This window comes from Mixophyes fleayi, chromosome 1 (genome assembly GCF_038048845.1).
Source record: "Mixophyes fleayi isolate aMixFle1 chromosome 1, aMixFle1.hap1, whole genome shotgun sequence".
NCBI classification, from domain to species: Eukaryota; Metazoa; Chordata; class Amphibia; order Anura; family Limnodynastidae; genus Mixophyes; species Mixophyes fleayi.
Genome location: NC_134402.1, coordinates 328,829,328 through 328,973,506, shown reverse-complemented (window position 1 = coordinate 328,973,506; position 144,179 = coordinate 328,829,328). Strand labels below are relative to the sequence as shown.

Sequence of the window (144,179 nt, the reverse complement as noted above, 5' to 3'; positions counted from 1 at the left end):
TTTAGTTTTAAGACATACATTCTCAATCCAATATCTGTTAATACAAATACTACACTTTATATTTTGTACCTTTCTGTGTAACAATAGCGCAGGATCAACCTTTCCAACTGCATGTTATATACTATGCCCAGGGATGCCGCGGCGCTGTCACTGGGGTGCCGCGAGCCAGCCATAGAAAAAACCAAAGAGCACATAAACTTACCAATCAGCGCGGCGCTGGGACCCAGCAGACTCCTCTCTCCCGGGGCAGACAGAGGGGCAGGAGTGTGACAGTGGGCAGACAGAGGGGCAGGAGTGTGACAGCGGGCAGACAGCGGGGCAGACAGAGGGGCAGGAGTGTGACAGCGGGCAGACAGAGGGGCAGGAGTGTGACAGTGGGCAGACAGAGGGGCAGGAGTGTGACAGTGGGGCAGAGGAGGGTGACAGCAGGGTAGAAGAGGGGGACAGCGTGACAGGGGCAGAGGAGGAGGACAGCGTGAGTGGGGCAGTGGAGGGGGACACAGCGTTAGAGGGGCAGTGGAGGGGGACACAGCGTGAGTGGGGCAGTGGAGGGGGACACAGCGTGAGAGGGGCAGTGGAGGGGGACACAGCGTGAGAGGGGCAGTGGAGGGGGACACAGCGTGAGAGGGGCAGTGGAGGGGGACACAGCGTGAGAGGGGCAGTGGAGGGGGACACATCATGAGAGGGGCAGTGGAGGGGGACACATCGTGACAGAGGGCAGAGGATGGGGACAGCATGACAGAGGGCAGAGGACGGGGACAGCGTGACAGAGGGCAGAGGGGAGACAGCTTGACAGAGGGCAGAGGAGGGGGACAGTGTGACAGAGGGCAGAGGAGGGGGACAGCGTGACAGTGCAGAGGAGGGGGGGACATTGTGAGAGAGGGCAGAGGAGGGGGGACATCGTGAGAGAGGGCAGAGGAGGGGGGACAGCGTGACAGAGCAGAGGAGGGGGGACAGCGTGACACATAAGGGCCTTTTCTAACTTGCAGCATAATATGCATTTTAAACTAATACCTAATTTATTTTTGTATACATTTTTATACAGGAGGGAGTTTAAAGCACTTATTTAATAAAAATAGTAAAAGGAGTAGTTATGTTAATGTTAATTTTGACCTGTATGCCAATATGTGCTCTGTGTTTGGGTATAATAGAGAAGTGAGAAGACACAGCCACTGAGGGTAAGAACTGTCTCCTGCAAGAAGAACAAAAATATTTTCCAACAAATGACCAATGTGTGGTTGCATCTTATTTTATTTCTGACAATTAACAGTATCTGTAATGTGCTGCTTTTGCAATAATCATACAATATCAACATTTTTCTGTAAGTTAAAATGGAAAATTGTATGCAATATCTGTGCCATAACATCATCATCATCATCAGGACTGAATGGGTAAAATGTTTATTTGACATCTATATTTTTGAGCAATTTTAGTTGAAGTGAGTTGCAATGTAACAGAATTTTTTATTTTTTTTTAAAAAGGGACCTAATTTTTGGAGCCGCATGCAAGAGCATAATTGATTGGACATATTCACTATATTTTCCTCTATCTGTGCTTCTCTGTGCTACTGATGAGATTTTTTGTTTTTGCTGGTATGTTTAATAATACCATCAGCGCTCTGAACACCATTGATGTAAGGGGAAACACAAGGAGCAACGTTATAGCATTGGGGCTCTATGTAAATTTATGCGTAAAGGTCCTAATCAAAAGCAAGATAAAAGCAAGATACAATTTTATCTTGCAGACTAAAATGTATAGTTACTGCATAATACATTTACCTAATAGCCACTTGTGTTTATAAATAATCCTTTCCTCAATGTGAAGGAGTCATGGATACTCCCAGGAAATTTGGAAACAAGGCTATGGATGAAGAGAGATGCAACACATATAGCCTGTATATTGATATAATAGTAATATTTCTGATTACTAAACATTGATTTATTTCATACCCGAACTACAGGATCTGCATGTGTTGCATTAATGTCCGATAAAACATGCAGGAAATAAGCAATTATTGTGAAATCGATGGAATTACCCCTTGCATTCATATGTAACGCAGACAATAGTTTAATCAGTGGTAGTATTGAAGTGCAGATGCTTATCAGAGACTCAAGGTCACTCTAAACAATGACCAGAGTATCCATAATGAGATAAGGTGGGATCCTGAACCGGCTTTTCACATTGATGTCTGGCTTCCCAAAGAGGCCTAAGCATGACTAGTAGATGCGCATCAATTCGCATGGGCCTTTGCTGCAGATACTGTTGCCACAATTAATGAATGTATTAAGTAATGGAGAGGTAAATCAGCAAACCAGAAATGGCTAGCACTGCTAGTCATCATCATCATCATCACCATGATCATTGGACCAGCCCTGGAGCAACCGCAGGAGCTACACCTCTTACAAGACATGTCTGTGGATGTGTCCATGTCTAATATTGTTGCATTTATGTGAACACTTCCCTACTGTACTAGGTCTATGTTTGTCTGTTCGTGCACCCCCCCCCCCTAGTTCCACCACTCCAGGCATAGGAACAGGCAAGAACATTTCAGTAGTACTTAAATGCACATACTAAACGAAAAACAATGGGCAGCATGGTGGCTTAGTGGTTAACACTTCTGCTTCACAGCACTGGGGTTATTAGTTCAATTCCCAACCAAGGCCTTATCTGTGGGGACTTTGTATGTTCTCCCCGTGTTTGCGTGGGTTTCTTCCAGGTGGTCCAGTTTCCTCCCACACTCCAAAAACATACTGGTTATTTGACTGCTATCAAATTGACCCTAGTCTGTGTGTGTGTGTGTGTGTGTGTGTGTGTGTGTGTGTATGTGTATATGCTAGGGAATTTAGCCTGTAAGCTCCTATGGGGCAGGGACTGATGTGAGTGAGTTCTCTGTACAGCGCTGCGGAATTAGTGGTGTTATATAAATAGTTGCTGCTGCTGATGATGAATGACGTATACCTAAATATAAATGAGTGCGTATGTCTTTGCCACAATTTAAGATGCATTTTTTTGCTTAAAATTCACTCTTGTCTTTACTTATCATTCACTTTTTTGCTATTTAACTCACATTTCTCATCCTCCTATTATGCTATATTGTCATAGACAGTGGTTGAAGTGGAAATTTAGTAGCGGCAGTATGGAAAATGTAAGTGAATGGAATTTGATAGTTTTACAATGCAGTCAGTAGGACAAGTGGCGGCATGGCATAGCACTGTACACCATCTGCCTTTAACCATCTTCCTTTAACCACTGGTTATAAAGAATCATGCCACTTAACATTTTTTTCACTTTTGCAATGCATTTGATTTAGAAGAGCATAAAGTCACAGATTTTGGAGAAATTAAAGTAAGCACATGCTCTGTAAATTGCAAAAGTGCTGGTGCAGTGTTTGTGTAAATATTGTGAGCTACATCACCTTTAAATACAGAAGTTCTGCTATCTGAAGTTGTTAATATTTTGCTTTGTTTAATAGGATAATTGGATTGATGACACTTGGAGACACTTTCATGTCACAATGGGACTGTAGCCCCACACTGAATGGGAAGGTGCTGGATATTATTATTACGTGACAGGGTAATCCCAACTTCTCTGGTACTAAATCCAATTATGTTTTTTGTTTTTTTTAGTGGGGTGTGGTATGCTGCAATTATTTATTTATTTAATATTTTTTTTACACAGTGTTCACAATCGTTTAAATGGGTTTTCCAAACAAAAACTGTAGATCACAATATACTAGGAAGTCCTAGTCAATTAAGGCCATAGACATACAATATATATTATATTTGGTAATATATTAAATAAATATTTTGACAAATAAAAAATAAATGCTCTTTCAAATTATAAAAAGGTAAAAAGAAACCTATTTGTATATGGCTTATTGCCTTCTCCCTATTAGTGCATTGTTAACGGCTCTGAGTATTATGCTGAATACACATACTTTAAGTATTGAGTTTGGGTTGACTGGAGGCGGGGATTAATTTGTCCACTTTTGGAATTCTAAATGTTGGTAGGTATGTGACGGATAAAAAAAGGCACTGGTGTATGACACACTAATAGAGTAACAAACTAGACTAAATTATTTTTATCCTTCTGTAACATTCATTAATGGATATTATCAAACTAGTGCACACATTTTATCCAAAAAGAGAATTTTTCATTTTTATTATTTTTTATTTTTCATTAAAAAGCGGCAGATAATACATTCCAGAGATAGGGTAAATAGTATTATTTTGAGTCCACATGTTATTATTTTATCTTTTCTATTGACTGAACCAGAAATAAGGTGAAATTAAAGTTATCATTGTGATACACCTTTATATACGTTTACACTTTCTCTTTCACTTTCACTTTCTGCTTCTAAACACTATGCGCCTCAGTCATTAAGGAGAGCAAAGCATAAAATAGAAGTAATTTTCCTCCTGGACAAAACCAGGAAGGGGGAGGTAAATTTAAAATGTGGGGACAGATTTATAGTTTGGTTCGAGGATATCCTAGATCAAGTTTAAATTTTAGTGTAAAAATAAAGCTATCAAGAAATTGTGTGCTAGATGAAAAAAACAGTTAGTATTTAATTAATGTGCAAAAGAATAGGCTAATTTGCACCCCTTGTTTTGTAATATGGTTTGTCACAGAGAACATTTTCTCCTTTTTTGCCTTACTTTCCTTAGTAATGACTCAGGCCATATATTCCCTCACTTTACAGTTCTTATGCCTCTATTTTACATTTTCTTTATAGTTATATTTATGATTATTTCTTTTTATCTTTGCTGTACTGACTATGCACCTAATAATGATGTACATATTTCATAAAAAATAAAGGAGAAAAAAACATATTTCATTCCAGCTTGGAATATCTACTGTCAGAAATCTCATTAAGAAATTGAAGGCAAGGAGAAGTGCCCACATATCACTACAAAGGTCCTACAGAAAGTTTTAGCTGACACAAGAATAGTTGACTAGAGTACAGTGCTACTTACAAAGAAATAATGCAACACGAAAAACCTATATATATACTGCAGATCATATATATATATGATCTCCAGTGGGTTTGCTACATTTATAATACATGTCCCTACTGTACTCAATTTACACTTGCCCTTTCCTATTTTGTCTCTCACATTTTGATGTGCATGTGTTGTATGGATATGTATATATTTATGCCCCACAAATGGATGTATATCCAGATCTAAATGAGGACCATAGTCGTTTATTGTGAGCTTATTATATATTATAAATATACTATAAATGAATGTAAATGAATGTGCATTATTGAATTATTACGTTAGGAACATAATACAAAACAAAATTACATGATTTTAGAAAGTTTTTTTTCACCGTGTTTCATCAAATTAAATTTTTGGTGAGATCCACAAAATTGCATATTGTCCTTATTTATGATTGACAGCAATATATGGGGTGAATAATGATCAGCTTATCATTATCTGCCTAGAATTTAGTGATCATAGGTTGTGATGAATGAAATGATTTGATATTGAAATCCCCAGAAAAGTTATTCTTCTGATCTGCTATAAATGTCCTCTTGACAAATAGCTACATATTGACTTACAAAGACCTTTGGAGAGTTAATAGAGCTAGATACTCTAATGACAGGTCAGACTCTTGATCCAGCATAGACATAGGGCCTGATTCACCAAGGAATGCAATGTGAACCCAATTTACATTTTATTAAAACAGAAAATTGCAAGTACAAGAGTGGAAGTAATTCGGGACAAGCCTCTGACAAACAAAAATATAATTGTGGAGACTAGGAACTCCCATTTCAGATCCATCCTGTCCAGCTTTCAACCAGACAATAAAAATAGGTAATAAAGAAAGAAAGAAATAAAGAAAGAAAGAAAAACCTAAACCTAGACCACAAGCATAATGTTCTTGCTGGCTCTTTCTTTTTTTCTCATTTACACATGTAGTTTTGCCACACATGTGGTCAAGTTTTTCAAGTCTAGTTGACTCAAAGAGTTAATTGTTCAAAGTATTTTCTGTTAACTTTATTCAGAAAACAAATCTACACAAAGTGAATTTTCACCATCTCTTTTGGTAACTGAATGAATAAAGCTAATAGTAGAAATTGTCATTTAAAGACTTGTATTTCTTTCCTTAGAACTACAGTTTTATACAAAAAAATATTTTAACATTTCAATTAGTGTAAGCAAAATGTGTGTTATAATATGACCATAGCTTTTTTTTCTACAAATAAATATTTATCATTATAATCACATTTTAATTTGTGTTTCTCCCAATTGCAAATTAATCCCTGCTAGTATTTTTGTTATTTGTTTTGCATGCCTTTCTCAAGAGGTTGCACTAAAATTTAGGGAATTGAAAACATCATCTATAGATCCCCACAAGTATAATTCCCTCAACTTAGCTAGCTATGTAAATGTAAGACCAAAAATGATTGCTTTTTTGAACCAAAGCTATTCCCCTATCATCCTCAACACAAGGTAGTGTTCTATCCATGTTTTAATATCTTTTTTTGTAATTGAATATGATACAGTTTCAGAAGCATTTTCTTTTTTATTATGTACAGCATCTAATTATTTTATTGTAGTTCTTGAAAATTTTATCAGCACATCTGAGTTTATTTCTACAGAAATTAGAGGGGTATTTTATTATTATTATTTAGTTATATTTTATATACCTTCCAACATTATCATTATGCTAAGTTTTTAAAAAATGTGTCCTTTTTTTGGACATCACTATACTTACTTTCCAATATTTAATTTGACAATCTGGGCAGGACTGTTGTAAAATTTCTACTTAAGCTTAACAGGTAAAAATTTTTCAGGTTTCTCTAAATTATGTTAAACGTAGGAACGAGCAATTCTTCCATGGTTTATGTGACAGATTGTATTCTGTTTGCTCAATATTTATTTTGTTGTTGAATTAAACTGTTTTACCTTTGATCTTAACCAGAAATGTTTGAGCAAGAATGTAGAATTTTTTATGCACAATGCACTTGCAATTCTGTAGGCGCTTTCAAAAATTCATTCCTTTTACAAACAGAAGCTCTAAGCCAAGATGAGTAAATCCTTCAAAAAATTTTAGGTAAAAATTAAATTAAAAGGTAAAGTCAAACAAACGTTTTTTGACACAGCATAGAAATGTGACATAAAAGATGATTATGGAATCAAGAAAAGCAGACCCAGTGATTAGAAATGTGATTAACAGGATCACAAGCCTAAGCAGGTTTAAGATACTAGTTTAGTTTACATTGTAATTCTATTTAATCCTATTTACTAGTCCATATTTTATTTCCATAATAAACTATTGAATGTCTGATTTTCATGCAAAAGTTCAATATGAATACACACATTCAAAATGAAACATTTGAAACTAAATTGATAATTATGGTGGGTAAGTTAGCTTAATAAACCAAGAGAAACCCAAATAACAATCTAAAAAAGTTTTATTTTGTAAACCATTGAAAATAATTTAATTTAATCATGAGCTTTGCATTTTTTAATTCACTAGACAATATAAGGTTGTCATAGCAGCAACAAGTTTAATATTTCCATGTACATTTAACGGTATGGAAAGGGATCACTTTTAATTATACCTATATACTTAACATAGTTTAAAATGTATTTACTGTAATCTGCTCAAACCAGACTAAATCAAGTAGCATAATTTAAAACATTTAGAACATAGTTTTATTTTACTATTCATATATTATAATATTTTGTTTAAATCTTTTCATTTTGAAAATATAAAAAAATCCATTGAAACCTTACAAATACAAAAAGAACCACTGAATGAAAAAGCCTAAATTCACAAAAATGCAATTTCATTCTTTTCAACATGTTTATTTTGCCGTGCTTCATGGTCTGCATTTTATTGTCTAAATAAAGTATAGTATTGTGTTCATACACTGTTATAGGTATCAAATGTTGCATTCAAAATAAAATGTTTAGGATCAACAATATTTTATGAAACATCCCATGTACTTTTTTGAGCTGAAAATTACTGGGTCTGTTTTCGCTTAACCGTCTTGAAATATATATATTTTTTTAAACTATGCAATTAAGTGAATGGTGTTTTGTGAGCTGTCAAAGTCAGCAAATTAGATAAAGTCATTTCAATTAATATCTAGCAAACTTAGTTGTCTTTGTCTGAAAATTATGCGTAGAGCACGCTACGGCGTGTAGAAGCGTATTCAGCCGCGACACGTGGCAATAACAGGTTTTACACTTTTACACGCTTTCACACGAACATACACATTTGTAATTAGTACACATTAATTGTAGTTGCAACACATAGTTATTTATGTCGAAATGTAACAGTATTTATGGTTAATATTATAAGTTACATACATGTTAGTGAAATCAAAGGTTCAGGTGACAGGAAATATGGCATGTTTAGTATCATTTTGATCCCCTATTTATCCGCAGTTGTCCGGTTGATTCGCCGAAGGGATCGCACATTGCATACTCTAGTTAGAGATGATAGGGAATAAATGTTTAAAATGATACTGTCTGCGTAATGTTAATAGACTAGTTTAAACTGTATTCTTGGCGGGAAAATCGGAGTGCATCCCCTGGAGAGCTGACCCCCACCTTTCGATATTTTCATTTGAACTGGCCTATGAACTGCATTACATTGGACCATCCTGAAGCCTGGACCTATAGAAGCAAGCCACATCATCTGCATTGTTTTACTGTATTCACTGACTGTATATAAGCAGGGGCTCTGGACCTAGTAGTCAGTCTACTTGACCACAGCCTTCAGACCTGAATGACTGTACACTGGATCCAGAGCGCCTGCGATAAGTAACGGCTGTACTTATTTTATTCTGATTTATAATTCTGCTACTTTTGGCTATTAAGTCACATTGTGCTTTGGAAACACAAATCGACAATCGACAATCGTTATTGGATAGCAAATAGACGTGCATAACAGATCCTTTATCAACCATGACATCAAGAAGCTCAGAAAAAAAGGATTCTACTTCAGTGGAGTATATTGTAAATCCAGCTACAGAATGTAAATTTAGACATGAATAAACCATGTTATGGTGCAAGTCTGCAAATGCATTTTTAGCATGCTTTTGTATATACTACAAACAGATACATGCAGCTCTATTTTAGTACTAGCATTTAGAATTGAGATACAAAGTAACACCCCTCCCAACTATTTCCACATATTTTAAATTTGCCCACACAGCAACACAGCATGATTTTGAAAGGTACAACATAGGAAATCTTGTTCCTTGGAAGACTTCCTTCATTTCAAATTTATCCTCTCATCCTATAGTTCCACCATCTCCCTTGCTAAACAATCATTCTTCAAGTCTCTCCTCTCTTCACGGCCCTCCAATCTTGCAACCTTTTGTCTTTCAACACACTCCTTTGCCCGCCCTCATCCCCTCCCATTCTCCCTTACTGCAGTTGGCTTTGCATCCTTTCTCACTTCCAAAATTGAGACTCTACCATTTCAGCCACCTCTGCCTCCAGCCACCATGTGTTGTGCTCCTTCTGCACCACTGCGGGTGACAAAGTCCATTCTCTTATATTATCCTCTCCACCCTCAACCTCCCACCTGGATCCCATCCTCTCTCCCCTCCTCCGCTCCCTCTCCCCCATTACCTGCTTCCACCTTGATCACCTATTCAATCAGCTCCTCTCCACTGGAATCTTCCCCTCACTTTGTAAACATGTTCCTGTTTCACCCATTCTAAAAAAAACAATCTTGTCCCAACCTCACTTTCTAACTACTGCCCCATTTTTCTTCTCCCTTTTACCTCCAAAATACCCGAGTGGCTTATCTACAACCATCTCAGCAGTTACCCCTTTGACAACTGCCTCCTTGATCTTCTCGAATCTGGCTTCTGTCCCCTCCACTCTACAGAAACTACCTTGACCAAAGTCCCCAATAATCTTCTCTCAGCCAAATCCAGGGGCCATTACTCCCTGCTTATCCGCCTAGACCTCACTGCACGTTTTACTCTGTGAATCACCTTCCCCTACTCCACACTGTTCCCACCATTGGCCTTTCTGACACTGCCCTTTTGAGGGTCACTTCCTACCTTGCCAACAGCTCCTTCTCTGTTTCTACCTCTGTTTCCTCCTCCACCTATACATCCTTACCATAGGTATCCCACTGGGTTCTGTCCTTGGCCCTCTTATTTTTTTCTCTGTACACCACCTCCCTGTGTGAACTTATCAGTTCCTTCAGCCTCCAGTATCACCTCTATGCAGATGACACTTTACTCTACCTCTCGTCTCCTGGTCTCTTCCCTTCCCTCCTCTCATGGGTGTCCAGTTGCCTCTCCACCATCTCCTCAGGGATGTGCTTATGCTTTCTTAAACTTGACATGGCCAAAACTGAACTCATTGTCTTCCCTGGATCAAAAGTCTTCTCCCCTCCCGACCTCTCTATCACTTTTGACAATACTATTATCTCCTCTGTTTCTAAAATCAGCTGCTTGAGTGGCGTTCTTGGCTCTTCCCTCTCCTTAGCCCCTCAAATTTAATCTTTTGGCCTTCCTGATGCTTCCAGCTCTGCAACATTACCTGTGTCAGAACCTTCCTCTCCCAGGATGCCACCAAAATACTTATCCAATCACTGATCATTCCTTGTCTCGACTAATGCAACCTTCTCCTTACTGGCCTCCCCCACTCCCATCTCACACGTCTTTGATCTATATTTAATGCTGCAGCTAGACGTATCTTCCTATCTTGACGTTCCACATCTGCCTCCCTTTCTCTGTCTAACCTTACACTGGCTCATCTTCCCCTACAGAATCCTCTTCAAACATCTCACCCTCAGGTAAATGACCCTCTGCAACTCTACTGCTCCCTAACTTTCCAACCTCATCTCCAGACATACTTCCTCCCGTCCTCTCCAGCCGGCCAATGACTATCACCTTTCCTCCTCTCTGGTAACCATTCCCGTATTCAAGATTTATCCGATGCTGCTCCACCACAACCACCACCACTGAAACAATCTCCGTTATTCTGTCAGACTATCCTCCAGCCTGTATAGCTTCAAACGGGCAAAACCCAACTGTTTAGAAAAGACTACCAGACCTCTACTTAACCATTTCACAATGTAGTATATCTCCCCCACTTTCATCCTCCATCTCTCTTTTTGTGTCATGATTTGCGGATGCTGCTTTGCTTGTCCCAGATCCTGCCTGCATGGGATTAAGTTCTCATAATTGGATCTGGTGCATAAACAGCTGTGTTTGGCTTTTATAAGACTGCCTTTTCCAGCAAACTGGGACAGTTCATAAGTTGTCACTGATGCTGGTCTCTCTGAGACACTCCTGTGATCTGGTCCTGATTATCTGACTCCTGTTTGTTCCATCGTTTTGCACCTTTAATTGTGACCTAGACCTTGGCTTCATTTGACTTTCTTCTGTCTTCTCCCTGGTATTGTTGAGCTTCTGACCCTGGCTTGCCTGACCTTCTTTCTGTCTGATCCTGTGCCTGCAGTCACCCCATTGTGCCTGGTTTTCAGCTTTTCAGCTTAACCTGGCAATCTGGGTATCGTTTGCCTGCAGTCATGCTATAGTACCTGGTCTCCAGCTTCCCAGTTAAACCTGGTTATCCTGAAAAACCTGTACCTGCAGTTAACCTGTCATGCCTGGTATGAAATGTCTCCAGCTTCCCAGCTAAAACTGGTTATCCTGACAAACCTGAACCTGCAGTTAACCTATTGTGCCTGATATTCAGCATCTCCAGCTTCCCAGCTAAACCTGGTTATCCTGACAAACCTGTTCATGCAGTTAACCTATTGTGTCTGGTATTCAGCATCTCCAGCTTCCTGGCTTACCCTAACAATCCTGATATCCATTACTTGCCACTTTCCTACTGTTTAAAATAAAGACAATGTTTCATTTCCACTACTCTCCATGGGCTTCATATTGGGAATCCTGACACTTTCCCTTTAGATTGTAAGCTCTAATTAGCACTTCCCTCCTGTTCTCATTACCTAAAATTTTTGCTCACTAGCTAGACTGCGCACCTCCTACTTGGGCTCTCTGCCCATTGACTCCACTCCTCCATTGTCTTTGGACCTTTTTCAGTAGCTCTAAACCTGTTAGTTGCAACCAAACTAATGGACACAGGTTTCAGCCTGCGTTGAATATACCCCTTGCACCCCAGTAGCTGAGTTGTAGTATTATTTGTTTACTGTTCTGTACTGTAATACCATGTACTGTATTGTTGTTTCCCCTCTGTACGGTGTTGTGGACTTTATGCGGTGCCCTTTAAATAAAGTTTATTAATAATAATATTAATAATGACAATGATAATAATAATAATAATAATAATAATAATAATAATAATAATAACAATAATAATATCAATATTGATAAGGGTCATTCTGCCAGAAAAAAAGGTTGTTGCTTCAGAAGTAGGAAATTATAATTCTATATTTGTAAAATGAGCTAGTGGATTCAATAAGTTGTATGGTTTCATTCTGCTGAATCAACAATGTGGATCTTGCTCTGATCATATATGTTGTTTTGGGAGTATTTTCTTTTATTTCTATTTTAAATCCTATATTCCCATCATTCTGGTAGTATTAAAATATGTTCTACTGCAAAAAAAAATTAAAGGTTTCTCTACTTGTGCCATTGAAGTTACGGTAAGTTGTTATTTTATGGTACATTAAAAAAACTATTTTAAATCCTCATCTGGAAATACTCCCAATGCGGTCAAAGCAATTACTGTTTTCAACACTATTGTTATACCAATGTTGAACCCCATGTTCTACAGTTTAAGAAGCAAGGAAGTAAAGTGTTAATGCTAAATATTTTAATGTTAACCTGATAAATATATCAGTACTGAATGTAATATTAACATGTAATATTCCAGAGCTTTTTCTCAAAATAATGTCATCTTTACTTTTCTGTTATAGGATTACACTATAGAATACAAACTAATAAGATGTACAATGGATCCATTATCTCTGAATTTATTCTCCTTGGACTTTCCAATTTTCCAGAATTGGACATTGTTTTATTTTCTATCTTCCTTCTTATGTATATAATATGTATGACTGGAAACCTTGTTATAATCATCATAACAAGTATAGACCCAGCACTAAATACTCCAATGTACTTTTTCCTTAGTAATTTATCTTTTTTAGATGTATTGTGCACAACATCTACTATACCAAACATGTTGGTCAATTTATTTTCTGAGCGTAAGGTAATATCATTCCATGGATGTGTTGTTCAGATGTTTATATTCACTGCTGCTATGGACACAGAGTTTCTCTTACTGACTATTATGTCTGTAGACCGTTATTTGGCCATCTGCAATCCATTGCATTACAAAACTATTATGAGCAAAAAGTCATGTTATTTTATGTCTGCCATTGTTTGGACTTTTGGTTTTTGTAGTTCTACTTATCACACAACAAGCACTTTTCGATTGTCATTTTGCGCATCCAATAAGATAAATCATTTCTTCTGTGAGATTCCACAACTGCTGGCACTATCATGTTCTGATACAAGTATAAATGAGTTAGTTCTTATAGTCACAGATGTTGTTTTGGGAGTATTTTGCTTTATTTTTATTTTTGGGTCGTATTTGTTTATCATTTTGGCAGTATTAAAAATACGTTCTACTGAAGGGAAAATGAAAGCTTTCTCTACTTGTGCCTCTCACATTACTGTTGTGCTTTTATTTTATGGTACATTAATCTTTGCCTACTTTAAACCCTCAACTGGAAATGCTTCAAATATGGACAAAGCAATTGCTGTTCTCTATACTATTGTTATACCAATGTTGAACCCTATATTATACAGTTTAAGAAACAAAGAAGTAAAAGATTCTGTTCAAAAAGTTATATTTAGAAAAGTGCATGTAAGTTACTAATAAAATGGATTTTGCAATATCAGAAACACAATGGATGATTTTTTGATAGGACGGGCTCTGTGAAGAAATATACGTAAAAAAAACAATTAATATGAGTTTCATGGTCTTCTGATCATAGCATAAAAAAAGCCATTTGATAAAAATAAAATCTATATGGAGTAGATTTAAAGAAAACATTGTTTTTGTGGGTTTTTTCCATTCTGTGGTGAAATAAATAAAATATTATTTGATGTATAAATATAGACACAAATGATAATTTACAAAACAAAGGTATATTTTAAATGTCATGTGAGTACCGTTATGATGTCACAATAGTATGTTTTTGGTCCGTGTACCTATTTTTGACGAAACATGTATGGATGTGTATAGCAAGTACATTTTGCACGTGACAAGACGTGGACCTAAATTAATTATGAGTATACAGTAACTGATGCTGTATCAGCCAGATTATTTGCAAAATATGCAAATATAAGGCTGTCCAGAGTAGTGGCTGTGCATATACTGTATATGTGCTCATGATTTTACAGGGTAACGTGTCACCCCAAAAATAATACTTTACAGGAAATATTCACTTGCTCAGTGGAAGCATTAGTATGCTGCAAGTAGTACACAATACATGCAGATATGTGCACATATATTTGTATTTAAAAAGAATAGAAAATTAAAATACATGACACTTTAAATTAAGGTAGCCACAATGTCCCGTTTTTGTTAGGAATTATGTGACAAATAATTGAGTCTGAAATAAGATGTACAATAGGAAAAAAAAAGAAGTGTTAAAATGAATAATTTGTACAACACAAGGACCTCATTTACAGCTGAGTGTAGGTCAATTTGTGTGGCCTAAATATACGTATTTTCGTATTGAGCATGCAAAGTAGTCTGTATCTAGATTTGTTCATATTTTAGATTTGGGGCCCCTCACGCCTGCACAGGAACGGTCAAGGATTAGTTATGTACAGTAAGGGCGTGTTCACGTAGGTATAGCACAAACCATGGATATGTAACATAATGTGATGTGGAAGCATTCTGATGCCATCAGCAACACTATCTAGCCATTTCTGATTGGCTGCATGCATACTATAAATAAACTATAAATAAACTGGAGGATTGGGCGGCCAAATGGAATATGAGGTTTAACATAGATAAATGTAAGGTTATGCATTTAGGGATCAAAAACAAGAATGCAATCTATAAATTAAATGGAATTAATTTAGTTGAATCTCTAATGGAAAAGAATTTGGGAGTGCTCGTAGACAGTAGACTTAGCAATAGTGCTCAATGTCAAGCAGCAGCTAAAAGGGCAAATAAAGTACTGGTATGCATAAAAAGAGGTATAGATGCAAGGGAAGACAGTATAATTTTGCCACTGTATAAATCGTTGGTAAGACCTCATCTTGAATATGCAGTACAGTTCTGGACACCATCCTATAAAAAAGATAATTTGGAACTACAAAGAGTTCAGAGAAGGGCGACAAAATTGATAAAGGATATGGAGTCATTAAGTTATGAGGAAAGGTTAGCCAGTTTAGGCATGTTTACTTTAGAAAAGAGGCATCTAAAAGGAGATATGATTACTATGTACAAATACATTAAGGGTTAATACAGAGAACTTTCATGGGAACTTTTTACCCCAAGGACTATACACAGAACACATGGTCACCCCCTAATGTTAGAGGAGAGGAAATTTCACAACCAGCAGAGGAAAAAGTTCTTTACAGTAAGGGCAGTCAAGATATGGAATTCACTGCCAGGGAAGGTTGTGGTGGCAGATTCAATAGATATGTTTAAGAAAGGGTTAGACAATTTTTTTGCGGAAAAGTGTATCCAGGGATACGTCCGTTAATTAAAATGAATGATAGTAGTGGATATAGGGTAAAAATAGGACTGCAATATTGGGTCTGGGTGGATTTTCACAATTGAAACAGATTGACGGTTGCTTACTCTGGATCAATTTCAAATATAAGTGAGGGATCGCAGGAGATACAAAATAGGTTGAACTTGATGGACTGGTGTCTTTATTCAATCTCATACTATAAATACTACCCACTCTGGCTGATAACACTTTTATTGGCCCTGCTGTTAAGTTATATCAAGTTCCGTCCATGCATTTGCATTTCTTTTCATTTCTATGACTACTTCAGGAAAGAAGATTAACATTTAATGTTTTACAGTAGTAATTAAAACATGTTGGGGTGTTTGTATTTAATTATATTTTAAGTGGAAAATGCAACTTTCACATTTACTGGTCTCTCTTATATAAATTATATTTTATTACATTAATATAATGTGTAAAAATAGGGTAATGTAACTTTTGCATTTACTACTAACAGTGACAAGCCACATCCCTAGGCAATTAGTCTGTTAGGCATAAATACACACATTTTGAATGAATGAATGAATGAAGTGCAATTAATGCAAAAATACAGTTTTGGAATTGAACATATGTAGAAATATGTGTGATCAAGTAAGTAAGCTTCTATTGCCGCTGAAAAGTTTACACGTACGTTTGTAGCGAAAAATGTGTCAAACTCTAAATGAGGCCACAAATGTGATAGTAAAACTTGATGCTTTCAAAGGGTTGGGTATGAATTTCCGATAGTAGAAATACCGATGAAAATAATGCCGACACGAAAATGCCGATAAGCTAAATGCTGACATGTATAGAATCCTGACACAGATAAAATACTGGCAATGTGATTGCCGACAGCGAAAATGCAGACAGTCACAATGCCAGCATTAAAATGGCAATGCCAGCCACTGGATTCGCCGGCAGTAAACAATAACATTTTTTAAATAAATGTAAAACAAAAAGCGTGTAACCCCACCAGTAATATCAACCATAGTGCTGCCAGTCTATTGCTGGTGAGAGGGAAGTTGAGAGGACAAACAGCGTGGGGGTCTCCATGATTTTCCTTCAACCAGCCTTAGGCTTAGCCATCTAGGGATGGTGGCACCATAGCATGTGAACCTGCAGCAGTGGTCCCCCTGCCATGATGCCAACCAGCCCCAGGCTGGTCAGCACAGGGCTGGATTCCTTATGGAGTTGGGGCTCTCAAATAAAATTGCAGGTCCCATCCCTAGGGATACTGAGCCCCATGCTAACTGCACCAGGGCTCTTCCCACACCCCTGGGCGGTGGGTGTGAGGTAATGAAAGTGTTAAATTATAAAGCTAGTGCTGCCAGGCTAATAATGGTCTGAGGAAAATCGGGCAGGGTGCAAACAGTGTGGGTTCCCCCTTGTTTCCTCCAACCACCCCTAGGCTTAGTCAGTCAGGGTTGGTGGCCTAAGAATGATTGAACAGTTGGTTATCTGCAATTTTGTGAAATTGGCTTCTATTTGTTTCCTAAAAGGACTATATTGATTGCCATCTGTAGGTTCGTTGAGCACCTACTGTGGAAAATTTCAATTGTATCAATTTGTCTGGATTTTTTCTAAGGAGGCATAATTGAGAACTTTGTACCATATAAGAATCTTAATTATTGTATTGAATTAAAGTTCATTGATTTAAGTCCTACTAAATCCAAAGGATTGGGGATTTTTCATGTTCATTTATACATTTCATGAACTTATTGATCTTGATGGACATATTCATTTACAGGCCTGCCACTTCTAGCATGGAGGATTCATTTTATATTTGTGTTTATATTATTGCTTTATAAATATGTATTAATGTTTTTTAATAAATACTAAATATAACTGTTACTTATACCTGCGCTCTCCTGTATTTCAGTTTGTTTGTCCTAAATTATGCAACAGGTACAGTACCTGTTAATATTGAGCAGTAGTTAAAGCACCTGAATACGCTCACTAGCACCTGATTTGTTTTTTTGTGTTTGTTTAATAGTTCAAAAAACTCTGGCACCCAGAGCCCACTGTTGCCTATTGTTAAAAAAAAACCAGACACAATGGTAAACAGATTTATAATTTAAATTAAGAGCACCACTACACAACCCTCATTTTCCATCTTTATTGCAAACCTACATCAAGGGTATTTAATCTAACATCCCTGTAATCTTTGCAAAATAACAAACAAGGGTAGAGAATTAGAAACTAGCACCTAAGAGCTCCACAGCAAAATGAGCTCATAAGCAGCAATGTTCCTATTCTTAACAGGCATCCAATTCAAATGCATATCATACTCTAACGCAGCGGTTCCCAAAGTGTGCGCCGCGGGTCCCAGGGGTGCCACGGCGCTGTCACAGGGGTGCCGCGACCAGCCAGAGAAAAAAAAACCCAAAAAAACAAAAAACTTACCAATCTGCGCGGCGCCGGGACCCAGCATCCTCCTCTCTCCCGCAGCTTGTCACTGATTGTCGGGCGGGCTGCAGGAAAGAGGAGGATGCTGGGTCCCAGGGCCTGCGCAGATTGGTACGTTTTTTTTTTTTTTTTTCCACTGGCTGGCCGCGGCAGAGGGGGGGCAGAGTGACTGCAGATAATCTTAAAGATAAGCTTGTCAATATTAATATTTTTTTTTATGTTACTGTGTGATGGGAATGCCAATGCTACTTTCCGTTTTTACCTTAAATACTGCTGTTTTAGGCATTTCAATATATTTAATTTAATTAATTTAATCAATTTTATTGAGCAGGAGGAGACAGTTTGTGTTTTATTTACACACCTCACAATGAAAACTGTGGTGGAGGGGGGGGGGGGCTATCTATTGTAGCCCTACTGTATTGGTTAATTTTTACCTTTATTTACTGTTATTTTTGGACTACCTGCTAGTGGTTACCTTTTCATGTTATAATGAAAATTTGTGTTCTGTTTATACTGTAAATCTTACTGAGTAGTGCAGAGTTTATGTGACAGTAGTCTCGGTTTGTGGCAGATGTTTGATCAGATTCCCAAGAGAAGCAAGGACCCAAAGATAGTCCAGCAGATGCTTTGTTAGCGTGTAACCATGATGAATTGACAGCAATAGGATGTGCAGTTTTTTTCTTTCTTTTTTTTTTTTTCCTCTGGCTGACCGCAACGGAGGGGGGGCAGAGTGGCGGCAGAGTGAGAGAGGGGCAGAGAGAAAGGGGCAGAGAGTGGCAGGGTGGTGGCAGAGTGAGAGAGAGGGTGGCAGAGAGAGAGAGGCAGAGGGGCAGAGAGAGAGGGGCAGAGAGAGAGGGGCAGAGAGAGTGGCAGAGTGAGAGTGGCAGATTGAGAGTGGCAGAGAGAGAGGGACAGAGTGGCAGAGAGAGGGGGGCAGAGTGAGTGGCAAAGTGAGAGGGGGGCAGAGTGAGAGGGGGCAGCGGGGACAGCGTGAGAGGAGGCAGCATGAGAGAGGGCAGAGTGAGAGGAGGCAGCGTGAGAGAGGGCAGAGTTAGAGGAGGCAGCGTGAGAGAGGGCAGCGTGAAAAGAGGCAGCGTGAGAGAGGGCAGAGTGAGAGGAGGCAGAGAGGCAGCGTGAGAGAGGGCAGAGGGGCAGCATGAGAGAGGGCAAAGGGCAGTGCTGAGAGAGAGCAGAGTGAGAGGAGGCAGCGTGAGAGGGGGCAGAGTTAGAGGAGGTAGCGTGAGAGAGGGCAGAGGGGCAGTGTGAGAGGAGGCAGTGCGAGAGAGGGCAGCGTGAGAGGAGGCAGCGTGAGAGAGGGCAGAGTGAGAGGAGGCAGCATGAGAGAGGGCAGAGGGGCAGTGTGGGAGGGGGAAGCGTGACTGGATGAAGAGGGGGCAGAGTGTGTGGAGATGAAGGAGGTCACAGTGTGAGTTAGTTGTCAATTATTCTTTGAAAGAAATATAATTGAAAAAAATATATAAAAATTTTATTATTTCCTTAGATCTATGCGTATTATTTTTGCATACAACTAAATAAGTATTTCTGTCCTGACCTAAAAACTTATTACTTTTTTTGACCCAACTACTTCTAAAACAGGACTGCTTGATAATTATTTTGGAGGGGTGCCTTGAAAAAATTATGGAGACTCTAAGGGTGCCATGAACTGCAAAAGTTTGGGAACCACTGCTCTAACGTATGTATGTCCGAGAAGTTTTTAGCGGAAACATGACTTATCAAGACAGGCAGAGTGGCACGGTATGTCATTGTTGATGCTACGTAAATGCTGTCAGTACCGTAGTCATCAATCAACATATATAACGGTGCAGGACTTGTTGACTTTGGGAGTATGCAGAGCCAATTTACATGTGATTTAAAGCAAACGCCTTGTTGTGCTCAGTATATGTTCCTTAATAACTCAGGCTCTATGTTTGGAATTCTGTGTCTGGTGAGCCCTTTCTCAACAGTATAAGAAGGTGGGATGGGGGATTGGAATGTAGCTTCATCGCAGGACCAAAAGCCTCCAAAGTTAGCAGAATGGTTTCTGAAATCATCTATACTGACCTGGCCCCGGAGCTTCCAGGTTATGCACTTAAATACCACAAACTGAATATAATCTGTTAAATTTATTCTTGTAATAGAAAGATTTTGTTGTATTGTTCATTCACATTTATAATTAACACTGTGTATTCAAAGAACATAGTTCCACCGGGATTGCTGGAATGGGTCAGAAACTTGTTGGAGATACAGAAGCAGGCATTGGTTAGTTCTGCAAACCTCAGTCTTCTGACTCTTTTCCTTTACTCTTCTATCAGTCTTGAAAGTGGCTTACATTTCAGGAACTGGGTATTTGACCAAAGAGTCTTTAATTTGTCCATCCAGTCGTAAAGGAAATTGACAACATAGAGCTAAGTTATTCCATTGCCCAGCAACATGCTGGGCAATGGATTTTTTCACTGTCCTATGATCTTGTCTAAGTGAATGAAGTTTGGTCTCTGCAGATAAAGCTCTATTCAAATCATCATATGAAAGATCTAATGCATCAAAAAAATCAAAGGTCAGAAATTTTTACTCTGAGTGGTATATTTACTAAACTGCGGGTTTAAAAAAGTGGAGAAGTTGCCTCTAACAACCAATCAGATTCCAGCTGTTATTTATTTAGTACATTCTACAAAATGACAGCTAGAATCTGATTGTTGCTATAGGCAATATTTCCACTTTTTCAAACCCGCAGTTTAGTAAATTTACCCCTGAGAGTGTAATCCATATGCCCAGACTAGAAGGTCTTCTTAAAGGGAAATCACTATCCCCATTCTTTGTTCTTTTGTACCAGAACACGTGGACCTTAGCTTAAAATAAAGTTTGCAACTTTCATGAAAGTTTGTAAATGGCTTATGGTCCCCATTAAATCAGCCTGGTTAAGTACGAATTCCCGAAGTAATGACAACCAAATAAATGACACGAATGTGCCTACAAGTACAGTATCGTGACAGCTACATAGTAGACGTGAGATAAAACAGATGCGAGGTATGCCTCCACATAATGTGCCAGCATGCACAAAATCCCTATAAAACCAAAATAACGATACAATAAATGACTACAATAAAGGTAAACGACAGTACTGAATGTCTGCACAAGAAATGCCTACTGAGAAATATGACCTAAAAATATTAAAATCACTACATAAAAAATCTGACAATCAATTTTACCGACACTACATAAATGCCTACCAAAATATAAACGACTTAGAAATATTAACTACAAATCCGAAAGTACTACTAAATAAATTCCTACATACAATATTACCATATTAATGTCTACACAAAAAATCACTACTGAGATATAAACCCTACACATTATATTTGAACACACACCCAAATTGATAATCTATTACTAAAATTAAAAAGCCAATTTACTCACCCTAAAAATTGGAGTTTGAAAATGGCCATAGTGAAATAGATATGATTAATAGTTACGTAAGTCCATATGTACCAGATTGCTACATTCTATATTTGCTTAATCAAACATTACACTCTGTGTATCTGTTGCAATGTATTTAGTTTAGCATTGACATTCAAAGGTGTTGGGGCCATAATAGTTTTAACGTAACTTTGAACTTAGATGAACATATATACTTTTCCCGACCATGTAATTATTAATCACTGTAACATCTCTCATTTTTAATCAAAACTACAATAATATATGTTATATCATTACAATAGCCCTTAAAAGATAAGTACTTACATTTGATTAGGAAATAGAATGCCCTATGCCAACATTCCATGATATGCCAGCTATATTCATGGATAGCAGTGATGGACCCTATTTTTATCTTTGTATTAGTTGTCTGTATGGAATAGAGATTATAATAACTATGTTATTCTTCTTTATTGTACATTGGATTCTATAAGGAAGAATCCTAATCTTCATCCAATCTAATATTTGTAATGTGTAAGGTCATTCTTATTCAGCACCCGCCTCTTCTTAGCACACAATATGTCCTTTTTTTCCTATGTAGGAATAGGTCACAGTTAATATAAAACTATCATAAAAAAGTTGTTTGTAACATTTGGTAGCGCAGTGCTCAGGCATTGCTCTAAGTGCAGACTTACGGGCAATTCGCAGGAGGGAAGCTTGACATCCAGACGTGTTTGAAGACCACCTGAGGCTCACAATTTCCTACAGGAAAAACACAATTTTAAGTAAAAAACATCACTTGACTTTTCATTTTGGTAGTGAGGCTGTCAACATTGCACAGGTTCTGACATAGCTCTAAATTCAAACAACTATTAGGACTGAAGAGAGAAAAATTCTATCGCACTAGTTGTCATCTGAAAAAATAACCCCAATAAATGTATAATCTTATTTGTATATTAACCTGGGGGTGCCACCTAAACTTGATTACTAGTATTATAGGAGAAGAAAAAGAAAGTTATATTGTAGGTGCACTAATGTTTTCAGATGATTATATTTAATTTTAAGATATAACTTTTATTCAGTGTTAATTAAAATTTAGCGAAATATAGGTTAAAAAGAATAAAAATTCTCGCTATCTGTTTGATTATTCTCTATTGGTATTAGGACTTATGCTAATAAGGGTAGTGATCATAGCAATATTTATTATAGCAAATGTGCTTATTTATTTATAACCACTCCTTGCTAACATCTTCCTGATATAAGATTAGGCTGTGGTGTTGCTAATCAATGACCGCCGTTGCCAACCTTCCAATTTAATATTTGATTGTGGGATGCCCAACCATACGCCAATCTCCCACGAGATGAAAAATTGGGGTATGATACATTTACCCCCTGGTGTCTTCATTTTGTCTTCTGGAGTTTTTCCAAATTTTCCTGAGTCACAAACAGAAAAATGCGTTCGCTGCCAAATGTGATGTCTGTCCCGAGAAATTGCTCTCCATCGATTTCTTTAACTTGTCGGGGACATTGATCTCGTTATAGACATTGGCAGTACCGGCATGTCAGCGAGTCTCACCCTCTTCACCGATTGCCTGAGAGCAAATCGATTTGACATGTACACTGTGCTTGTTGATGGCATTTCAGCCGTCCCATTTTGAATGTTCTGTGCCAGGGTCTCCATCGTATTCCGAGGCCCATTCCTTGATGTTGTGTCTTGCCCTGGCAATATTAGTTTTTTCTGTCCTTGCTGCGTGATTATGTTCAGTGTGAATGACTTTGCGGCTAAGTGGCAAATTTGACGGTGATGGCACATGTTCGACAACTGCCATTCTTGAACTCGTTACATCGCCAATAGCATCTTTGTCTACACTGTTTGTTCTTGGAGAAAAGAAATCCATCAATGTTAAATGGATTTACACCTTTCTGGGACTGCACGAGGGAAACAGCAATTCAGCTCCAGTAGTCCCCCTCAGCTACCGACACCAACATGCCTGCTCCACTTCTGTATTTGTCTGAGAGGCGTGGTGGTGTCAGTATCTAAGGGGGACTACTGAAGCTGAATTGTTGTTTGGAGGCTTCTGGGGTACCTCTTGGTAAGTTAGCTCTCAATTGAAAAACACATATATGTATGGCCCAAATATATGGGACTCTCACTGTGTAGGCGGGTGGCTTTAGCATACATTTGCAAATGTGTACAACTAAGACTTTTGCATTTCTATTTACAGTAGAAATGGCAGGTCTTTTGCTGGCTATAGCAATGTGCTGGGGATTTCTCTGTGTGTTTGTTGCTTTTAGGATAACCCTACTCTTTCAAGCACCTGCTATGAGCCAATAAGTTGATTGAGCAACATCCACTTCTGTAAATTGTAGATTTTGCAAGTAAATTTTAAATATTAAACCTGACTGTGTATATGAAGATTGACAATGGTGTGTGTGTGTGGGGGGGGGGGGGGGGGGTTGTTTAGGGGAATAGAGAAAAATATCACTTTCTTACCTAGGAAACAAATACATTATTTTCAGTATTGCTAAACCAGGGTACGCGATTTGATGTGCCCCTCCTCAACATCATCATCCTTGGTCGAATCCTGGTCACCCATGTCCCGCTCCTCTTCTGCCTCAGTAATGGTGGACGTTGATACAGCTGAAACGGGTTCAGGACTCAGGTTCACTGCTTCCTCTTCACTGGAGTCTTGAAGTCGTCGCTCTTCCTTGGACTTGTCCCGTGAAGAAGCACTCCTCCTACTCTACCTAGACATACTGTGGCATAACAAAAGTGCAGAATAAAAAAAAATTGCCTTGAAAAAAGCAGTTTTTTGTTAACCAGAATTTGGGTGCGAATGAAACAATATACAAACGGATACTCTGCAGCACTGGAAAATGATTTCAGGACCCTGGATCAGGGTCAGCAAAGCCAAATCCATCACAACAACCAGCAAGCTCATCAGAATCAGAGAAATGGCAGCGTGCATATTCACGCCAAAGATTTTTATAGTAGGGGTTCTGAGGCATGAAATGTATCAATTTTATGTTAATAATATGTATCTGATAGACGTCATCTGTGTATTAGGAATACAATTACCTGTTCATTTATTTGAAAAAATGTGATTTTATTGAAAAGACAATATTAATGATTTGTTTCATTAATAATTGTGTTTTTAAATAAAAATTAAGTTAACTTTGTAAATGAGACTTGTAGTATTGATTTATGACAAAAATGGGCGCAAGGTTCATTTTGACTTATGGGCATACTGTTCAAAGATTTACGTATGTAGGTATTTAAAATGTTGGTATATTCTGTATGTCATTTTTAATGTCTGTCGTTTTTTGGTGATGTTTCAAGTTGTTGTTTTTTTCAAGTTGAGTGTTTTTTAATATTTTTATGATTGTTTTATTAAAATTTATTACACGAGATTCCCCTCTGGTGTTTCTTCCATTTCCCATGGTCCGATGCATTGATTGGAGATCTGGGCAACATTAATATGAAGAAGGAGGATAACAGGATTGAAGTTTGAGAAGGCTATTATAACTACTCATATTTGTAAGCATATACCCTTAAAGGTTGGAGAGCATGAAGAGCACTGGTGTGTTGTGACGTGCATCCTTTTCTCACGATGAAGATTGGAGGACCTTTATTTAAGTGGTGGTGGACTTACTTGTCATTGCTATATCCAGTGATATACTATAGCATTTTGGCTTTCTTTTTGTGTGTGTGAGTTTTGTCTTTAAGGCATAGTGATCCACTATTAGTTGTCACTTGGAAGATTGATCTAGAAGGGATCGCTCTATTTGCCATCGGCCTGGTGTGCAGGAAGGGGAGCACAAGAGAATGTATTATTTATTTTGACACTATTATTTAAAGTAATTTACAATATATCAATGTTTGTTAATTATTGCTTTTAAAGATGACTACATTCCAATCTATGTGTTGAATTTAGCAAGTAGACTTTAGGTTAAGTTAAATGTTGCATTTTTTTACTATTAATATGCTTTTATTTGTATTGCTTAAATAAAAAAAAATACATACAGCATTGCATAATCACTAACTTCCTGGCTCTCCTTAATTGTAAATAAACTCTATGTTAATTGAGATAATTAGACCTGGAGGTACCTCCTTGTACTAGGGATTCAAATATAAAAGTGGCTTGGTGCTTCAGTTTCACTCATTTGTAGCACTGAATTTTATAAATATGATCTTCAATGTGAAATGTATTTATTCTCTGAACAAAAGGTAAGTGTAAATTTGGATCATATTCATTAGATATAAAGATTAATAATATAATAAATTACCAGTTTCCTACTTATTTCCTAACTGCAATAATCTTAGTAAGATGAAATAAAAGATGCTTTAAAAAATTGGTATTTATATTTAATTCATCTCTGAATAATGTAATTGGAATATAAGTGGGAAAATATTAGCAGACCATTACCTATAGCAAGAAATGGGTCATGATAGACGGTATGTTAACCTATGTATAATGTTTATATCTATGGTTAAACATTAAAATACATTACCTACATACTGGTATTTAAATTAACTTCCTAATTTATAGTTTAAAGGTTGGAGTGTTGCAGCTAATCCATTCCCAAGCTGTAGTATGACTTATAGGTAGCTTTCTGCATAGCTATAGTTAAATTAACTTTGAAAAGTAACATTTCACCTTTAATGTACTGTATGTTGCATTGCTTATTCCTGTTCTTCAATTTTGGCCTCACAGACGTTTCTATAACTCTCTTCTTCACTGTTAATACTGTTAACATGATAGCATAAATATTGTAATTGTTTTTATGTTCCTCCTAGTGTGAAGTTCAAGGAATATATAACTTATAGTACAATATAGAGCTGAATAAACTATACTATTTTAATCATCTATTCAAACATATCTGCAGAATGGCTATGTTGATTCACTCTTTAATGTATTAAGCAGTAGTCACAGCTGAGTATTATATTCCAGATTTCATGCTACAATTGCACAATAACAATGCTGGAGTTGAAAAACATGACCATTGTTACAGAGTTCATACTGTTGGGTTTCCCTCTGCTTCCACATTTAATTGTCCCTATATTTTGCATTGTGCTGTTTTCTTATATGCTTACCATGATAGGTAACTTCCTTATCATTAATTTGATCTTACTGAATAGAGTTCTTCTACAAAGTCCCATGTATTTTTTCCTATGTAACTTAGCTATTATTGATATATGTTTCATTAATACCACTGTACCTAACTTACTAAAGGACATATTAAGGAAAGAAAAGTCTATACCTTTAGCCTGTTGCTTAACTCAATCATATATTTTCTTTCTTGTTGGAACTGCTGAATTCCTACTGTTGGCTGTAATGTCTGCTGATCGATACTTAGCAATATGCTATCCTCTGCATTATACAACTATTATGAAACGACATGTATATATTCAACTTATTGCTTGGGTTTGGCTTGGCTCTATTTTCACTATGTGCATCCCATCGTATTTAGTATTGAGACTGTCATTTTGTTTTTCTGAGATTGACCATTTTATATGTGATGTAGGCCCCCTCCTAAAGAACTCCTGCACAAACACAGAACATATTGAGAAGTGGGTACTTGCATCATCCTCAGGTGTGATTATTTCTTTCCTAATAACATTTTTATCTTATTTCAATATTCTAATAGCGATTGTAAAAATTAAATCTGCTGGAGGTAAAGAAAGGGTTTTTACAACATGCTCTTCTCATGCTATAGTTGTGACCCTTATATATGGCAGCTGTATATTTATGTATTCTCAACCAATGCAGAGTCAAGGATCTTCTTTCAACAAAGAACTATCAATTGTTAACACTATTGTGGTCCCTTTAATAAACCCATTCATTTATACATTGCGAAACCAAAATGTCAAGGAAATAGTCTACAAAGTTATCTGGAAGCGCTAATGAGAATAGCCTTAATGTAAAATATTTTATTGTAAAATAAATGTAATAAAAAGAATACGTACAAATATATATTGTGTTTTGAAAGCTTGACATTTGTTTATATTTATTTTGCTTTCCATTTTAAAAAAAAAACCTTCTGTAGAATGACTGAATTTATGTTTTATCAAAATTGTAAAAATGTTTATTTCATACACAACATATATATATATAACATATACAGGTCAATGTATGGGAAACACCAAACATTTCATAGGTTTTTTTTTACTTTCAGTGTGACATTTATGTCACACTGAACCATTATAAATGAAATGTTACCCCATTGCCCGTGACAAAGTCTTTAAATACCACAACACACAAACTTGTTTTGTTTTTTACCTAAGGATGACCTGAAAGCTTTCAGCTGAAATAAAATCTGGTATTTCTTATTATGTTGTTATGTGCATTGTTACTGTTATATATTACTATATTTATATAAAATTGCATCAAATTCTTGAACAACATCCTTTCACCCCACCCAAGCTCAAGCTTACCAACTGGCATCTAGTATAATGACAGTGGTAGCATTGCACCTATTTCGCAGCATCATAGTCATTTTTCTTTGCTGTTCTTTACAATCGTTTATCTTAGCATTAACAAAGGAAACTTAATAAAGTAACTGTTAACCATTGGTTCCTAAGTTACTGCAAAGACTGCAACCAGAAAATAGGTTTTCACAGCCAGAGAAAGGGAGAATCATAATCATGACATAACAGTGAAAGGCTGGGAGTACAGTGACATAACAGCAAATCATCACATTCAAACTCAAATTAATAAAAATAATTATATCCATTTCCTTTTGCCAATGTCAATCAATTAAAAAAGTAATATGATTCATTTAAATCCCTGGGGCGGCCGATACTCAGTGCAGGGGAGCTGCAATGAAGATGAAAACATTAAATGAGTGACATCATGTCATTTATTGAGTGTTTATTTGCTACAAAAATTTGGAGCTTTAGACAACCGCCTCAGTTGACCTAATGGTAAAACCAGCTTTAAGCCTATAATGATTATATCATGACATTTTCAGATTTGCTGTATGTGGTTGAAGTAGATGCATCTGATTTTGCTGTGGGAGCTGTTTTTTCACAGACAACTGGGCCTAAAATTGTTACATTTTTTCCCTTACCATTTCCGCAAGATGTGATTAGCAATTATGAACTATAGCATAGAAAACAAATAATCATTGGCCAGAACATATTCCTTTCTTTGAGTAGAAGAATCACACCTTCTCTGGAAATAATGTTTCATCCATTAACGGTTCTTACAGATCATCCAAACATGGAGTTTATCAGATCAGTGAAAACAAGCAAGACATATGCTTTTCCTGTCATTATTTCATTTTCTTATTTTGTTATCAACCAGGATTCAGGAATGGAAATGTCACTGCTAACTTTTGATCCTTATGAAGACATTGAGCCTAATACTACCATTATTACAGAAAATAACTTTTTAGAAGACACGCGCTCTTTTGACCTCAAGTCTCACAATAACAGAGACTGCTTGACTGGGAGAAAGACTGTAATTGGGGATTAAAACAGGCTACCATCTGATCCATAAGACTCAGAAATTATTGTCCCATTTCTTTTAGTGGCCTAAAATCCATCAGACTGTTCTAACATCCAAATCTACCATTCCTCTTTGAATCTGTACCCTTCTGTATTACCTGGTGTAATCAATTGTCTTTCATATATACCTCCATATAGAAATCTCAATGGTACATAAACATGCTTAAAGCAGAGCTTATCATCTTCCTTGCTCAAAGAGTCACCACCTCCCTTTCAGTCTCCCTCATTGTCAATAGTACCGCAATCTTCCCAATCTCCCCAGCCTGCAGCCTTGTTGTCACACTGTCCTCTGCTTTATTGCTCACATCCAGTATTTATTTTAGTCCTGTTGGCTCCACTTTCAAAATATTGTCAGAATACGCCCATTTTTTACACAAAAAACAGCCCAAACTCTTCTGCATTCTCTCATCATCTCCCACCTCAATTTATACATCCTCCATATCTGGAAATCCCCTTACCCAGCCGCGGCGTTCATCCTCACCGTACAAATCCCAAGCTTTGTGAGTTCTTATGGCACCGCGTGATACCACATCTATTTCTGGTTTAAAAATATGCAATTACATAAGTTTGTTGAGTGAGTGCTGCAGTAAGCGGCAATATGTAACGTAAATAAATAACTTTAATATTAAGTTGCACCACAGCTTAATTGCATTTTCCAGAAAACTGTGTACTATAAATTCACTTTTCTCTACTGTGCACAGGGCCGGATTAACCCGAGGTCTAACTGGGCTATAGCCCAGGGTTCTCGGGCATCCAGGGGGCCCTTCAAAGTCCTCAGCAGCATTATTGATCGGCACTGTCACTGTAGTCCTCCGTCCCCGGCGCTCAGTAATCTGCTTACTGAGGAGATCTGGCAAGTGAACTCTCACGAGATCTCCTCAGTAAGGAGCTCACAGCGCGCCGGGGATGGAGGACTACAGCGACAGGTAAGCGCTTGGGGGGGCCCTCATGGGGTACGGGGGGGTGGCAGGTGGCTCACATTGGGGGCCTCACGGGGAAATGGAGGCGCCCTTAGCCCAGGGGCCTCCATTCCCTTAATCCGGCCCTGACTGTGCACCCTGCCAGATAAAAGCGTGTCTGAATAACATGATTGTTCACCTGGACGGTAGAACGCTTACTGAGGCTCTTCACACGCATGGGATCAATATGCAATACTTAGGAACAATCGTAGAAATTATTGATAAAATGGAGGCGCGCCAATCTCTGGATCATCTTTATGTAAGCATTGGATTATTGGTACAAATATATTGCCATGTTTTGGAATGTTTGGTAAAAAAAAAACCAAGACTGTTGTCAGTATTTTATTTGGTGTAATAAGCGCCACTAATTGTAGGAGTTTCTTATATGTCTAATACCCCAGAGTATAATACTATCCATGTCTCCGATTATTTCCAGTGAAACCACATGAACTGTCCAATATTAAAATTATTCTGGACAGAGGTAGTCAGACTCACAAATATTATTTAAAAATGTGAATTACCCATAGACAAGGCTTCTGAACTAGTTTAAGATTCCCATTAGCAAATATAAGATCATTATTGAGTCACCTAAGTAATGCCGCAAAGGCTACAAATCCAGTACGATGGAAACGCCCTAACCCCCATGACTTCAGGATTGGTTATATATGGCCAAGGATGACCTAATTACGCCTGCAAAAGGCAAATCATCTGCATTTATAGTCACAAGGCCTCAATGGATATAAATCAAATATACAGAATGCTATAAAGGTTATATGTTTAAGACAGGTGCTGGATGTTAAGTTCCTCACCATTGGTTGTTTGGCGACTACCCAAAATGCCTCTCCTATATTGTTGTAATCTGCTTCCTGATGGTCCTCCCAATACTTTACCATTCTTTCCCTTGCCTTTCCCTTTTCCCTCTTTATCCTTAGTTGACCACTTATTTTATAATTTAAATTTTATCATGATGTTCTGGAAAGATTGGAACGTTTCTGTAAGAATGCTGATGCTTTTTATTCTTATTCCTTTGCATACTTTCAATAAAAAAGTTTAGACAAAAAATACAATCCATCATGAAAAGTTTTCAATATACCCCCTGGCACTCCTATCAATTGTTGGCAGATAATAATACTATAGTATTTTAATATATTCTCCCAAATTACTAACAATTTATTCGCACAAACATCTACCTTGTGAGGACCTCACATCCTAGTGGGTTCTTTGAAATCACCTAGGCAGATTATTGCAACCAAAATGCAGTTTATTCCAAAGATGGCAATACAGACATGTGGATATGCAATCGCCAGACGGATGCAGTTCTTTGCAGGTGGAGCATACACATGTGATGGAAGTGCAGTTTCTAGTCACTAATCCATGAACACAGCATACACATGTGATGGAAGCGCAGTTCCTAGTCCACTAGTCATCGAAACAGTCAAAAACAAAGGTATATCCCCTTCAACAGTCCAACAGTGCTGGGGATATTGCTGGGCAGATTAGAGGCAGTAGCCAGCTTCTGATAGGTGGGAAAATAATAAAATTTATTCCAGAGTGTACTCCCCGTAGTAGTTGGGGACCATGGGTTTCCTGTGGAGATGGTGTCTAGGGGGTAAATGTATCAAGCTGTGAGTTTCCGTCGGGTTTTAAAAGTGGAGATGTTGCCTATAGCAAAAAATTAGATTAGTGCTTTCATTATGTAGAATGTACTAAATAAATGATAGCTATAAACTGATTTATTTGCTATAGGCAACATCTCCACTTTTCAAACCCGCCATAAGCTCCCAGCTTGATAAATTTAAACCAGGAGTCTAATTCAGATTACTAGTATGCAATGACCTTGTTTGTTAACCATAAAAAGGTTGATAGTATCTGCATACGCTAGTTGTTTAACACAGGCCTTCTCTTTTATTCCTGAGTAAACACTCCACCTGGCTACATTTAAGAATATCTTGTCTAATTTATACAACACTTAACATAAATATGCACAGGATATAATCTTAATACAATGGTGCTTTTCTCATAGAAAGTCAATGCACCTGATTCATCAAGGCAATCCGTTTTCAGTATTATATGCACGTAGTTAAGCCATCTGGACCCTGAATTCTCAAGATCTGTGCCACCTTGTATTCAGATGCAAGGCTGCTATTTTCAGCTCTACTACACAGGGTACTGCAGGATGTCAGCACCTGCAATGGCACTACATAGCTCAACTGGCCCTGGGTGTCAGGGGTATGCTAATGCTTGTAGTTCTAGAAGCACCAGCATACCCAGTCTGTGAATGGCAGCCTGTACTGGCTAGAACCTGTAGTTCCACAAACTAAAATAGTGTTTAAACTGACCTCTTACAATTTATTACCCCACAAACATCGCCCAAGGGTGTGGGAAGAGCTTGGGGAAGAGCATTAGTGTTTTCAGCACGGGGCTAGGTGTCCTTAGAGGGTAACTCGCACATTTTTTTGAAGACCCCCAACTCCCTAGGGAATCCAGCCACGTGCTGAGCCGCCTGGGGCTGGTTTGTCATTATGGCAGAGGGACCACCCAGCTGCCGGTTCCCCTGCTATAGTGCCACCAGCCCCAGCTGGTTTGCTTAGTGCTGGTTTTTATAAAATCGGGGGGACCACATGCTTTTTAGCCCCGATTTTTCAACTACCAGCACTGAGGCTGTCAGCAACAGTGAATATCATTAGGAGGGGGGGACCCCACACATTTTTTTTTCATCTATTTTTTAACACTGTATAGAGGCGGCAATAGAGCTGCCGGACCCGCCAACTGAACTAAGATTAGTTGCATAGCTGGAGCAAGAGATACGGCATAAAAGCAAGTTAGTTTGACATCCTAAGAGCTGGAGACAGTCATGGCTGTGTGCACTCGAGTTTGGCACACCCCTACAATAAATTGCCTATGACAAAACGCCCCTTCCCCGACCAGGCCACTCCCCGAACACAGACACTACAGTAAGTCTCCTTTGAGCGTGCTGCTGAACAGAACAGGCCTGCATTCACAGGCCATATCTGCCAGTTCTGGGCATGCAAAGAATGATTTTGTGGACGATACGCTCAAAATCAGCAGATACATGCCTTGATGAATCAGGCCCAATGTGTCTAGACACTATCTCCTAGCAGATTGTAAACTACACATTTTACCATTTAAACTACAGCATGTGACTTAACTAGCCAAGTATTAAATACCTATTATCAAACCCATAACTGTGTTAATAATAATCTTATAAATATATAGAATTGGCATGCTATATATTCACAATGTATAGCAACATTCATGATACAATTTTAAAACACATGTACAGTGTTAAGTTACAAGGAACCACTGGCTAGCATGGGCACTAGTAGCACCCAAAAGTTCTGTGCATAAAGACACCATTTAAATCAAAGTCCAATGGTAGTGGAGGTGAGGGACCTGGGTTATAAAAATCCGTTAACCTGATACTTGGTTTCCTCAAATTCCTCCTCCACTTTTCTAGCCCTGTGTCCGGGAATGTCACACGCTGGACTCCCTCTGTGTCCAACTGGGAGTCGGCGTGTGCTCCCTCTGCTCTCCCGCTCTGTCCCCGCCAAGCCTGCCTTACCTGATTCCTCGCTGCTGAAGTCCGTCCAGTGCTGTCTCTCTCTCCTCGGTGCTCAGCGGTTCTGCGCATGCGCAGAATTGTGAACCTTTTTCTTTCCTCCTGCTGCCCCCTATTGGCTGCCTAATTGAAACTGCAGTATACCTTGCCTTCTAACCTAAACTCTGTGCTGGTTCTTTCAGTCAGTTCCTGACTACTGTTGTGGAAACAGCTTCTGTGCTTTTTATCCCAGTATTCCTGGTGCTTCTCCGGGCTTCAACGCTGCAGGTCCTCTCGGCTAACCACTTCCAAGTGGCAACTCTACTGAACATTTCCTCTAACCACTTCCAGGTGGCAACGCTGCAGAACATCCCTACAAACCCCTTCCTAGTGGCAACCCTGCAGACCATCATTAGTATCACTCCCTAGTGGTATTTATCAGTGCAACTCCAGTTCTCAGATCTCCGGTGCCTTTATGCCTTCAATACCTCCCGTGGGTTACTACCTACCTAATACTACACTCTTGTGGTTCATTGGGAACTTCCCTAAGGGGCCGCGACCTACAAGTGGAAGCCGCAAAGTCCATATTACCTTGCGGGAATCACTGACGAACGCCTTTCACTTGCTAGACTCCGCGCCTGTAGCTGAAGTCACGCCAATCCCGGCTGAACTACCAGGATCCACCTGTCTCTCATTGGTAACGTGACAGGGCAGCACAAACTGACTGGTGCTTTAACCCCACCTGGATCAAAAGGACAAAGGGCCATGTTACCCTAGTCTAGTGCCTTCTGGGTTTGGAGGAATTATGATTCTCAGTTCACAGTTTTTGCGTCCTCCAACAGATTCCCAATTACATGTCCCTGGTAGCAAATAACTTTTGGACCAAAACACACTTGTACATAGCTACCCCTCTCACTAGCACTGGGGCTCCCACCTGAGAACAAACAAATAGTGGGTTGCTGGTTGAGAGCATTTTCCCTCCTGGTGGTGCATTACATATCTCACCTCTGGTGAATCAGGAGTTTGTATTTTCTCCATCTGTCCCAAACCTAAATTTGGCAGTTACATAAGGATGGGCACATGCAGAAGCTTGGGTCTGGCTCCTGATACAATGTGGGCCTTTTCACCCACCTCTCCAGAATGCACCCCCAAAATCTGCTCAATGGCAGTAACACAATGAGGCTTCTGCTTTAGTGCCAAAGACAAATTGTGCTTGGGTTGCAGGGAAGTAGTAAGCTTTATGTCTCAGCTATTCCCCCTCAACAATCAATAGTCCCTCAGATAATCCACCATGTGACTACTTAAAAGCCAGCAGGACTGACATCCATGCCAGGATCTTCTCCTCAAAACTCACTTCCTCCAACACAACACTATGAATGGCTTAGTAGTCGGGTACGGTTTGAGCTCACCTGAAGGATTTCCGTGGAGGTTCTGTAACTCAGGTGGTGGTGAGGTGATTGTGGCGACTTCATCATCGATGTTTCACTGGTACTCTGCAATGACTTCCACATCCTCCATATCAGCATAAAGAAAACTGAAGGGTGGCCTATGCTGGTTTTGATGAAATCTGGAGGACCCCACATATTTTTCCCCCCCGATTTTGCCACAACCAGTAGTAGACATAACCAGCAGCAGCCTAGCAGCACTAGGATTAATAACGTACCTATGTGCGTGCAGCGCCTTTATACTACAGCAGCCCTGCGCCCGAATTCAACTGACCACAGATCTTGTGATCCATGGCTTGATGAATTCAGGCACGTGCAAAACCAAAATACGGGTGTCATATTCTGAGTGTGGGTTGCACTCAAAATACTTGCCCTAAAGAATCAGGTCCATAGTGTTTATGGTTTATTGTTTTTTTTTTTATTGCTTATATTATATTTCTATTCAAAAATCTTGATAGTTCTTTACAAGAATATATCATACAGATTCCTTTCTATTTTCATTTATATAATGGTTAAAAAAATGGTGATACCTTAATTTCTCTTTTGGAGCTCAAATCACTGTTTCATCATCACTATAACATTACTGGTTCAGACTGATCTCCAACGCATCGAAAACATCTAATTCACTTATAATTTTGTGATTTACATTACTGCACTTTTATTATATGCTATTTTCCTCGTACTATACATTTCAATATCACAATCTAAATATTTTGGGGGGAATATAATAAAATTAGTTATTTGCATAATTTAATCAATAACTGAATATACTCCGTTGTTTGGCCCAAGGAATACTCCATAACACCCATCTAACGATGGATGCCATCCAGTTATGTCTGGGCCATATCCTGTCAGGCATTCCACATGACCTGATACAATTCCATCTGCTTTCATTGTTGTTCCTTCTTCTGCTGCTGTTGGTAGTGCCAGCCCTGAAGTAAAATCATCAATGACAATGGCCCAAGAGACTGCTATATGTCTGGAAAAGGGAAAACAGATTTAGTTTAACCAGTTTTTACCCGGTACCTGAATAGGTTGAAATTTTTTCCGAGATTTCTTGAGGGAATTTTTCGGTGTAATGATTCCTGAGTAACAGACTGGGCAGTTTTCTACCCAACAGACCAATAGATTGAGTCATTATGGAAAAAAAGCCTACTTATACAAGAAAACATAAATTTATTCAAGTAAACTAATTACAACAACAATATAGATTAGTATTGTGTATTAACAGCATGTTATCCACCAAATATTCTCATTCATCCTAGAAGTGGTACACCTACACGAAGTGGGAAGAAGGAGAATGTGTACACCAGGGCACTCCAAGGTCCAAATTCTTAAAAGAAACTTTATTAATATGCATTAAAATATTTAGAATGTGTTGAATTTTATTTTTATTTTTTTAAGTGTAAATCTAAACAAATGTTATTAGCGAAATATTAAAAAGTGTGTGGTATAGATATGTGCCTAATAAACAACTGTTAAGAATAGCAGCCACATGCTGCTATAATGCGTCTTTGGCTCCTATGATACCATTGTTAGAGGTGGAATCCCACCATTGATCCTTTAAGTGAGGATATCATCAATAGCCTATTCTTGAGTCTCAGTAACTAATATTGTAACTTATGAAATGTCAGCTAGCTGAGGAAATCAGATTGAATACATCTTAGCCAGGCATAATCAAAAAGAGTTCAGATTTATTCCACAAAGTACAATTACATTTATATTTTAGCTGTTATATTATTGCACTGCCTATAATGCGTAAATCGTCACAAACATCAGCCCCCAGACATCAGCCCCAGACATCAGCCCCCGCTAACCGCAAGCTATATGGGTAGATAGAGACACCTCCATCTACCCTGCTAAATTCTAAGAAATGGCTTAACCGCAGGTCCTAGGTGTAAAAACATACTTCCTCTGTTATCAACATCATGACATTTTTGTAAATGTCAGGCATTAAAATTGCAAAAAGCTGTTATATATTTTACAGAATATATTCTAAGCATAAAATGTATCTTTTAAAATTGAGCATACAAAATGGAGTATATTTGGCTATATAGAATCACCAATCAATATGTCAATCCACTTTTCACACCATTGATGTATAATCCAATATTTACAGGATTTAGTCATTTCACTCATCATCAGCAGGGCACTCGCACTGCTCATATATTGTAAACAAAGTGTTTCATCCCAACAATGATAAGCACTAATATGCAGTTGTAACTGTATATAGTCAGTCAAAATGATACTTTAGATATGTATTCCTATATATAAAGGATATAGTTATTTCATTGATCACTTGCAGGGCAAACACATTGCCTATATACTACAGGCAAAGTGTTTCATACCAGCCCTGATACACACTCCTATGCAATTGTGACTTTATATAGTAGATCAGAAAAATCCCAAAATATTTCTCCTGCTACCCACACAGTTTAAACTCCATTCAGAGCAATCTAAGCCTGGTGGTAACTAGATATTTACTGCCAAGTGTAATAAGTATCTCCCAGCTAATGGGAGTTTAGACTATCCATACAGGTAAATGATCTGCCTAATCAGTTGGTAGCAGAAAAATAATTAGCATTTGAGTAGAGAGCCAGCAGCACATGTGGACTCGACAACGCGAGATTCGCTAATGTAACTTTATCAAGGCAACCCGAACTGGCCTTTCTGTCCATTATTTATAGTGACAGGACCTCCCATATATGAAGTCATTCCCAGCAATGTATACTTGTAACCAAGCATTCTACCTGGTAACAGACATTGCTGCTGGCCAATGATGATGAGATCCTGGCCATCTCTAAATCCAATTGGGTAATAGTGAGAAATATGCAGGATGAGCATGAAAATGTAACGTAATCGTCTTTCTTCATTTTCTCAGGTAAATTAGCTCCACCAGCTTCATTTGCAGAAACAGTATGTCACGGGCACTAGGAGTCTTTGCCCAGCATATCACCAGATGATGGACTTACCAGAGTAATATAGTTGGTAATATGGTTCTCTGGTAGCAGGGTGACAACGGAACAGGAGAAACAGCAGATTGAGAGAAAATGCTCGAGGAAAGTCTATGACTAGCAGCAACTGGTAATGAGTAGATGAATGTACACGAGGAACCAGATGGACAAGGGAACGTGAGGAAAGTCAGTGGTCTGCGTATAGCAAGTTGTACCACTGCTATATGTATGTGAGGATGGGCACGAGGAGATGAATGTAAAGCAGAGTATACACGGGCACACAGAACTTGATCCCACAATGATATCCACAATACAACGATAACTGACAAGCACTGCTTAAGTATACAAAGTCACAATAACAATCCAGGCAATAGGAAACAAAGTCAATGGTAACAATAGCTTCAGTGGATAGGAGGCTCCGGAGGAGCACACAACTCAGTCCAGATGGATATGCAATACACAAGCACAGTCAATGGAAAGTATGCATACCGCGGTTCAGGAGAGCAGGCTGTCAGAGAGACGAGCAGGGATACCTGAACGGCTGAAGGCCGGCAGGAGGAGAGACCACTGGAGGGTGGAAGCGGTAATCAGGTTGGTGCAGCGCACGGCAGGTAATCCAGAATGAACGAAGCAATACTCAGGAAGCAGTAGTAAGTGGAACTGGAAACATGAAGAACACGGGAGAGTTGAGGCTGTCTGGTATCCAGTAGTAGAGGTGAAGGCAGCAGAGCGCTGACACGATACACCCAGGAGAGTTGAGACGATCAGGAACTCTGTAGTAGTAACGGAGGCAGCGGATAGGAATCAGCTGAGTGCAGGCACGATGAACACAGGAGAGTTGAAGTGAGCAGGAACTCTGTAGTAATAACGGAGGCAGCGGATAGGAATCAGCTGAGTGCAGACACCATGAACACAGGAGAGTTGAAGTGAACAGGAACTCTGTAGAAGTAACGGAGGCAGCGGATAGGAATCAGCTGAGTGCAGACACGATGAACACAGGAGAGTTGAAGTGGTCTGGAAACCACAATAGCAGTAAACAGGAATCAGCAGGAGCTGAATACACGAGGAACACAGGAACACCTTCAGAGGCTCATGGGGAATGAGACTCCAAGATCAGGCAACCAGGTAATGATCACAGGTGGTTTAAATAGGGAGGGTTGCCTGATCATCCAATCAATTAAAAGCAACAGGTACTGAAGGTTTGAAAGGGCTGCACATGCGCAGACCCTCAGGATGGCGGACGGCCACGGTTCCTGAATACACGGGAAGTGGCACTCACAGTCCGGTGAGTGAAACAGTACCTAAAATAATAAATATAAATGTGATTTCATTAGCTGTGTTTTTTGCAATTGACTGTGATACATTTAGAACTTTATTGAATGTTATATATTTTACCTGTAGCGAAGAAACATTTTTCAGTCAGGATACACATTAGATGACAAGATGTGAAGAAGTTATCAAAATAAACACGGTGACATGATGATAATTCTACATTTTGAAGCAAAGTGACAGCAACATTAGCTCCAAGCCCAACAGTTTTGTCATGTGGTGTAGAAGCATAAGGTTTGGTACAAGTAACCATTTGCAAAACACAGTCACCAGACTTTGAATCCGAATCTGATATGCTTCCCGCGAATGAACATTTTACGTGAGTGATAACTGAAATATTCTATATATAATAAAAATATCAGTAAAATCAAATAGCAGTATCTGACAAAAATGTCCAACATAGCTAAATCTTTTGGCTAGTTGGGTAGAAAACTACTCATTGATTTTAGATCCAGATAACACAGGTGTGGTGCACGTGAGGTGAAAAGTGATTACATATTATTCCTGTGTCATATACATCATGACACATGTAAAATTTATATTTTTTCTGTTTAAAAAATGTTTAACTTCTTATTTCAAAAAATTGAATTTTTTTGTAGGGTTAGTTAGCTGCAAATAAAGGCTCCAAAAAAGGGATGGGGTGGGTTGAAAAAACATAAACATTATGTTGTGGCTAACATTGTATATATATAAAAATGAATGCTGCAAAATAAAAATGTTATATATATATATATATATATATATATATATATATACACACATGTATATATATATATATATATATATATATATATATATCTTGTGGCAAGAGCCCGCTACTGCAGAAGCACACGCGAACAACAACTTCCTTTTTATGTTGCTTTATTGTCAGGATGGAAAATGTTTGACACCGTATACTTGTACAGCAATCATGGAGACCCTAAACACTAGCGATACATAGTCCAGCTCTCTCTCAGGACCAGCCAGCTCACCCAGCATTGGTCTCCCTGAATAAATGAAACAAACAAGCTTTTATACATGATGCTCCTCCACCAGCCTTAGCTTGATGGACAGGTGACACACCCACCTTCTCTTTAAAGGAAAACACCCATCACTGCCTCTGTTTGCACAACCAGACACGCCCTGTCTGATTGCTGAGAGGAAGGATTTCAGTCAGATCATGTAAGTTTAACCAAATTTAAACTATTGCTTTTCATACATAAATCTTCACTCTAAGTGCATTACTGCACAAATGTTTTACTCTACTTCCCTGCTTTCTCTGTATATTGCCAGCTAAATGCCTCCTTTTGTTACAATATATACATACATATATATATATATAACTTTTTTATATTGCAGCATTCATTTTTTGGGGAAACAATATTAAGTTGCTGGATAGAGAACTAACCATTCGGGCCAGGACAGGCTAAGATGCTCACAATATTACTAATATTGTGTTGGTAATGGTATGATTGCAAATAACTAATAAGTCAGGATAGAATATGCTCACTAAATCATATAATATAATACAACAAAGTGCTACCTGCTGGAAAGGGCAAACCACAATCATCCAATTAGAAATGTCTATGTAATGGTTCTGATCCTCATTATCATCAGTGTGTGTATTTGTATTGAACCTCCAGCACCCACTACACGTGTCTACATGCAGCTGTGCTTCAGCAATTATGCAAACACACACTTACTGTATTTATTGCCTACATTTGTCTACCCTTCTCATCCCCATTCTGTCTCTAGAGTCGTAAGGAAGCAAAAGTCTAAGATGCACCCAATGGAAGTATGTGAATGGAAGTATGCGTATGCTTTTTTTGCGGGCATGCAGTATACCAATTTGCTTATTTTACAATAAACAAACATATGTACGCCCAGTGTGTAAGATTTTTTTTACAAAATTAAACCTTTCCATCCCCATCCATTAACCCAGATGAGAGATTGCATTGTTGCAGACTCTAAATATGCTAAACAGCATATGTGGTGTAGCAAACAGGTAACACAAACTAATTAACAGGTTTAGAGATTCCAATAACATAAAAATTGAGACACACACTTTGAAATAATGATAATGAGCCTGATTTATCAAGGAAAGGAAAGCAAAAAAAATCAGTAACTTTGCACCTTGAAAAAACCATGTTGCATTGGAGGGGGAGGCAAATTTAAAATGTGATGGCAGATTTATAGTTGGGGTAAGGCATGTTTTAGATCAACTTTAAATTTTAGTGTACAAATAAAACTATCAAGTATATCTGTGCTACATGAAAAAACAGACAGTATTTATCTTAAGTGATAAATAATAAACTAATTTGCACCCCTAGCATTGTAACATGGTTTTGTCCAGGAAAAAACTCACTCAATTGTTTGCCTTACTTTCCTTAATGAATCAGGGCCAACATATTTATACTTAGATTAGTGAATAATTCAATCAATAAGATGCCCCTTTGTCTGGGAGCCCTGTACCATGCACTGGTCTTGATAGAATCGACAGTCTGTTCTTGCCATTGCACATCCAGGTTCTGGCACTTAGACAGCCCTGAGTCTAAAGGTTTACTGACAGAGGCTCCATTTTAAACAACATCATCACAAGATGACTATACAAGTTTTGAGATATGTAGACAAAATATTGGAAGAATGGTGGGTATAACATATGTGTGCAACCACAAGAATAGCCACCCAGCAAAAGCATTTCTTCTCAGACAGGTATTATAATACTATATCTCTGAGAATATATACATTGGGTAAAGAAATTTGTTCTTAGGCATCTGCTGATATAGTATCTCTAAGGAACATTCTGTTAAACTCCCTACTAAATGTGGGCAACATTACTTCCCTTCCATTAGCCACCTTTCTTTCCAACCAGTAAGAAGAATTGGATGACGGATTTACAGGAAGGAGGCTGGGGCTGGAGATACTTAGACTGGAGACTGGAGACTTAGGGACCGCAAAGACCAACTTTAGCCTCCTTCCTCAGGCATTAGTCTGCTAATTGCTCGGGAAATACGTTCTAGCCTGACCAGGGCACTGTATGTGGAATTTGTAGTTTTTTCTCTTGTGTGGGTTTTCTCCATGCACTCTGGCTTCCTTCCACAGTCCTAAAGCATATTGATAAGTTATTGTTAATGTGTGTCTGGTTGTGTGGTAGTGAATTTAGAGTCCACACGTGTGAATTAAAAATAGCCTCTGTGGAGCACAGTGTAATATGTTATGTTATATAAATAAAGGATAATAATAATATAATAATAATAATAATAATAATAATATGCTTCTATAGCCTGTTGTCTGGGTGAATGAATGAGGGAAACATATTTTAATTTAGAACATCTATTAATAAACAGTCATTTTTCAATGAATTACAAACCATAAGCCACCACTTGTTCATTGTTCCATTTTAAAGTTTATTGTTTTTTGTTGAATCAGTATGTATTGTTTGTATCTCACATCAAAAGGGACTTAATTATGATGATTCTTAAACCCAAAAGAATACACTGTATTTTCTAGAGAGCCTTCTAACTATAAAAATATATGGTCTGTGGATTTATTTTCACTCATTTTAGCAAAGGGTATTTCATATGTAAACCATAATGTTAATTTCTAGGATAAATAGAAGGTAAGTATATGGATGTTTAGATACTTGCAACAGGTAGATAAAATGACCATTAGATCTTAGATCAAGACCACTTTTATATCAGATTTCCCCTGTGTTTCCTATTTATTCTACAATTGTAAGAATTTGTGATGAATTAATTAATGAGAAATAATATATTTAGTATATATTATTTAATCCAACAATGATAAATGCAATGTTTGAAAAGTAGGGAAACAAGAGCAACATAACCATTACAAATTATGTATGTTGCCTATATCAGTGTTAAAATACAATTTCTGAGCAGAATGTTCATAAGATTATCCATTTCTATTTACTTTCCTCATAATTTTCATTTACTTAACAATGCAAGCAACATTTCATATTTTATACTTTCATGCTGTGATTTTAATATTATTTTTATCAATATTTCTTCAAATCCTCCACTGATGTTATTAGCAGTCGTCACAGCTGGGTAAATTAATCCTCAATTCCTGCTACATATGTAGAACAACAATGGTGCAGTTGAAGAATATGACACTTGTTGCAGAGTTCATACTACTGGGATTTTCTCCCTCTCCTCAATTTGTTCTACCTGTCTTCTGCCTGGCACTCTTGTCCTATATACTCACCATGATAGGAAATCTCTTTATACTTACCTTGGTATTACTGAATAGTAAAATACAAAGCCCAATGTATTTTTTCCTGGCTAACTTAGCTGTAATTGATATCTGTTTTATCAACACCACAGTACCAAACTTACTAAAGAACATCACTAAGAAAAGGAAATCCATATCTGTAGCCTGCTGCTTAACTCAATTTTGTATTTTCTTTCTTGCTGGAACTGCTGAATTTCTACTCTTGGCTGTAATGTCTATTGACCGATATTTAGCAGTATGCTACCCTCTGCATTATACAGCTATTATGAAAAGATGTGTATGTATTCAGCTTATAGCTGGAGTTTGGCTTGGTTCCCTTTTCTCTATAAGTATTCCTTTATATTTTGTGATGAGACTAAAATTTTGCTTTTCTGAGATTGACCATTTTTTCTGTGATGTTGGTCCACTCCTGAAGAACTCCTGCACAAACACAGCATATATTGAGAAATGGGTACTCGCATCTTCTTCTCTTATGATTATTTCTTTCTTGGTCATAATTTTATCTTATTTAAGTATCATAATTGCAGTATTAAAAATTCATTCTGCAGGAGGGAAACAAAGGATTTTTGCTACATGCTCTTCTCATGCTATTGTGGTGACCCTTGTATATGGCAGCTGCATATTTATGTATTCTAGACCAACACAGAATCAGGAATCTTTTTTTAACAAAAAAGTATCAATTCTAAACACAATGGTGGTCCCTTTAATAAACCCCTTCATTTATACTCTGAGAAACCAAAATGTCAAAGAAACAGTCTACTATGTGTTCCGAAAATTCATCAAGAACTGATGAGGAAAGCATTGGTGTATAATATTTTAGTGTAAAATAAATACCAAGCAGGTTTTGTTGTAAAATATTTGTGACATTTCACTTCTATAATCATGTAATTATTATTTTGATTACTGTATGTCAAATTGTATGCTTTTTATATTCTTATTAAAAGTGTCAAATATGGTACATTAATGTCATTACAATAAATAGATGGTTGAAGAAAATTAGACAGCATCTCAGTTTTACATTTCTTTGCAATTTTCAGGCAATTGAAATATTTTACCTTGTTATTGAATTGTGGCTGCAAAGTTTTTTTTCGTATATGTAGAGACTGTAAAATGTCATGTTATTCTTTCTGATTTGCTTTCTGTTGTTTATGTTACACAACAGAAAGTATTTATTTCCTGTACAATTTGTATGAGTAGCAAACTATCTAAATGTGAATAATTAATTTGTAGTTTGTTCATTTTAAATTTTTTATTAAAGAAGAAGGTTAATAGTATCCAGCGCTACTGTCTGAATTCACATATAAACTAAAATGTGCAAAAAAATATACATGTTTTCATAAATATAATAAAATACTTATATTTAGCTGAAGTGTAGATCTGTTTATTACTGCTTTTTGGTCTCCACTCTGCATAAATTGTTCAAAGTGATATGTGACATGTGTAGGAAAAAAGTTAAAATACAACAAAGTGTGATATTGTTTTAACCATAATAACATTTATATACATTTAAAGTGATGAATAAAACAATTCTTTTTGTGAATTAATCCAAAAAACGTGTTCCACAATGGTGTCTCTCCTATGAAATTCTATTTACTAGACAATCTCCTTTAAAATTGCCTTCAATAAATGAATAAGAAGAGAAACATGTGTTGAGTTGATTCTTCCTTCACCAAACAAATCCCCTTTTGTGATTACACTTACTAAAAAGAAAGATGCGAAAGGGGTTGTATCAAAGTACTTGGTATCTCTCTTTTTCCTCTATGATGGTATTAGATGATCTTCTCAGATAAAATCTCTCAGTGTGGGCATGCAGAAAGTATTAAAAGAAAACAGATCTAGTGTAATATCGTTTTTATCGAAAAATTTTATTTATTACGCTTAACATCTGTATACATAAAAAACATACATTAAACAAATAAAATGAGAAAGCTGGAACATGATATATGTGGGTTCCCACTAGTTGGAAACAGAAATAAGCATGATGTTAATAAAATCTGAAAGTCTGAGGTAAGGACACAGAATCAGGATATGTAAAATAGACAAATAGTCCATTTTACCTTTTTGGAATATGGCACTTGAGTTGATCATTTGTCCAGTCCAGACTGAACAAATGATTAAGAGTGCAGCAGTTATTAGAGATAGGTAGAGAGCTTGACCTTAAATCAATATTTTTTCAAATTATGAGCACTGCTGTTATAGTCATTCTTATCTGTGTCATTGTTTGGGAAGTGATTTTTTTAGACCATAGAAGTTGTGGGTAGGTGTATGGCTATATACGTTATGATTTTATTTTTACCCATCTTTTGTGGTTCTGGTGGTAAATGACAGACATTAATATGATCTAGATCTAGAACTGTAACATGATGATAGAGTGAATGTTAGGAAGGGCAAGACCTGAGTTGCTTTTTCTATTTGGAGAGTAGAGTATGGTAACCAATGCTTTTGATAAACCATATAACATGTGGGACAATAGCTTTGGTGGATTTTAAGAAATGCATTAGTACTAGAGAAGGGCGGGCTCGGTTTCCTTGAAACCGAACCCACCCGAACTTTGGGGTTCCGAGTACTGAGCCGAGTCGACTCAGTACTCTCGCGCCTATTCGGACTCCAAAACAAGGCAAAACGTCATTGTGACATTGTCAGATCTCAGATGTCGGATCTCGCGAGTTTGGGAATCAATAAATACCCACCTCCACGGCGATATAGCGCCATTTGAGAGAGGGACAGAGAAGGGTTAGGTCACAGTATAGAGCAGGTAAAGTGATACAGTAGAAATAGGATGGTGGGTATTTTTCTGAATTTGCACTACAAAATGTTTGGGGTCTCATATACCCCCTTATAAAAAAGCTGTATTTTCTGAGTGCTGAAACCCTAATACCACTGTATTTTTCTGAATTTGCACTACAAAGAGTTTGGCGTCTCAAATACACCCTTATATAAGAGCTGATTTTTATGAGTGCTGAAATCCTAATATAGCACTGTATTTGGAAACACATGTACAAACTTGCTTTGCAATACCTAAGCTGCCCACGCTCCAGTGTGTACTCAGAAAGAGTTTTCAGCACAGCCGGGAAACTTGTCAGTGATCGACGTAGGAGGTTACTACCTAGAAATGTGGAAAAGATGATGTTAACCAAAATGAACTACATCTTCCACAAGGAAGGCCTTTACCGGCAAATACATCCAAGTACTGACACTTCTCTAATGGCCGATTCCAGCGGAGATGAGTTAATAGTCTGTGATGATGATGTACACACTGATGAGGGTGAGGATGATGCTGAAGATGATGACGACAACATCTTGACAGTGTAGAAGTCATTTCACAGCACTGTTGGTCTAACATGCCTTTAGGACATTGATAGTTGGTTTAGTGGGGGCCCAAACAAACCAATCAATTCAGCCACAAAAGTGGCAGCCCTTGTCGCTGAAGTGCTTGGTTTGTTAACGTGTGCATGTCCTTTGTAAGGTCCAACATATGGGTGGGCGGGAGGTTCCATGGACAATTCCATCTTGCCCCATTAATTTTTCCTGGCACTGATGTGTGTTTCTGCTATTACTCTAACAAGCCCATTGTTAGCTTGTTTAGGGAGGGCCTAGCAGTGATTAAACTGTATTTTTCTGAATTTGTACTAATAAGTGTAGGGCCTAATAAATGGTGGTAGTCATTTTAACGACTTACCACACACCGACACTATTTACTCCGACGCAGTTATTCCGAAAATGACATCTACGACACTATTATTGGTGGTCTTAAGGGGGCGCTGTAAGTAGGAGTCTGCTGGAGAATACAATTTACGATTCCTTGCACAGCAGGATCCTACTTACAGCATCCCCTTAAGAACACCAGTAATAGTGTTGCATACACAAATTACTTCATTGTGTGTGCCGGACAGTGATTGTGTACAAATTGTTAGAAGACAGCTTTTTGAACAGTCGTCTACCGCAACATGTTGCGGATGTCACTTTCGGAATAACTCCATCGGGGTAAGTAGCATCGGTGTGTTACACACTGTTATTTAGTACCCCACCCCTAATATATATATACCCTTATAAAAGAGCTGCTTTGGTCATTTTTATTAATCTACAAGTCTTTGCAGGATTTGTATCTTAATTTGCACTAATAAGTGTAGGGTCTAATATATACACCCTTATAGAAGAGCTGCTTTGGTCATTTTTATTGATCTACCAGTCTTTGCAGGCTTTTTTTTTATTTACACTAATAATTGTAGGGTCTAATATACACCCAAAGACAAGTGCTCTATTGCTAAGAGTCAATGATGAAGAGGAAGACAAGCAGGCTTGCCTGGAGAATTTGCAGGCAAGTTCAACAGGGTTACATTGAATAAACAGACACATAGGGGGAGAAGGAGAAGAGGGAGACAGAAAAATAATCATCTTCCTCTTTCTCAGGACTGTCAATGGTGTAATAGTCTCTTAGTAGACTGTGAATTAGCCTGCGACAGTCCTGGATGTTCATCTACTACCTTTTCAAGATGAGGCGATTCCTGGCAAGCCAAATAGCATCCTTAAAGCAGTTAATTAGGCTCCAGGCCTCCTGGATTGCCCCAATGATGTGAGTCTCAGGAAATAATCCATAAAATTCCAAATGGTATGAAAGGCAAGTTTTGCGAACACTGTCCTTATGTTCATGTTCCAAGGCATCCAACAGTGCTTGTGCAGTGGGGCAGTCCCAAAAAATATGCTGTGCTGTTTCCCTTCTGGTGATGCAGAAGGGGCAGTGGACATATCGGCACAGGTTCCGGGAGTACATGAATGTCCTGAGAGACAGACATCCGTGGATAGCCATCCATGCAATGTCTTTGTGTATAGTAGTAAGCCTCTTAGAGGCCACATTCTCCCACATGTGTTTTGTTGTGTTTGTAATCAGCACTTTACATGAAAGGTACCTAACTAGATTATATTTTTGTGGGAATTGGGGCTGATTTGAAGCTCACTGATGAACTGGCTATTTGCTGTGAATTTTAATGGCTCTTTTTAGTGCATTGTCTGGCACCCTAGATTGGTGTGTGTCTGATAAAAGCACGCATCTCGGGGGGGTCAGGGCTCGTTGCCATATATTAGCTGTAGCATTACCTCATATATCCAAGAAACAGGTGGAGCGATTGTTGCCATGTGTTACCTGCAGAATTACCTCACTTTTCCAAGAAACAGGTAGAGAGTTCGTTGCCATGTATTAGCTGTAGAATTACCTCACTTATCCAAGAAACAGGTGAAGCGATCAAATGAAACACAACTGGTTTAATGATCAAAGGACAATTCCATCTTTCACCACTTTTCTTTTCTGCCACTGCCGTGTGTTTGAGTCATTGCTCTGTCGCTTACCATCCAGCCAGATTGCTGCATTATTTGGCTGAAAGTGTATGAAAAGCATATTGCGACAGTGAGATGGTAAAAACTTTATGGAAATCTCTAGAATTTAGTGTTAGTGAGGTTAATAATAATGTAGGTACAAAATAATACCTAAATTATGTGTTTTTAGCCCAAAAATTTGAGTTTTTTAAAAAATGGCTAAACAAAACCAAAACCAAAACATGCAAGGGCGGTATTGGCAAAACCAAAACCCGAATGTAATCCAGATCCAAAACCAAAACCAAAACACGGGGGTCAGTGAGCATCTCTAAGTTGTACACAAATAGGGAGTGCACTCATTAGGTAACATATTCAGGCAAGATCATTATTTTTATGAATGTCATGTCACTTAAACATTGATATATTCTTTTAAACCCAATGTAGCAAATTTAGGAACATTAATGCTTGGTTACTTTCTTGAGTAAGGTTTCTACTCATAGTAGTACTTATTTTGGAGTTATTGTTATAGCTGGAAATTCAAAGGTATAGATGGGGTTTGTGACTTACTATGGTTAATTTTATAATAAGATAATTCTCCAAATCTTTTGATTATTTTATGTATGGCTGGAAGTGCAATTAGAGGGCTGATGATGCATGTAATCACCTTAATACAAGCCTTTTCTATGTTATGTTTTACCAATTTGCAGGCCTTTTATATTAGGGTCTTCACTTAAGCACTCGGATAATTGTTCCATTACCATATAGAAAATGATTGGGAGAATATGCACCAGTGTCATGTCTATTTGTAATAGGAAAAGGATTTGACAGGAACAGTGAGAGTGCTTACCTCCCCTACCACATAAACCCTTACGTATATTCCTTCTGCCTCATCTGTTTAACACACTCACTCTCGTCCCATTTGCATATACTGTCTCTCATAACCACCTCCCTTTTCATTTTTTTGTCTGATGTCTGTCTTCTTCATATAAGGACACCAGGGTTGGAATTGTAGCTTTCTAGGTACCCGGCCCTCTAGGTTCACGGATCACACAGGTATGCAGGCAAGAAAAAGATAATAACCTCTTTATATATCACATGTATATTAGCTTTAACATTTTAAAGTCCCCAGCAGGTTGCCTCACAGCTCAGAGTCCCAATATGCACAAACTCCCAGCAACAATGGCCACAGTTGAACAATCAAGGAGGGCCAGTGGACCAAGGGTTCTGATCCTGTTAGTGGAGCTGTGTGACTTTCTGTTCCTGGACGCTCGGCCAACTCTCCACCAGCTTGGTGGGACTCTTGGTACCAGTCTCCCTATGGATGTACTCTCACCAATTCCCCAGAATCTATAAGTATTTCCAGATCTATTGAAAACAAAACACTCCCAAAGGTTGAGTACCCGATCTGATTGAGCAGGTTCTTGTTTCAAACGGTCCATTCTGACACTGATAAAGTATGACTATTCAACATCAGTCCAAGTCTTTCGTCAAAAAAATCCCTCAGCAACAACAACCCATGTCCCTTTAGCATTTCCTTTTTCTCCCTTCCCCAAAATTCTCCGGTTATTTCCCCTCCTTGGGCCATGTTCTATTTTCATTGGTGGTGGATGGCATCTGGTTGGTTATAGTGCTGGAGGTAGAATCTGACCTTAGCAGTAGCCCACCTGCTGATTTCCTGTCATCAAGTCTGGATTGGGACGTGCTGGGCCAATGGCTAGTCAATAATCAAATCCCACCTCCTGATCTTAGATATAGTCTAGACCCTCATGAGCTTAACTCCTTCTACTCCTTTGTGACATATCAGTGCACACAGCTGTTCCATACTTCTTGTGGGCCACCTCCCCCTCATTCTTTGGTCACAAAACAATGCTGGATTCGACCACCTAGCAGAATTCATAAATGTGTGGGTTGATGTTGTCCAATTGGACCACTGACAGAGAGACTGGGTTGGCCCGATAGTCCCACTGTGGTGCCCAGTCTGGACACAATTATCTTAATGTCTTGTCTTAAGTTGAATTCTCTGCTACCTCATGCTATTTTTGCTAACTCATGACCATCCATGGAGGCATTATTATCCTTAATTATATTCATGTCACTATAATTATCTGTATCTGTCATGATATATATTGTACTCATGTTTGTCATATCTTTAAGATGATTGTCCAGTGCTAAGGAATTTGTGATGCCTTCTAAATAAACAATGATGATGATGAGAACTTTTACTGAAGTGTTGGATAATAGAGCTAAGACTGATGTAATGTGGAGAGATGGGATATCAAACTCAAGATTGGCAGCTTAGAGATATTTTCAGTTGACTTTGCCTAAGGTGTCCTCTGCAAAAAAGGGTAAACAAAACAACAGTATTTAAGGGAATAAAGGGTATGCTGAGGAGACAAGGGGGATAAAGTGTACACAATAACACAGTGGTATCTATAGGTTACAGTACTCAATATAACATTGTTTAATATTATAGTGTTATGTTTTTGCTGCTCTGTATTATGTTTTTGCTGCTCTGTTGTTTCTGTTGAAATCAATTCCAGATTTTGCTGTATTACATAGTTGCTGTGCTTCTATTGTTGAGCAACCATACTCATCCTTCTTCCTGAGATGCTAACTGGGGTTCCATATTGCAGCTGATTTGTCAGCTCTTGCAAGACTCATCACAGCTCACTACCTGGGAGCTGTGCAGTCAATACTTTCTGCTCACATGATTTCTACCCAAATGCTGGTCTGTCAACACCTTTTGCTCACATGACTTCTACTTGGCAGCAGATTGGCCAGGACCTACTTTAATACACTCATTGCCATTATTGCCTTGCTGGATTTCGTTTTACCTAGGCTATTTCCTGCTTCTTTTTCCTATATAGATTGTTATATATTTTGCTTGTGGATTCACTGCATTTACACTTGAATGTGTTTATTTAACCTTGCAACAGATCTCTACCTGTATTTGAACTCTCTGCCTGTTTATTGACCTCTTGTATCTCTCCTGCCCTCTAAACTGGCTTACCAATTGACCATCCTCTTTTGTGTCCTGTTTTATCTTGACTTGTCTACGTGCTGCTCCATAGCTGCAAATCTCCCTGACTCTAACTTACTCACAGCTGTTAACAACTATACACTACTGGGATCAAGTCCAGGGAAAAAACGGATTCACAATTAGCAGCTGCTAATGGTGAAAAACATGCCACGCCATTGGTTCTGTAGAGAGGTTATCAGTCATTTTCATTATTGGTTCATCACATATAGATTCCGCTAATACTTTCTTGAGAAAGGTTTCTACCGATAGAAGTACTTATTTTGGAGTTGTTTTTGTAGTTAGAAATTCAAAGGTATAGATGAGATTTGTGACTTATTATGGTTAACTTTAGTAATAAGATAATTCTCCAAATCTATTGATTACTTCATGTATGGCTGGAAGTGCAATTAGAGGGTTGCCATGTAAGTGGAATGGAAGTGCAATTATGGTGCATGTAATCAACATAATACAAGCCTTTTCTATGTTATGCTTTACCAATTTGCAGGCCTTTTATATTAGGGTTTTTACTGAAGTTCTGGGATGATGGTTCCATTATCATATAGAAAATGATTAGGAGAATATGCACCGTTGTCCTTTGTGATAGGAAAAAGGTTTGACAGGAACAGTGAGAGTGCTTACCTGCCTTACTACATAAACCCTCACATTATTTCCCTCTGTCTCATCTGTTTACCACACTCACTCTCTTCCCATTTGCATATACTGTCTCTCAATACCACCTCCCTCTCCCTCTTCATGTTACATGTCTGTCTTCTTTGTATTACTATAAGGACACCAGGGTTGGAACAGTAGTTTTCTAGGTACCCGGCCCTCTAGGTTCACGGATCACACGGGTAAGGGGGCAAGAAATAGATAATTACCTCTTTATATATCACATGTATATACATAATGTAAATACAACAGTGCTCCCAAAGGAGAAAGGTATTCCCCACCAAATATGACAGTGTATATACCAGTGTCAGCAAAAACCCCAACAAAGTCCCCAGCAGGTTGGCTCACAGCTCAGAGTCCTAATATGCACAAACTCCCAGCAACAAAGCCCACAGTTGAACAATCAAGGTGGGCCAGTGAACCAAGTGTTCTGATCCTGTCAGTGGGTCTGTGTGACTTGCTGATCCCGGCCTCTCGTCCATCTCTCCTCCAGCTTGGTGGGACCCTAGGTACCTGTCTCACTACGGATGTAGGCTCACGAATTCCCCAGAATCTACGAGTATCTCCTGATCTACTGATGACAAAATAGAAACAGAATCCCCAACGCTTTACAGCACTATCCTTCACTAGAGACGTTTGTTGGCTATGGACGAATTCAATAAGCTGCGTCTACTCACTTATGGGCGAATTCTTTGAGCTGCATCCACTCACTTCTTCTCAACTTGGTACAACTTAACAATTCATGCATTGCCAAGCACACACAGCGAGTACCCTAATACATTCACTTCCACATGAGAGAACGGAAATTTCAGCGTGTCAATACCCCGCCTTTCCAGTGAAGTTCCTGCTGAGTACTTTACAACTGGGAGAACTAAATATTGATCTCAGCAATACCAGCCTTTCTAGCGAACTTCCTCCAACCATTGACAATACGCAATACATGTGGTCCGATCGCATACCTTACCGGTGCTAATTATCTGTACGCTCTACGATGACTATTGTGATTATGAAAAAAAACACTGTTTTCTCTCTACACCCTGTATACTTACCTCAACATCATTCTTAACTCTCTTTATAACCTTTGTCCACAATAGTTTACTTTGTCCACCATTCACAATTTACATACACTTTTGTTTTCTGTCCAGAAAAATAATTTCCCAATTGTTGGTAATAGCTTCTCAGAGGTTTTAACAATTCCTTTCACTATAAAATACAACATTAATATCTATCAATATAACATGTGGCAATATAGTACAGGGAATATATGCGTATGCTATGCAAATAAACCATGTATTAATTGTAAAACGACATATAAAAGAAACAATTTTTCCTTCTTGTCCTTAGACTCTCACCAGCACCCCTTAGATTTCACAACCCAGATGTTCAGTTTAACAATTCTGAATGATAAAAGGTACAGAACTATTTGCATTTACACCAGTTTATGACGCGTCTCCACCCTTTGTTGGTAAACCAAACTCCGTATGTTTTGCAAATCCCTGAGTAACGTTATGCCTTGATCACGAGCCCCCAAACTATAACGTCTGTAACTATAGCCGCTAATAAAGATTGTCCAATGCTATCAATGTGGTTCCAATACACAAAGAGATTTAATAGCAAAATATAACAAAGTATAACCGATACATACGTGTGCGCACTTGATCCAGTAACAGCTCATAAATCCTGAAGTCTGTGTATTCAGAGAGTTACTGTACTCAGTGGCCTGTTTATATACAGTTTAAGCGCAATGAAAACAACAATGATGCCACAATGTACATAAAAATAACACTAAGATCATTCTTCAATTGATCAGGGTTCAGTATAGTCCAGTACAATGCAGGTCATAGGTCAGTTCAAATGATGCTTCCCCACAGGTGGGGGCAACTCACACCAACAGCTATGTAGATGTCTTGCCTCAGGAAACCACCAAATTCCAAATTCTTGTTTACACTAACCTATTAACATATTCAGTACAGAGCATTTTGAGTATTAATCTTATACTAATCATAACTTGCGATCACAATGTGCAATCGCTTAGCCGATGACACCAGATTCCTGTTGATGTGGATTAATATTAATATATATATATATATATATATATATATATATATAATTTTATTTCTTATGACCTGACCCCTGCATATATTTTATGTAGGTTTACCTTTGTGTAATAAAATCTCTAAGCCTTTTATATTAATAATAAAAGAATGCGAGCTGTAGGCTTTATTTAAGGTGAACTATTTACAAATGAAGGTGCGAATATAAGTGTATTTACTTTGTTTTCCTATGTAATCGCGTAATTAGTACTTTGCGTACTAATCGTAATCTGACAGGTAACATTACAATTGGTATTTATTAATTTTAAATTACTTCATCCAGTTATCTGACTTCAACATGTCATAAGCAGATGAAAAGTTCAATTACATTCATTGTGAATGTGAAACATGCATTGTTATTAGGTGTAATTCAAAAAACATCCCTCTATTGACCTGCAGTACTAATTTTGTTTATTGTGTTGGTAATGATATGATTGCAAATAACAAATAAGTCAGTCTAACATATAGCCACTAAATCATATAATATAATACAACAAAGGAATGAAGTGCTATCACCTGGAAAGGGCAAACCACAATCATCCAATTAGAAAAGTCTATATAGTGGTGTTGATTGTCATCATCATCAGGGGGTGTATTTGCACTCGACCTCCAGCACCGGTTACATGTGTCTTCATGCAGCTGTGCTTCAGCAATTATGCAAACAGAGACCTACTGTACCCAGCCTACAAAGAGACTTAGTCAAGACTCATCAACTCTAGCTTCCTTCCTCATTCATCAGTCTATTTATTAGACATGCGTTCTTACCTGACTAGGGCACTGATTGTGGGGAATTTGTAATTTCTCCTCATGTTTGTGTGGGTTCCCTCAATGCACTCTGGTTTCCTGCCACAGTTCTAAATTATAAATATAAGTTATTGGTAATGTGTGTCTGGTTGTGTGCTCTGTTGTCAGGCGCCGTCCGCACGGCCGCCTGACTGCCTGACCGCGCGTCTGGTTGCTATGCAACCAGACGCATCACTTCCGGATTCCCCCTGCCTTCTGACCCCTTGCTGTATGACGCGCCCCGTTGCTAGGCAACGGGACGCTATGTAGGATTCCCGGCGGCAGGTATGACAGCGCTGCAGCGCTGATGCTGATTGGATCACCACACTATTTAAACCTCTTCCTGCCCTCTAATTTGTGCCAGAGTATCAGGTCTTCCTGTCTCCAGCGTTTGTGTGTACCAGTTGCTGTATTTGTTCCTGACATTCCTCGTGCTGCTTGTGACCCTTTTGACCCGGACCGTTTGACCACCCCTATCTGGATTCTGCCTTTGTACTGCACTCCCTGAAAGTTACCGACCCGGCTTGCCTCACCATTCTTCTGGATTTCCCTTTGTACCTCCTCTACCTGAACGTTGCTGAACCGGCCTGTCTGACACCCCCTTGTATCTCGCTGTGGACTCTAGGAAGGACCGCGACCTGCGTGTCCCTGCAGCGGAGTCCATACTTCCTTGCGGGGGTTCCTGGTGAATACCAGGGGCACGTTAGACTCCGCGCCTTCCTCTGAGTTGCGCCAACAACAGCAGGTACCCACTACCAGTCATACACCCACTATCAGTCGTGACAGTATACTCTGGCCATGACAACGGAGGGGTCTGGTGAACCGTCTGCTCGTGACCTACTCCTGCATTTGGCTCAACGAGTGGAGCAACAAGAAGCAGCCCAAGCGCATCTTCTACAATGTGTCCAAGGGATTGCTTCCCGCTTCGATACATTTCAGAATGCTGCACCCGCTACACCAGCCATAACATCTGCGGCATCCACAGCATCCAGTGTGGTTACGGTCTCTACAGCGGCCTCCGGTGTACGCATCCCGACACCCGAAAAGTTTGACGGTGATCCCAAGAAGTGCAGGGGCTTTCTGAACCAATGTGCCATTCAATTTGAGTGCAACCCAGGGGCCTTTTCTTCAGAACGCACCAAAGTAGCCTTTCTCATCTCCCTCCTCAGTGGTCAAGCCCTTGCCTGGGCCTCACCTTTATGGGAACAAGGTGGTCCACTTCTTAATAACTCCAACTCTTTCATTGAAGCTTTCAGGAAAGTCTTCGATGATCCCGGAAGAGTTGCTTCTGCAGCTACCAGCTTGTTAAACCTCCGCCAAGGTGACCTGTCCGTGGGGCAATACGCAGTTCAATTTCGAACCCTGGCTTCCGAGTTAAAATGGAATAACGAAGCACTGGTGGCAACCTTTTGGCAAGGTCTGGTGGACCGGATTAAGGATGAGCTAATTTCCAGAGAACTCCCGGCTGAGTTAGATTCTCTCATCTCCATGTGCATCAAGGTGGATTTGCGCTACCAAGAGCGCACGCAAGAACGCTCTCCTGGCAAACGGTTCATACCACGGCTAGCACCCCAGTTCCAAAATCCCATCCTGCCAGTGGACGAGCCAATGCAAGTAGGACGCTCTAAATTATCCCTTGAAGAGAGGGAGAGACGCTTCAAACAACGCCTGTGTCTGTATTGTGGAGATCCGGGACACCTGCTAAGAGTTTGTCCCAAGAAATCGGGAAACTCTTCCTCCTAAACGGTGGCGGGGAGGCCGTTTTAGGAGAATCCACAGTTGCTCCCTATTCTAAAGAAAATTCCCCAGAATTTCAGATGGCTGTCATCCTGAGCACCCCCAAGGGTACCTTTTCCACCACGGCCTTTGTGGACTCCGGCTCCTCCGGGAACTTCATTTCGGCAGATCTAGCTTCGCAGCTCCAAATACCTCTAAACCCATTGCCCCAACCGTTATCTCTGACGGAAGTCGACGGAAGTCGTGTCACTCACGGCTCCATCTCCTCCGTGACGTCTCCTGTTCGGTTGATGGTAGGAGTACTTCATAGCGAAATGATCCAACTTTTGGTGTTGCCGAGGTCCATTAATCCCCTCATCTTGGGGCTACCGTGGCTGAGAAAACATTCTCCTCAGATGGATTGGGACCACGCTCAAGTTATGTCGTGGGGTTCAGGATGTCGCTTTGAATGTCTGTCTAGAGTCTTGCCTCCAAAATGTCAAGTAATGGCTCATTCCGAGCTAACCCACCTTCCGGAGGCCTATATAGAATTCCAAGATGTATTCAGTAAAGTGGAAGCGGAGATCTTGCCTCCTCATCGTCCATGGGATTGTGCTATTGTTTTATCTCCTGACCAACCCATCCCCAAAGGGAGGACCTACCCTTTATCTCGTCCAGAGACGTCAGCCATGTCTCAATATATTTCAGAAAACCTGAAACGGGGATTTATCCGCAAATCCACTTCCCCAGCGGGTGCAGGGGTTTTTTTTGTTAAGAAGAAGGATGGGTCTCTTCGGCCTTGTATTGATTATCGTCCTCTCAACCGCATCACTGTCAAAAATCGATATCCACTACCCCTCATCTCCGACCTCTTTGACAAACTCAGTGGATCTCAAATCTTTTCCAAACTAGATCTCCGTGGGGCCTATAATTTGATTCGCATCAAAGAAGGAGACGAATGGAAAACGGCCTTTAACACCAGAGATGGACATTTCGAGTACCTGGTGATGCCCTTCGGCCTCTGCAACGCCCCAGCCATCTTCCAAACCTTTGTTAACGACATCTTCCATGACCTGTTGTACACTTCTGTGGTAGTGTATTTAGACGATATATTAATATTTTCTAAAGATCTGAAGACTCATCGGGAACAAGTAAAGGAGGTCTTACGTAGACTCCGGAAACATCACCTCTACTGCAAGCTGGAGAAATGTGTGTTTGAGATTAGCCAGGTACCTTTTCTTGGTTTCATTGTGTCGGGTCAAGGTCTTTGTATGGATCCCACCAAGGTGTCAGCTATTCTGGACTGGCCTCAGCCACAAGGCCTTAAAGCTATTCAAAGGTTCATCGGCTTTGCAAACTATTATCGCCAATTTATTCAGGGATTCTCCACCATTATAGCCCCCATTACAGCTTTAACCAGGAAGACTGCCAACCCCAGGGTTTGGTCCTCGGAAGCCATGTCTGCCTTCATAACGTTAAAGAAAGCATTTTCTTCAGCCCCAGTTCTGTCCCAGCCAGATCAAGAACGACCCTTCTTCTTAGAGGTAGATGCATCCTCTGTAGGCATTGGGGCGGTGCTTTTTCAAGAGTCTCCGGCTGGCTCACACAACCCGTGTGGGTTTTTCTCCAGACGATTTCTTCCAAGTGAATGTAATTATGGAATAGGGGACAAGGAGTTACTGGCCATCAAGGCGGCTCTGGAGGAATGGCGACATCTGTTGGAGGGGGCTATATTTCCTGTTACTGTGTTTACCGACCATCGGAACCTAGTGTTCATTCAAGAGGCTCGTTGCCTTAATCCTCGGCAAGGCCGCTGGGCATCCTTCTTCGCTCGATTTAACATGAAGCTCACATTCTGCCCGGGAGCCAAGAACGGACGTGCCGATGCATTATCTCGCTCATTTGACGATTCCGATCGTTTAAGACCGTTGGTTCCTCAGCATATTATTGATCCTTCTAATATCGTAGCCCTTACTAGGACCAAAACGTCCTCTCCTCCTCCAGGCCGGTCATTCGTGGAACCCCATCTCCGGCTCAAGACCCTGCAGTGGGCTCATTCATCCCGCATTGCCGGCCATGCTGGAATAAAGAAGACAACATCGCTGCTTTGCCGACGCTTCTGGTGGCCTAATGTACGTGCCGATGTTGGTAAATTTATTGCTTCCTGTACCACTTGTGCTCAACACAAAACTTGTAGAAGAGTTCCGGCAGGCCTTCTTCGTCCACTCCCTATCCCCGATGCTCCTTGGGAAAGTGTGGCCATGGATTTTATCACGGACCTACCCCTCAGTGCAGGGTTTACCACTATCTGGGTGGTTATCGATCGATTTTCGAAGATGGCACATTTTATTCCTCTAACTGGACTGCCCACGGCCAGTCGTCTGGCAGATATCTTCATCAAAGAGATATTCAGACTACATGGTTGCCCGAAGGAGATCATTTCGGACCGTGGAGTCCAATTCACATCCCATTTCTGGAGAACCTTTTGTAAGAGATTGAACATAGAATTGAAATTCTCTTCGGGATACCATCCGCAAACCAACGGACAGACGGAGCGAATCAATCAAGATCTCGAGACATTCCTCCGCTGTTTTACCTCCGACAACCAGAATAAATGGTCTCAATTCCTTCCTTGGGCGGAGTTCTCCCATAATCAACACATTCATGAGTCTACCGGATTCTCCCCTTTCTTTATTGTATATGGAAGTCATCCTGTGTTTCCGGATCCTTTTCCAGTGTCCTCTTCACCGGTTCCAGTCGTAGATACTCTTTATCGGGAGTTTTCTCTCATTTGGGCTAAGACTAAGATGGCTTTACTCAAGGCTACTCAGCATCACAAAATCTTTGCAGATCGTCATCGGAGGGCCACTCCTCTCTTAAAGGTGGGAGACCAAGTATGGCTATCCACCCGGGACCTAAGACTAAAGGTTCCTTCTATGAAGATGGCTCCTCGATTTATTGGCCCGTACACCATCATGCAAGTCATTAATCCTGTATGCTTTAAATTGAAACTTCCTCCTTCTCTGAGATGTCATAATACTTTTCATGTCTCATTACTACGACCAGTGGTACTCAATAAATTCTATCGACCTCCCTGTCGTCCCCCACCAATACAAACCTCTTCTGGAACTGAATTCGAAGTCAATCGGATCTTGGCCTCTCGCATTCTTCGTGGCAAACAGCAATTTCTTGTCCATTGGAAAGGATTTGGCCCAGAGGAGAGATCATGGGTGGACAAGCAGGACCTTCACGCTCCTAGAATTCTCAAAAAGTTCCTTCAAACAGGAGGAAGAAGAGGAGGGTATACTGTCAGGCGCCGTCCGCACGGCCGCCTGACTGCCTGACCGCGCGTCTGGTTGCTATGCAACCAGACGCATCACTTCCGGATTCCCCGTGCCATCTGACTCCTTGCTGTATGACGCGCCCCGTTGCTAGGCAACGGGACGCTATGTAGGATTCCCGGCGGCAGGTATGACAGCGCTGCAGCGCTGATGCTGATTGGATCACCACACTATTTAACCCTCTTCCTGCCCTCTAATCAGTGCCAGAGTATCAGGTCTTTCTGTCTCCAGCGTTTGTGTGTACCAGTTGCTGTATTTGTTCCTGACATTCCTCGTGCTGCTTGTGACCCTTTTGATCCGGACCGTTTGACCACCCCTATCTGGATTCTGCCTTTGTACTGCACTCCCTGAAAGTTACCGACCCCGCTTGCCTCACCATTCTTCTGGATTTCCCTTTGTACCTCCTCTACCTGAACGTTGCTGAACCGGCCTGTCTGACACCCCCTTGTATCTCGCTGTGGACTCTAGGAAGGACCGCGACCTGCGTGTCCCTGCAGCGGAGTCCATACTTCCTTGCGGGGGTTCCTGGTGAATACCAGGGGCACGTTAGACTCCGCGCCTTCCTCTGAGTTGCGCCAACAACAGCAGGTACCCACTACCAGTCATACACCCACTATCAGTCGTGACATCTGTGAAGCACTGTAATATGTTATGTTATATAAATAAAGGATAATAATAATAATAATAATAATAAGAAGAAGAAGAAGAGTAATATTAATAATATAAGCTTCTATAGTCCATTGTCTTGGTGAATGAGTGAGGGAAATTTTTTTTATTTTAGAACATCTATTAATAAACAGTCATCTTTTCAATGAATTACAAACCATATGCCACCACGTGGTCATTGTTTCAGTTTAAAGTGTATTGTTTCTTTCTGAATCAGTATGCATTATTTGTATCTCAAATCAGAAGGGACTAAATTATGATAATTCTTAGACCCAAAAGAATACACTGTACTTTCTAGAGAGCCTTTCAGCTATAAAAATATATGGCCCTTGGATTTATTTTCATTTACTCATTTTCTCTTTGGTTATTTCTTATTTAAAACATAATGTTAAGGTAATTTCTAGACTAAGTAGAAGTAAGTATATGGATGTTTAGATACTTGCAATAGGTAGATAAAATGACCATTAGATCTTAAAACGTGACCAACTTTACATCAGATTCCTCTTGTGCTTCCTATTTATTCTACAATTGTAAGAATTTGAGGTTAAATAAAAGTGAATGACAAAACAATACATTTAGCATATATGATTTAATTCAGCCATGATGAATGCAATGTTTAAATAAGTAGGGAAATCAAAGCAACATAATAATTACAAATTATGTATTTTGCCTATATTAGTGTTAAAGTAGAATTTCTGAGAATGGTCATATGATTGCCAATTTCTATTTACTTTCCTCATAATTTTTATTTACTTAACAATGCAAGCAACATTTAATATTTTATACTTTTATACTGTGATTTCAATGGGGTTTTTTTTCAATATGATTTTTTTCTATCCTCCACTGATGTTATAAACAGTAGTCACAGCTGGGTATAATAATCCTCAATTCCTGCTACATATGTAGAATAACAATGGTGCAGTTGAAGAATATGACACTTGTTGCAGAGTTCATACTACTGGGATTTTTGCCCATTCCACAATTTGTTCTACCTGTCTTCTGCCTGGCACTCTTGTCCTATATACTCACCATGATAGGAAATCTCTTTATACTTACCTTGGTATTACTGAATAGTAGAATACAAAGCCCAATGTATTTTTTCCTGGCTAACTTAGCTGTAATTGATATCTGTTTTATCAACACTACAGTACCAAACTTGTTAAAGAACATCATTATGGAAAGGAAATCCATATCTGTAGCCTGCTGCTTAACTCAATTATGTATTTTCTTTCTTGCTGGAACTGCTGAATTTCTACTCTTGGCTGTAATGTCTATTGACCGATATTTAGCAGTATGCTACCCTCTGCATTATACAGCTATTATGAAAAGACGCGTATGTAATCAGCTTATAGCTGGAGTTTGGCTTGGTTCCCTTTTCTCTATAAGTATTCCTTCATATTATGTGATGAACCTCAAATTTTGCTTTTCTGAGATTGACCATTTTTTCTGTGATGCTGGTCCACTCCTGAAGAACTCCTGCACAAACACAGCATATATTGAGAAATGGGTACTCACATCTTCTTCTCTTATGATTATTTCTTTCTTGGTTACATTTCTATCTTATTTAAATATCATAATTGCAGTATTAAAAATTCATTCTGCAGGAGGGAAACAAAGGGTTTTTTCTACATGCTCTTCTCATGCTATTGTGGTGACCATTGCATATGGCAGCTGCATATTTATGTATTCTAGACCAACACAGAATCAGGAATCTTCTTATAACAAAAATATATCAATTCTAAACACAATGGTGGTCCCTTTAATAAACCCGTTCATTTATACTCTGAGGAACCAAAATGTCAAAGAAACAGTCTACTATGTGTTCCGAAAATTCACCAAGCACTGATGAGGAAAGCATTAGTGTATAATATTTTAGTATAAAAAAAATACCAAGCAGGTTTTGTTGTAAAATATTTGTTACATTTCACTTCTATAATCATGTAATTATTATTTTTATTACTGTATGTCAAATTTTATGCTTTTTATATTCTTTTTAAAAATGTCAAATATGGTACTTTAAAGTCATTACAATAAATTGATGGTTGAAGAAAATTAGACAGCATCTCAGTTTTACATTTCTTTGCAATTTTCAGGCAAATATTTTACCTTGTTATTGAATTGTGGTTGCAAAGTATTTTCTTGCATATGTACAGACTGTAAAATGTCATGTTATTCTTTCCTATTTGTTTTCTGTTATTTTTGTTATACACCAGAAAGTAATTATTTCCTGTACAATTTGTATGAGTAGCAAACTATCTAAATGTGAATAACAATATTTTTATTTTAATTTGTTGTTTGTTCATTTTACTTTTTTATGAAACAAGAATGTTAAGAGTATACAGCGCTACTGTCTGAATTCACATATAAACTTAAATTTAGAAAAAAATACATGTTTTGATAAATATCAAAAAATACTTATATTTAGCTGAAGTGTAGATCTGTTTATTACTGCTTTTTGGTCTCCACTCCGCATAAATTATTTAAAGTGATATGTGATATGTGAAGAAAAAAAGTTAAAATACAACAGAGTGTGATATTGTTTTAACCATAATAACGTTTATATATAATTAAAGTGATGAATAAGAACAATTCTTTCTGTGAATTAAACCAAAAAACTTGTTCCACAACTGTATCTCTCCTATGAAATTCCATTTACTAGACAATCTCCTTTAAAATCGCCTTCAATAAATGAATAAGAAGACAAACATGTGTTGAGTTGATTCTTCCTTCACCAAACAAATCCCCTTTTGTGATTACACTTACTAAAAAGAAAGATGAGAAAGGCGTTGTATCAAAGTACTTGGTATCTCTCTTTTTCCTCTATGATGGTATTAGATGATCTTCTCAGATAAAATCTCTCAGTGTGGGCATGCAGAAACTAAAAAAAAGAAAACGGATCTAGTTTGATACCTTTATCTAAAAAATGTATTTGTTACACATAACATCTGCATACATAAAAATATGCATAAAACATATAAAATGAGAAAGCTGGAACATGATGGTATATGTGGGTTCCTACCAGATGGAAACAGGAATGAGCATGATGTTAAAAAAGTCCCCGGGACGTCTGCACAGTCTCTGCTCCTCCAGGGTCTTAGATGGTATTAGCAAGGTCCCCCTCTGTTCCAGAATTTACAATCCAACGCATTTCAACCTCATAACATATTTATGAAACACACAGAAAACGTGTCATATATCTTCCTCTAGCTGGAATATAGATGTTTATGATAATAATCTAGTTCTTTTATATCATATTTATGTACATATTTATATATATGTTCCATATTTACCCTAAGTGATCGTGTCCATCTTTTTAAAGAAAGTGTTAAATGTATAATCCGCTGTTAGATCTCCATAATCAGATGGATTCCTTGGAGAATAATATTTATTTGAATGGCTAATATTTAAAAAATTATGTGTATAAAGACAATGGAACGCCGCATGCATTCCGCCAGCCACTTCAGGTTTGCGTGGCAGGACTCTATATGAGCATCCTTCAGGTCAAAAATTGAAGGTGGTGAATACGACTTGCATTCCACCTTCACATCTGGTTTGCCCATCAAAACTCATAATAAGTCCTTTTCATTCAGGGATTACTAATACTATTTAATTTGGCCATTATTTCAATCAGCAGATACTATGTAATATAGTGATAAATCAATGAATTTAAGTTATTAAAAATAATGTGAATAAACTTAGCACTTGAGAACTATACATATATCTATAGTGACACAACCAGCAGTTCACAATGAATGACACAGAAATGATTCTGCCAATCGATAGAAACTTAATGGATATATTAAGAAATCCAATGTACATTTTACATATCATATAAAATAAGGTTGTTAATATCTGTGATATACAGATTGATACGTACATATAATACAAAACATTGTAAAGATGTTATATTGATACTTATAACAAATAGTATGGGGCTAGAACGATTAATTACTATTATGACGTTGCTAATAGCCAAAATGAACAGCACATATAAACACTTATGGAACTATGACACATAAATAATTAATAGAGGTAGTTGATGGTAATTGTTGTTAAATCTGAAAGAGAGAAAGGGGAAGAAAAAAAGGATGGGAAAGAAAGACAAAAGATCAATCAAGAAACCACTTCAATTCGAAATCTACATTCAAACTATTGGGAAAAAGGGTGTTTAAAGTATATACCCGTGTAATTTCTGATGTTGCCAATCTTTTTTTCCTAGGTATCTGTATTTCCAATTCAGGAATATTGCTTGAACTCCCCCAAAATTAACAATACTTCTTGATGAACAATTATGAACAGATTTGCAATGAAAAGAGACAGAATGTGTTTCTTTCCCAATTCTAATGTTGTACAAATGTTCTGATGTCTGCTGTTTTAATGTTCACTATGTTTTTCTCACATATAATAGGCCACATTGCATTCTAAGATATATATGATATTTTTCTTATTATAAACTCATTAATTTTGTAGGTATTTGATTTGTATACAAATTGTTGAATATTAAAAGTACTGCTCTTAATAGTTTTACACCCCACACAAACCCCACATCTGTAGAAACCTTTCAATTACCTCCTCACCCTCCTCATCCTCCTCACCCTCACCTTTAAAGCTCTTAATCAACCCTCCCTACATCTCCAATCTCATCTCAACCTACGCTCCTAGCTGCCCCCTCTGCTCTGCCTGTGACCGCCGCCTCACTACTTCACAGATCACCACTCCTGTCTCCAGGACTTTGCCCAGGCTGCTTCCCAGCTGTGGAACAATCTTCCACGTTCCATCAGGTTAGCATCTACTATCAAAGGCTTCAAGCGTGCCCTTAAGACTCATTTCATTTTTCAAGTCTATCAGTCCTCCTCCTAACTGCCTTGTCCCGGCTCTCTCCCCCAGTTAGTACCACCCTATTTGTGTCTCCCCCTTTCCTTTAGGATGTTCGCACTCAGGAGCAGGGCCCTCTTTCCTTGTGTGCTCCTTCTATGTTTCCATTAACCTCTGTACCTCTTGGCCTGCTTCCCTAGCCCTGTTTTCTTAAGCTTTGGCCTACTTCTCGCTGATTTCTACCATCACTTTTACTCATTGTCCCAGAAATAATTTGATTTGCATTACCACTTTACGTGTGTGTGTGTATATATATTTTTGTTGTTCTTATTTTTTCTGTATCCTGTTGTGTCATGGGTCACTGTTTTCTGTATATGTCATGTACAGTTCTGTGGACCTTTTGTGGCGCCTTATAATTTAAAGATAATAATAACAATAATAATTTTGATGGGATTATTTATTGGATTTTCTTTTAGAGGACCTCTTATTAATTTATCATTCAGGGAATGTGCCTGTTTATAGCTAAAAGATGGTCTTTCTGTAAGTATTTTATGTAGTACAGGGTCCTTATGTAGAAGACTCCAGTGTTTTTTGCACAGTTTTTTACATTTTTTTATGATGTTGACTGTAATAGGTAGTAAATGTAAATTTCATACTTTTCTGATTCTCTTTTTCTGAATTCTTTTTATTTGTATCCTTTTTGGGTGTAAGTAAATCAGATCTTTCTATTTTCATTACTTTACATTAGTTTGTGCTTTCTGTAACTCTTCCTCTGTGTAACCTTTTTGTTTAAAGTCTAATTCCATTTAATCTATTTGTCGTTTCATCCGTACAATTCCTTTTAATCCTTAAGAATTGGCTATATGGTACACTTTTGAGCCAATTTTCATGGTGTTCGCTATTTCATAGTATGTAGGAATTCGTAAAGCTTTTTGATTGAATTTTCCCCGTTCTACATAAATATTCAAATCTAAAAAGTTGACTGAATCTTTACCTATAGAAAATGTAAATGCGATACTATCTTCATTACTATTGATGTAACTATAAAAGGAGTCAAAAGAGTGGAGATCCCCTTCCTAATAAAGAAAAACAGCATCAATTTAACGGTACCAGGAAACCAGGTTTGCCCCAAAGGGGTTGTTTTTCCCCAAAATACAATGTTCCCAGCTTGCCATAAATAAGTTGGCGTAGCTTGGGGCAATCCTGGTGCCTATCGTTGTACCTGTTTTTTTAAGATAATATTTCCCATCAAAATGAAAATAATTGCTTTCTAAAATGAAGCAGAACTCCACAGCTTTAATTCCTGCATTGTGTTGTATAATAGTGGACAATGCAGTTACATCTGATGTAGCTAATGTAAAGTTATTTTCCCATACACTATCTGATAATTTAATGAAGATGTCACCAGTATCCTTAAGGTAAGATGGAGTTGTCATCACTATAGTTTGTTAGTGCGAGTCAATGAATGAAGATAAATTGGTTGTGACTGTGACGAGCCGTGGCGGCTTCAGGCACCGCCGCGACTTGCTTCTTGCTGTGCCACGATGTCCCGGCCGTCGCCAAGGCAACGATCGGGATGCTCTGTGCTGCAGCGTCGCGTCCCGGCATCCAGTATAGCCGGACGCACGCACAATACTAATACTTAGTGCCCAGCTTGGCTGTCCTTCCCTCTGATACAAGGGATTATTCTATTGGGCCACATCACATATTTAAGGCAGGAAGGGGCAAGCCCTCCCTGCCGGTTATAGTTCCTGCTTTGCTGCTATTAGCCTGCTATATTTCTTGTTCCTGTGGATTTAATAATTTGTTGCCGACCTTTGCCTGATACCTGACTTTGTTTGATTGCCTGTGCCCCTAGACCTTTTTGCCTGGTCTCCTATGCTGCTGATTTACCTGTGACCTCTGACCTCGGTTTTCTGTACTGGATATTCTCTCTGCTGCCGGCCCTCGACCCTTGCCTGGATTTCACCCTGCTAATCACTCCTGTGGTCCTCGGACTGTAAATGGAGAGACCCAGCTCTTCGTAGCCAGTTCCAATTGAGTCTGTCCAAAAGAATTAAGGATGCTCTTGTCCAGTATCCTATTGCTGGATCGCTAGAGGAACTCATGCAATTGGCCATTCGAATCGACAGAAGATACAGAGAAAGGGAAGCTGAGAAGGAAAGTCCTTCGGCCTTTTCACCTGTGCCTTCTCCAACCTCTCCCATTGATCAAGTGGAACCCATGCAACTGGGAGTATATCGATTGTCTTCAGAAGAACGCACTCGGAGACGCAATCTGGGTTTCTGCTTATACTGCGGAGAGAAGGGCCATTTGCTCCGTTCCTGCCCCGTCAGACCGGGAAAAGATCAGGCCAAGTGAACGTGGAGAGAGTACACTTAGGCCTACAGGTAATCTCTCCAAAGGATTCCCTACTAATACCTGCCCAACTCTGGTACGGTCAAGAATTTCTTGATGTTTTTTCCAAGAAGGAAGCAGATATTCTCCCTCCTCACCGGGAGTACGACTGTGCGATCTATATTATCCCAGGTTCCAAATTACCCAAGGGAAGGTTATACGCACTGTCTAGTCCGGAAACATTAGCCATGGAATCATACGTAGAGGAGAATCTGCGAAAAAGGCTTTACTAGGCCTTTCAAGTCACCTGCAGTGGCAGGCTTCTTCTTTGTGGCCAAGAAGGACGGCAGCCTGAGGCCCTGTATTGACTACCGAGGGTTGAATAAGATAACGATCAAAAACACATACCCTTTGCCACTTATTTCGGTCTTCTTTGACCAGCTTAAGGGAGCCAGGATCTACTTTAAGATTGACCTTCGAGGAGCATACAACTTAATTCGTAGCCGTGAAGGCGACGAGTGGAAAACGGTCTTCAATACCCAAACAGGCCATTACAAATATCTCGTCATGCCTTTCGGCCTCAGTAACGCTCCAGCCGTCTTTCAAGACCTAATTAATGATGTACTTCGTGAGTTCCTGGGCTCCTTTGTAGTCGTCTACTTAGATGACATCCTGATCTATTCTCAGTCCCTTGAACAACATCGTGAACATGTCCAACTGGTTCTTCGAAAACTCCGCCATCATCACCTCTACGCTAAATTAGAAAAATGCGAGTTTGACGTTTCTACAGTCACATTTTTGGGGTATGTCATCTCCCCGGAAGGATTCGCCATGGATCCCAAATCTTAAAGCAATACAGAGGTTCCTAGGGTTCGCTAATTATTATAGAAAATTTATCAAATCCTTTTCTACTCTCGTAGCTCCTATCACAGCCTTAACCCGCAAGGTAGCTGATACAAAAACTGGTCTCCAATCGCTATCTCTGCCTTCGAAGTCTTAGAGCAGGCCTTTGTGTCTGCACCTGTGCTTAGACATCCTAATCCAGACCTTCCATTTATCATTGAAGTGGATGCCTCTGATGTAGGTGTGGGGGCAGTGCTATCCCAGAAAGACTTGGCAGACCATCGCCTTCATCCATGTGCCTACTTATCTCAAAGATTTTCTTCTGCCTAGGGGCATTACGATATTGGCAATCGGGAGTTGCTGGCCATCAAGTGGGTATTGGAGGAATGGTGCCACTGGCTTGAAGGTGCAAAACATGTAATCACAATATATACCGACCACAAGAACCTGTCTTACATAGAGTCAGCCAAAAGGTTAAATTCCAGGCAGGCGCGGTGGTCTCTCTTTTTCTCCCGTTTTCGCTTCGTTATCACCTATCGACCTGGCTCAAAGAACATCAGAGCTGATGCTTTGTCTCGCAGTTTTGTCTCTTCTCAAGCTACGGTCTCTGAACCCTGTTCCATTGTTCCCGCTTCTTCCATTATGATTGCCTTCACGCAGAAACTTGGTAAAACCCTTCAACAATTTCAACCACAGGCACCTCCTGAAACTCCAGCGGACAAACTCTTTGTGCCAGTACATCTCAGGAAATCGGTCCTCTCAGAGTGTCATGACAACAAGACTTCTGGACATCACAGTGTTACAAAGACCATCAAAATCATTTCTCGTGTTCTCTGGTGGCCATCATTATCTGCGGATGTTAGAGAATATGTTTTATCTTGCGATCTCTGTTCCAAAAATAAGATTCCCCGGAAATCTCCTATTGGCTTATTGTTGCCCTTGCCTGTTCCAGTCAGACCATGGACCCATCTGTCCATGGACTTTATTGTCGACTTACCTCCATCTTCCAGGTGCAACACCATCTGGGTAACAGTGGATCGGTTCGGTAAAATGGCTCATTTTATTCCTTTGACTAAATTACCTTCTGCACACACGCTGGCCTCATTATTCATAAAACATGTGTTTCGTCTCCACGGTCTTCCTGAAAATATAGTGTCCGATCGCGGGTCTCAGTTCATTGCAGCTTTCTGGAGATTGTTTTGCTCATTGCTGGGTATTAGTCTAAGCTTATCATCTGCCTACCATCCACAGTCTAACGGTTAAACTGAAAGGGTGAATCGGTCCCTAGAACAATATCTGCGATTGTATATATCAAAAAACCATGACAACTGGGTGGATCTTCTTCCATGGGCTGAGTTTGCCTACAATAATGCATGCCATTCCTCATCCCAGCACTCTCCTTTTTACTGCAAGCTGGGGTATCATCCCAGAGCCAATTCGTTGACTTCTTTGTCTGCGGATAAACAATCAGAATATAGGTCTAGGGCCACCGGACTTAGGAGGATCTGGAAATTGGTACATCAATCCTTACTCCGGGCCTCCTTTAGGTCCAAAGTTTTTGCTGACCTGCACCATTCTGCCTGTTCCTTCAAGGTTGGAGATCTCGTGTGGTTATCTACTCGGAATATCAGACTTCGCCAACCGTGCAGAAAACTTGGTCCCAATTTTATCAGACCTTTTCCCGTCCTAAAACAAGTCAACCCAGTGTCGTTCAAACTAAAACTTCCAGAATCCTTAAGAATACCCAACACATTCCACTGTTTCCTGTTGAAACCCGTTCTTTCCTCCAAAAAGTTCGCACACCGACGGCCTTCTAAACCTCAACCTATATCTATTGACGGACATCAAGAATTTGAGGTCGAGAGGATGCTGGACTCGAAGAAAGTTCAGGTCCAAATTCATTTTCTTGTCCATTGGAATGGGTACGTCCCCGAAGAATGGTCGTGGGTACCGCAAAGAAATCTACACTCGGATAGGTTACTCACTGAGTTCTTTAAAAAATTCCCAGGAAAACCAGGTTGTCGGGGCTCCTTGATCCCTCCTCAAGGGGGGGGTACTGTCACGAGCCGCGGCGGCTTCAAGCACCGCTGCGATTCGCTTCTTGCTGTGCCCCGATGTCCCGGCCATCGCCATGACAACCGGGACGTCACTTCCGCTGAGTCCCGGTCGTTGCCAAGGCAATGGTCGGGACGCTCTGTGCTGCAGCGCCGCGTCCCGGCGTCCAGTATAGCCGGGCGCGCGCGCAATACTAATACTTAGTGCCCTGCCAGTTATAGTTCCTGCTTTGCTGCTACTAGCCTGCTATATTTCTTGCTCCTGTGGATTTGATTATTTGTTGCAGACCTTTGCCTGATACCTGACTTTGTTTGATTGCCTGTGCCCCTAGACCTTTTTGCCTGGACTCCTACACTGCTGATTTACCTGTGACCTCTGACCTTGGTTTTGTGTACTGGATATTCTGTCTGCTGCCGGCCCTCGACCCTTGCCTGGATTTCACCCTGCTAATCACTCTTGTACGCTATCGCTGGGTTCTCCCCAGTCAGTGCGCAACTCACGACCCTCAGCTGTCTGCAGCCAAGTCTGTCCCCACCACTAGGTGCTCCAGCGAAAACCAGACTTCTGAGTAGACTCCGGGTTTTGCATTGCTGGCTGGTGGGGTTCCTAACAGTGACACTATTATGCCCAAGACATTACGTCTTCCAGGGAGATTGGTGGTACTCGTATGAACTTTTGTTAAAATATATATGTGGAGTGGTTGGTTGATCTACTTCAAGATAAGCAATCTCATCACTGGTTAAAATGACTTTTTTTATTTATTGATAAAATCCCTATATTTATCCCTAATTGAAATGGTAGAATCGTGTCTTAGTTGATAATATGTATTATGATCTTTCAATTGTCTTTCAATTTCATTATTATAGACTGCTCTATCTAAGATTACTACCCCATGTCATTTACCAGCGGGTCTAATGGTGATAGTATCATCCTTTTGTAACTATCGCAATGCTAATCTTTCTTTTCTTGTTAAATTACATTTCTTGTTATTTTTTCTTAATTGTAATGTTGTCATCATCTCATCTGGAATGAGTCTGTTAAAACATTCTACATAATGATCTTTCAATTGGGACGGATAAAATGATGATTTTTTCTGAAATCTAGCCTTCTCTATCTCTAAATTCACCATTGTTCCTAAATCTGTGTTATTCCTTTCTTTTGTATTTTCTTTTAAATAGATAAACTTTTTAAGGCAAGACTACCAATATATTTTTTAAGATTAATATATACTTTGAAGGAGTCTGGAATGTGGGTTAGGGAAAACTTTAATCTCTTCAATAGGAGTGAAGTTTCACTCTACAGCTGAGATTATAAATAATATTTTTGGTACCTTTATGTTCCTTATTTATGGAATCCACTCCAATTTTTGTTTTATTATGTGAGTTAGACTTTCTTTTAGATCTCTTAAGGGATTTGTTCCCACATCTTTTCCCTCTTTTCTTGTAAGATTTAATAGCATTTTTATATAATATCGTCTGTAATTTGTCCATTGTTTTTTCCATCTTCTCATGGAGAGTGGACCTCTTCCCAAAAAAGGTTCCTCATTTTTTTCTCTCAATGGGTCAAATCTATTCCTAATAGAAGGCTAAAAAAAATATTTTCCTTATAGGAGTCACACTTATCAAATTTATTTCTAACAGGAGGATAGAAATTGTCCCTTTCCTTATAAGAAACAACTTGTCCTTAGTTTGATAAGATTATATGGGTCTAGGATCATTTTCTTGACTCCTTTCTCTATATCTGACAATGTTCTTTCTTAATTTCCTGCCTCTCCTAGGAGGTTGTTGAGTCAACTATGATCTTCTAAGATCACCTCTGACAATTTTCTATTCTTTACTTCTCTTACTCTATAATGTTCATCCGTTTTTTCTTTCTTTCTCCCCATATTTTTCTCATTCCTTCTAATTATATCTGCATTTTCTTTTTGGAATTCTCTATCTCTATTTTTCTGTTTGTTTTTTTTATGAATTAATTCTTTGGTGTTTTTTTCTACTTTTTTTTCATCCTAATTATACTTTCTTTTGCAGATTCCAAATCATCAAACGGTTTAATAAGGGTTAGGATATTCTGAATTTCTTCATCCATTTGTTCCAATTCTGTTCTTCTTTCCCTGGTGATCAACTCCATCAGGGAAAGAAAACAGTCTTACAGGATAGAGTTCCATCTTTTTTTGAAATTTTCTGATGAAGAACTGAAAGATGGTGTTTTAATAATCACCAATCCCTCTGGAATAAGGTGGTCAGCTTGCTATCTCTCTAAAATGGAAACTTCCCACTAAAATCTATTTTCTTTTAATAGAATTTTTCCAATTTTTCCAAAAAAGTATCAAGATCATATACATCTGTCTTGATTAAAAACCAACTTTCTCACGTTATTTCTTTGTTCCTATGTGATAACATGATGCAGCAGTCCTCAATTTTTAATTGTGTGAAATAAAGACATATAGAAAATATATTAAGAGTAGTGGATCGCGCTCGTAACAATTGCTGTTTTTTGCTCATAGATGTTCTCATATAAATGTATATCTAAGAAGAAGGTAAAAAGTATCGAGCGCTACTGCCTGAATTCACATATAAACTTAAATGTGCAAAAAACTGTGCATGTTGTGATAAATATAAAAAAGTTATACTTAGCTGAAGTGTAGATCCTTTTATCACTGCTTTGTGGTCTCTACTCCGCATAAATTAGTTAAAGTGATATGTGACATGTGAAGAAAAAAAGTTAAAATACAACATAATGTGATTTTGTTTTAACCATAATAACATTTATTTATAATGAAAAGAACAAAGAATAATAATTCTTTCTTGTTCCACAATGGTGTCTGTCCTATGAAATTCCACTTACTAGACAATCTATTTTAAAATCGCCTTCAATAAATTAATAAGATGACAAAGATATGTTGAATTGATTCTTCCTTCACCATACAAATCCCCTTTTGTGATTATACTTACTAAAAAGAAAGGTGAGAAAGTACTTGGTATCTCTATTTTTCCTCTATGATAGTATTAGATGATCTTCTCAGATAAAATCTCTCAGTGTGGGCATGCAGAAAGTAATAAAAAGACAATGGATCTAGTGTAATATAATTTTTATCTAAAAAATTTATTTATTACACATAACATATGTATGCATAAAAACATACATAAAACAAATAAAATGAGAAAGCTGGAACATGATGATATATGTGGGTTCCTACCAGATGGAAACAGAAATAAGCATGATGTTATTAAAATCTGATAGTCTTAGGTAAGTCTGAGGTAAGGACACAGTATCAGGATATGTAAAATAGAGAAAGAGTCCATTTTACCTTTTTGGAATATGGCACTTGAGTTGATCATTTGTCCAGTCCAGACTGAACAAATGATATAAGAATGCAGCTGTTATTAGAGATAGGTAGAGAGTTTGACCTTAAATCAATATTTTTTTTCAAATTATGAACACTGCTGTTATAGTCATTCTTATCTGTGTCATTGTTTGGGAAGTGATTTTTTTAGACCACAGAAGTTGTGGGTAGGTGTACGTTATGATTTTATTTTTACCCATCTTTTGTGGTTCTGGTGGTAAATGACAGACATTAATATGATCTAGATCTAGAACTGTAACATGATGGTAGAGAGAATGTTAGGAAGGGCAAGACCTGAGTTGCTTTTTCAATTTGGAGAGTAGAATATGTTAAGCAATGCTTTTGTTGAACCATATAACATGTGTCGAAGTCGTATAATTGGATGAACGAAAGTATATCGGTAAATATTGTCTTGCCATGCGATTGCAATCAGTATGCCATGTAACACGTGGCATAGTGCGATTGTGCTGTAAAATGCGCACGCACACACTCGCACTCTAACATGTAGTTACTTATATATTTCATATTCATATTGGGTCCGTTCTACACTGATCTATGAACAGATAGTATTTAGTTTATTATTAGTTTATATATTATGATTATATGTACACTTTAGTGTTATTTGAGGTTCAGGTTGCAGGAACTGTGTCATGTTTAGTATCATTTTAATCCCCTATTCATCAGCAGTTGTCCGGTTCATTCGCCGAAGAGATCGCACATTGCATACTCTAGTTATTGATGTTAGGGAATAAATGATCAAAATAATGCTAAATGTAATATGCTAATAGACTAGTTAAAACTGGAGTCTTGGCAGGAAAGTCAGAGCACAACCCCTAGAGAGATGACCCCCACCTTTGGATATTTTGGTTTTAACTGGCCAATGACTTGCAGGACACTGGACCTTCCTGATAGCTGGACCAATAGAAGCAAGCCACACTATCTGCATTGTTCTCACTGTAACGCTGAGTGTATATAATACAGCTCTAGCTGGTATTAGCCCAGTCTTCTCTGACCACAGTATTCTGGAGTGAAGTACTGTAAGCTGGTACCAGTCTTTGCGCAGCTTGCGCAAGTGAGCGCAGCAGTATGTATGTATCTTTGATATCGGCTGTACTGTATTATAATTATGTATTGAACTGCTAAATTTTGCATCTGCTAAAATAAATTACTTTGTGCTTTAGAAACACAACACAATCGCTTAGACAATGCTTATTTGAAAACGATAAAATTACTTTAATACATGTGGGACAATAGCTTTGGTGGATTTTAAGAAATGCATTAGTACACAAATAAGGAATGCACTCATTAGTTAACATATTCAGGCAAGATAATTATTTTTATGTATGTCATGTCACTTAAACATGATATATTCTTTTTAACCCATTGTAGAAACTTAGGAACATTAATGCTTGGTTACTTCTTGAGTAAGGTTTCAACTCATAGTAGTACTTATTTTGGAGTTGTTGTTATAGCTGGAAATTCAAAGGTGTAGATGGGGATTATAACTTATTATGGTTAACTTTATAATAAGATAATTCTTCAAATCTATTATTTATTTTATGTATGGCTGGAAGTGCAATTAGAGGGTTGATGGTGCATGTAATCACCATAATACAAGCCTTTTCTATGTTATGTTTTACCAATTTGAAGGTCTTTTATATTAGGGTCTTCATTAATGCACTGGGATAATTGTTCCATTACCATATAGAAAATGATTGGGAAAATATGCACCAGTGTCATGTCTATTTGTAATAGGAAAAGGATTTGACAGGAAAAGTGCAAGTGCTTACCTCCCCTACCACATAAACCCTTACGTATATTCCCTCTGCCTCATTTGTTTAACACACTCACTCTTATCCCATTTGCTGTCTCTCATAACCACCTCCCTCTTTATCTTTTTGTCTCATGTCTGTCTTCTTCATATTACTATGAGGACACCAAGATTGGAATCGTAGTTTTCTAGGTATCCGGCCCTCTAGGTTCACGGATCACACAGGTATGCACGCAAGAAAGAGATAATAACCTCTTTATATATCACATGTATATACACAGTGAAAATACAGTGCTCCCAAAAAGGAGAAAGGTATTGCCTCACCAAATATAACAAAGTGCCTGTAAATATACCAGTGTCAGCAAAAACCCCAACAAAGTCCCCAGCAGGTTGCCTCACAGCTCAGAGTCCTAATATGCACAAACTCCCAGCAACAATGGCCACAGTTAAACAATCAAGGAGCAGTGGACCAAGGGTTCTGATCCTGTCAGTGGGTCTGTGTGACTTGCTGATCCCGGCCTCTCGGCCATCTCTCCACCAGCTTGGTGGGACGCTAGGTACTAGTCTCCCTACGGATGTAGGCTCACGAATTCCCCAGAATCTACGAGTATCTCCTGATCTACTGATGACAAAATAGAAACAGAATCCTCAACGCTTCCCAGCACTATCCTCCGCTACAGATTTTCATTGGCTATGGATGAATTCAATAAGCTGCGTCTACTCACTTATGGCCGAATTTTATGAGCTGCATCCACTCACTTCTTCTCAAATGGGTACAACTTAACAATTCATGCGTTGTCAAGCATACACAGCGAGGACCCTAATACATTCACTTCCAAATGAGAGAACGGAAATTTCAGCGTGTCAATACCCCGCCTTTCCAGTGAAGTTCCTGCTGAGTACTTTACAACCGGGAGAACTAAATATTGATCTCAGCAATACCAGCCTTTCTAGCGAACTTCCTCCAACCATTAACAATATGCAATACATGTGGTCCGATCGCATACCTTACCAGTGCTAATTAACTGTACGCTCTACGATGACTATTGTGATTATGAAGAAAACCACCGTTTTCTCTGTACACTCTGTATTCTTACATCAACATAATTTCTTAACTCTCTTTATAACCTTTGTCCACAACAATTTTACTTTCACAATCAAAAAATTCACAATTTACATACACTTTTGTTTTCTGTACAGAAAAATATTTCACAATTGTTGGTAGTAGCTTCTCAGAGGTTTTAACAATTCCTTTCACTATAAAATACAACAGTAATATCTATCAATATAACATGTGGCAATATAGAACAGGGAATATATGCATATGATATGCAAACAAACCATGTATTATTCGTAAAACGACATATAAAAGAAACAATTTTTCTTTCTTGTCCCTAGACTCTCACCATCACCCCTTAGATTTCACAACCCAGATGTTCAGTTTAGCAAAAAAAAGGTACAGAACTATTTGCATATTCACCAGTTTATGACGCGTCTCCACCCTTTGTTGGTAAACCAAAATCCGTATGTTTTGCGAATCATTGAGTAATGTTATGTCTTGCTCACGAGCCCCCAAACTATAACGTCTCTAACTATCACCACTAATAAAGATTGTCCAATGCTATCAATGTGGTTCCAATACACAAAGAGATTTAATAGCTTTATATAACAAAGTATAACCGATACATACGTGTATGCACTCGATCCAGTAACAGCTCACAAATCCTGAAGTTTGTGTAGTCAGAGAGTTACTGTATTCAGTGGCCTGTTTATATACAGTTTAAGCAGAATGAAAACAGCGATGATGCCACAATCTACAGAAAAATAACACTAAGATCATTCTTCATTGGATCAGGGTTCAGTATAGTCCAGTACAATGCAGGTCATAGGTCAGTTTAAATGATGGTTCTCCAAAGGTGGGGGCAACTCACACCAACAGCTGTGTAGATGTCTTGCCTCAGGAAACCGCCAAATTCCAAATGACAGTTTACACTAACCTATTAACATATTCAGAACAGAGCATTTTGAGTATTAGCTTATACTAATCATAAATTCCTGTTGATGTGAATTAATATGCATATAATATATATGCATATAATATATATATGTATATATATATATATACATATGTATATAATATTATTTCTAATGACCGGAACCCTACATATTTTTAATGTAGGTTTACCTTTGTGTAATAAAATCTCTAAGCCTTTTATATTAATAATAAAAGAATGTGAGTTGGAAACTTTATTTAAAGTGAACTATTTACAAATGTAGGTGCGAATATAAGTGTATTTACTTTCTTTTCCTTTGTAACCCCGTAATTAGTACTTTGCATACTAATCGCAGTATGACAGGAAAACATTACAATCAGTATTTATTAATGTTAAATTATTTCATCCAGTTATCTGACTTCAACATGTCATAAGCAGATGAAAAGTTCAATTACATTCATTGTGAATGTGAAACATGCATTGTTATTAGGTGTAGTTAAAAAAAACATCCCTCTATAGACCTGCAGTACTAATTTTGTTTATTGTGTTTGTAATGATATGATTGCAAATAAGTCGGTCTAACATATACCCACTAAATCATATAATATAATACAGCAAAGGAATGAAATGCTATCAGCTGGAAATGGCAAACCGCAATCATCCAATTAGAAAAGACTATATAGTGGTGCTGATTGTCATCATCATCAGTGGGTGTATTTGCACTCAACCTCCAGCACCCGCTACATGTGTCTACATGCAGCTGTGCTTCAGCAATTATGCAAACACACACCTACAGTACCCAGCCTACAAAGAGACTTAATCAAGTCTCACCAACTCTAGCCTCCTTCCTCAGTCATCAGTCTACTTATTACTGGGGACATGCGTTCTAACCTGACCAGGGCACTGATTGTGGGGAATTTGTAATTTCTCCTTATGTTTGTGTGGGTTTCCTCAATGCACTCTGGTTTCCTGCCGAAGTCCTAAAGCATAAAGATAAGATATTGGTAATGTGTGTCTAGTTGTGTGCTCTGTGGAGCACTGCAATATGTTATGTTATATAAATAAAGCATAATAATAATAATAATAATAATAATAATAATAGTAATAATAATAATATAAGCTTCTATAGTCCATTGTCTGGGTGAATGATTGAGGGAAATATATTTTATTTTAGAACATATATTAGTAAACAGTCATCTTTCAGTGAATTACAAACCATTTTCCACCACTTGGTCATTTTTTCAGTTTAAAGTGTATTGTTTCTTTCTGAATCAGTATGCATTGTTTGTATCTGAAATCAAAAGGGAATAAATTATGATGATTCTTAGACCCAAAAGAATACACTGTGCTTTCTAGAGAGCCTTTCAGCTATAAAAATATATGGTGTCACGAGCCGCGGAAGTACTCGCAGCCGCCGCGGCTCGCTTCCCATGCGCCACCTTGACGACCGGGACGTCATTTCCTCCTCCTGTCCGGCCGTCACCAGGGCAACGGCCGGACGCTACTTCATTAGCGCTGCGTCCCGGCGGTGCTGGTAACCGGGCGCATGCGCATTAGGTGTCAGTCGTTAGGACTGATTATCAGGCATTAGCCTGCAACTGTGTGTGTTCAGGGACAAGCCCTGATTGGTACTGCTCTGTACCTGTAATTACTCTGCAGGTGTGTGTACAAGTCCTGATTGGTCTATGTCTGTATTTAAGGCAATGAGGTCTACTGCCTCATTGTCGGTTATAGCTTCTGTGCTCCAGTCTGCTGACCTGCTTGTTCCAGTTCCTGTATCCTGTATCTACGTTTTGACTTCCCAAGTATGACCCTTGGCTTCGTATTGGACTTCGCTTGTGTTTCCTGTGACCCTGATCCTTGGCTTGTTTACCCGTTCTGCTACTTTGCCTGTGACCTCTGACCTTAGCTTGTTCATTGTTACTGTTACCTGCTGCCGGCCTTTGACCTCTGCGTGGACCTGACTCTTCTTGCCTGGGTTCTCCCCAGCCGGTACACACTTCACGACCCTCTGTCAGTCTGCAGCCCAGTCTGTCCCCACCATCAGGGGCTCCAGTGAACACCTGACTGGCAGAGTAGACTCCCGGTTGTGTTGTGCCGGCTGGAGGGGTTCCTAACATTATAACCGGCCCACTCACGGAGACAAGATTAGAATGGATGCAAGTGGATCCACACCGTCTCTGGCACAAACCCTAGCAGGCCATGTTGAGTCTTTGTATCAGATGATGCAGGGATTAGCTGAGCGTATGTCTGTTCAAGAAGAAGCCACAAAAGCTTCACAACCTCCTTCAGATCCCATCTGGGAGCCCAAAATGAATTTACCGGATCGGTTCTCCGGAAATAGAACCCTGTTGCGGAACTTCAGGGAGAGCTGCAAGCTCTATTTTCGGATGAGACCCCGCTCCTCCGGTTCAGAGCAGCAACGAGTTGGGATTATTATTTCCCTTTTACAGGGTGACCCCCAGTCCTGGGCGTTTTCTTTGCTACAGACCAGTCCTGCCATGCAGTCCGTAGACTCCTTCTTTGAGGCATTGGGTTTGCTGTATGATGACCCGGATCGAGTGGCCTCCGCGTAAGCTCATCTATGGTCCTTGAAACAAGGCCGACGGTCGGCAGAAGAATACTGTGCTGAATTCCGTAGATGGTCACCTGACAGTGGATGGAACGACCCTGCCTTACGTAGTCAATTCTGTGTCGGCCTATCCAAACAGATTAAAGATTCGCTGGTGCAATACCCGTCTCCTAGCTCTCTGGAGGATCTGATGCACCTCTCCATTAAAATTGACAGGAGATATAAGGAGCGAAAAACTGAAAAGGAAACGTCATCACCTCCATCCGCCTTCGTTCCTATCTCCCAGGATGGTGAGGAACCAATGCAATTGGGAGCATATCGTCTTTCCTCTGAGGAAAGAGACAGGAGACGGTCACAAGGCTTATGTTTATATTGTTGCACAAGGGGCCACTTCTCCCGTTCTTGCCCAAACAAGTCGGGAAACGAGCATGCCTAGGGAACGAGGGGAAAGTTCACTTAGGCCTGCAAATTGTCTCCCCGAATAATGCGGTATTGGTTCCTGCACAGCTCACGTTCAGTGCTTGTTCTGTGGGTCTGGCGGCCTTCATTGATAGTGGAGCTGCAGGTAACTTCTTGGACTTCGAGTTTGCCCGCTCTGCTGGAATTCCGCGGGTTAAACTCAAATCCGCCATCACAGTATGTGGCTTAGATGGTGCTCCATTGCCAGGCGGTAAGGTTACCTGGGAGACCCCGCTACTACAATTGCGGATTGGGGCTCTCCACTCCGAGTCTATAGTCTTTCGTCTCATGGAATGCCCGTCAGTGCCTTTGATTCTAAGTCACCCTTGGCTATCCCGTCATAACCCTGTTATAGATTGGGCAAAAGGAGAGATTGTCCAGTGGAGCTCTCATTGTTCACAGTCCTGTTTGACATTACCTCTACGTGTGGTTCGGTCCATTCCGGAGCAGCTTCCCTCCCAGTATCATGACTTCTGGGATGTCTTCTCTAAAAAAGCTGCTGATACTCTACCACCGCACCGGGAGTTTGACTGTGCCATCGAGTTTATTCCAGGTACTAAACTACCCAAGGGACGTTTGTACTATCTCTCCGGTCCAGAGACCAAATCCATGCAGGAGTACATTGATGAAAATCTGGAGAAAGGCTTCATCAGGCCATCCAAGTCTCCAGTAGGGGCTGGGTGCTTCTTTGTGTCCAAGAAAGACGGTGGACTCAGACCCTGTATCGATTATCGGGGACTGAATATGATTACGGTTAAAAACACCTATCCTCTTCCTCTCATCTCTGTACTCTTTGATCAGTTAAGAGGAGCAACTGTCTTCACAAAAATTGACCTTCGTGGTGCTTATAACCTCATACGCATTAAAGCAGGTGATGAGTGGAAGACGGCGTTCAACACGCTCTCGGGCCACTACGAATACTTGGTCATGCCGTTTGGCCTTAGTAACGCTCCTGCTGTGTTCCAGGATTTGATTAATGAGGTGTTACGTGAGTTCCTGGGACACTTTGTTGTTGTCTACTTAGATGACATTCTCATATATTCCAATTCATTGCCGGAACATCGGAGTCATGTCAGACAAGTCCTACAGAAACTACGGGAGCATCATCTTTACGCTAAACTCGAAAAATGTGAGTTTGAGGTTAAGAAGGTATCCTTTCTTGTTTATATAATCTCTTCAGAGGGTTTCTCCATGGACCCAACCAAGGTCCAGGCAATCCTGGATTGGGTACAACCCAATAACCTCAAGGCGGTCCAGAGATTCCTAGGATTCGCCAATTATTACAGGAGATTTATTGGCGGTTTTGCTGACATCGTGGCTCCTATCGTCTCCTTGACTCGCAAAGGAGGTGATCCGGCTGTTTGGTCACAGCAAGCAATAAATGCATTCAAAACCCTAAAGAAAGCTTTTGTGTCCACTCAGGTCCTCAGACACCTGGACCCGAAGGTACCGTTTATTCTCGAGGTAGAGGCTTCTGACGTCGGTGCTGGAGCTCTCTTGTCACAAAAAGATCCTCAGACTCACCGTTTGCATCCATGTGCCTTTTATTCCCGCCAATTCTCCTCAGCGGAGACCAACTATGGCGTGGGAAATCGAGAATTGCTAGCAATTAAATGGGCCTTTGAGGAATGGCGACACTGGTTGGAAGGCGCTGCACACCAGATCTGCGTTATCACGGATCATAAGAATCTGCAGTATATTCAGTCAGCTAAACGTCTAAACCCCCGTCAGGCTCGGTGGTCACTGTTCTTCACCCGATTTAACTTTATTATTACTTATCGTCCTGGTTCTAAAAATATTCAAGCGGACGCCCTGTCCAGAAGTTTTCTGGCACATCATGCTCCAGTCACTAACCCAGAGCCTATTGTTCCTGTGTCAATGGTTCATGCCGGATTAACTCAAGATCTGAGCTGTACCTTACAAAGGTTCCAGAGGTTGGCCCCTGATAACACTCCGGTAGGACGTTTGTTTGTCCCAGTTCATCTAAGGAAGACAGTTCTTGCTGAAGCACACAACAGTCGGACTGCTGGACATCCTGGCATCTACAAAACATTAGAGATACTTTCCCGTACCGTATGGTGGCCGTCTCTATCCGCTGACGTTAAAAGTCACGTCCTGTCTTGTGAAGTTTGTGCCAGGAACAAAGTTCCCAGGACTCGCCCGGTAGGGCAGTTAGTTCCGTTAGCCGCCCCTGCTAAACCTTGGACACATCTTTCCATGGACTTTATAGTTGATCTACCACCCTCTGCGCGACACAATACCATTTGGGTCATGGTAGATCGGTTCAGCAAGATGGCCCATTTCATTCCACTAGTCAGGCTTCCTACTGCTCGAGATTTGGCCGTCCTATTCATCCAACACATTTTCCGCCTCCATGGACTTCCTACGGACATCGTCTCTGATCGGGGTTCTCAGTTCATAGCGCAGTTCTGGAGATCATTCTGTACCCTCCTGGGAATCAAGATTAGTTTGTTATCAGCGTACCACCCTCAGTCAAATGGGCAGACTGAAAGGGTTAACCAGTCCTTGGAGAAGTTCTTGCGATGCTACACGTCGGAGTTCCATGACAACTGGTCCTCCTTATTGCCCTGGGCGGAATTTGCCTGTAACAACTCCTGTCACTCGTCCACCAAAACCTCTCCGTTTTTTTGCAATTATGGTTTTCACCCCAGATTGAACTCTTTGTATTCTCTCCAGTCCGTTGGTATCCAGGAAATCCGTTACACTGCCAGGGATCTCAGAGTTATCTGGAAGAAAGTGCACTCATCTTTAAGACAAGCCTCACTTGTTGCAAAAAAAAATTCGGACCGGCACCGTATCACCTGCTCTCTTAAGATTGGCCAGAAAGTCTGGCTGTCTACGAAAAATATCAGGCTGAAGCAACCTTGCAAGAAGTTGGGCCCTAAGTTCATCGGGCCATTTTTCATCATTAAGCAGGTCAATTTGGTTGCATTCAGGCTAAAAATTCCACGCTCCTTGAGAATCCCCAACACGTTTCATTGTTCTCTATTAAAACCAGTACTTTATCCAAATCAAGTCCAGTCTTCGAGTTTGTCTGGAAGAAATGCAAGCAAGCCACGAAGATACGTGGTTCAGAAAATCCTGGATTCTAAAAAGGTGCAAGGGCAAGTACACTTCTTACTGCAGTGGAGGAATCGCGGGTTAGAAGAACGCTCTTGGATCCCTCAGAGACAACTTCATGCCCCTAAACAGCTGAAGGAGTTCTTCAAGAAATTCCCAAGAAAACCTGGGTGTCGGGGTTCCTTGACCCCTTCTCAAGGGGGGGGTACTGTCACGAGCCACGGCAGTACTCGCAGCCGCAGCGGCTCGCTTCCCATGCGCCTCAGCGTCCTGGCCGTCACCTTGACGACCGGGACGTCATTTCCTCCTCCTGTCCGGCCGGACACTACTTCATTAGCGCTGCGTCCCGGCGGTGCTGGTAGCCGGGCGCATGCGCATTAGGTGTCAGTCGTTAGGACTGATTATCAGGCATTAGCCTGCAACTGTGTGTGTTCAGGGACAAGCCCTGATTGGTACTGCTCTGTACCTGTAATTACTCTGCAGGTGTGTGTACAAGTCCTGATTGGTCTATGTCTGTATTTAAGGCAATGAGGTCTGCTGCCTCATTGCCGGTTATAGCTTCTGTGCTCCAGTCTGCTGACCTGCTTATTCCAGTTCCTGTATCCTGTATCTACGTTTTGACTTCCCGTGTATGACCCTTGGCTTCGTATTGGACTTCGCTTGTGTTTCCTGTGACCCTGATCCTTGGCTTGTTTACCCATTCTGCTACTTTGCCTGTGACCTCTGACCTCAGCTTGTTCATTGTTACTGTTACCTGCTGCCGGCCTTTGACCTCTGCGTGGACTTGACTCTTCTTGCCTGGGTTCTCCCCAGCCGGTACACACTTCATGACCCTCTGTCAGTCTGCAGCCCAGTCTGTCCCCACCATCAGGGGCTCCAGTGAACACCTGACTGGCAGAGTAGACTCCGGGTTGTGTTGTGCCGGCTGGAGGGGTTCCTAACATATGGTCTGTGGATTTATTTTCACTTACTCATTTTATCTTTGGTTATTTCTAATGTTAAGGTAATTTCTAGACCAAGTAGAAGTAAGTATATGGATGTTTAGATACTTGCATTAGGTAGATAAAATGACCATTAGATCTTAAAACATGACCAACTTTACATCAGATTCCTCTTGTGCTTCATATTTATTCTACAATTGTAAGAATTTGAGATTAAATAAAAAAGAAATGACAAAACAATACATTAAATTTTTTCAATATGAATTATTCCTATCCTCCACTGATGTTATAAACAGTAGTCACAGCTGGGTATAATAGTCCTCAATTCCTGCTACATATGTAGAATAACAATGGTGCAGTTGAAGAATATGACACTTGTTGCAGAGTTCATACTACTGGGATTTTCTCCCATTCCACAATATGTTCTACCTGTCTTCTGTGTGGCACTCTTGTCCTATATACTCACCATCATAGGAAATTTCTTTATACTTACCTTGGTATTACTGAATAGTAGAATACAAAGCCCAATGTATTTTTTCCTGGCTAACTTAGCTGTAATTGATATCTGTTTTATCAACACTACAGTACCAAACTTGTTAAAGAACATCATTATGGAAAGGAAATCCATATCTGTAGCCTGCTGCTTAACTCAATTATGTATTTTCTTTCTTGCTGGAACTGCTGAATTTCTACTCTTGGCTGTAATGTCTATTGACCGATATTTAGCAGTATGCTACCCTCTGCATTATACAGCTATTATGAAAAGACGCGTATGTAATCAGCTTATAGCTGGAGTTTGGCTTGGTTCCCTTTTCTCTATAAGTATTCCTTCATATTATGTGATGAACCTCAAATTTTGCTTTTCTGAGATTGACCATTTTTTCTGTGATGCTGGTCCACTCCTGAAGAACTCCTGCACAAACACAGCATATATTGAGAAATGGGTACTCACATCTTCTTCTCTTATGATTATTTCTTTCTTGGTTACATTTCTATCTTATTTAAATATCATAATTGCAGTATTAAAAATTCATTCTGCAGGAGGGAAACAAAGGGTTTTTTCTACATGTTCTGCTCATGCTATTGTGTTGACCCTTGCATATGGCAGCTGCATATTTATGTATTCTAGACCAACACAGAATCAGGAATCTTCTTTTAACAAAAAAGTATCAGTTCTAAACAAAATGGTGGTCCCTTTAATAAACCCCTTCATTTATACTCTGAGGAACCAAAATGTCAAAGAAACAGTCTACTATGTGTTCTGAAAATTCACCAAGAACTGATGAGGAAAGCATTGGTGTATAATATTTTAGTGTAAAATAAATACCAAGCAGGCTTTGTTGTAAAATATTTGTGACATTTCACTTCTATAATCATGTAATTATTATTTTGATTACTGTATGTCAAATTGTATGCTTTTTATATTCTTATTAAAAATGTCAAATATGGTACATTAAAGTCATTACAATAAATGGATGGTTGAAGAAAATTAGACAGCATCTCAGTTTTACATTTCTTTGCAATTTTCAGGAAATTGAAATGTTTTGCCTTGTTATTGAATTGCGCCTGCAACGATTTTTTTTCCGTATATGTACAGACTTAAAAATGTTGTGCTTTTCTTTCTGATTTGCTTTCTGTTGTTTTTATTATACAACAGAAAGCATTTATTTCCTGTAGACTTTGTCTAAGTAGCAAATTATCTATATGTGACTAACAATCAATTTTTTTTATTTTATTTTGTAGTTTGTTCATTTTACAAATTTTATTAACTTAATAAAATGGACAAAAAAAACAAGCAAAACAATTAGCATATAATCTTACATATTTAATACAGAAAAGTGAGATTAAGAGAAAGAGAAAGATATAGGACAGAAAAAGGCAAGAGGAGAAAAAGTGGTATATTTCTTAAACTGCGGGTTCAAAAAGTGGAGATGTTGCCTATAGCATACAATCAGAATATGTAGAATGTACTAAATAAATGATAGCTAGAATCTGATTGGTTGCTATAGGCAACATCTCCACTTTTTCAACCCGAAGTTTAGTAAATATACCCCGAAGAGTACTTGACCCAGCCAGCTACAATAGAATAAAAATATATAGAGTGCAGATAGCAGAGTTTACTATATTTTTTCAAATTGTTTTCAGTTGTTGCATTCATTTGTTTGTATTTGGCGTTAGAGTTAAGTGTCGTATACAGCTGAAGGATTCAAGCAGGATTCAATGGGCCTGATTCATTAAGGAAAGTACTAATTTTTTTAACTTATGTTTTCTCCTGGACAAAACCATGTTACAATGCAAAGGGTACATATTAGTTCATTATTTTGCACTTTTGGAAAATACTGGCTTTTTTTTTCTTAGATCAACTTAAAATTTCAGTATACAAATAAGCTATCAAGTATTTGTGTGCTACATGAAAAAACAGCCAGTATTTTCCTTATGTGCAAAATAATAAACTCATTTGCACCCCTTGCATAACTAAATGGTTTTGTCCAAACTTAAGTATGAAAACTTATTACATTTCTTGCTTAACTTTCCTTAATGAATCAGGCCCACTGTGATTAGTGCATTAACATATTTATATATGTACAGTCCATTGAGCTGGTGCAATATTAAGGTGTAGATCTTTGAGAACTGTGGCAGGAGTTCAAGGGCAATACCTGAGTTGCTTTTTCTATTTGGAGAGTAGAATAAGGTAAGCAATGTTTTTGTTAAACCACATAAAATGGGAGAAAATAGCTTTGGTGGATTTAGAAAAATGCTTCAGTACATTAACAGGGAGTCCATTCACTAGGTAACGTAATCAGGCCAAAGGGCCGATAGCTAGATGAGCTGGTGTAGGGACATATTGGCCATTATTTTATTATCGTTTATTATAAACTATCTGTCATGCCAAGTTCACATGACAGTCTGTGCACCCAAGCTAATGGGGCCGGCTCTAGCCTATTAGTGGCCAGCCCCAACACTGACTAACTTCCCCAGGAACCAGCCACCTGACTACATGTGCCACGCTCAAACCCCTTCCTGTTCCTCGCCTCCACCTGTCATGGGTTCCTGCTGGAGCATTCATCTCACAAGACTGCATGTCTGTGTGAGCTGTCAGCTGCGGCTCCCCCCTCCTCCGATGCACCCAGCAGGAGAAGCAGGTAATTTCATACAGTTTTTCATGTACAATGTACTTTTGATATTTTTTTTCCTGTCTTGAACACTGGCCACTACTCCATGGCATATTATGATTTGGGGGCACTACAGTTTGGCATAATATGATTTGGGGGCACTACGGTTTGGCATAATATGATTTAGGGGCACTACAGTTTGGCATAATATGATTTGGGGGCACTACAGTTTGGCATAATATGATTTGGGGGCACTACGGTTTGGCATATTATGATTTGGCGGCACTACAGTTTGGCATAATATGATTTGGGGGCACTATGGTGTGGCATAATATGATATGGGGGCACTAATAGGTGCATAATTTAAACTGGGGGCACTACAGTGTGACATAATGTGAACTGGGGGCAGTGAAAAAGTGGCATAATGTGAACTGGGGGCACTTCTACTACCTACCTCCTATGCAGGTTTTGGAATTTATATTGTATGCTGGTTTGCCTTGGTAAAACAATGAAAATAGTTCCTTTTTACAATAATTGATCATAAAAAGCAGAACATTGGTTCCCTACAGTGGCCACCGTATAATTGGTGGTATTGCTGCAGTGTGGGGGTGGCGTGGTGGGAATAATGTTGTAGTGTGTTTATTGCTAATAAGTTGGAGAGGGTATTGCTGCAATTTTTTGGAGGGATATTGCTGATTGCTGTAATGTGGGTGAATATTGATGTAGTATGAATGTGTGTTTGTGTGGGTTGGTATTTATTGCTATAATTTTGGTACAACTAATGTATTGACATGGTATTTATTTATATTGTTGAGGTGCTAACAATGTAATGCAGGGAGACATTAGGAGAAATAGGCCTATCTGTTAAATGTGGGTGCTATTGATTTAATGCCAGGGCTGGTTGGAGTTTTCTAAATTTCATGTACACATTGTTTTTCCAATTTGGTCCTCCAACATTCAGACAAGCAGCAACTGATCTAAAGACACCAGCAGCCACAAGTGGTGAAAGTGAAAAGAACAGGTAGGAGAGACCAGGAAACTCTGCCAACTGTCCTGAATTTTGTGGGTGACTGTCCCGCTTAGTCAGGATTTGGTCTGACTGCAGTGACAGTTGGGAGGTATGTCCTGCTTCACACTGTACTGTTTGTGAAGGCAGACCTAACAGTACTGCACACAGTATTGCCTGGGTCTTTGTCTAAAATTTGTCTAATAACCATATTACATCATAGGAGCCCCCCTGTCTTAAGTTCCCTGACCCCCTGAGCCTTAATCCAGCTCTGGTTAGCAGGAGGAAGCTGATAGTTGCTCCCAGTCCCTGGACAGGACACAGCCTGCAATAAGTTGAGGAGCTCTAAGTCTCATGAGTTTTTGTAATCTCGTGAGACTAATAGCTTCCCTGCTCACTCTAGAGGAAGTTTCCACCCTGATGGCTGTCAGCAGCATCAGAACCATAGATAAGTACAGTGGACTCGGGGTGTCCTAATGTGTCTGAGGGGCGTGATGTGGATGGGGAGGGAGTGATAAATGTAATGTTTTATTATAATGTTTGTATCAATGCCCGAATGTTCACCGTCCCCCAACGAAATGTGGCCACGCCCTTGACGATGCTGCTGCTGCGCGGTGGCACGCGGTTTATTTCCTACTCATTAGCAGAGGGCCTGTATGCTTTAAATGCCAGGGAAAATTTTTAGTCATAGTCCGGCGAAGGTCATAGATATAGATGGGGCTTGTGACTTACTATGGTTAGCTTCATAAAGATAATTCTCCAAATCTTTTTGATTATTTCATGAATAGAGTGCAATTAGAGGTTTGATGGTGCATGTAATCAACATAATACAAGTCTTTTCTATGTTATGTTTTACCAATTTGCAGGCCTTTTATATTAGGGTCTTTATTGAAGTACTGGGGTGATGGTTCCATTACCATATAGAAAATGACTGTGGAGAATATGCACCTGAGTCATGTCTATAAGTGATAGGAAAGGGGTTTGACAGGAACAATGAACATAGGACTGCTTGCCTCCCATATCACATAAACCCTCACAAACACTCCCTCTGCTTCATCTTTTTACCACATTCACTCTTGTCCCATTTGCACATACAGTCTCTTAATACCACCTCCCTCTCCTCTTTATGTCTCATGTCTGTCTTCTTCGTATTACCTTATTGTCATGCCTTAAGCTGAATTCACTGCTACCTCATGCTATTCTTACTAATTGATTACCATCCATAGAGGCATAATTATTATCCCTAATTATATGCATGTCACTGTAATTATCTGTATCTGTCATTATATATCTTCATTTTTTCAGTTAACTCTGCCTAAGGTGTCCTCTGCAAAAAAAGGGAAAACGACAGTAATTAGGGAGATTAAGGGAGATAAAGTGTACACAATAACACAGTGGTGGTTATAGTCCTCAATATAACATTAAATAATAGTATAGTGTTATGTTTTTGCTGCTCTGTTTTCTCATAAATCCATTCTAGATTTTGCTGAATGTCAGAGATGCTGTGTTTCTGTTGCTGAGAAACCATGCGCACCCTATTTCCTGAGCTGCTAACGGAGCATCCACATTGCAGCAGATTTATCAGCTCTTGACTCATCACTACTCACTACCTAGCAGCTGAGCAGTCAACACTTTCTGCTCACATGAGGCACGATTCATTAAGGAAAGTAAGGCAAAAAAATGAGTAAATGTTCTCTTGGACAAAGCCATGTTACATTGCAAGGGGTGCAAATTAGTTTATTATTTTATACATAAGTTAAATACAGCCTTTTTTTTTCATGTAGCACACAAATACTTGATAGCTTTATTTTTACACTGAAATGAAAAGTTGATCTAGGGCATGGCATAGCCCAGCTATAAATCTGTCCCCACTTTTTAAATTTACATCCCCCTCCAAGGCAACATGATTTTGTCAAGATGCAAAGCTACTCATTTTTTTTTGCTTTACTTTCCTTAATGAATCAGGCCCATGATTTCTGCCTAGCAGGTGATCTGTCAACACTTTCTGCTGACATTATTTCTACCCAGCAGCTGATTGACCTGAACCTACATTAATACACTCTTTGCTATTATTGCCTTGCTGGTTTTAGGTTTACCTAAGCTACTTACTGTATCTTTATCCAATATAGACTGTTTTATCTTATGTTGATAGCTTCAGTGTGTTTAAACTTGGCTCTGTTTACTGGACCTTGCTGTTGGATCTTTGCCTGCCCTTGAACTCTCCCTGCCTGTTTATTGACCTTGTGTATCTCTCCTGCACGCTGACCTGGCTTGCCAATTGGCCATCCTCTTTTGTGTCCTGTTTGTCTTGTATTGTCTACATGTTGCTCCATAGCTGTGAGTTTTCCTGACTCATGGCTGTTAACAACTATAAACTACTGGGATCAAGTCCAGGAGGCTTCCGAGTTCACCATTAGTGGCTGATAATGGTAAAAAGATCCCGCCCCATAGGCTCTGTAGAGGGGTTATCAGTCGTTTATTTGGGGAGTCATAACATGTAGATTTTGCTAATACTTAGTCAGATTATGCAGACTCATGTTAAATAAGGCTGAAAGGCATGGAATGTGATGTTTTATTAGGAAAATTCCTTTACATATTCATGCCATTCAAACCACTTGATAATGGGAGAAAGACTGAAACAGAATGGGGCATACCTATGATCTCTAACCTTAAAACTTTCTCATAATAGGAGGTATTCGATTTTTAAAAATTTGATTATCTGCAGATATTTAGTGATTAAAATATGTTGTATTAAGTAGTGGGTATTCTTAAGAGCTTTAAAGAGGTAAGATGTGCAAAAGTGCCAATTCTGGGGAGAGAGTAATTACTATGCCAAAAATCTTACTAGCTTTTTACATACATTTAAATGTCTGTATTTCAGATTGTCTAGACTAACATTATTCAGTTATCTGTGGCTTTTTGAACTTTTTAAATTGTGAAAATAGTAGCTACAATCATTTATCTGGGAGGGGGTGCATAGGCAAACCCAGGGGGTTTCCTAGCACATGCACAGCCATATCTCTGCTGCTGTGTGTTCAGGCACCTCTCTCCACTGCTTGCATGTCTCGTGTGTGCAGCCAGTGTCGGACTGGGGCATGAAGGGCCCACCGGGGGACTGCAACACTAGGGGCCCACCAGAGGGAATGTTGTCAGCCATCATAGAGGCGGGACCAGACACTAGAGGGTGAGTGGTCAGTCCACGAAGGACAGCTAGCACCATATTGTAGTATATAAAGAATGCAGTGTGTGTATAAAGAATACACAGTCTTGACCTGCCCCTTAGATTGGGCAGAACAGTCACCAAAAATCAGGATTGTCCCACTAGACCAGGCTTGGCTAACCTGTGGCACTCCAGGTGTTGTGAAACTACAAGCCCCAGCATGCTTTGCCAATATATAGCAGCTTATTGCTGGAAGGGTATGCTGGGACTTGTAGTTTCACAAACAAATGGAGTACCACAGGTTAGCCAAACCTGCGCTAGACTAACATTTGACAGACTGTCCTACCTGTTGTTGTCACTTTTACCACATGTGGCTCTGGTTTCTTTAACTGCGGCTTGTCTGGATCCTGGAATGTTGAGGGCCCTATTTGAAAAAAATAATGGGTACATTTAGAAACGCCAACCATCCCTGCCAATAAATCAACAGCACCCACATTTAATAATTGGCCTCTCTCCAGCCTCAACATTAAAGTAATAGTGCTCACATTTGATAAATAGATCTATTTCCCTTCAACCGACCCCAACATCAAATAGTATTCCCATTTAATAAATAAACCTATTACCCTCCCTCCAAACAGCCCCAGCAATAAATTAATAGCATTTATGTTTAATACATCCATTTCCCACGACCCTTCATAGCATTAAATAATTAATATTCACATTTAATAGATAGCCCTCCTCCCCACACTCAGCCCCAGCATTAAATTAAAGGTCCCATCACCCCCTCCCTATAGTGTTCTCTGTACAGCCCCCCTCCCTATAGTTTAACATAGGCAGGCCACCCTAATTCTAGTTCAGCATAGGCAGCCCCCCCTCACTATAGTTTAGTATAGATAGGCAGCCCCCCTATTCCACATAGTAGTGCCCCCAAAACAATATTACAATGTTACGCCACACAGTAGTGCCCCCAATGTTATGCCACACAGTAGTACCCGAAATTCACATATGCAATGCAATAGTGTCCCCAATTCACACACACATATATATATATATATATATATATATATATTAGACATGGTCACTGACCCCCGTGTTTTGGTTTTGGATTCGGTTTTGGATCTGGATTACCGTCGTGTTTTGCTTTTGGTTTTGGTTTTGCAAAACCGCCATTGCGTGTTTTGGTTTTGGTTTTGGTTTTGTTTGGTTTTGATTTGCTATTTTGTTGGAAAATCAATGTTTTTGGGCCTAAAATAACCCAATTTAGTGCTCCAACTGTTTTAGAGATAAGTAATCTAATTGTTGAGGTAATAAATCATCCAAAAAAACAGTTTAATTCTTCGTTGGTAGGCCTTAATTTATTCTACACACAAAACAGATTGTCTTCCTCTCCATCTATGCATATTGGCAATGCAGCCATCGTCTTTGGATGTATATTACACCCTACACTTATAGTTAAATATGTAAAGAAATGGAAAAAGGTCATTTGCTTTCTGTCTCTATAGGCCCCCCTGCACTTGTTTAAAAAAACAAAAAATTCAGCCGTTATAGACTGTACAATATTAATTGACATGGAGAAAGCCAGTTTGGTTTCTGTCTCTCTAGGCCCCCCTCCACTTGTATAAAATACAAAAAAATTCAGCCGTTATAGACTGTACAATATTAATTGATATGGAGAAAGCCAGTTTGGTTTCTGTCTCTCTAGGCCCCCCTCCACTTGTATAAAATACAAAAAAATTCAGCCGCTATAGACTGTACAATATTATGAGAAATGGACAAAGGCAGTTTGGGGTCACTCTGTCTATGACACCCTACCCTTAAGGATAAATTGCCCTAACAGCAGCCTTTCAAGATGGTACGTGATATGGAAATGCCACAAGTCCCTTTCTCTTTGGGGGTAGATTGCACCCTACACTTACATAGAAAGTTTTAATAAGATGTTATCGTCATCATTTTCAGCTTCATTCTCACCCTCATCAGTGTGTACGTCATCATCACAGACTATCAATTCATCGCCGCTTGAATCCGCCATTAGAGAACAGTTAGTGCTTGGATGTCTTGGATGCTGACATTCCTCTTGGAAGATGTAGTTCATTTTTATAAACATAATTTTCTCCACATTTTTGGGAAGTAACCTTCTACGGCGATCACTGACTAAGTTCCCTGCTGTGCTGAACACTCGTTCAGAGTACACACTGGAGGGTGGGCAGCTTAGGTATTGCAAAGCAAGTTTGTACATGGGTTTCCAAATGGCCTGCTTTTCTTCCCAGTAAGGAAAGGGACTGTCTGACATTTCCATATCAACTACCTCTTGAAAGTAATCCTCCACCATCCTTTGCATGTTTATACTCGTATTGGATGGAGTTATGGGCAAAGTGACAAATTTTTTTGAAAAATCCTTCAAACCAGCCCAGATGTTATATTGTTCTGGTCTGCCCCCTGCGTCTTCCCTGCTTCTTTTTGGGAAATTTAATTTTTTACGAGCAGCAGCAGCTTGAGAAAGTGAAGGAGGACACGTCGTCAAGCCGAGGCCCAGTTCAGCGACCAACTTGCTGAGCAATAGCTCCTTGCAAAAGTTCACATCTCGCTCATTTACAAGTAAAGACTCAAAGTAGGTTTTAAACCTTGGATCAAGCACAGTGGCCAAAACGTACTGATCCGAGTTCAAGATCTTAATAACTCGAGGATCATTGTGAAGCGAATTAAGTACTTGAAATCACCCAGCTGTAATGCTCGCACTATATTGTTGGCGTTATCAGAAATGACATACCCTGGGGAGAGTCCGAGTGGTATAAGCCATGCATCAATCACATCTCTCAGTTTGCGTAACAAATTGTCAGCCGTATGCCTGTTAGTGAAGCCGGTGATACAAAGTGTGGCCTGCCTGTGACAAATGTTACGTAGTGGTGTACATCCTGCTGGTGAGGGTGAATGACCAACCCAGTGGGCTGTCACTGTCATATAGTCTTTGGTTTGGCCACTTCCACTTGTCCACATATCTGTGGTTAAGTGAACAGTGGGCAGAATGGCATTTTTCAGCGCAATCTCTACATTTTTACACACTTTTTGGTACAGTTGTGGAATTGCTTTACGGGAGAAATGGTGTCGCGATGGAATTCTGTAACGCGGACACAAAACCTCAATTAACTGTGAAAAACCAGCTGCGTTTATTGTGGAGATTGGACGCAGATCTAACACTAACATTGCAGCCATGGCGTCTGTGATTCCCTTGGCGACTGGGTGACTGCTTTCATATTTGCTTCCCCTCGCAAATGATTGTTTCACAGTTAATTGCTGAAATGTAGGACTGCTCATTTTCTTGACATACCTTTGGGATGACGATTCACCCCCAGCAGCAGCAACAGCAGCAGCAGTGGGACTAACGCTTTCTTCAGAGGAATCAATAATAGTGCAGGAGTCATCCAGCCTTAAGTGGGATGCAGGGCTAACTCCGAGCGCTACTGAGGATATTGATGAGGATGGTGTGGTGGGTGTATTTTGTAGCCGTCGGGATGTCGGTGAGCGGAGGGTCTTAGCTGATGATGGAGTGCTTGCATTTTTTAGGAAGAACTTTCAGCTTTTCCCAACACTTTGCCATGAACTCTCGTTAAATGGCGTAACATAGACGAGGTTCCAAGATGGTTAAGGTCCCTCCCTCGACTGACTGTGGCTTGACATACACTACAAATGGCTATACAATTGTTGTCTGGATTTGGGTAGAAATAATTCCACACATAAGAAGTGGATTTTTTTGTTTTATGCCCAGGCATGACAATGGCCTTCTTCTTGTCACGTGCCAGAACTGCTGCCACTGGTGCAGGACTTACACAAACAACCTCATCCGCATCAACATCCTCATTAGCGCCCTCGTCGCCTACACAAATCTCCCCCTCATCCTCTTCTAATTCCAAAGTGGCATCCTCAATTTGGGTATCACCGGCTACACTCGGGCTATTAAGGCACACATCAGCAGAATGCTCACGATTAGACATCCCACTGTTGGATGGACTCTCCACAGGGATTGTTGTCATTTGTGAATCAGAGCAAACATTCTCTTCTAATGCCTTACTGTTATCTTGCAGCTCGGCTTTGACGCGTTACAGTAGTTGTGCACCAATTGTAGGCTGGGTAACTTTTTGTGATCTGCCACTAATAGCCAAAGGTGAAGGCCTCATTCTCTCTTTGCCACTGCTTGTGTAGAATGGCATGCTTGCAATTTTTTTTTTATCGTCACTTAACTTTTGCTCAGTTACACTTCTTTTTCGCTTCAATACAGTAAAAAAAAATTTGTTTTTTGCACTAATTTGGAAACACTCTGTTGTTTGACATCGCCTTGGCCAGATGACGTACTGGGAACACTAACATCAGGACTGGTGACAGAACCTGGTTGCTCATTCTGATCATATGTGGACTGCTTTGAATCCATTCTGAGCGCAAAGCACAGGGGAGGGCTAAAAATTATTTGGTAGATACTGCTGACAGATATGACTTTTGACAGCCAGAAATATTTATGCACAATTATGGGGGACACCCCAAAAGCACTGAGGAGTGCTAACAATTAGTTGGTAGATACTGCTGACAGATATGACTTTTGACAGCCAGAAATATTTATGCACAATTATGGGGGACACCCCAAAAGCACTGAGGAATGCTAACAATTAGTTGGTAGATACTGCTGACAGATATAACTTTTGACAGCCAGAAATATTTATGCACAATTATGGGGGACACCCCAAAAGCACCGAGGAGTGCTAAAAATTAGTTGATAGATACTGCTGACAGATATGACTTTTGACAGCCAGAAATATTTATGCACAATTATGGGGGACACCCCAAAAGCACTGAGGAGTGCTAAAAATTATTTGGTAGATACTGCTGACAGATATGACTTTTGACAGCCAGAAATATTTATGCACAATTATGGGGGACACCCCAAAAGCACCGAGGAGTGCTAAAAAATTTTTGGTAGATACTGCTGACAGATATGACTTTTGACAGCCAGAAATATTTATGAACAATTATGGGGGACACCTCAAAACCACTGGGGAGTGCCAAATATTAACAAAAGATAATAAACCTCTATCCTCCTCTCTTCTCTAGCGATTTTTGTTAGAGCAATTGCAAGAAGAATATTGGATTCTCTGTCCCTGCTCTAATCAGCCTGTGACTACACCCTGCTCTCTCCCTCTGTCAAATGGCGATGGATTGCTATGGAGGCGTGTATTTATAATGTTGAAGTATCGCGAGAACCGAGCCCTGAGACCCGACGACGTCACGATAACGTTCGGCCTCGATTTGGATTCGGAACGGGCGGGAGAGTACCAAGCTGCTCAGCTCGGTACTCGGATACCCAAAGTTCGGGTGCGTTCGGATCTCGGGGAACCGGACGTGCCCATCTCTAATATATATACACATGTACATATATATATATATTCTCTGCAGTCAGCCTCTGCTCTCCCAGTAGCTAGAGCACAGATATATATAAGAGAATTCTGTCTCATGCTGCAATTAAAAGATATATCCACTAATATTAAATAAAATAAAAAAATCTACTTACCCATATTTTGCTTGCTCCAGCCTCTCTGGTCCTTAGTCCTTCAGCGGCAGCGGGAGCATAAGACAGTCAGCTAAAAAGGGTTGTAGGGATAACAGCGCTGCTCTAAAAAAATGTGTAAAGCTGCCAAAGTGGGTCTGAGCGGGACGAATTCCAAAACTGCCCAGTATAGACCAGTAAAGACTCAATATTGACCCACGGCGCTAGAAATAACAGCAACAAGATGGAAATGAAATGCAACAAATAACCAAAACAGGTGGTAGTATACAAACAGAAGGCACTTATGTAAATAATCAGAAGGGTTTATTAGGCTTGGTACAAAAAATAGGGAAAATGAAGATGTCCCAGGGGTTACATATAAAAATAAAAAATATAAAGTATAGGGGTAGACAATATAAATAAATCCAGAGTATGTATGTCAAGAAGAATCCGAGTAGGTTCAAGTGGCTATAGCATATACACTGTAATAGCACAGAAAGAAAGTAAAAATATATGCTGATAAAAATCACGCTTCAAGCGATAAAAATGTAGGGGTAAAAATTGTACAAGGGTGTCAGAGTACGTGGAGCCTTTCAGGGCTGCAAACGAGGGCTTTCTCCTTCTGGAGACGGTGCACTGCCAACAGTAGCTAGTTCCAGTGAGTTCACCTGCACTTCCTGTACCTTGGAACGCAAGTCTGCGTTTCAAGTGCCGCACTTCCGGTTTCGGGCAGCCGGAACTTGCAGCAGTGCTATAGATCCAGAGAATACAGAAAAAGTGTATCAGCTGACAGGAGGAGTCACATGATCGCAGCTGCGATCATATTTGAAAGATGACTGGCAGCAGGGACGCCGAGGAGGACACCGACCCCCAGGTGAGCTGGATGGGCTCCGCCCACTTCCAGAAGAGGGTGTGGCCGTAAGACTGCGGGGGCTACCGGTAACTTTTCCGGTATCCCGGTGGGCCAGTCCGACGCTGTGTGCAGCAGCAGGACACAAGACACAATACTAGATGAAGAGGGTAAGTGTGTGAGTGTGTGAATGTGTGTGTGTGTGTCACGAGCCGCAGCGGTACTCACAGTCGCTGCGGCTCGCTTCTGTCTCCCTCTGGCGTCCCGGCCGTCACCTTGACGACCGGGACGTCATTTCCGCTTCCTGCCTTCTGTGTAGCGCTGCATCCCGGCAGTGCTGCAGCCGGGCGCATGCACAAATAGACAGCCTGTCGGCTGATTAACTAGGGGGCTTGGTTTATTGATTGGTGCCTCCTGTGGGCATTTTTTAGAGCTAGGCTCTGATTGGTGGCTACCAGTATTTACGGCAGTGAGGTCTGCAGCCTCACTGCCGGTTATAGCTTCTGTTGCCAGTCTGCTGACCTGCTCTGCTCCTTGTTTCTGTTCGGTGTATATTCTGTTGGATTGCCCGTGTATGACCCCTTGCCTGGATTTGGACCCTGCCTGTGTTTCTTGTGACCCCGACCTCTGGCGTGTTTACCGACCTTCCTGTTTGCCCGTGACCCTTGACCTCGGCTTGGTTTATTGGATTTGCTGTCTGCTGCCGGCCCTTGACCCGTGCCTGGACCTCACTCCGCTTTCCTGGGTTCTCCCTAGTCGGTACGCACTTCACGACCCTCTGCTAGTCTGCGGCCAAGTCTGTCCCCACCACTAGGGGCTCCAGTGAACACCTGACTGGCAGAGCAGACTCCGGGTTGTGCTGTACCAGCTAGAGGGGTTCCTAAGAGTGTGGGGGGTTCTCATGTGCTTTTAATGTAAGTGGGGGAGTATATGTGTAAGTACAATACTTGCTTTATAAACAGAGGGTTGGAGGGACTTTTAATATAAGTGTGAGGGAGAGGGGATTTTAATGTAAGTGTATGGGGGATATTTTAAGTGATGTGGATGGGGTGTGAAATATCAATTTCATAGTAGGTTGAGAGTGGGAGCTTTTCATTTATTGGTGGGGTAAAGGTTGGGGATATTTAATTTAATAGTGGGGTTATGGCAGACCTATTAAGGGTGGGATGATGGGACTATTCATTTAATGCTGGGGTGGTTTGGGTCCTATTAACTGAATGTGTGGCTGAGCTTGGGAGAAGGAGAGCTATTTCTTAAAAGTGAATGCAAATTATTTAATGTTTGGAAGGAAATAGGCTTATTTATTAAATGTAAATAATATTAATTTATTGTTGGGGTAGTTTGGAGGAAAATTGATCTTTTTATTAAAGCTGAATAACATTAATTTACTGTATGCTGTTCCATTAAATAATTTGGTCAAATAAGGAATTAAACAGCAGAGTAAGTTTGTTGAGAATCTAGAGTGGGGATACCAATGTTTTGCGCTATCAAATGATAATTAGTGTCAGATGTTTGTTTTTAAAATGTTTAAACAAAGATGTGATGCTAAAAGGTATGCTAGTGTAATTATTTCTCATTTTAAAATATATCTTAGGTTTAGTCTGTTGCACTTTTAGCTGGTGAGCTAGAAGAGCATCTAACTTGTTCCGTTTTTTGCAATATAGTGCATTAAGTTTCTAAAGTGATATTCTAAAATGGAAAAAAAATATTCAGCTGATCTCTAACAAGCTGTATTTCATACGGAGATATGTGTGATGTTAAATTGTTCAATGATGTGTAACCTAGTAAGAGCTATGCTTGGTGTCAGCATCCATTTTTTTATTCCAGCAGGTAATTACAATAAATATAATGGTGTTATTGGCACAGCAGATGGTAGTTTAAAGAGCCACTGATTTAGAGTGACATAACTTAGACATTGTTATTGTAAGTGATTAGTTATCACACATTCAAATTCTTCTTTGCCTATAAATGGTTCTAGTTGCTTAATCAATGAAAAAGATAGGAGTATGAGTTGAGCAGGTGAGTAAAGCAATGGGGGGGTTTACTGACAAATTGTCTGTTAAAATGTCATCCAATGTGCTGTATAATTTATGGGGATGTGGGAAAAAAAAGCATATGCATTAATTGATGGAAATATGATTAAAATTGGTGAAAATGAACAGAAACCCTTTTCAGATGTGGTAGACCATGTCCTTATGCATTTTGTCCATCACCCGGACTTCTTTGTCAGAAGGCTGTATTATATATATATATATATATATATATATATATATATATAAACTCCTGGTCCATGCAGTTTCTGTCCCCCACCCATAATCAAAATAGATGGGTTAATGTGGCTGGAAACTATCTGCTCCTTCCACAATCACCACTGCTGGACCCCGAGGGAGGACTGCTTAATTATACCCACCCCTCTCGGCGTCCATGTAAAGCTGAAAAAAACTTGCCCTATTTTAGTGTACACTTAAGAAGAACTTCTGAAGAAACCTTTAGACTTGTGTCTTAGCACCCACATCCATCTAGAGTATTCAATTGTTCATATAAAATATTAAACAATAAATCAAAAGCCTAAAAAAAAATAAAAGTCCAAAAATCTTTGTTATTGTACATTAAGAAAATCCTTACTTTTGGGTTATAGATGGACAGGTTTTCCCACCAGGAAACATTAACATATGCATCCAAGGTTTGCTATATTCTCATTATTGTGATTTTTTTCTGTGTCTGGCTCCTTGCATTTCTTAAGGATTTCTTTCTCCTCTCTGAAATTTATTGGTCAGTTTCTGAAGTCTAACATTAGTATTTTGGATACATAGTTGCTGCTCTGGTTTATGGCCAGCCATCCCTTTTTCCCCCTTTATATCAATACTTGAAATGTGTGTAAGTGAACAAAATTCACAATGGAGCAAAGCACCAAATAAGTGGCAATAACTAACCCTATCTCAAGGAAGCAATTTTTACTGGGTTGTGAACACCAATCAGGGTTCACCTTGTCAATATGGACTCCTGACACCTTAACTGGGAGTCTTTAGTAGTCACAGACTTTTGAAGTTTAACATTGTGTCATTGTGTCACTCATGGTTCCAAGGACCTGATAAGGTCTCTCCCAATTTCAAGGTCTGCATCCTTATAGTATTACCTGCAGTATGCATATGGGTCTGCAGCTTGGGTTTGGGTACCTGTAAGGCTGGATATGAAAGCTTGCCCTGAACCTGCTGGAGGAACACATCCTTTGCTATGGCTTCTTTTATGTGGGTTATACAGTGGGGTATCATTTGGGAAATAAAGTAAAATCTCATGACCTTTCTCTTAAGTGTTAAAATTGTGTTTTCGCTCTATACTATAGGTCGTCAGGTCTGTATAACTTAACCATTTGCACCTTCCTTCACTCTTCTATGACCATTGCTGCATCAGAAGAATCTAGAGTGGATATATGGGAATTATTCCACAAACATGCATATCTTGCATTGTGCATCCCCTGCATCCTAATCTTTGATCATCTTTTCAAATTGTGGCAAGATACCACATAGAGACAAAGGCACATTGTGGATGGTGTGGTTACAGTTATACAGAATATTCAGGGTTTACCTCAAATATCCTGTTATTAACTTCATAAGAGCAGAAAGTCTCTCCTCATCATCATAGCCACCATTTGCCTTACATCTTTGTTTGAGAAGGGTGAGTGACCATATTTTAAACAGTTTCATGCAATGCTCCTGTAAACCCTGCTAATCTTTTTAACACAGCAGTAGCAGTAAACATTTTGTGAACCAGCATTGAAATCATGAAACCGTTTTTTTTACTTGCATGTACTAACCCAGGGTTTCCCAAACCCAGTCCTCAGGGCTCCCTAACAGTGCAGGTTTTCCAGATCACATGTGACATAATTAGGACCACCTGTGGATCTGTTACAATGTGTCAGTCAGTAATGAATACACCTGTGCTCCAGCAAGGAGATATGGAAAACTTCCATTGTTAGGGAGCCCTGAGGACTGGGTTTGGGAAACACTGTAGTAACAAATTCCTTTTCTTTAAAGGACTGTATCCATCTTGCAAGCAATTGTAGACATTTGGTACTCTTCTTAATACAAACTCTTTGTTTTAACACACATATGTACATGTTTTATTGTGAATATGTTTGGAAATACTAGGGAATCCTGACTCTTGTTATGACTAGGACTCAATATCATTTAACATCAGTACTGCCGTCCACTCCTTCAGATGCAGTCGTATTCAGCTTACTAGGGCTGACAGCTTGCTAAAGCACAAATATTAATATATACCATATCTTATAATATTTTAGTTAATATTTTGAATGCATGTAAATATATCTTCTTTTGTAGATGAATTTATTAACTAGTTAATATATAAAGTACTTTTATGGTGTATACACATGGAGACTGCAACCTGTTTTGTGTGGTCACACACCTGAAACCGGGATGTTGAATAGTTTTGCATAGCAATCAATAGCACTTTGTAGTATGCGCATTAAATGGTACTTCCTTTGATCACTGGGTCCTTCTGCATGAGAAAGAGTTACTTGATCTAAGACTGTGTTTCCCAAACTCAGTCCTTATGACCCCTAACAGTGCAGGTTTTCCAGGCCACATGTGAAATAATTAGTACCACCTGTGGATCTGTTACAATGTGTCAGTGAGTTAATGAATACTCCTGTGCTCCAGCAAGGAGAATGGAAAACCTGCACTGTTAGGGGGTCAGAGGTCTGGGTTTGGGAAACTTCGGTCTGAGAAGATCCAGGTTGAAAAAAAAAAAATTACAAAAACACCTTACTTGTTTGATTAATGATATGTCAGCTCCAGTTTGAATATACAAACAGATGGCGTAACAATGAAAACATAGTTCAACCTATTGGGAGACACTAATAAAAGATGGCAAATGCTAAAAACACAACCTCTATTCAAACCACTATTATTTTCTTTTTTAGAAAACTATACACAGGGGTCCAAATAAATGGGACGAATAGAAAGTCATTTAGGACACACTAATTGCTTGGAAATGTCTATATATTTAAAAACACTAACAAAAAGCATCCTGTCTAACATCTAACATGAAAATAATTTTGCAAAATAAAAATAGATACTACAACAAATAAAAAAGGTATAGTTGGAATAGTTGTTTAAACAGCAAATAATAACATAGCAAAAATATTAAAGTGTGTATGGACACAATGGGCCTGATTCATTAAGGAAAGTTAAATAAAAAATTGAATAAGTCTCCTGGACAAAACCATGTTGCAATGCAAAGGGTGCAAATTACCTTTCTATTTTGCACATAAGTTAAATACTGTCTGTTTTTTCATGTAGCACACAAATATCAACTTTAAATTTCAGTGTACAAATAATCTATCAAGTATTTGTGTGCTACATGAAAAACAGATAATTGGCAAGTCAGGTCAGAGGGCAGGAGAGATACACAAGGTCAATAAAGAGAGAGTTCAGAGCCAAGTTTAAACACACTGAATTCATCAGCATACAATATAACAATCTATATAGGATAAAGATGCAATACCTAGCCTAGGTAAACCTAAAAATTGTAAGGCAATAATGGCAATGAGTATATTGGGCAGCACAGTGGCTAAGTGGTTAGCACTTCTGCCACACAGCACTGGGTTCATGAGTTCAATTCCCGACCATGGCCTTATCTGTTCTCCCCATGTTTGGCGCAATATAAATAAATGGTCATAATAATAATGTAGGTCCTGGTTAATCAGCTGCTGGATAGAAATCATGGGCCTGACTTGTTAAGAAAAACAAAAAAAAAATGACTAGATTTGCTATGTGGGGACAGATTTATAGTTGGGATACGGCATGCCCTAGATCAGGCTTGGCTAATCAATGGCATTCCAGGTGTTGTGAAACTACAAGTCCCAGCATACCCTTCCAGCAATAAGCTGCTATATATTGGCAAAGCATGCTGGGGCTTGTAGTTTCACAACACCTGGAGTGCCGCAGGTTAGCAAAGCCTGCCCTAGATCAAGTTTAAATTTCAGTGTAAAAATAAAGCTATCAAGTATTTGTGTGCTACATGAAAAAAACAGAGAGTATTTAACTTATGTATAAAATAATAAACTAATTTGCACCCCTTGAACATGGCTTGTCCAGTAGACTACTTTTTTTTTACTTAACTTTCCCTAATGAATCAGGCCCAATGATACAAAGCATATCTAGTCAATAAGGGGTTACTCTTTCATATGATGTTGAAATTGGAAGTGAATTAAATGGGAGCACATTCTTACAATGACACATTTAAGCAGAAGGATGACTATTTTGTTTTGTAGATAAATTGAAACAATTATTGCAGTTGTATGAGTGTCAGCTTGTCCTTAGCTATGTTCTGGCAACATAATAAAGTTGTAAAAAAACATGTGGAGTCCTGCTGTATATTAGTTACAGGTATCATGCTTCAGAAACAGGATGTATTTTAATATTGTCTACTGTAACATATTCATTTTGGATTAGTCCTAGGCATTATCATTTTTTATGTTGACATATTAAATATATGATGATGACAGATGAACAGCTAATTAAGAATTCTGGAATCAAGTCATAAAAAACTGATTGCTAGATAGAGGCCAAAGATGTAACCTGGTATAATCAATAATTTATGTGTGTTGAAAACATCTTATTTTTTATTCTACTTAATTTTAGTTCATTATTAATTTAATTCTCTGATTTTTTATTTACATTTTAAGCTTTAGACTTTACTAGTGTTTTAAGTTTAAAATTAATAGCAGTCCTGCTTACCCCATATAAAAAAGATTACCCCTGATTAAAGTGTTCACCAAATCTGTCCTGAATTGAACCAAGAGACTGTGCTAATGTAATAATGTAATATAGAAACAGACTTTCCAGCATTATTCTGTTGTCTGTATGCCTATGCCCCACCACTCTCTGTTGTCTGTCTTTATCACCCCTGTCTCTGTCTCCCTCTTTGTGTTCATCTCTGTCTAAAATGTTGAATGTGTACCTTTCTCCTCCATGTGTCTCTATCTCTGTCCACTATGTGTGTCTAACCCTTTCATTCCCCCTCTTTGGATGTGTACCTCAATCTTTGCATCTGTCACATTTTGCTTTCCTGCTTTGTGTTTGTTTGTTTCTGTCTCCGCATTGTGGATGTCCTCTTTTCTTTCTCCCATTTTTGTGTGTGTGTCTGTCTCTTTTTAGCCCTCTTATCATATTTATCCGCCACCTTCTGCCATTTGCCATCTCCAGCCACTTTTCCCTGTGCCACTCACAACCAGGTCTGCCAAGAGGAATATTGGGCCCTGATATAGCAGCTTATTGGGGCCCATTCCACAGCCACAGAAAGGGTTGTGGACACACTAGGTGGGTGGCTCCTCCCATTACACAGACAGGCCAGGGCCCCTAGGCAGGCCCGGGCCCTGGTTCTTTGTACCTTCCCCCTTCCCCTTTTGTTCATATCTTGGACCTTTACCTGCCTCCATTACTTATTCCACCTCTCTGCACTCTTCTACCGTTACCTTCCTCCTTCTATTTAGCATAACTTCATGCGGATGCTAATCAGAAGTGACATGGACGAACCTGTGGATGGCAGATGAGTACATTCTTCTGATTTTAATAATATTTGCTGAGCTACTCATTAAGAAACATTTGATACATAACAGGTCCTATTCATCAAGTTCAAACCCCCATTAGCACATGAACTAATGTGGTTTTAAGACATGCCAGTCAGGGATTACTCATTGAAGATGTATAACCCAATACATCAAAGATTTACCACCGTCAATATCCCTGATAGTACTATTCACTAGTTTTTGCAAGGAAGGGTTTTACATGCAAATTTAGCAAATATTACAGTTACGATAACAGATTAAAATGATTTTAGAAATATTTTATTCTTACATTAAGACATTTTTTATTGTTCAAAAAATATTTTTTACATTGTTAAAATAAATGTGTAATTTCTTTTACGTTTTATTTATTTATTCTACTTTAGTAGAACTGAAATCCCAAATAATATGGGAGTATCACTAAGCTTCCCTGATGATATATTTTTTTTTTAAAATTGTGGCAGTGGCAGGGATTTTTTATTGTTATGATCATCATGAAGGGAATGCTTGTGATAAACAAGCCCATTTATCTTTGAAATGGATCTCCATTGCTTTTAACAGAAATGAAATTCATCAAGCTCCATAGCCATTTAGATAGGACTAGCATTTTCAAAATTATGTTGTGATAAAACACAGATAATTTATAAATATGTTATAATGTAGTTCCTGAGCTCAAGGTTCTTTTTGCAATCAAAAATAGACTTGCAATTATATAGCATTTGTTTTGTATAACAACGCAAGCTTCCCATGTGAATGGATTCAGCTCCCCTGTGCTGCTCTGGAGAAGCTGCAAAGGTGAAGTAGACAGACCAGTATACAAGCAGCAAAGCAGATGGGGCTTCAGTCAATGACAATCTTCTATTGTCAGTTTTGTGGAGCTTCAAAGCACTGCATGCTTGCCAAATGGCAAGCTGGAACCTGTCATTCCAAAAAAATCAGAGAGCCATAAGTTATACTGGCATAAAGCCAGCCAGCCACATCATACACATAAAGTGGAACTGTCATCATATGGGCTGCTGCTAATATTCTCTGGGCCAGTGCTGTGTATTCACCCTCCAGGTTAAATTTGCCAGCCAGCCAGCTCCTGAGGTAGTGAATGACTGGGTATACACAGTGAGAGGGATCAGGTCCTGCTCCACATAACTGCAGATCAATTGCTGAGCCTGGAGCCTCTGTCTATCCTTTGCTTGGCACTGCTGAAGATGGAGGTGGACTGCATGGAGACATACTTCCTGCCCATTCTCTCCTTATTACAGACATAATCCGTGGCCACTCTCTGTGAGAAAGCTTTGACTTCCACGTGCTTTACCAACACCAGCCAAGCATTCTCTTCCTCGTGGAAGAAGCTCTGAAGCTCAAGCAGCATAATGGGACTCGGGAAGGCAGGAGCTTATCCTCTTCCTCATCTTGTTTGAAAGCCCAGACTGTGGAATCCTACAGCAGGGAGTTGGCTCACTCCAATAGGTTGCTTAGTTAAAGTAACATCCTAGCTACAGTCAACAATGGGGATGGGAGGGTGATGTTTTCCTGTGAGATCCTGATCAATGATGTCTGAGTCACTACTCCGATAGACATCTTAATGTCCGTGACCCTGCTTAGTGTATATATGAATATACCAACATCTTAGTAACTTACCACTTATCTAGTGTATATGTAAATAGAATAGTATGGGGGTCATTGGGATGTTCTTTGTATTGTATATTGGACACTGGGATGTTCTTTGTATTGCATATTGGTCACTAGGACACTTTCTGTATTGCATATCAATCACTGGGATAGTCCCTGTATTGTATATCAGTTACAAGGATGCTTTCTGTATTGTATATTGGTCATTAGAATGCTTTTCTGTATTGTCTATATTTGACTAGGATACTCATTCATGGAAATATTTTCATTTATTTTGAAGAAAAAAAGCAACTCTGCTGTGCATGTTTTGGCTAGGAATAATGATGTGCTAACTCTGCCCACTTATGTATTGGTCCTGTCTACAGTTAAATTGGTCCAACTATGTGAGTCCACCTTTCAGATTAACTTTCAGGACCACTGTAATTTCCCAATTCACCCCTGCCTCAAACCATTGTTCACCACTTTAAATAATTAAATACATTTTAATCTCTTTTTTTCTAGATATGTTGGTGTTTGGAAATAGTGAGAAAAGCATAGGAGAGCACTATTAATAAAGACTCATGGAAGTTCCATAAGAGGTTAGCAGGCAAGACAAAGTCTTGTTGACGGGAGTGTGAGGTGGTAATCAGAGTGGAGGCAAGGAGTCAGACTGTGGCATACTTAAGAGGACATGAGGGAGTCTATCTCATGTTAAGATTGTGGATGTATAAGAGGAAAGTGTTGGTGAGGGCTTTGAAGATGAGGGCATGTAGCTTGAATTGGATTCTGTAGTTTATGTTTTTTTTTAGAAATAAACAATGATGATAATGAGATGCTGATGATCCATGGAAATGGTACTGTGTTACCTTAGTACTATCAAGTGTACTTTATGAAGAAATGTAAATTTCATTTCCTTCAGCTTAACATGTCAGCTACCTTTAGACATGGGTTACACAGTGCCCTGAACTTAGCCAGCACAGGCTTGTCAGGGCTGGCTGTGACATTGATTGTCCTTAGCATAGCAGTCAAAGAACTAGGACCAGGGGATATATATACTAAACTGCTAGTTTGAAAAAGTGGAGATGTTACCTACAGCAACCAATCATATTCTAGCTGTCATTTTGTAGAATGTACTAAATAAATGATAACTAGAATCTGATTGGTTGCTATAGGCAATATCTCCAATTTTTAAAACCTGCAGTTTAGTAAATATACCTCTAGATGTTTTTTTTTGTCCCATAAATATTATAGGCACATTATTTTATTGTTACAACTGGATCACTATTATATATCCATCACAACATAAAAAAATGCATGAAACAATAGTATCACAGTGTTTAACTGGATATTATGTACTCTATACCATTTATGTTAAAAAAACAAATATATAATAATAATAATAATAATAGTGGTCCTCTAAAGAACTTCCTCCAGAGCTGCACACCTGTCCTATAAACAAGATACATACCATATATACTCTTGTTTATTCATATCTTTTGTTAGAGTTATCATTTTTATTGAATAGACCGAATTGCTTATAACATCTTTTAATTGGATCTCTGTTGCCACCATTTGGCCAACTTCTAAAATAACAGCCTTTTTATATCTTTTCTATTGCTCAAAGTTCTATATTCTCAAAGAAGACAGTAAATTTAAATCTTCCTGTCTTATTTATCTTTAGCTATTTGACAAATCATTATGTGATGCCTCTCTTGGTCTGGTGTGTGGACCAATTTCTACTGGAACATCTTCTATTTTTCTATCTGGTTGTGTATACTCCTGGTCTCTTTTTAATTTTTATGAGAATGGCCAAAAAAAAAAAATCAACCTCTCAATCGATTGTGAAATATCTCACCCCAAGCCTAGACAAATGTCCTCATCATCTCTACCTGGTAGTGATTCTGAAATGGACTTTTTAGGTAAAGACCCTTCAGCTCATTCCACTAAAGCTGATATTGCTGCCCTTTTGCTCCGAAATGGGAAATATTTAACAAGTTATACACGACGCTACTCCTTGTAACAGACCCGGGCCTTCTATTTGGAATAACGAGCCAACCCAGTATGTCCTCAGTGGGCCAAATGAACAACCGTGGCCCACTTTGTTATTAAATGCCGCCCGGTGGCCAGATTTGTTATTGCAGTGGTGTCCGATGAGACAGCTGTGGACCCTGTGACATCAAAAAGGAGTCGAAGGGGTTAAAAAGAGGAGGGCCGGGACCTTATCTAAAATCAGGAGGTGGTCTCTCCCTGTTTCTAACTATTGTTCTATCACAAGAGGACAATGAGCAGGGGCTTGACCCAGGGAGGTGGCCAGGATCGGGTGTCTTGTGAGAAGGGACAAGAAGGAGCTGTCTGGGGGAGGGGCTTGTTGTTGGACAATCTTGAGACAGCAAGGACTTGGACTGTTTAAGAGTAACCGTATTCTCACAGGGCCTTAAAGGAATGCTTGAAGCAGGAGCTTCTTGACAGAGATCAGACAGTGTACCTCTAGGACTTATTCTGTTACCATTCCATCGGGAGACACTCGCAGATTCTGGGGAATTGGTGAGCCTACATCGGTAGGAAGACTAATACCCAGGGTCCCACCAAGCTGGTGGAGAGTTGGCTGAGCTGCTGGGATCAGCAAGATACACCGACCCACCTTACAGATCAGAAACCCTGGCTCACTTGGTTTGTCAGCTCTGGATTTTATTTCCAGGAGTTTGGGCCTGCTGGGACTCTGTGCTTAGAAGTGACCTGCTGGGGATTTTGTAGGGAATTTGTATACAAAGTATATTGGTTAATATTGTTTTGCCGTACGATTGCGATCAGTATGCCACGTAACACGTGGCATACTGTGATCGCACGGTAAAATACGCACGCACACACTCGTACTCTAACATTTAGTTATTTATATAATTCATATTCATATTGGTTATGTTCTACAGTGATTTATGAGCAGATAGTATTTAGTTTATTATTAGTTTATATATTATGATTATATGTACACTTTAGTGTTATTTAAGGTTCAGGTTACAGGAAACATGTCATGTTTAGTTTCATTTTAATCCCCTATTCATCAGCAGTTGTCCGGTTCTTTCCCCGAAGAGATCGCACATTACATACTCTAGTTAGTGATGTTAGGGAATAAATACTTAAAGTGATACTGACTATAAAATGCTAATAGACTAGTTGAAACTGGAGTCTTGGCGGGAAAGTCAGAGCAGCACAACCCCTGGAAAGATGACCCCCACCTTTGGATATTTTGGTTTCAACTGGCCTATGACCTACAGCATACTGGACCTTCCTGATACCTGGACCAATAGAAACAAGCCACATCATCTGTATTGTTTTCTCTGTAACTCTGAGTGTATATAATACAGCTCTAACTGGTATCAGGTCAGTCTTTTCTGACCATAGTATTCTGGAGTGAAGTACTGTACACTGGTACCAGTGGGAGAGCAGCTTAGCGAGCGCATGCGGGCGCGGTATGTATGTATCTTTTTTGGTATTGGCTGTACTGTATTATAATCATGTATTGAATTGTTAAATTTTGCATCTGCTAAAATAAATTACTTTGTGCTTTGGAAACACAATAGAATCGCTTGGGCAATGCTTATTTGAAAACGATAAAATTACTTTAATAATACTTAACGTGAATATACTCCCTAGCACGTAGTCAGACCATGGCCCGGTGACGGTGGATATTATGGGTCCTCAGATAGGACAAAAACAATTTCTATGGCGCTTTAATGATAGGGTTTTACTCAACCCCATTCTTAAATCGCAGATAGATACAGAAATGCGCCACTATTATGAGACAAATATTGATTCCTATCAGAGGATTATACTAAACCTGTAGCAGCTAGGGGAGAGCTAAATCTTCTGCTTTCCACCAAAGCAGAGAATTCTCTTAAATGTTTAAATCAATCCTTTTATGAAAAAAGTGATAAAGCAAATAGATTAATGGCTTCTATGCTTAGATCTAAACTTTCCCAAAATAATGTATCCTGTATTAAAACTCATTCAGGGGATATTATTCAAGATCTAAATCAAATAACAGAGTGACCTAACTGCCTTAAATACTCCTGGCAGCCAATCAGAGCCTAGCTCTGAAATCACCCACAGCCCCTGCTAATTACTGGCACACTGATAAATTAGCCCACAGGTTGGTGAGCACACTGCGTGCGCGCCTGGCTTCCCCATCTTGCCAGGACGCGGCGCCGGGGAGATTTAGCGTCCGACCGTTGCCTTGGCAACGGTTGGGTCCTAAGCGGAAATTACGTCCCAGTCATCAAGGTGACGGCCGGGACGCTAGAGGGCACAGGAAGCGAGCCGCGGCAGCTGTGAGTACCGTCGCGGCTCATAACAGTACCCCCCCTTGAGGAGGGGTTAAGGAACCCCGACACCCAGATTTCCTAGGGAATTTTTTGAAGAATTCTTTCAGATGTTTTGTAGCATGAAGTCATGTTTGTGGAACCCAGGACCGCTCTTCCAAACCGTGATTCCTCCACTGTACTAGGAAGTGCACCTGACCCTGCACTCTCTTAGAGTCGAGAATCTTCTGAATGATGTATTTCTGAGGTTTGTTCAAATTCTGCACATGCCAACTTGAAGGCTGAGATTGGTCTGGGTATAGCACAAGTTTAAGCAGAGAGCAATGGAATGTGTTGGGATCCTCAATGAACCAGGAATTTTCAATCTGAAAGCTACAGAATTAATCTGCTTGAAAATGAGGAAAGGACTGATGAATTTAGGCCCCAGTTTCCTGCAGGGCTGTCTGAGCCTTATATTGCGTGTCGAAAGCCACACTTTTTGGCCCACTGTGAGGGAGCAGGTGGTATGGTGGCAATCCGAAATTTTTTTTGCAACAAATGAGGCCCGTCTTAAAGAGGACTGTACTTTCTTCCAAATGGCTTTAAGATCAATGGCTGTGGACGAATCTCCGGAATACCAGCGGATTTGAGGGAATACAAGGAATTGAATCTGGGATGGAAACCAAAATGACAGTAGAATGGAGAAGTTTAAGTAGATGAATGACAAGAATTATTATAGGCAAATTCTGCCCAGGGTAACAAGGAGGACCAGTTGTCGTGAAATTCTGAAGTGTAACATCATAAGAACTGCTCTAAGGACTGGTTTACCCTTTCAGTTTGCCCATTGGACTGAGGGGGGTATGCAGACAAAAGACTAATCTTGATTCCAAGAAGGGTACAAAAGGATTTCCAGAATTGTGCTATTAATTGGAAACCACGATCAGAAACAATGTCAGTAGGAAGTCCATAGAGAAGGAATATATGCTGGATGAACAGGATAGCCAAATCTCGAGCACTAGGGAGCCTGGGTAGTGGTATGAAGTGTGACATTTTGCTGAACTGGTCTACTACTACCCATATGGTGTTGTGTCCTGCAGAGAGTGGCAAGTCGACTATAAAGTCCATTGACAAGTGTGTCCAGGGTTTTGCAGGAATGGGCAATGGAACCAACTGGCCTACAGAACGATTCATGGGGACTTTATTCCTGGCACAACCCTCGCAAGAGAGGACATAACTTTTGACGTCAGCAGATAATGATGGCCACCATACAGTACGGGAGAGGATTTCCAAAGTTTTGTGGATTCCAGGTTGTCCAGCAGTCTTACTGTCCTGTGTTTCTGAAAGGACCGCTTTCCTTAAGTGGACTGGAACAAATAAACATCCCTCTTGGGTGTTATCAGGAGCTAATCTTTGGAACCTGCGAAGCGTGGTGCGCAGGTCTTGAGTTAACCTAGCATGGATTATGGAGGAGGGAATGATAGGCATAGGATCTATGACTGGAACATGATGTGCCAAGAAGCTCATGGATAAAACATCTGCCCGGACTTTTTTAGAACCTGATCAGTAGGTGATCACAAATTTGAAGCAGATGAAGAATAACGACCAGCGGGCCTGTCTGGGGTTCAGGCGTTTGGCCGACTGTATGTATTGTAAGTTCTTATGGTCCGTTATATTAGATTAGATGTGTAGCACCTTCCAGCCAGTGTTGCCACTCCTCAATAGTTCCCTATTGCCCACATCATAGTTGGCTCCTGCTGAAGAGAACTTACGGGAGAAGTAGGCACATGGGTGTAGGCGGTGAGTATGAGGGTCTGTCACTCACTGGACTGTGAGTGCTTCTTCTCGTGTATTTAGGAACCGTGGCCGTCCGCCATCCTGAGGGTCTGCGCATGTGCAGCCCTTTCAAGCCTTCAGTATCGGTTGCTTTTCATTAATTGGCTGATCAGGCAACACTCCCTATTTAAAGCACCTGTGGTTAATACCTCGCTGCCTGATCTTGGAGTCTCATTCCCATGAGCCTCTGAAGGTGTTCCTGTGTTTCCTCGTGTATTCAGCTCCTGCTGATTCCTGTTATTTCTATTGTGGTTTCCAGACCACTTCAACTCTCCTGTGTTCATCGTGTCTGCCCCAGCTGATTCCTATCCGCTGCCTCCATTGTTTCTACAGAGTTCCTACTCACTTCAACTCTCCCGTGTTCATCGTGTCTGCCCAGCTGATTCCTATCCGCTGCCTCCGTTGCTTCTACAGAGTTCCTGCTCACCTCAACTCCCCGGTGTTCATCGGGTCAGCGCTCCGCTGCTTCCATCTCTGCTACTGGAGTTCAGACCACCTCAACTCTCCCGTGTTCTTCATGTTCCAGTTCCATTTACTACTGCTTCCAGAGTATTGCCTCGTTCATGCTGGTTTACCTACCGTGCGCTGCACCAACTTGGTTACCGCTTCCACCTTCCAGTGGTCTCTCCTCCTGCCGGCCTTCAGCCGTTCAGGTATCCCTGCACGTCTATCTGACAGCCTGCTCTCCTGAACCGCGGTATGCATACTTCTCATTGACTTTGCTTGTGTATTGCATATCTAGCTGGACTGAGTTGTGTTCTCCTCCGGAGTCCTCTATCCACTGAGACTATCGCTACCATTGACTTTGTTTCCTATTTGCCTGGATTGTTATTGTGACTTTGTATACTTTAGCAGTGCTGCTCTGTTATCATTGTATTGTGATATCATTGTGGGATCAAGTTCTGTGTGCCCGTGTATACTCTGCATAGCATTTATCTCCTCGTGCCCTCCTCACATATATATTGCAGTGGTACAACTTGCTATATGCAGACCACTGATTCCTGTTCCCTGTGACACCAGTTTCAAGTATCCTCTCACATAGCAGTGGTACAACTTGCTATACGCAGACCACTGACTTCCCTGTTATCTACCTTCACCTGGATTCCATTCCTTCACCTAGACAGCGGTACAACTTGCTATACGCAGACCGCTGACTCTCACTACCTCCTCGCTACCTCTGGACATTCCTCCTCACTATAGCAGTGGTACAACTTGCTATACGCAGACCACTGACTATCCTCACGTTTCCTTGTCCATCTAGTTCCTCGTGTACAGTTATATACTCATTACCAGTGCTGCTAGTCATAGACTTTCCCCGAGCATTCTCTCACCATCTGCTGTTCCTCCTGTTCCGTTGTCACCCTGCTACCAGAGTACCTATTACCATCTATATTACTCTGGTAAGCCATCATCTGGTGATCTCCTGGGTAAAGACTCCTAGTGCCCGTGACAGGGTCCTTCTGAGATAAGATAGTACCAGCACCGATGTCAGAGGCATCGACCTCAAGAACAAAAGGTATTTCAGGATCCGGGTGTCTAAGGACCTGAGCGGATACAAAGGCTTTTTTCAAGCTTTCAAGTTCGGTTACTGCTTGGGGTGGCCAGTTAGTGGGATCCATTCCTTTGCCGGTCAGGGCGACAATAGGAGCCACAATATCAGCAAAGCCATGAATGAATCTTCTATAACAATTGGCGAAGCCCAAGAACCTCTGTACCGCTTTGAGATTGTTAGGTTGTACCCAATCTAGGATAGCTTGGACCTTGGTTGGATCCATGGAGAACCCAGCGAAAGATATAATGTATCCCAGGAATGACACCTTCTACACCTCAAACTCAAACTTTTCTAGTTTGGCGTAAAAAGGTGGTGTTCCCATAGTTTCTGTAGAACCTGCTTGACGTGACCCCGATGTATAGATAATGACTTAGAGTATATGAGGATATCGTCCAAATAGACAACCACGAAATGGTCTTTGTTATTCAAATCTTGAAACACGGCAGGTGCGTTGCTAAGATCAAACGGCATGACCAGATATTCATAGTGGCCAGAGTGCGTATTGAACGCTGTCTTCCATTGGTCTCCTTCTTTGATACGGATGAGGTTATACGCTCCACGGAGATCGATTTTAGTGAAGACTGTAGCGCCTCTTAATTGATCGAATAATACTGAGATGAGAGGAAGGAGATAGGTGTTCTTGACTGTAATAAGGTTTAGTCCTCTATAGTTGATACATGGTCTTAGTCCTCCATCTTTTTTGGATACGAAGAAGCATCCAGCTCCCACTGAAGATTTAGATGGCCTGATGAAACCTTTCTTTAAATTCTCGTCAATATAATCTTTCATGGATTTTGTCTCCGGACCAAAAAGAAAATACAAGCAACCCTTAGGTCATTTGGAACCAAGAATAAGCTCGATGGCACTGTCGAAGATACTATGAGGTGGTAAAGCATCAGCAGCCTTTTTAGAGAACACATCCCAGAACTCATGATATTGTAAAGGGAGCTGCTCAGGAATTGATTGCAGAATACTAAGAGGTAGGGTTAAGCAAGACTGTGTGCAATAAGAGCTCCACTGGATAATTTCTCCTTTTACCCAATCCACAACAGGGTTATGACGGGAAAGCCAGGAGTGGCCCAGAATCAAGGGAGGGAGAAGATCAAGGACTCTGAATGGAGAGCTTCAATGTTCAATTGCAGCACCGGGGTCTCCCAGATAATCTTGCCTCCAGGCAGTGGACTTCCATCCAAGCCACAGATGGTAATAGCAGAGTTCAGTTTTACTGTCGGAATTCCAGCAGAACGGGCAACCCGATGTCCAGAAAGTTGCCTGCAGCTCCACTATCAATGAAGGCTGAGTGGCCCACAGAACAGACACCGAAGGTGACTTGTACGGGAATCAAGACAGCGTTTTTTTGGGAAACAATTTGCAGACCTAGGTGAACCTTCCTCTCATTCCCTAGGCATGCTCTTTTCCCGGTTTGTTAGGACTAGAGCAGGAGAAGTGGCCTTTAGTACCACAATAGAGACAAAGACCTTGTGACCGCCTTCTGTTTCTTTCCTCAGGAGAGAGGCGATATGCCCCTAACTGCATGGGCTCCTCAATATCCGTAGGAACAAGAATAAATGCAGAAGAAAAGGAAGATGTCTCTTTCTCTGTCTTCCTCTCCTTAATTCTCCTGTCAATTTTAATGGCGAGTTGCATAAGGGTCTCCAACGAGGTGGGAGCAGGATACTGCACCAGTGCATCTTTGATCTGCTCTGACAGTCCTAGGCGAAACTGGCTGCGTAACGCTGGATCATTCCATTCACTGTCATGCGACCATCGGCGGAATTTAGCACAGTATTCTTCTGCAGAACGCCGGCCTTGCTTTAAAGCCCATAGATTAGCCTCAGCGGAGGCCACACGTTCCGGGTCATCGTAGAGCAGGCCCAGTGCGTTAACGAAGGCTTCCACAGACTACATGGTAGGACTTGTGTGAGGCAGAGGGAAGGCCCAAGACTGGGGGTCACCCTGAAGGAGGGAGATGACAATCCCGACCCTCTGCTGTTCCGAACCAGAAGACCGAGGTCTCAGTCGAAAGTAGAGCTTACAGCTCTCCTTAAAGTTCCGGGACAGGGCTCTAATTCCGGAGAACCGGTCCGGCAAATTTAACTTGGGTTCACCGGCGGACCTGATGTAGCTTATGTAGTCCTGGAGTTCTCCTCTTGAGCGGACAAATGCTGGGCCAATCCCTGGACCATTTGATACAGGGTCTCAATATGGCCAGCCAGAACTTGAGATGGAGACAATTTGGTTCCGTTTTCATCCATTCCAATTTTGTCTCCGGATTTCCGGTATGGCCATTTATAATGTTAGGCTGCTGGCCTGATCACCAACCCACAGAACTAGATGATGGAGGTTTTCACCTATAGCAGCCACCTTTCCCTTAGAGCTTGATGCGCTCACCGGTACTCAGATGCCCCCAGAACTTAGCTCCAGATGTAGTGTGGGTTGGTAATGCAGGACCACAGAGGCAGGCCAGGAGACTGTTAGAAAGCAGCGGATAGTCCAAACGATAGCCAAGGTCAAGGCTCACAGGCAAGCAGGGTAGTCAATAAACACGCTAGAGGTCGGGGTCACAGGCAAGGTAGCAGGGTCCAAGGTTCAAGCCAAAAGGGTCAGGGTCACGAGCAAACAAGCAAATTCCAAAATCCAAGCAAAGGACATACACGGGAAATCCAACAGAATGATCACAGAACAGGGGTACAGCAAACAGGAGCAGGTCAGCAAGACTGGGTAGGACATGCTATAACCGTCAGTGAGGCTCAGACCTCACTGCCTTAAATACTATTGGCAGCCAATCAGAGCCTAGTTCTGAAATCACTCACAACCCCTGCTAATTACTGGCACACTGATAAATTAGCCCACAGGTTGGTGAGCACACTGCGTGCGCGCCTGGCTTCCCTATCTTGCCAGGATGCGGTTCCGGGGAGATTTAGCGTCCGACCGTTGCCTTGGCAACGGTTGGGTCCCAAGCGGAAATTACGTCCCGGTCATCAAGGTGACGGCCGGGAGGCTAGATGACACAGGAAGTGAGCCGCGGCGGCTGTGAGTACCGCCACGGCGGCTGTGAGTACCGCCGTGGCTCGTAACACAGAGGAGTTTAAAAAATTCTATAGCAAACTCTCTAACATCTCATTAACACATGACCCCTCTTTAACTCCAACAGAGGCCTCTAGACATTTTCTTTCCCAATGTCACTTGCCTAAACTTCTACCTGAAACAATTCAAAAATTGGGAGCTGACTTTAAAAAAAAAGAAATTTCTGATGTTAATAAAAACTTGAAATCTAATAAAGCACCAGGTCCTGATGGTTTTACAGTTATTTTTTATAAAACCTATAATAAACTTCTTTCGCCTTATTTTGCTGACATGTTTAATAGTGTATTAAAAGGTGGCTCATTTTCAAAGGAAGATATTGAAGCACGTATTATAGTCATTCCAAAGGGGGGCAAGGACCCATCTGATTGTGCTAATTACAGACCCATTTCAATTTTGAACACAGACATTAAGATATATGCGAAAATAATTGCTAACCGTCTTAACACAGTACTACCTCTTCTGATACATAATGATCAGGTAGGTTTTATACCAGGCCGTTAGGCCCGTGATAATACTAGAAGAATCATTAGTCTCATTCACTAAATTAATTCTACTAAAACCACGGCTGTAGTGCTTTCTCTGGACGCAGAGAAAGCCTTCGACCGAATTAGTTGGCCCTTTATGTTGGAAACTCTTAGAACATTTGGCTTTGAAAATACCTTTCTCCAAGGTGTTCAAGCTTTATACTCAAACCCCTCTGCTAGGATTTCAGTAAATGGGGTGATTTCCTCCCCAATCTCAATTACCAATGGCACTCGTCAAGGGTGCCCTCTTTTCCCTTTGATTTTTGCTCTTGTGATTGAACCTCTAGCAGCCATGATTCACCTTTCCCCAGATATTAAAGGAGTTAGAATTGATCCAGAAGGAATATAAACTTAGTCTAGTTGCAGTTGACATTCTGGTTACATTAACCTCTCCTCACACCTCACTCCCAAATCTGTTTTCCATCCTTACAGCTTACGGTTTGATCTCTGGCTATAAGATCAATCTTTCCGAAATGGAGTCCATGGCTCTTCATGTACCATCTTCCACCTTGGGTCTTCTTAAAAATCATTTGAAATTTTCTTGGCGACATAAAAAGCTAAAATACCTTGGGGTTTATATTACTGCCCAATATGAATCTTTATATGCTGAAAACTCCATAATTAAAACAATTAAACTAGATCTACTTAGATGGCAAAAATTAATTATTTCATGGTTGCGTCGAATAGTTGTCCTTAAAATGAATATTCTTCCCCGCTTGCTTTATCTTTTCCAGACCCTCCCAATGCAGGTACCTAGATCTATTCTATCTCAACTACATTGTTGCTTTTCTCAATTCGTGTGGCTGCATAAACCCCCATGAACTAGTTTCATTACTTCACGTAGAACAACAGTTAATGGTGGCAGAGGTTTTCCGGACATCCGCTTATATTATATGGCTACCCACTTAAGCCAGGCTGTGGCATGGTTTTCAGGACACCGGGGTCCCTGATGGATTGATCTAGAGGCCTCCTGCTGCTGTGTATCATGCCTAGGCTAAACTCTAAGGATCCCAATAGGCATAAGATCTTTCCGGTTGAAATCTCATCCTATTTCTCTCTTCACATGTCAAATTTGGGATTATTGCGGACTTCACTTCAATCTTACTTCCACTCACTCCCCCCTATAACACCTCTCTGGACCAACCCCGCTTTTACTCCAGGACATTGTCCTTCCCGTTTCAAGGCTTGCCAAGACAGAGATATTAGGATGGTGGGGGACGTTATATAAGCAAACCAATGTATTTCTTTACAGTTGCTACGAGAAAAATTGAACTTCCCTAATGTAAGCCCATATGCATTTCTCCAAGTAAACCACTGTGTTAACTCTAGGGAGACCCTAAAGTTGATATAACAAGACCTTTAACTTCTCTGGAATCTTTATGTATTCATTCACCCTTAAAAAAAGGGATTATTTCCACACTTTATGACCTCCTGATCTCCTACAAACAAATTAATTCCCCCATTCATGATCTCAGGTGGGAAGCTGACTTAGGTAAACCACCTGATGAGGATGCTTGGGTAGCAAATGGAAAGAGAGTCTCTAAAACACCATTTCATCTTTATTCAAGGAAAATGCATACAAAATTTATTATCAGTGGTACCTGGTCCCCACTAGACTGAAAAGAATATATGGTTCCACCTCTGATCTATGCTGGAGAGGTTGTGGAGAACAGGGATCCTTTCTCCACGTCTGGTGGTCTTGCCCACGTATTAAATTTTTTTGGGATGATGTTGCCACTTTGATTAGTAATGTTACTTCCATCCAGGTTTCCAAGTGTCCTTGGTCGTTTCTTCTAGGCTACCCTATCGAGGTTTTAGATTAATACACAGATAAATTGTCCGTTCAAATCCTCAATGCTGCTAGATTTCAAGTTGCATTGGAAAAACCCTGATCCTCCATCTAGACAACAACTAATTAATAAAATTTGGTACCTGGCATCTATGGAACAAATTTCTGCATATCTAATTAAGAAATCTCATATATTCTCTGAAATCTGGGGTGATTGGTTCATTTACAATGGTTCCTCTGGAATCACACACTCAACTGATCTTCCCCAAAGTATGTCTGCCCTTTTTTTATAAATAATATTTTGTAGATAATATACTACATTATCTTTCCACCTCCGAGAGTCCAGGTTTCGACCTCACTATTTCCTTCCCCCTCTAACCCCCCCTCTTTTTCCCTTTATTCGAAACATCACATTGTCAGACTTCGCATATAGGTCTATTCTCAGTTTTATGTTAATATTGTTACTGCATTTGTGAATCTTAGACTCTCACTTCAATTATACTTGGTAATCTTAACTTGCCGTTATCATAAGTTATTATTTATCTATTGTATCACTTGCAGAAACTTGCAGGCTTAAGTAAATACCCAATTGTAAAGCGCTACGGAATTTGCTGACGCTATATAAATAAATGTTGATGATGATGATGAAATACACAGTGATGACGGTCATTAACACTAGCTAGACACTTCTGCTGTTTGTGAATTGACTTTTAAAGATAATACAGTTTCCTTCTCCTCATGCCTTTATTATATGGTTTTATCAGTGGCGCAAGCAGGGGGGGTTTCTGAGTCTCTAGAAACCCCCCCTGCGCTAACTAAGTGGCCACTGTCCTATACAGCAGCCGCGGCGCTGTCAAAGAAGCGTCCGCGGTGGTGCTGTAGTGTATACAGCACCGCCGCGGACGCTTCTTAGACAGCGCCGCGGCTGCTGTATAGGACAGAGCGGGCCCATGCGCAGCAGCTCTCTCTCTGTTTTTTTTTGGGTTTTTTTGGGTCGGACCCCCCCCCCCCCCCCGACAATCCTCCGTGCGCCCCTGTTTATGGGTGTATTCTACAATTAAATTCCTACAACTTTCATACATACATAAGAAGGAATCTTATATATGCTGTATTATAGTGTATAATAATAATTAATATTGATATTGGCTATTGTGTTAATAATAATAATATGTAATATACATTTGTAAATAACAATAGTAAGTAATATTAATTTCTAATAACATATTTATATATATATATATATATATATATATATATATATATATATATATATATTATAACGAGATATTTATTTAAATCATACCCAATAATATATACATGTTTTACTATCAAAACAAATGCTAACAAAAATTATTGTATCTTTTATCCTTGTTGATTGTAATTACTTGTTATGATGAACTTTAATAAATAAAGTCTTTAAAAAAACAAAAAAAAATACAATTTACACTATTGTAATTATAGGTGAGGAAAATCTCTGAGTTAAGTAATGTACGATATACTGATACTGATTAAGGCATTGATAGTTACAGAAAAAGAAATAAGAATTGGATGGAAATTATCATGAAACATTGAGATAGTAGTGGGCATGTATTGAAAGATCTATCTATGTCTATTGAACCAGAAATCGATGTAGATACCCTCATGCAAATATAAAATACATTTCTAAGTGACCTATCTCCTTAAATTAACTGTGAAACTATACAAATTCCATGCTGTCTTTTAAATTGTTTAGATTAGAGACCCTAGATGATATCAATTCCATAAATGGAGAAGTAAATTTCTATTATGATTGTAATTAAGGGAAAACGATAAGTCAGCACGCGCATCAATCAAGTGAGAAGACAGTGATACATTGGATGTGTTATAAATTCAATATGCTCTTGGCAGACAGGTAATTCCAATGAGTAAGCTTCTGATTGGGCAAAATGTATTTCGGGCTGTGCATCGTTAGTGACATCACAGACCCGGAAAATAGGAGACGGTAGCCGCAAGAAGTCGTGTCTCCTATAGTAATGAAGATTATTCTTTAGTGTAGGCATAAATGAGGTAGCAAAACCTTGTAAGCAAATTGATATGAATGTGAGTGGTTTATAATAGTAGTCTCAGTGAGAGGCGGTCACTTAATATAACTGATAGACATGCGTTTACTGACTGATCATCCACGTCTCTATTATTTGCACGCTGATAAAATAGATGCCTGTAAGGCTACAAAAGGCAGTAACATATGCCTTTAGGATCTACATGCTGTCAAAGCAACAGAGTCTGCAAGGACACAAAAAGCAATTATATCAGTCTTTGAGAAAACAGTCCTAGCCATCAGCAAGCTAATGACAAAGCAACATTTTCCACAGAGAAATCATACTAAAAATGATAAATAAGGGAATTACTATAAGAGACTCTGATTGGTAAAAATAAGTTATTCCCTTATCTTATTAGTAAAAGCCATGTTAAATTTCAAAATATAGAGATAGCAAATAGAACATTAAATATCTAATGAATATAAATATCATGGATGCCAATATAAGGCTATAAGCAGTTGGGAGCTATTCAGCAGTTACACATATACACTAATCTCTCATAGGAAATCTAATCCCCTCTGGAGGGACAATCCCACTAGAAAGATAAACACAAATGAGAAATACTTCCCTTTGAATGAAGAGGTTTTCTAGATATCTATATATATATATATAATAACAACAAATTGGTAAAACACATCTACAACTATATTATGTGATATATGCAGTGTCGGACAGGGATATCGGGGAGCTGGGGTATTCCCCCGATGGGTTCCGCCGTCTTCGTTGGTTGGGCGGGGTGCTAAAAAAAACAACTTATCTGATCGCAGCGTCAGCACCCCTCCTTCCTCCTCCTTGCTCCATGAAGAGCAACGCATAGCGGAGCCAGCAAGCAAGACAACAGAAGACGAGAAGAGAAGAAAAGAGATGAAGAAGTGAATAGGAAGGTAAGTAAAGGAACGGAAGCATGGGGAGGAAGGAAGGATGGTACAGAATGATGAAGGGGGAAAGCAGGATGGCACAGGGTGATGAAGGGGGGGCGGAGGAAAGCAGGATGGCACCGAATGATGAAGGGGACAGAAGGGTGGCACAGAGTGATGGAGGGGGAGGGAAAAAGGATGTCGCAAAGTGATGAAGGGGGGAGTAAGATGGCACAGAATGATGAAGGGGAGGACGCAGGATGGCACAGAGTGAAGAAGGGAGGGGAGGAAAGCAGGATGGCACAGAGTGATGAAGGGGGGGGCGGAGGAAAGCAGGATGGCACCGAATGATGTAGGGGACAGCAGGGTGGCACAGAATGTTGGAGGGTGGGGGAAGCAGGAAGTTCAAAGTGATGAAGGGGGGGAGCAGGATGGCACAGAGTGATGAAGTGGGGGGGCAGGATAGCACAGAGTGATGAAGGGAGGGGAGGAAAGCAGGATGGCACAGAGTGATGTAGGGGGGGGAAGCAGGATGGCACAGAGTGAAGAAGGCGGGAAATGTAAGGGGTATGTGTGAAGGTCTGCTGGCATGTGGAGAGATCCAATGGTCATTTAAAGAGGTCTCAGGGATTGTGGATACAGAAGCAGCATGAGCTACTATGGAGAGACAATAAGTAGCCCTCTCAACCCTCCTCCGCTGGAGACAGGAGTGAGGTAAGATCTGTGGAGAGCTGTGCTGATTTTATGATTATTCTGAACATTTTGGCAATATTGGATACATTATTTTTTGCTTAGCAAAATATTGTAAATTGTGTTATATTTTCAATGTATGTGTGTATGGTATGCTTGCGCATGTTTATACTGAGTATATGTATATGCACACATATATGAAAGGTAAAGTTGGCTCTTTGCAGTACCTATAGATATTTTTTGGCTCTTGGTCTCTGACTGGTTGGCCACCCCTGACATAGGCAAAACAGTCCTAACATTTTGAAACAAAAACTGCATTGTCTAATGTATGCAGCGCTGTCCAAACTTTTGAAACTGTACTGTATACCGCAATGCAATTGTAAAACATATGTTTTACGTCTTTCATTGAACAACATGTTTTAAAAAGGGTCAGTAAGTCCGTTTCAAACATCCATACATGCTAATGTATGCTATGCTTGTGAAATAAAAAACTTTTGTTGCTATTGAAATGCACAAGTGAAAGGTTCTTCTACCTCTTTTGAGTATGCAGTCTGCAGGGTTTTTTTTATTTTCCTTTTTCTTTTTAAACAAAATGTCACAATGGTGTCCACCTGCCATGATCTTGTATTGTTATCTGCTGAGATCAGTGGAGTCAGGTGTGCAGGTAACTTGTTAATCATCCCTTTTAGATTGTGAAATTGAATGCTGTGTTTGGTCATCACTATCATCTGATACCTTCACTGGAGCAGGTGCAAACCTTACATCTGAAAAGGAGAGTACTTCTGCGTACGGATGAACTTGAATTGCCCACATCTGATAGGAAACGTCTTTACTGTAGTTTAGCTATGTTCAACCACCCTTCCTTCACCCGTTCTGCCCTTCGAGTTGTAGATGATAGTAAGGGCTAAATTTACTAAGCTGCGGGTTTGAAAAAGTGGGGATGTTGCCTATAGCAACCAAACAGATTCTAGCTTTCATTTATTTAGTTCTTTCTACAAAATGACAGCTAGAATCTGATTGGTTGCTATAGGCAATATCCCCACTTTTTCAAACCCGCAGCTTAGTAAATCTAGCCCTAAGTGTCATTTGTATTCTAGCACTAATTACATGCAATTGCTTTCTTTGACATAAGGTCTGTTAGTGAGCATGCCAAAGCAATTTTACGCAAGATATGCTTCGTAATAGGACTTATTAGTATTGATGAATCAGGTCCGTAATGTGTGGACAACTTAAATAAACTTAATAGCTATTGGGGGAACACCTACTAAGATCTAACAGGAGCAATAATAACTGAATCCAGTTTTTAATGATTTTAATATTTCACCTTTTAGTTTTTGTACATTTTAAATTCTGAAATAATAAAGTGATATATTTTGGTGTGGGTTTTTTTTCGTTGTACTATTATCTTGAGTAAACTCACTTGTTCATTTGGTACTCTTAAACTTGAGTGATCCACTTGGGGATTAATATTACCTCATTCTCCCCTCTCTCCCATTCCCTCAACTGGCTACTCTTGTGCCTGGTCTGTTTAACCCTCCCTTAGGATGTAAGCTCGATTGAGCAGGGCCCTCTTCCCTCCTGTCTCCTTACCCGTTCTTCTGCTCCGTGTCTATTGCATCTGCCTGCCTGGAGTTTCTGAAGTATTGGCACTTTTGTTTATTGTTCTGTACTGTTATACCCTGTATAGTCTACTGTTTGTACTATGTGCGGCGCTGCGGAAACCTTGTGGCGCCTAACAAATAAATGATAATAATAATAATAATAATAATACCTCTAGCTAACTTATCTTTTTACACACAAGTTATACATAGTTGAATGTCTCTACTTGATGATAGTTCTTTTTTCTGGATTGATTGTTTAGATAAGATCATTATATATTTCACAGATTAGTGACAGCCAGCACGTAGCTCAAAGATTGCAAACGTCAGTAACCCCATGCATTCTATACAAATTTACAGTTTATGACTATGCTCCAATAAATCAGATACTAGAAGTGAAATAACTTTTAATAACCAAAAAAAAACATATATTGTTCCCCGAAAGAATAGATTACAAGATATTTTAAAGTGCATTTTTCCCCATATTGTTAGATATTTTAAGTTACTACTATTTAAGTTATCTACTGTTTACTTTAACAGTCTTAAAATAGAAAATCACAATTTCTTTCCTGAAACAAATATCTGCAGTTCAACTTCTCAACATTTAAATAGGATATGTCACAAGGTTCCATGATTTTTCTTTTTTTGCTTTTGCCTTAGAACATAGTACTATGTACCTCACTGTCTATGCACTTTTCTTACTACTGGGTAGGTTTCCTCCAGTCCACACAGCAGGACAACTGTTGTGTGGACTGTTCAATTGTAGAGAAAGTGGGCCAAAAGCAAGTTCTCTAGTCTGCGAGATTAACTAACATTTTAAGTTGAGCTTTCACCCTGTGCTATGCGCATTCTCAGGCCAGCTTCCTCTATACCTCACAGCTTTCCTGCATGGGGCACTACATAATTCCCTGAATAAGATGCTAGATCCAAGGATTACAGGATTCCCTCTTTTTTGTTTTGTTTTTTATTTACTACATAGCGCAACAGTTTACTAAATAACACTTTATCCACCACCTTCTTTGTGAAGCAACCATCCCCATTCACTAAACATAAGCTCAATTCATTAATATCCACTATATTATTGAGTAAATATTACACATTCATTTATTTTTAGACCTATTTTTATATATAGCATCAGACAACTTTTATATAGTTATAAGTTGTAGGACGCCAAATATTTTCAGTAGACATTATCAAGTGGATAAAGGGAAGGTAATTTAAGCATCATCATTGTTAATTGATAAAGAATCAGAGATTATCTGGTGCTATAAGACAAGGGTACATCAATACAAAACAAATACATACAGTAATAACACATAAATACAATAATAATGCAAAAAAACTATTAATATCTAGGCACAAATTAGAATAAAACAAAGACAACAGTATAAGTAACTATCATAATAAATAGCACAATACAGCATACCATATGAAGTGTACAATATAACAGGGACATACAGACAGGACCGACACACAGGAGGATACCAAGAGTAGAGAGGGCCCTGCCCGTGAGAGCTTACATTCTAGAAGAAGGAAACTGTAGGAATTAGATTATGTATGAGAAGAAAACTTGCAGTAGTTTATGTAATAATCAATAGGAGTAGCAGAAGAATATAAAACAGTAGGGGAACTTTGATAGAAGCTGATGGGACCTGAGTGGAATATGGAAAATGTATATGGGTGGTACACAGTACAAAAACTATTTAAAGGGGACAGCTTATATTTTCAAAAAACTTCTATTGGTTTATTGTGTGACTCTAAAAATAAAGTTTAACTGTAATTTTATCAAGAAGAGCATCACAGTAATTTAACAATTTAATTTATTTTATTTTTTGCTGTTTATTTTTTTAACATAATATAAGAAGCTCTATAGACCTGCTCTTTTGAAGGGCTATGTTCGGCCTTTGATTCTGAATACTAGCATGAGTGCAAGTAATGGGTAAGAAATTCCTTGGATTGACTCCGACAACAAACCAAATTATATTATTTGTGATATATATATTTTTTTTCATTTAATAGTAAGCAATCGTCTCAAAGCCATTATCACATCATTGTTTCTGAAACTGTAGATTAGTGGGTTTAGCATTGGTGTTAATACAGCATAATAAAGAGCCACCAATTTGTTTGTTTCCAATGTTTTGTAAGAATTTGGTCTAACATACATATAAATTCCAGACCCGTAATAGATGCAGACGACAATAAGATGAGAAACACAAGTCAAACCAGCCTTTTGAAAGACCTGCTTTGAACGCATAGCAAGGATAGTCCACACAATTCTGCTATATGATATAACAATTGCAATGAAAGTGCTTCCCAAAACGCTGGCTGATATAAAAGACACTGACAGTTCAATATGACTGGTACTTGAACAAGCCAGCTGTATAATTGGTGGGATGTCACAAAAGAAATGGTTCAGTCTGTATCTGCAAAAATGTAGCTGTGAAACAAAGATGGATGGCACAAGAGGAGAGAGAAAACCAACTAACCATGAAGAAAAAACAAGCAAGATGCATAAGTCACTGCTTATCATAACTGAATAATGAAGAGGATAACAAATTGCTATATAGCGATCATAAGACATAGTTGCTAGCAGCAGACATTCAGTTGCTCCCAGAGAAGTAAAAATATACAATTGGATAACACAGCTTGAGAAATAAATAGCACTGTTTTCAGATATTAAAATATACAATGTTTTTGGAACTACTGTACTTGTGTAACAACATTCCAAAAAAGAGAAATTTTCCAGGAAGAAATACATAGGTGTGTGGAGACAGATGTTAGTCTTAACCATAGCAATGAGAACCATGTTTTCTACAATGGTGAAACTATAGGTCAGTAGAAGCACTGGCGTCAACATTAGCTTTAATAAAGGAGAATCTGATAAATCCACCAAGGAGAATTCATTGGTAGTGTTGTATTCATGTATTTCTGAAAAATATGAGTTTATAAAATACTTAGATAATAAAGCATGCTAGCATGTGTAAATATGTCCCTGTCTAAGGGGACTTTTCTATTACATTTTGCAAGGAAAACAATTGTCTGAGAGTATTCAGGTAGAAGACAGAATCTAATTGAACAAACCAGAAAACCTTAATATTAAGAAAAATATGAATTTCAACATTTAGAAATAGAAACAGCTTAGCTGCTTTTGAAACCAAATTAAAATGTTGTCATCTGTTTTCTCTTATCAGATTGTTGATAAGGAGCTGTGCTTACATTTCCATTACCCCAGGCAAAGGTTCCCTGCTTGCGTTTCTTCACATGCCAGCTCATATGGCCAAGTAGACATATTTTATATAGTCACACCTGGACAGGTGCATATTATATAGTTGCACCCATATTGGTGCATCTATATACTAAAAAGGAGTTTAGTTGCTCACAGTGACAGGTGAGTGCACGTTTGGGGCCACTCGACCATCATATCAGGTGCTCTTTTGATTATAATCAATCAAATTACTCTGGTCCCTGAGCAACAGGTTGTATTTGCATTCCTTCCCATTAAGTATTGTCTGCTTAACATGATACTGGCCCAGCTAGTTCCTGACTTCAAATTTTTGCTTGTCATCCCAACATTGAGTTTTTTACCATTTCTGCTCTACCTGTCTGGAACTTGGACTTCATATTTACTCTTGTCTCTCTTCCTATACATAGCCAGCTGCTTCCTAGTGAGACCAATTCTCGGGATTTTGAATCTGGTTGAGGGCAGCACGGTGGTTAAGTCGTCAGCACTTTTGCCTCACAGCGCTGAGGTCATGAGTTCAATTCCCAACCATGGCCTTATCTGTGTGGAGTTTGTATGTTCTCCCTGTGTTTGCGTGGGTTTCCTCCGGGTGCTCCGGTTTCCTCCCACACTCCAAAAACATACTAGTAGGTTAATTGGCTGCTATCAAAATTGACCCTAGTTTCTCTCTCTCTGTGTGTGTCTGTGTGTGTGTGTGTGTGTGTGTGTGTTAGGGAATTTAAACTGTAAGCTCCAATGGGGCAGGGACTGATGTGAATGAGTTCTCTGTACAACGCTGCGGAATCAGTGGTGATATATAAATAAATGGTGATGATGATGGTGATTTGGTTTCTTAGAATCTGTGCCTCACATCTGGTTAGTGGCAAATGCTTGCAGCACAGGGAGTTCACATCCTAGACTATTCATTATACTGATTTTGCATAACTACCCCCACTGCAGCATTACCAGCTTACACCCCCATCTCTGTGGTCCCCGCTGTCGTGCTCCACTGTTTATGCCCCGGACTCACACATTCTCAGAACAGGGCTCAGTCTGCTATGGGTCAGATGCATTGTTCATCCCTGGTTTTAGCCAATTTGTATTTTCCTTTTTGACTTTTTATATTAAAACATATTATTAACAAAAGTGTATGAAGTTTACATTTCGACACAGATCAAAACTCATTCAAATACATTTTATTCACACGAGTGAATTTCTACATACACAGTACATGTGTACATATGTAAAGTTGTATGTTTAAGTAGTGAACAATGTACAAAAAAGGCAAATTGTTCAATTTAATAAGAACAGTTTTAAAATATGGCTGCACACCGAAGCAAGCAAATGTTAAAAACAAAAATTAAAAATAAAACACATTGTAATTGTTCTTTTTAAGGGTAGCTTTAAATGCATGCATTATATAAAACATAATTGAGTGTTCAGCATAAAGCAGTTCTTTATTTCAAGAATAAATGTTTCTATCCATTCATTTTTTATTAAAATCTTCTTCCAGTATGCAATTATTTTATAGAAGTAAGCTGACATTTTTCACTTAGGGTCAACATCTACAAACAAAAGTGTTTCCTTGATCTCAAGTATTAAAAAGCTTTTCTATGCCCGTTCCTTGCAGTTCTTTTTCATTTTAATGGGAGCATGGAAAATAGCCCAGTATGTTCATTGTGGCATTCATGATTTTTAATTACATGTTCATTCATATGTATTCTGGGTCATTTTGTAATAACAAAAAAATCTTAAAATAGCTGGAACTTGATAGCCGTGTGTTTATTTTTCACCCTCACTATACAATAATTGTGGCATATAATGAGTTAATGGAAAGAAGTAAAAGTAATCCTAAACACAATAAACAATAAATGATTGCTTTTGTTTAGTTTTTCTTGTTGGTTTAGTTAAAACGGCATATTTACTAATACTTGTGCTGTTCCAACTTGATTCAGTTTGTTGACATGGAGTTTTTATGTTAAATTAGTTAACAGCAGTTGTACAGAAACAATTGAAAAAAGGGGGCTTAAATAGCATATACTATCTACTACTTTTTATATTGTACTTTTTTATATGGCAAATGAAAATAGATTATAGACTTCAATTTTGAAAAGCAAATAGACAATACAATAGGAAACAAGAAAACACTAAAAAAAATATTTGGAGTAAATAAAGTTATAGAGCCAGAAATAATCAAACAAATATTTAAAAAATATACAGAGGACAGGTTAATATGAAGCTGCCTTGATAATAAATATATAATATATAATGTTGTAAAATAGAGAATATTACAGTAAATGTCTATATATACTATTTAGCCACACCATTAAAACCAGTGGCAAATGAAGTGAATAACATTGATTATTTTGTTAGAAGTCACCAGTCAAGGGGTGGGATAAATTAAGTAGCACGTGAATAGTCAGTTCTTGAAGTTGATATACTGGAAGCAGGAAAAATTGTCAACGTAAGGCTTTGAGCGACTTTGACAAGGGCCTAATGGTGATGGCAAGGCAACTTGGTCAGAGCATCTCTAAAACTACAGGTCTTGTAGGATGTTCCTGGTATCCAGTGGTTAGTACCTACCAAAAGGAAGGAAGGACAACCAGTGAATCAGCAGCAAGGTCATGGGCACCCAATGGCTCACTTATGCGTGTGTGGAGTGAAGGCAAGCCCATCTGGTTCAATTCCACGGAAGAGCTACTGTAGCACAAATTGCTGAAAAAGTTAATGCTGACTATGATAGAAAGGTGTCATACAACACAGTGCATCACAGCTTGCTGTGTATGGGGCTGCATAACCACAGAACGGTCAGAATGCCCATGCTGACCCCTGTTCACCAAAGAAAGTGCCAACAATGGTCACGTGAACTTCAGAACTGAACCATGGAGCAATGGATTTACATCATGCAGATGGCTGGGTGCATGTGCATTGTTTATCTGGAAAAGGCACCAGGATGCATTATGGGAAGAAGGCAAGCAGGAGAAGGCAGTGTGATAGTCAATGTGCTGCTGGGAAACCTTGGGTCCTGGCATTCATGTGGATGTTAATTACCACCTACCTGAACATTGTTGCAGACCAAGTACACCATGTTTATGTCAATGATATTCCCTGATGGCAGTGGCCTTTTTCAGCAGGATAATGCGCACTGCAAAAAATGCTCAGGAATGGTTTGAGGGACATGACAAAGAGTTCAAGGTGTTAACTTGGCCTCCAAATTCCCCATGGAGACACCACCATGCAACTAACTGGACTTAAAGAATATGCTGCTACCGTCTTGATGCCGGATACCACAGGACAACAGGAGCTATTTTGGTGGCACAAGGGGGATTACAAAATATTAGGAAAGTGGTTTTAATGTTGTGGTTGATAGATTGAAAAAAATTGTCATACGTTAATACTTCCAGATCACTGAAAAATGTATTTGCAGAAACTGTCCATGGCATGCCCCTTCATATGACTTTGTCATAACTATGCTCATTAACAGTGATCATGCTCAAAATGTGATTATGCCTGTTGATATGATATTAATATATGATATTATTAGTATTTTTTTTATTTATTTACTATTTTCTAACTGGTTTCCAGGATATTCCGGATAAAGACTTCATAGATACATGACTGCATGTAGTATGTATGCCTGGTATCTTTTAATCAGGGAACAGAGTTTCTGAAAGGTTGCTTTCTAATTTTTCTTTTTAGTTAATCATTAAAATGTATTATATTATTACAATTTTTGTATTAATTTCAGAACAAAAGTACATGCTACTGCTCTTTATAATAATCACATATTGACAACAATATATTCCTTTTTTTTACTTTACTGTTTCTTTTTAAATAATGTTTATTTTAAATCTGCTTAAAACTTGGTGACACCATTGCATGTGTCACCCAGCATCCATTCCATTATTAGAAATCAAAATTGCATTACACCAAGGAATTGGAAAATGAAGAGTGTATAATGAATATAAATAAAAATGAAGAAATGTTCAACATTTACCTTGAAACTTAATGTGCTGCATCCTGTCTTCTGACCCAAGTTTAGAAGCAACACTAAGCCGGAGTGTCAGTATATTTAACCAGCTTGTATTCCTTTCTATTTATAGTGTAGATCTACTCTATGTTGCAATTTACTAATTAGGTATTTTTGAAGGACTTATATTCATATGGGATTTTTTTTCAATTGTTCTACCAAGGGAGAACCACTATTTAATCTCAATATGTATTTTTAAAGGTGGCAGAACAAGAGGTCCCAGGATACTGGACTCTGCTAGTCAGTATGATGAATTGTCTGGGTATTTGTACACTTAGATAGTTAAGGGTGCTAATGAGAAGTCAAGGAAATGTTTGTTTTTGCGCTAGTCAGTGGCTTGCAAAATATGCACCTGTTGATAGCTAGAAATGTATTGCTTGGGTAATTATAGAAACACTGGGCTTCAAATTTTTGATGGTGGTGAAGATAAGGCCAATTTATACAATGGATTAAAAAAAATCTGCCCAATTTGTTTGGAATGGGTTGTGAGTCACTTAAGGTCTAACAAAGGAGGATGTGAAATAGAGCATCTGGTAAACTTGGCTGCTCTGTACCAGTTGTGCACAGGATAAAAGTGATGATGAAGATTAGAATAGTCAGAGGCCAAGCCACTGATCTGTCATAGCTCATGCCACAAGTCACAATAACAGATAGTAGCATCCACAGATGTGGCCAATATTATTCAAAAGCACAGATGGTTATAATCTAATATACCGAGGTTCATCCTGCACACATCCAGAAGTGGTAGAAGAGATGCGTGTACACCCCAAAGCTTCTCCCCTGTACACAGCAGAGCTGCACTGATTGCAGGAACTCATCGAGTCGCATACTGCCAAGCCAGAGACAACCATGAAGGGTACTATGGGCTACCTACATGTAGCAGATGAGGCAGACATTTGAGCCTGAACATCTGTGTTTACCTGGTACACTCCAGCACTGGATTAACCCTGGGAAGGAGACAAAATGTCTACAGGTAACACTGCAGAGTCATTTGTCTGTAACTAGGTGCTACTAATGTTTAGTGATGCTGTAGCATATGAAATATTAAAAGGGAAAAGGTTCTCAGCTAAATGAAGCAAAACTGCAGGATCAGTGATCTCTAACTAAGACAGCTCAGGCTAGTGCTACCAGAACTTTCTTTGTTAGAAGCCATGGCATATACAGGATTTGTAATAACCAATGCCTGTTACAGACCAATGCTTGTTAGACTTTACAGACTTTGCTTGTAATGTGAGGAATTGGTTCATCATCACTTGGAAGAGCTGTAGGGAAGACTCCAAACTGTCCTGGATTCACAAAGAGGTAATGGCACTCTCTGTTGAAACTGTGAACTCTGAAGCTCAATTAGCACAACAGCAGAGGCTGTACTATCACTGCTGCTGGTGGCATAATTAGGAGATGCTGGTACTCCAGCTGCCTGAACTGCTAATAGGTAAGCAGAACATGTAGCCAAAGACAAAGGTGGCAGATAATACACTTATGTATAAAAGAACTTTAAACTACTATGAAAAAGAACATTTTATAAAAGTAAGCTATCAAATGAAACATTAATGTACCCCCTGTCAATGTGTGTGGTCGTGGGGGTACATAGGTGGGTAATGCACCTCTTTACCTACTATCTTCTTTGCCATGGCTAGCTCTTGGGTATGGGCATAAATGACCAGAGGGTTCCCACACAGGATGTAGTACGAATTTATGACATAAATAATATCAACACAAAGACAACTGACTCTAAAATGCAGACACTTAAAATACTGACAAGTAGGAAATCCCCCTACAGTATATATAGACCTTGCGTTATTTCTCATTCTGTGGCAGGATGGTCTTCCATAGAAGACCATAGTGCGGTTGTGTCCTTTTATTTTTTATTTTTTGTCAAGCCTGTTCCAGTGAATTTATTTTGAGGTCCTTGGGACTGAAGACAAGAAGATTTCTCAAACCATTTTGGATACAAAAGGGAGTCTTTTGACAAAAGAAAAGAAGATATTTATGTGGACTTTTGGATACAATTTGGGGTTCCTTTTGGATTGCAAGCTACAATAGTGTTTTATACTTGTTCATTCTACTTTTTTCATGGTCATTATAGCAGGGGGACCCAATGCTTTTTCCTCTCCAGATTTCATAGAAACAGCAGCACTAGGATTAATAGTGTTTATAAGGAGGAATCCCACGCTTGTTTTTCATTATTGCTCTATATTTTACAGTATACTGTACAGCCGGCGGGTCTGCTCGCATTGCCCACTTAGGGGTAAATGTATCAGGCTGAGAGTTTTCCGGCGGGTTTGAAAAACCAATCAGATTCTAGCTATCATTTATTTAGTACATTCTACAAAATGATAGCTAGAATGTGATTGGTTGCTATAGGCAACATCTCCACTTTTCAAACCCGCCGGAAAACTCTCAGCTTGATACATTTACCCCTTAGTGTCGGCAGTGTGATTGTCAGCATTTTTACTGGTGGCAATCACACTGTCAGTATTTTATATGTCTTGGGATTTCTTATTTGTTAATATTTAAGCTATTGCGATTTTTTACAAATTAATGTTTACAACGTTAGGTATATACTACTTGTCAGTATTTTAAGTGTTTCCATTTTAGTGTCAGTATTGTTTGTGTTGGTAGTATTTGTGTCAGAAATGTCTTTTAAGTGTTACAGCAATGTCTGTTAAGTATAGACACGTGCTATTGTGTAATAGTCAATGGTTGCAATAAAAAATCAGATATATACAGCTCCCTTTCTTCTCCTGCATGGACCTTAACAGTTACATGGAAATGTTAATAGGACTACCACCGTCAAATGGTGCCTAATTGCTCATCGATTCTCTCTCAGCATTGTTTCACTCACTACTCCTCTGCCGGGGTGATATCAGTCACTTTACTCTGGCACTCTCCTTGCTAGTGTTCTCTCAGCCCTGCTAACCCCTATTCTGTGGAGGTAATGTCACTCGCTTGTTTGGACTCTGAAACTTACTTGCTAGTTTTCTCTCAGCCTTGCTCACATGCTTGCTGCCTTTCTGTTTCCAGCAGGACATCTCTGGATTCACACATTCAGAAGCTGAATCTCTCTCTATCATGCAGCCACATTCCAAGTTAATCTATCCATCAAATCTGTCCCATTTTATTCATATTCTCTCCCCACCATGCCTGTCACTCTCTCTCTCTACATATGTTTTCTTCATACCAGACTTATGTTGCTAAGCAACTGTTCCTGGTTTGTTCCCTCTGGGTCATTGTAAATGTATGACCTGCCAACACCTGGCAAGAAGGGAGATCATTGGCTATGCATGCTGGAAAGTTCCTATTCTCTGTTTTGTATTCTAGTTAGTTATGTACGTTATACTGAGGAAACATGTTATGTTTTACTCCTGAGAGTTATCACAGTCTTTCTACATCCACATCTAAATGGTGTCAGAAATTAGCAGACAAGACTCAAGGTCTTCGCTGCATTAATCCCCTCATCTTTGATGAAAACATCGCTGACAACTGGCATCATTTCAGGAAGGAATGGAAATGATGAAAAGGAATGGGAACAGAAACATACTGGAATAAAAAATTGACACTGGTGCCAAATGCAACTTCATGCCAAAGACTCTGCCCTGCACAGAACAAACTCACAGGCACTAATTGACCAGAAAGATTCAGTAAAACTTATGGTGTATAGATATCAGATCATTACAACTATGGGCACGGCCCACGTGTAAATTATGTAAATTCCCTTTGGTAATTCTAGCATTGAATGCAGAGAAAGCTTTCAATAAGCTTTCATAGTCCTTTATGCTCTACACTCTTTGCAATTATGGGCTTTCACAGGCATTAAAGCGTTGTATCATTGCCCCTCCTTGACGGTGCTTACCAACAGGATGACATCTTCTACTTTTAATTTGAGGAATGGAACATGGCAGAGATGCCCTTTATCACCCTGTTATACCCTCTGTAAATAGCACGCCTGGTTCCCGCTATTCGGCGTAACCTCAATGTCTCCGGAATCCAGATAGGGCCTCGCCACTTTTAACTGTCATTATTCGCGGACAATGTCCTATTATTGATCTCCAACCCTTTAATCTCACTCCCTAATTTGCTGCAAGAATTGGCGTAATATGGCATGGTTTCAGACTGCAAAATCAACAATAGAAAATCGGAAGCCCTGGCCCTTCAGGTCTCAGGCCCTGCAAATGCTACTCTTGAATCCAAGTTTTCCTTCCAATGGTGCCCAAAGTTCCTGTGGAATCTAGTACACATCACCAAGGAATACAAGCACCTATTTCAAGCAGATTTAGACTCCTAGACTCTGTAAAATGTGTCTCATTAAATGGGATCCACTCTACATTTCATGGTTTGGGAGGATAAGTGTGATTAAGATAAATGTTTCGCCCCAGGACCTATACTTCTCTCAAACACTACCCAGGGACATTCTCGCCCACTCTTCAAATGATCTGTGGCTGGATCATCTGGCATGGCAAGAAGTTGTGGATTAAACATTCTTGTCTAGTTAAATCCGCTGCACCTGCGGACTATCAGAACGGACTATTTGAACGTTACTATCAGGCGGTAAACCTAAGTCACATTATTTCTTGGCAATCTACCCCTGGGCTCAAGAGATTGGTGGTTTTGGAAAATGCAAAAACACTAGATTACACCCAGAAATTTCTCCATTGGCTTCCAAGGAATCAGAAACCAGCCTCACTCTACTCTTACCCCACCTTACAGTATACACTTGACACGTGGGACTCCGACTCCTCCATTCAAAAAAACTCTCCACATTCCCATCTCCGCTTATGCCACTCTGGCATCACCCAGAGTTCCCGGCAGGGAACACTACTATTTTTGCTTCTCCATGGCAAAAAGCAGGTATCACTCATTTTACCCATATCTCAGGTGAATTCACTCCACAAATATTCCTTCCTGGATCTTCAAAGATGAGGGCCTTCCCTCATCTTTGAAGTTTTCCTACGTTTAAATTTAGGGGTTCATTCAGGCACAGTGAAAAAACGGCTAACTATGAAGACCCTCAGCATTTGGTATCTCTCATTCACCACTCCATGTTGGCACCCGAAGTCGTAAACTTGAAGTCATTTTAGATCACGTGGGAATCAGATATCCACTGCAATCTTGACCAGGAGAGATGGTCCTGGCTCAGACTTTGGACCTCCAAAGCGTCTATAAACAATAAGGGAAAATGGTATATACCAGGTGGTATATGATGCCTACTGGGTTACACAGACTCTACCCAGGCATATCTGATCTCTGCTGTAGGACTTGTGGGGGCATGTGGATACTCATCCACATCTGGTGGTAATGCCCCCAGGCTTCTAACCATTGGCTCCAAGTGTCAGCTCTTCAGGGATGTGAAGTAGCCCCTGACCCAGTGGTCATGTTGCTTTGGTCCCCAGTAAAATCTCTTTCCAAATACAGCGACAAATTTGTACAGCATGTGTGTGCTGCAACTCACTTGCAGATTGCCAAAGACTAGAAGTCCTCCTGCCCTCCTGGCCTTCAGGCAGTTGTATCATGGGTATGGTACATAGTTTCAATGTACTATATTACAAGAATCCTTCAGGACAAAAGTTTTTTACTTCCACAAGGTGTGGGACCCCTGATACACTTTCCACCAGTCCCTAATTCCCGGTACCTAGTTATGACCCAGTAGTCAGTTATGACTCGGTAGTCAGTTTATGACCCAGTCATTCGAGTCCCTTTTACTTTTCTATCCCTGACGCCCACAGGTTTGGTAGATTGGAGATGGCCCCTGGACTCCCACTCCGAGATCTCTTATCTCCTTATTTCCATCCTCCTCCTTCTTTGGCATTGTGCAGGGGTTGCGTGGGCCACAACACTACCCGGATGCCTATTTACTTTCTTCTTCTTTCCTCTTTTCCCTCTCTCCTCTCTACAAGGTTTCTGTTTCCCCTCCTTCCCTACCCTCAGTAGAACCCTGCCCCTCCCCTTCCTCCTCCTTACCATCTTTTCCCCTCCCCTTAAACAGAAAAACCCAACAACATGTGGATTTTTCAGGGCTCCACCCTGGAATCTTCATGGCAACTTAGGGCCTGAACATCAGTTATGTCACTCACCGGACCGTGAGTGCCTCTACACTGGTGCGAGGTCCTTCATCTTTTCTACCTACACCTGTGTGGAATCGTGGCCGCTCGCTATCCTGCCATCTGCGCATGCGCAACTTCACCTGTCCATGGAGGTGATTGACAGATCAATCACCTCACCCTATTTGAGGCACCTGCAACTCTAGGTAGGGGCCTGATCTTGAAGTCTCATTCCCAGTGAACTTCTATAGGTGTGTGCAGATCCCAAACTGCTTCCAGCTTTACTCGTTTGTACAGTTTCCAAACTGTTTGTAGCTTTCTCATACTACAGCTTCCATGCTGCTCCCCTGCTCAACTCAGCGGCGGTTCCCATACCGCTACAACGCTATCACCCCGCTGATCGTGTCACAGCTTCCACACTGCTCCCGGCTCCACTCAGCAGCGGTTCTCCTACCGCTCCAATGCTGGCACTCTGCTGATTGTGTTACAGCTTCCACGCTGCTCCCCTGCTCAACTCAGCGGCGGTTCCCATACCGCTACAACGCTTCACTTCTCAGCTGATTCCGGATCTACACAACTGGGTATGCTCTACTAACTATTGACTATTGCCTATTTTGCTCACAAACCAGTTGCATCCATTGTTGTTTGTTGCACAGGGTACAGGTACCCATATAGACTGTGTTACCGCATTGCTTCATTTAGGACAAGCTTTCACTCAAGCTCGATATCTCCTCACGCTACTACTTGGTGTCATTGTGCATAATCTGCTGTGATCAGCTTCTCCTCACTGCAAGGCACCTACTATACACAGACTATTCATTGTGCCTTCCATCCCTGCCTCTCAAGACATTGCTCTACTCGCGCTGTTCCCATACAGCCACAGTTTGCCTTTCAACTTCACTCTCCTGCATCTGGACAAGTCCTCACTCCTTCACACAGCAGTGGTACAACTTGCACGCAGACCACTGACTTCCCTGCTACCTACCCGCACCTGGACAAGTCCTCCTATCACAGCGGTGGTACAACTTGCTACTCGCAGACCACTGACTCTCCTATTACCTACCTACACCTGGACCCGACTCCTCACCATAGCGGTGGTACAACTTGCTGCACGCAGACCACCGGGTACCCTGCTACCTACCTGCACCAATTCTATTCTTCCCATCACAACAGTGGTACAACTTGCTGTACGCAGACCACTGACTCCTCCTCTACTTACCATCACCGATCCACATCCACTCCTCGTGTCTACATTATCTGCAATCTCCAGTTTACAGCTCCAAGTCGTTAACTTCCTCAGACTACCTCTACTTTCCTGCTGTTGTGTCGCTCCAATCATTCACCTGCCTGCTTTGAGGTGCGTGCCATATTCCCGCCTCTCCAGCAGAGTTCCATCTGGTGAAACTCGGGTAGCAACTCCTAATGCCCGTGACAAGTTAATAGCTGGGGAGCACATATTACAGCCCACCAGGTTGACCCAGACCTTCCCACCTCTATTGTGTCTTTTTCTTGAATGCACCCATTTTGTTTGTTCCCCAATATAATGGTTGTTATTGAAAGTAAAAATATATATAAAAAAAAGAAAAACTATGGGCATGGCCACACTAGAGTTCTTGTGTGCGCCATTACATTTTCACATCATTGATCATAATGTTAGACTACTGTTAGGACTGCCTGATAGCGTTAAACTGGGCTTGATACACCTGGGAGCTGAAGTCCATATGTCAGAAACTCCAGAACTCAAGATATTCAAAGATCTGTTCAACTGTGATACCATTGGTAAACTCCCTGTTATTTATGACATGTGACTGGATGAATCAATTGTCTCCACAGTCTGTGCACCCCAATGGATTTCAGTTGCCATGAAGGATAAAGTGCTTGCCGAACTTAACCACACGACAAGGCTCGGTATCGTTACCCCTATACTAGGAACAACACAGTGTGTCTCAGCCATGGCAGCTTCATTGAAAAAAGACAGGTCAGTCAGGTTATGTGCACTGAAACAAAGCACTGTTGAGGCCCATTAAGAACAGTAAAACAAGTTATTGCTAACATGCCTGAGGCAAAAATCTACAGCACTCTGGATGCTAAATGTGGATTTTGGCCGATACTACTAGAGAAGAGTTGTCCAGGCTCACCACTTTCATGAAACTCGCTGGACAATATGTTTTTTTGCATATGCCATATGGCTTGAACACCGCAGTGAAGTTTACCAATGTTGGACGGAACAGCTGTTTGCAGGAGACCCATGTAAAATCATTTCTGATAACACTGTCATCTGGGCTCGCAACATGCAAGAACACAATGAGCGCCTCCGTCAGGTGTTAGAAAGGATCCGTGCCATAAACTTAAATCTCAAGCGGACAAATGTAAGTTCTGGATATCAAAATTTCCATATGTGGGTCACCTCCTTACTGATAAGGGGGTCAAGCTTGAAAAATTAGTGTTCTTTCAGCAAATGCCATTCCCAAACTCTCTCTTTAGCGATTCCTGGGAATGACAAACTACCTTTCGAAATTTCTTCCCAACTGCAGTGAGACAACTGCAGCACTGAGAAAGCTCCTACACCAAGATACAGAATGATGCTGGCTACAGTCACAGCAGGTTGCATTTACAAAATGAAAAAACATGTTAACAAGCCTTAAAGTACTTCAGTATTGCAATGTGCCTTTACTGATGGTGATCTCTGCAGATGCCTCACAACACAGACTGGGTGCTATTTGCCTCCAAAATAACAGGCCCATAGCCTTCTCCTCCAGAACACTGACTGAGACTGAATCACGATATGCACAGATTAAAAAATAACTTTAACCTTTAGTATTTGTATGTCACAAGTTCCATGACTTAATATATGGGTGTCCTGTAACTGTTGAGACAGACCATCAGCCACTCACTACCATACTGAGGAAGCTTCTGCATAATGATTCTGCCCACAAAGAAAGAATGATGCTCAAGTTACAGACAAACTATCTGGATGTCGTATACAAGCATAGCAAAGAATAAGGCTTACTTACCTCACGCTGAGTGCACACAATTTGAAGATGAATATGATGTCATATCTGTGCAAATACTCTCCACCAACCAACTGAATGAGATACAGTGTGAAACTTTGATGGATGATCTGTGCCAATGGCTGTCTCACATCATTTTACAATGGTAGCCCCAGTACTCTTGTGAATTCTAACAAGATTTGTGTCCCTTCTTTACCATGAGAGATGAGCTTACTCTGTCTGATGGAGTCACCCTGAGAGGTCAACATTTCATAATAGTTTATACGCTGCATAAGTACTATGCAAAGCAGCTCCACCAGGGGCACCCAGGCCTTGAAGCCACCAAGCATAGGGGCAGAGGATCACTATATTGGTCCACCACGTTCAGTGACATTGAAAGAGAAGTCTCCATATGTGATCCCTGCAGTGCTCTCAAAGCACATCAAGCAAAGGAACCTCTGCACCTACATAAGTTTTTTAACTTGGCCTGGTCTGTCACAGCTGCGCACATCTTTGAATGGAGAGGAAAGGAACATCTAGTTTTGGTGAACTTTTATTCAGGGTGGTTTGAGATCAACTACCTACCCAAGCTCACCAGCGCTTCTTTTATTGCCAAAATCAAGAGACCCTTTGCTACACATGGCATCCCACAACAACTCATCATGGACAATGCCATGCAATTCATGAGCAGAGAGATCAAAGAGTTTGAAAATGCCTGGAAATTTAACCATACTACCATCAGCCCCCACTATCCTCAATTCAATGGGCTAGCAAAAAGAGTTGTCCACTAAGCCAACCACCTGCTGGAAAAATGCACACGCGATAACACTGATATCTTTGCAGCAGTGCTTAACTTAAGAAACACCCCAAGGATATTTCACTATCACCTGTCCAGTGGTTATTTTTGTAACCAGGTCTGGTTGGTTGTCCAAGCCTAGCCCGAAATTCAAGGACTATGTAACTTAGTAGTAATTTTTCCCTGGCCTTTTCTCCCATTAGTTTGCTGCCTCATCCTACCCCACTGCCACTTTAAGTCTAACTCATTATCTGTATCTTGAAGGGAAGGATGTAAATGTATGACCTGCTAAAGCCTGGCAGGAAGTAAGGTCATTGGCTATGCATGCTGGGAAGTTCCTGTTCTCTGTTCTGTTTTCTAGTTATGTATGTTATGCTGAGTAAACACATTGGGCCTGATTCATTAAGGAAAGGAAAGCAAAAAAAAAAAAGCAACTTTGAACCTTGGCAAAACCATGTTGCATTGGAGGAGAAGGTCAATGTAAAATGTGATGGCAGATTTATAATTGGGGTAGAGCATGTCCTAGATCAATTTTTAACATCAGTGTAAAATAAAGCTATCAAGTATTTGTACCCTACATGAAAAAACAGCCAGTATTTCCCTATGTGCAAAATAATAATCTCATTTGCAT

General features: G+C 39.9%; 1 protein-coding gene across 1 annotated transcript; it reads left to right on the top strand.

Moving 5' to 3' along the window:
* The first annotated feature begins 12,911 nt into the window (after nt 1-12,911).
* On the top strand, nt 12,912-13,847 carry LOC142155077 (olfactory receptor 5V1-like). The gene has a single exon (XM_075210999.1). The coding sequence runs from the start codon at nt 12,912-12,914 to the stop codon at nt 13,845-13,847; it is 936 nt and encodes a 311-aa protein (XP_075067100.1).
* Nucleotides 13,848-144,179: the final 130,332 nt, after the last annotated feature.

Bases quoted from the DNA above. Each gene is read 5' to 3' on its own strand.
- LOC142155077 (XM_075210999.1), top strand. From the start codon at position 12,912: ATGTACAATGGATCCATTATCTCTGAATTTATTCTCCTTGGACTTTCC.